The 138,129-nt window shown below is 53.3% G+C and overlaps 9 protein-coding genes across 13 annotated transcripts; 3 read left to right on the forward strand and 6 right to left on the reverse strand.

Moving 5' to 3' along the window:
• The first annotated feature begins 3,718 nt into the window (after positions 1-3,718).
• TNXB (tenascin XB) lies at positions 3,719-53,078 on the forward strand. Its single transcript, XM_084229089.1, has 40 exons — positions 3,719-4,192; positions 4,554-6,386; positions 6,858-6,973; positions 11,549-11,705; positions 11,887-12,150; positions 12,889-13,626; positions 14,736-15,104; positions 16,193-16,486; positions 18,467-18,757; positions 19,124-19,399; positions 20,982-21,302; positions 21,659-21,973; positions 28,600-28,899; positions 30,198-30,497; positions 31,762-32,049; positions 32,340-32,636; positions 33,371-33,721; positions 33,836-34,171; positions 34,527-34,841; positions 37,496-37,816; positions 38,173-38,487; positions 40,585-40,893; positions 43,610-43,927; positions 44,181-44,495; positions 45,393-45,665; positions 46,011-46,289; positions 47,511-47,780; positions 49,018-49,320; positions 49,601-49,936; positions 50,181-50,303; positions 50,425-50,568; positions 50,748-50,867; positions 50,982-51,125; positions 51,242-51,372; positions 51,484-51,616; positions 51,707-51,858; positions 51,949-52,045; positions 52,134-52,295; positions 52,383-52,546; positions 52,846-53,078. Exons 1-40 carry the CDS (start codon positions 3,793-3,795, stop codon positions 52,945-52,947), a joined length of 12,072 nt encoding a protein of 4,023 aa, XP_084085215.1. The 5' UTR covers positions 3,719-3,792; the 3' UTR covers positions 52,948-53,078.
• Positions 53,079-53,179: 101 nt separating this feature from the next.
• On the reverse strand, positions 53,180-55,968 carry CYP21A2 (cytochrome P450 family 21 subfamily A member 2; the record flags this gene model as incomplete). 2 transcript variants are annotated; one of them, XM_084228011.1, is made up of 10 exons in its annotated part: positions 55,436-55,968; positions 55,260-55,349; positions 54,986-55,140; positions 54,803-54,898; positions 54,605-54,706; positions 54,416-54,502; positions 54,083-54,283; positions 53,683-53,861; positions 53,504-53,607; positions 53,180-53,415 (listed from the first exon to the last, which is right to left on the reverse strand). In XM_084228011.1, exons 1-10 carry the CDS (start codon positions 55,638-55,640, stop codon positions 53,180-53,182), a joined length of 1,455 nt encoding a protein of 484 aa, XP_084084137.1. In that variant the 5' UTR covers positions 55,641-55,968. The 2 variants fall into 2 exon arrangements, with proteins under 2 accessions (XP_084084137.1, XP_084084136.1); XM_084228010.1 differs by having other exon boundaries at positions 54,986-55,136; positions 55,253-55,349.
• Positions 55,969-58,232: 2,264 nt separating this feature from the next.
• LOC311167545 (complement C4-B-like) lies at positions 58,233-71,898 on the reverse strand (the record flags this gene model as incomplete). 2 transcript variants are annotated; one of them, XM_084228635.1, is made up of 41 exons in its annotated part: positions 58,233-58,478; positions 58,609-58,741; positions 58,983-59,066; positions 59,214-59,312; positions 59,395-59,484; positions 59,612-59,714; positions 61,184-61,258; positions 61,377-61,467; positions 61,578-61,764; positions 61,844-61,937; positions 62,776-62,835; positions 63,114-63,281; positions 63,356-63,588; positions 63,808-63,979; positions 64,083-64,199; positions 64,293-64,449; positions 64,584-64,659; positions 64,814-65,023; positions 65,161-65,250; positions 65,345-65,396; positions 65,632-65,841; positions 65,967-66,106; positions 66,385-66,455; positions 66,544-66,655; positions 66,748-66,945; positions 67,226-67,300; positions 67,467-67,593; positions 67,888-68,046; positions 68,207-68,392; positions 68,482-68,664; positions 68,800-68,979; positions 69,087-69,202; positions 69,631-69,763; positions 69,855-69,960; positions 70,106-70,202; positions 70,391-70,473; positions 70,669-70,757; positions 70,837-70,907; positions 71,117-71,315; positions 71,514-71,712; positions 71,834-71,898. In XM_084228635.1, the coding sequence occupies 41 exons, from the start codon at positions 71,896-71,898 to the stop codon at positions 58,337-58,339; spliced, it is 5,232 nt and encodes a 1,743-aa protein (XP_084084761.1). In that variant the 3' UTR covers positions 58,233-58,336. The 2 variants fall into 2 exon arrangements, with proteins under 2 accessions (XP_084084761.1, XP_084084762.1); XM_084228636.1 differs by lacking the exon at positions 61,377-61,467 and having other exon boundaries at positions 61,625-61,764.
• Positions 71,899-73,095: 1,197 nt separating this feature from the next.
• Positions 73,096-79,633, reverse strand: WHR1 (winged helix repair factor 1; the record flags this gene model as incomplete). The annotated part of the gene is made up of 7 exons (XM_084227855.1): positions 73,096-73,240; positions 73,411-73,558; positions 73,666-73,763; positions 74,779-74,918; positions 75,164-75,259; positions 79,276-79,412; positions 79,534-79,633. 7 exons carry the CDS (start codon positions 79,631-79,633, stop codon positions 73,195-73,197), a joined length of 765 nt encoding a protein of 254 aa, XP_084083981.1. The 3' UTR covers positions 73,096-73,194.
• A 1,118-nt stretch (positions 79,634-80,751) lies between these two features.
• Positions 80,752-82,557, forward strand: DXO (decapping exoribonuclease; the record flags this gene model as incomplete). The annotated part of the gene is made up of 6 exons (XM_084228078.1): positions 80,752-81,107; positions 81,274-81,509; positions 81,597-81,816; positions 81,940-82,075; positions 82,231-82,325; positions 82,410-82,557. The coding sequence occupies 6 exons, from the start codon at positions 80,752-80,754 to the stop codon at positions 82,555-82,557; spliced, it is 1,191 nt and encodes a 396-aa protein (XP_084084204.1).
• Positions 82,558-82,716: 159 nt separating this feature from the next.
• Positions 82,717-92,686, reverse strand: SKIC2 (SKI2 subunit of superkiller complex; the record flags this gene model as incomplete). Its single annotated transcript, XM_084259357.1, has 29 exons — positions 82,717-82,917; positions 83,012-83,152; positions 83,335-83,553; positions 83,629-83,739; positions 83,882-84,092; positions 84,223-84,349; positions 84,439-84,586; positions 84,894-84,998; positions 85,139-85,276; positions 85,429-85,566; positions 85,888-86,118; positions 87,201-87,311; positions 87,394-87,606; positions 87,760-87,856; positions 87,935-88,081; positions 88,390-88,496; positions 88,679-88,763; positions 88,900-89,046; positions 89,412-89,557; positions 89,760-89,888; positions 90,017-90,207; positions 90,303-90,356; positions 90,641-90,715; positions 90,833-90,947; positions 91,030-91,147; positions 91,246-91,355; positions 91,946-92,049; positions 92,128-92,240; positions 92,589-92,686. The coding sequence occupies 29 exons, from the start codon at positions 92,684-92,686 to the stop codon at positions 82,717-82,719; spliced, it is 3,930 nt and encodes a 1,309-aa protein (XP_084115483.1).
• A 211-nt stretch (positions 92,687-92,897) lies between these two features.
• Positions 92,898-98,045, forward strand: NELFE (negative elongation factor complex member E; the record flags this gene model as incomplete). Its single annotated transcript, XM_084228252.1, has 10 exons — positions 92,898-92,972; positions 94,347-94,416; positions 94,510-94,655; positions 95,071-95,145; positions 95,269-95,306; positions 95,490-95,827; positions 95,950-96,094; positions 96,251-96,305; positions 96,550-96,652; positions 97,777-98,045. 10 exons carry the CDS (start codon positions 92,898-92,900, stop codon positions 97,872-97,874), a joined length of 1,143 nt encoding a protein of 380 aa, XP_084084378.1. The 3' UTR covers positions 97,875-98,045.
• A 100-nt stretch (positions 98,046-98,145) lies between these two features.
• CFB (complement factor B) lies at positions 98,146-103,789 on the reverse strand (the record flags this gene model as incomplete). 2 transcript variants are annotated; one of them, XM_084228376.1, is made up of 18 exons in its annotated part: positions 98,146-98,301; positions 98,574-98,623; positions 98,700-98,832; positions 98,934-99,034; positions 99,205-99,281; positions 99,380-99,533; positions 99,743-99,860; positions 99,984-100,081; positions 100,518-100,655; positions 100,737-100,838; positions 101,140-101,271; positions 101,597-101,735; positions 102,019-102,155; positions 102,257-102,358; positions 102,584-102,757; positions 102,883-103,068; positions 103,409-103,639; positions 103,726-103,789. In XM_084228376.1, the coding sequence occupies 18 exons, from the start codon at positions 103,787-103,789 to the stop codon at positions 98,146-98,148; spliced, it is 2,292 nt and encodes a 763-aa protein (XP_084084502.1). The 2 variants fall into 2 exon arrangements, with proteins under 2 accessions (XP_084084502.1, XP_084084503.1); XM_084228377.1 differs by having other exon boundaries at positions 103,409-103,611; positions 103,722-103,789.
• A 578-nt stretch (positions 103,790-104,367) lies between these two features.
• Positions 104,368-116,322, reverse strand: C2 (complement C2; the record flags this gene model as incomplete). 2 transcript variants are annotated; one of them, XM_084228637.1, is made up of 18 exons in its annotated part: positions 104,368-104,746; positions 104,882-104,931; positions 105,081-105,207; positions 105,398-105,489; positions 105,572-105,648; positions 105,756-105,921; positions 106,039-106,150; positions 106,234-106,328; positions 106,449-106,589; positions 108,942-109,031; positions 110,484-110,624; positions 111,169-111,307; positions 111,728-111,858; positions 112,050-112,148; positions 112,227-112,400; positions 115,154-115,339; positions 115,912-116,118; positions 116,271-116,322. In XM_084228637.1, the coding sequence occupies 18 exons, from the start codon at positions 116,320-116,322 to the stop codon at positions 104,573-104,575; spliced, it is 2,253 nt and encodes a 750-aa protein (XP_084084763.1). In that variant the 3' UTR covers positions 104,368-104,572. The 2 variants fall into 2 exon arrangements, with proteins under 2 accessions (XP_084084763.1, XP_084084764.1); XM_084228638.1 differs by lacking the exons at positions 115,154-115,339; positions 115,912-116,118 and having other exon boundaries at positions 116,277-116,322.
• Positions 116,323-138,129: the final 21,807 nt, after the last annotated feature.

Genomic DNA, 138,129 nt, shown 5'->3' on the forward strand with positions numbered 1-138,129 from the left:
TCTTTTCTTTTAGATTTTTTTTTTATTTATGCGTACAAGAACTGGCATGTAGGCCAGAGGTGCAGGGGGGTAGAGGAGTCACCAGAGACAGAGTGGGGAGAAGAACAGGCAGATCTACTAAAATACTCTGCTGAGGGGAGCAGCGGGCGAGACAGGAGAGGTCTGCTGCGCCATGTGGGTAGCTCCCTGGCTGGTGATTGGACTCGTGCTGCAGTGGCTGCGGACAGTCAAAGGTTGTGTCTTAACCCCTTGTGCCACCAGGGACACCCTTATTTATTTATTTATTTATTTGTTTGTTTGTTTGTTTGTTTAAGAATGGAGGTAAGGGGGCCTCCCTGGTGGCGCAGCGGTTGAGCGCTGGGTTGCGAAGCTGCCCGCAGCCTCAGCGGCACCGGTTCGATCCCCGGCTGCTCCCCGGCCACCGGAGGAGGGTCCCACATGGTGCGCAGACCTCTCCTGCCACCCGCTGCTCCCCTCAGCAGTGTACTTCGGTCCTTCTGCCTGCTCTGTTCTCCGCTCTGGCTCTGGTGAATTCTCTCACCCTCCCGTGCTTCTGACTGTACCCAGTGCATGTATAAACAAAACAAACAAACAAACAAATAAATAAATAAACATGCCTCTATAAAAAAAAAATTAAAAAAAAAAAAAAAAAAAGAATGGAGGTAAGGGCCAGAGGTGTGTGTGGGTGAGAAGATTCACCAGAGACAGAGTGGAGAGCAGAACAGGCAGACTGACTGAAATACACTGCTGAGGGGAGCAGCGGGTGAGGCAGGAGAGGTCTGCTGTGCCATGTGGGTAGCTCACTGGCCAGGGATTGAACTCGTGCTGCAGTGGCTGTGGACAGCTTCATAGGTTGCATCTTAACCCCTTGCACCACCTGGGAGGCCCTCTATTCTACTATTAATGGACAATTGAATTGTTTCCAGTTTTGGATAATGTAAATAAATCTCACACACGTCTTTGGAGGACATATACAGTCATTTCTGTTGGATATTTACCAAGAAACGAAATTGCCATATTGCAGACTATATGCTTTAGTAGACGCTGCCACAGTTTTCCAAAATGATTTCACTAACTTATACTCCTGCTTGCAATAGATGAGAGTTTTAGTCTTTTCACATTCTTGCCAGTATGGAGCAAAGACAGCCCCTGTTACTTCAGCCATTTTGGTGGATAGTTGATGGTATCTCATTGTGATGTTAATTTGCATTTTCTTAATCACTAGTGATGTTACACATCTTTCCATTTGTTTATTGGATCTTTGGACAAAGTAAAAGACTTTGTTTTATTCTGGAATATCTGTTTCTGGAATATCAGATTCTGGAATATCTGTTTAAGTCTTTTTCCAATTTAAAAAAAAATGGGTTGTCTGCATTGTGTCTATTGTTTTGTTTTGAAGGATTTCTTTATTTTAGATTTTAATCCTCTCCTCTTTCTCCTCCTCTCTTGATCTCCCCCTCCCCTATATATACATATACATATATATCACATATCTCCTCTGTATGTCAGATATGTATATATACACACATGTATATGTGTATATATGTGTGTACACACACACATATAGCTTGCCTTCTTATTCTCTTACAATATCTTTTAATGACCAGAAGTTACCAACTTTAATGAAGTCCAATGTAGACCAATATGTCAATCTCTTTTTATGGTTAAGTTTTAAAGATTTTTTTAAAAATGTATTTATGTATACAAGAACTGGGGTGTAGGCCAAAGGTATGTGGGTGAGAGGCTTCACTCTGAGAGACAGAGTAGGGCACAGAACAGGCAGATCTACTGAAATACACTGCTGAGGGGAGCAGTGGGCAAGACGGGAGAGGTCTGCTGCACCATGTGGGTAGCTCCCTGCCTAGGGATCGAACTCATGCTGTAGTGGCTGGCAATAGCTTGATAGCACTGAGATTTTAACCCCTGAGCCACCAAGGAGGCCCTTTATGGTTTTTTTTTTTAATATTGTTTAATACCATTTGCCATTTTATTTTTTAATATTTTTTAATATTTATTTATTTATGCATACAAGAGCTGGGATACAGGCCAGAGATGTGGGGGTGAGAGGATTCACCAGAGACAGAGCAGGGAACAGAACAGGCAGATTGACTGAAATACACTGCTGAGGGGAGCAGCAGGAGAGACAGGAGAGGTCTGCTGTGCCATGTGTGTTGCTCCTGGGCAGGCTGGGGATTGAACTCGTGCTGCAGAGGCTGCTGATTGCTTCATAGTGCAGTGCTTAACCCCTTGTGCCACCAGGGAGGCCCTATGGTTAAGTTTCATGTGAAATATTTTATGGCTAAATTTTCCATGGCTAAGTTTTAAGAAATCTTCCCTTACTCCAAGGGCTTAAAGATTTTCTCCTATAAGATATTGTTCTGAAAGGTATTACTTTATTTTTCAGTTAGATCCATTAGATTCATTTCAAATAAATTTCAATATGTGGACAAGTAGCTTTTCCTTGTAAAGCTACAATTTATTCAGCACCATTAATCAAAAAGCCTATCCATTTGCAGTAGCAACCTGGTCATTAATCAGGTGACTGCACACGTGTGGTCTATTTCTGGGCACTCTTCTGTTCTACCTGTCATCCTTGCACCTTTGTAAGTTTTTTTTTTTTTTTAAGATTTATTTATTTAGGCATACAAGAACTGGGGTATGGGCCAGAGGTGTGGGGGGGTGAGAGGATTCACCAGAGACAGAGTGGGGAGCAGAACAGGCAGATTGACTGAAATACACTGCTGAGGGGAGCAGTGGGTGAGACAGGAGAGGTCTGCTGTGCCATGTGTGTTGGTCCCGGGAAGGCTGGGGATTGAACTCGTGCTGTAGAGGCTGCTGATTGCTTCATAATGCATGACTAGTGCTGATTGCTTCATAGTGCTGAGACTTAACCCCTTGCGCCACCAGGGAAGCCCATGTTTATGATAAGTTTTGATATTTTGAAATGTAAGTTCTGAGAAAGAGGAGTTGCTGTTCAAATGGGAGCTGTTTGAGCTCATATAGAAAGTAATGGGAAGGATATAGTTGAGAATGGGGGGGGGAGAGCGAGAGCGAGAGAAAGGGAGAGAGAGAGAGAGAGAGAGAGAGAGAGAGAGAGAGAGAGAGAGAGAGAGAATCTATACCACAAGTTTTCTGAGAAGACAATAGGAGCTGGGGCCCAGGTGCTAGCAGAAGGATTGGCCTGAGAGGTTCATCTATCAGTCCATTCGACATAAATGTGGTGGATCGGCCCCATGAGCCAGGCGCAGGCAGACAGAAAAATAACAAATAGATAATTTGGGCACCAGTAAATGCTGCAAAGGACATGGCAAGATATTATGATAGAGTAATAATGGAAGAGCGCACTGAGCATAAAGCAAGGCCTATGGGCATCCTTGGCACGTGAATTAAGATTTGAAAAAGCGGGAGCCCACCTTCCACAGGTGAGTGAAGTGCATGCTTGACAAAGGGAATATTCACTGCAAAGGCCCTTGGGCTCATGGAAGCTTACAGTGACTGTGGAACAGACAGGATGGGTTTGGTTAGAGTAGGAAGAAAGGGAGATCAGGGTAAATAACCACATGACATCAGAAAGTGAGGCAGAGACCAAATCTGCCCAAGCAGGACATCCCTTTAGGTTGGGCTGAATGAGGATTTTTACACACATGTGAGTTGGGTAGCTTGGTTGTGGTTGGTAGGTTGGTCCTACCAACCACAACCTGTTGGGGAAGGTGGAGGTGGTGGGTCTATTTTATTTCCTTCTCTCTGAAGCTGCTCTCACATGTACCCTCTCTCCCTGCAGCCTCCTGAAGAATGCCCGCCCAGGGTTCACTAACCTCCAACCTGGCCCTCCTGGTGTTGCTGGGCACAGTCAGAGCAGGCCCCTTCTCTCCACGGTCCAATGTGACTCGCCCAGGCCCTCGGCCCCCTCCCCAGCCAGGGGGCCGCACAACAGAGCCAGGAGAGGGAAGACCCTCTTCTCAGCTTTACGAGCACACCGTGGAAGGAGGGGAGAAGCAAGTGGTGTTTACCCACCGCATTAACCTGCCCTCTTCAGCTGGCTGTGGCTGTCCCCCGGGCACTGAGCCCCCTGTCCCTGCGTCAGAGGTGCATGCCCTGAGGGTCCGGCTAGAGATCCTGGAGGAGCTGGTGAAAGGGCTCAAGGAGCAGTGCAATGGGGGATGTTGTCCTGCTGCGGCCCAGGCTGGCACAGGTGAGCAGGTGGTCGCAGGAGGGGTATGGGAAAAGAAGGTGGAACAGCTGGGTGGGCATCTCTAATCCTTAAAACCTGGGTGTGGATTAGAAAAAGACAGCCCTTCCTCACCCTAAAGGGCGGTGAGTGCAGCGCAGGGCACAACTTTGAGAGGAGCCCCCTGGCCAGTGGCCACCGCACTCCCCACCCCAAGCCTATGCTAGAATCCTGGCAGGTCACATATGTTGACAAGGAGTATCTGGAAGCTAAGATGGCCTTGTGAAAGGAAGTTGGCCCTGCTGAAGGGGCTGACTCAGAGAGTGCTGCAGGGCTCAGTCTCCCCTCCAGAGAAGCTCAGGCTGGGCTCTCCCTCTTACTCCAGGCCAGACAGACGTGCGCAGCCTCTGCAGTCTCCATGGCAAGTTTGACCTCAGCCGCTGCGCCTGCTCCTGCGAGCCAGGATGGGGTGGACCCACCTGCTCTGAGCCGATGGATGCCGAGGCGCCGCCGTCCACCCCACCCTCCGGGTCCTGCCCGGATGATTGCAACGATCAGGGTCGTTGCGTCGACGGTCGCTGCGTGTGCTTCCCTGGCTACGCCGGCCCCAGTTGTGGCTGGCCCTCCTGCCCCGGGGACTGCAACGGCCGCGGGCGCTGCGTGCAGGGCGTGTGCGTGTGCCGGGCGGGCTTCTCAGGTGACGACTGCAGCGTGCGCTCCTGCCCTCGGGGCTGCAGGCAGAGGGGTCGCTGCGAGGACGGGCGCTGCGTGTGCAACCCCGGCTACACGGGCGAGGACTGTGGGGTGAAGAGCTGTCCTCGCGGTTGCAACCAAAGGGGGCGCTGCGAGAATGGGCGCTGCGTGTGCAACCCCGGCTACACAGGCGAGGACTGTGGGGTGAGGAGCTGCCCCCGGGGCTGCAGCCAGAAGGGGCGCTGCGAGGACGGGCGCTGCGTGTGCGACCCCGGCTACACTGGCGAGGACTGCGGCTCGCGGAGCTGCCGCTGGGACTGTGGCGAGGGTGGGCGCTGCGTGGACGGCCGCTGCGTGTGTTGGCCCGGGTATGCCGGCGAGGACTGCAGCACGCGCACCTGCCCGCGAGACTGCAGCCAGCGCGGGCGCTGCGAGGACGGCGAGTGCATCTGCGATGCGGGCTACAGCGGTGAGGACTGCAGCGTGCGCAGCTGCCCGGGCGACTGCAACCAGCGCGGGCGCTGCGAGGACGGCCGCTGCGTGTGCTGGCCGGGCTACAGCGGGCCCGACTGCGGCGCGCGCGCCTGTCCCCGCGACTGCCTGGGCCGCGGGCGCTGCGAGAACGGCGTGTGCGTGTGCAACGCGGGCTACAGCGGCGAGGACTGCAGCGCGCGCACCTGCCCCGGGGACTGCAGCGGCCGCGGGCGGTGCGAGAGCGGCCGCTGCGTGTGCTGGCCCGGGTACACGGGCCGGGACTGCGGCACGCGCGCCTGCCCCGGGGACTGCCGGCGGCGCGGGCGCTGCGTGGACGGGCGCTGCGTGTGCAACCCGGGCTTCACGGGCGAGGACTGCGGCAGCCGTCGGTGCCCCGGGGACTGCCGCGGCCACGGCCGCTGCGAGGATGGGGTGTGCGCGTGCGACGCGGGGTACACGGGCGAAGACTGCGGCCTGCGCAGCTGTCCTCGCGGTTGCCTGGGCCGCGGGCAGTGCCTGGACGGGCGCTGCGTGTGCGACGAGGGCTATGAGGGCGAAGACTGCGGCGCGAGGCGCTGCCCGCGGGACTGCCACCAGCGCGGCGTGTGCCAGGACGGCGTGTGCGCCTGCTGGGAGGGCTATGCCGGAGAGGACTGCGGGCTCCGGACTTGCCCTTCCAACTGCCACGGGCGTGGCCGCTGCGAGGACGGGCGCTGCGTTTGTGACTTAGGCTACACCGGCCCGGCCTGTGCCACCCGCACCTGCCCGTCGGACTGCCGGGGCCGCGGGCGCTGCGTGCAGGGAGTGTGCGTGTGCTACGTGGGCTACAGCGGCGAGGACTGTGGGCAGGAAGAACAGCCCGCCAGCGCCTGCCCCGGGGGCTGTGGGCCACGGGAGCTGTGCCGAGCTGGCCAGTGTGTATGTGTGGAGGGCTTCCGAGGCCCCGATTGTGCCATCCAGACCTGCCCAGGGGACTGCCATGGCCGCGGAGAGTGTCGTGAAGGCCGCTGCGTTTGCAAAGAAGGCTACGCAGGGGAGGACTGCAGGGAAGGTGAGTGGCAGCCTTTCCCAATATGCTGGTCGGGGACTGTGTTCTGGGAACCGAGTCGTGGGAAGGCCTAAGGCCTAGGAAACCAGGGACCTGCAGGAAGAGCAGGGAGAGATCTCTGTAGGGGCAGGGGTAGTCAGAGGAACCAGAGAGACAGTGTCTGCCAGGAGCAGAACTGCCCCCCACACCCCCCCACTCCCCACCCCACACATACCCCACTTTCAGACCTCTGATGAGCAGGCTCTGAGGAGCTGAGGGGCACCCTTCAACTGCTTTTCGAGGTTCTGTTTCTGGAGATGAGGAAAGGTGAAGGGGACACAGGGCCTGTTCAGGCCTCTACCAACTTTGCCCCACTTCCAGAAAGGTGTGGAAACTCCATGGATCTCTCAGTGTGGCCCTGAGCAGGGTGTCTGTGATGGGGGTGCAATAGGGGTGAAAGGCGACCGTGGGCTAACCAGCTTCTCTCCTGGGCAGAGATCCCAGCCATTGAAGGCATGAGGATGCACCTCCTGGAGGAGACGACTGTTCGGACAGAGTGGACCCGGGCTCCTGGACCCGTGGATGCCTATGAAATTCAGTTCATCCCCACGGTGAGAGCCAAGCTCAGGAGGGGATGAGTGGACAGGGTGAGGGGTGGTGGGGGTAGAGAAGGGGTGTCTCTCATGCTGGGAAGTTCCAGGAAACCAGTGGTTGAGTCCAGATGGCTGACTTCCTGAAGCTCCTATGAGGGCCTTCTCATCCTGCCCCACACGGGGCACAGAGGACCTTTGTAGCAGCTCCTGAAATAATTATTTCACTTGCTGGAACACCTCTGGTGTCAGTGAGCACAGTGCTTCCTGAGGCTGTCCAGCCCATCGCTGGTCATCACTGTCAGTTCTTCTTGTTGTTGCTGAATCCAACAACAACAATCGGCCCTATTTTAACATCATCCATTGGCCCTAGCTGGGCCTTCATCAGCAGAGATTGCTTCCCTTCCACCCTACACCTCAGGCTTTCGATTATTTAGAGATCATCAAGTCATCGTGTCACCCTTCATTCTCTCCAGGCAAAACCCATTGGTTTCTTCACCCCTTTCTCCAAAGACTTCATTCCTGAATCCTTCACACCCTGGGGTCCCTCCTCTAGTGCCTTCTGTTTTTTGGCATGTGCCTCCAAAAACATGGGGCCATAGAGGAACTCAGTTGTTTTGTGGCTAATACACTGGCACTTTTCTCAGACTTGATGCATTTTTTTAAAAAAAGATTTTATTTAGTTATTTTTGCATGGAAGAACTGGGATACAGTCCAGAGGTTCAGGGGAGGGAGAGTGAGAGGATTCACCAGAGACAGAATGGGGAGCAGAACAGGTGGATCTACTGAAATACACTGCTGAGGAGAGCAATAGGCCAGACAGGAGAGGTCTGCTGCGCCATATATGGGTTTGCTCTCTGGCCAAAGTGAACGCAGGCCATAGTGGTGATAGTGCTGAGACTTAACCCTTAGGCCACCGGGAGGCCCCATACTTGACATATATTAACTTATGGTCACACAAACTATTAGCTGTTTTGGCCACAATTATTTTTTAATGACTATTATAATAGTCATATAGGATGAGTGTGGAAACTTTAGACACGATAAACAAGGAAAAAGAAAGAAAGAAGGGGGAAAAAAGAAGGGAAAAAATGACATTCAACTGTATAAGCTTTCTTAGCCTAAATATAAGCCTTTGCATTTGGCTCTGTGCAATGTTATCTTTTTTGGTTTGGGCCAAGCTGTCTAGGCTGTTGCAATAATCCTGAGTCTGTGAACTGGATCTCTCACTTCTATGTTGTCAGTGCATTGCAAAATATTATATCTTTGTCTCTTTCCAACTCGCTCTTAAAATATTTGGGGGGTGCCCTAAGGACAAAGCCTTGTGGCCTGTTGTTGGAGACCTTCCTTTATGCAGTTTGAACTTTTATGATGTGTCTGGCCTCCCAGCTCCAAGTCATCTGACATTTCTACTGTTCAAGTCATGTTTTCCCACACTGTCCCACAAATGTCATGAATGGATAACCATGTCATCCTCTTCTCTGCCTAGCAGGACTCTGGAAAAATAAATTCCTAAGGCCTACACCCTAGGAAGAATCTAGGACAGAAGGGACAGCTCAGAGGAGCTGGCTGTCATCTCCCCACCCCCACTGGCCCCATCATTCTAAGTCTTATCACACCCCAGGCAGACCCCAGGATTGTCTGTCTCCTCATTCTCTGGAAGAAGCAGAGGCAGAAATCCCTGCTTTGCTGCACAACCTAGATAGCTCCGGTTTTTTCATCTGTTTAAAGAAGACTTTTTTTTTTTTTTTGCTATAAAAATAATTTAATCACAAGACAAGAATTTGGCAGCCAGAGAAAAGAAAAACAAATAATTCTTGGCTGCTTCACACTAAAACCAGCACTGTTAACATTTTAAAGTGTCTCCCACTCTCCTCTTGTGTATGTTATTTACATGGTTCTAATCTTGAGAGGGTGGGACTTTGAAAAGAAACTTTTCTAAGAAACTTCAGGGTAAGAAGAATGAAAACAAACACTTGAGATGGAAGGAGCGTGCAGAGCGGCATCGCCTCCTGCTCTCAGTAAATACAGACCCATCCTCGGGTGTTCTCAAGAGATGCAGTTTCCCAGCTGAGGCCCGTCGCTTCCTCCCTCGCTGTGTGGGTCGGCAGCAGAGTGGCCTGTGCCAGGTTGGCCATGCTCTCTGCTCATCTGCACGGACCTCTCTCACATTCTGGGTTCTCTCTGAGCCCGGATGTGGAAAAAGCTCCTGTAAAATTGGTCCCCAGATACCTCTCCTGGACTCTGAGTCAGCCTATGCTACTGGCCCTCCGGCCATGCTTCCCGTGGCTGGCCCCTGGAGTTGTGCCTGTGACCTTGGCCCGCATTCTCTGTCCTTTTCTGTTGGCACGGGGTACATTCAGTAGCTGGCTGTCCTCTGGCCACAGTCTCTTCCTAGAAGCTTGTCTCTACCTTACCCCTCTGCTTTTCCAGAAGCATTTCTCTCTCAAAGCCCAACTCTGCTATTCCTGGCCAAGGGACACACCTAGTTGTTGGAACAATTTTCAGAACACAGAAGAGGAACATTCCCCTCTCCCTGCATACGTGGCAATATCATTCTGATTCAGTAGTTCTCAAAGTGTATTTCCTGGACTTGTATCATCAGCATCACCTGCGAGCTTATTAGACATACAGTTTTCAGATCTACTGAATCGGAAGTTCTAGGGGTGGAAGCCAGCCACCTGTGTTGTCACAGGCCTTCTTGGTGATCCTGATGCACCCTCCAAACTCCACTAACTTGGGGAATGTAGCTCTGTTGTATGATGCTGGCTCCCTTCCCAATGTGAGAGAAAGCAGGAGCAACCTGAGGAAGCTGAACCCCTGAACTGGAAAGACGTTCAGGTATTTCTTGTGGTTTTTCTATAGCTTGGAAACTGGAGCTGTGTTACTTTTTCTGTTGAGAAGCAAGATCTTCCAGATTAGAAAAGTTTGTGTTTGGGTCTGCTCTGAAAAGAAGCATGAGAGTAGGGTAAGATCCAAGCAGCCAAGGTGGAGTCCCCTAACTGGGGTCCCGAGGTTGATACAAGAATGGGTTAGAAACTCCCCAGGGATGATCCATGGAGTGACCAAGCTTTAACCAAGGGGCAGGACCAGCTCTCAGCTTGTGGTCAGAGAGGTTGCCTGAGGCCAGTCAGATGGTGCTGGGTTTGATGGTGGGGCTTTCAGGGACTGTTCCTAAATGGATCTTGGGGAGACCAAGAGATGTCTAAAAGGTAGGTGTGGGTGATCTGAAGGAAAGAGAACTCTGGGGGTGGATTTATCTCACTGAAAGGACCAGATGTCATTAGGGAATAGCCAAGGAGTGTGTGCGTGTGTGCGCGCGCGTGCGCGCGCGCGCGTGTGTGTGTGTGTGTGTGTGTGTGTTGGGGGACTAAAAGGGAGAAAGTTCTGGGAAGGATGAGGACCTCACAGGTCTTGAAATGAGGTCAACCCAAGGCTGCCCAGGCTGGGGTGTCCTAGGGCAGGGTGAGGAGGAGAGGGACAGGAGTTCTGTGTGCCCGGGAAAACTTGTCAGCCAAGAAAACTCTGACAAAGCTTTTATTCATCCTCAATTCAGAAATCTCTACGTGGCCTCTCATCTGGTTTTATACTTTAGTATTTACTATGTTGATTTCCCCACCATCCCCTCAGTTTAGGAGAGTACCTTTTGAAATTTCCAGTCCTACTTGGCTGCATGGAGGTGCGCCCATCACGGCCAACATAGCTAACCAGAACAGAGCGTCCTCTCGGCTGTCCTTGCTGGGCAGCCCCATGACAAGCAGGGCTGACGCACAGGAGACCCGCCTGGAGCAGGGCTGGCAGGTTTCCTGTGGGGGTCACCACAAACAACCCTAATACCTTAGATTTGGGTAGAGAGCTACTGAGACCTGGCTACTCATTTAGCTACTACAGCTGAGTTCCAGAGGACAGGGCAGAATCAGACCAGCATGATGCCAGGCACAAGACTGGGAGACATATTTGTGGAGCTTTGAGCAGATGGACCTTGTTTTCGAGGGACCTACAACCCTGCACACAAGGCAAGAAAAGTGTCTATAGGAAAGCGTTGTGACGCCAGACCACACAGCCAGTGGCCGGCCTCTGCTGGGGAGGTTTCGGCGGCAGATGCTTTAAGAAGTGACTCGAAGGGGCATCCGTATCTATTTCATCTGTTGCGACAGGAAAGAGCTTGGGAGGATCTCCTTGTGCCCATGCCATCTGGGTTGCCAAGGGAAAGCCAGAGGCAGAGTGCTGGGGTGTGTCAGCTGGAATTCTGGCAGACTGCTGATGAACAAGCTAAAGGAAAAGGCGGTGCCCATGAAGGGGGGCTCTGAGGGCTGGCCCCTGGGCTTATATCCTTGCCACTTTCTTGTTGTTGTTGATCTTGGCCAAGGTACTAATCCTTTTGTACCTTGGTTTCCTTATAAGGTTCTTGGGATTAAGGTACAGCTGAGCAGTACCTAGCGTGGAGTAAGTGCTCTAGATGTGTTTACTGCTACCACGCATGCTCCTCAGCTGTAACTGCCCCTGCTTAGAACTGGAGAAAGAAGAGATACAGGGGGTTGAGTAGTGGGTGAGAGATCACCAGCAACCCCCGATCTACCTGTGCCTCTCTTACAGACAGAGGGAGTGAGCCCCCCGTTCACAACACGGGTGCCCAGCTCAGCCTCGGCCTACGATCAGAGAGGACTGGCTCCCGGTCAGGAGTACCAGGTCACCGTCCGTGCCCTCCGAGGGACTAGCTGGGGCCCTCCTGTTTCCAAGACCATCACCACCAGTGAGAACAGGGAGCAGTGGGCATGGTCCTGGGTGGAGATCTGGGTTCAAGAGGAGCACTAGGCATCTGCCCTCCAGGAGGGCAGAAGGGAGGTGCTGGTAGGGGCAACGCACGTGGAAGGAAAGCTGGTGACCGGGGAACCAGACTCCCACCTGACCCCTCCTCTCTCTGACCTGGCTAGTGATTGATGGCCCCCAGGACCTCCGCGTGGTGGCTGTCACACCAACCACGCTGGAGCTCAGCTGGCTGCGTCCCCAAGCCGAGGTAGACAGATTCGTGGTGTCCTACGTGAGTGCTGGCAACCAGAGGGTGCGGCTGGAAGTGCCCCCTGAGGACGACGGGACACTGCTGACTGACCTGATGCCAGGCGTGGAATATGTGGTGACCGTCACTGCGGAACGGGGCCCGGCAGTAAGCTACCCGAGTTCCATCAGGGCCAACACAGGTATGGCCGGCAAGAAGTGAGGGAGGGGCCTGGATGTTGAGTGCAGGAGCCCCTCCTGTGGGAGCCCATGTCTAGGGCTCACAGGTGCCCCTGGGTGCCCTTGGCAGGGTGTGTGGCAGTTCCAAAGCACCTGCCGGGGTGGGGGGCTCGCTCTGTATGGAGAGCATAGGGAGACAGCCCTCAGGGGCCCTGCGGCAAGGCTACCGCTGGCCTATGGGAGGAGCTGCCCCCAGAGGAGATGCGGCCTGACTCCCTCACAGGGGCGAGGCTGGAGGCGGCACCCTATACTCAGTGGGGTCAGAGCTTGTAGCATTGAGTCAGGCAGAACGGAGATCAGCACTCCCTGCTGACTTTAGGATTGGGGTTTTGCAGAGTGATTTTCCACTAACCCTCAAGGTCTTTTAGCAGATGCCTGGATCTTTCTTTTCTTTTCCTGTGACAGAGGGACGCCCACCGCTCTAGCTCACATTCCCTCCTCCCACACCTCTTTGTCTCCTTCAGACACAGGGCCCCACCTGCTGGCTTCTCTTCTTTCTAGGGCACCAACGCTTGCGGGCTTGGAGGGGTGAGGGGCTGCTGGGGCGCTGACTCCTTTCTCTCTGCTCTCTTTACAGGTGGGGCTGGGGCGCCGGGAAGAGGCCCCAGGTCTGGTGGGAGGCGTGGAGGGGAGGAGCGAGGTGTGTGTGGTGGGGGGAGGTTGCCACTGATCTGCTCTCCTGGCTTTTTCACCTACGGCAGCACCAGCCCACTACAGTTACCCGGAGGTGCGCCCCCCAGCCCGGGGCTCCCAGCCCGGGCCCCTCCGGCCCCCTCGGCCCGCCCGGCCCTCGCGGCCGCTAGAGGAAGGGGAGGAGGAATCTCCGCGGAGACCTAGCCTGCCCCAGCCCCCGCGGCGGCCGTGGGGCAATCTGACGGCCGAGCTGGGTCGCTTCCGCGGCACGGTGCAGGACCTGGAGCGCCACCTGCGGGCCCACGGCTACCCACTGCGGCCCAACCAGACGTACGCCTCAGTGGCCCACCACATCCACGAATACTTGCAGCGGCGGTGGGCGGGTGGCGCCCCCGGTGGCGCCCCCGCAGGCTCCCCGGCACCCCCGCCCCGCCGCCCCCACCCCACCGCCAGCGCCGAGTCGGGCACCTGGAAACGGGACTCCAACCAGGGCATCTACGCCCCCTCTTCCCAAGGCCTCGACCCGGTGGCTGCGCCCCGCCACCCCAAGCCCGAGGTGCTGGGCAGTTCCGCCGACGGCGCGCTGCTCGTGTCCCTCGACGGGCTCCGCGGGCACTTCGAGCGCGTGGTGCTGCGCTGGCGGCCCCAGCCACCCGCAGAGGGCCCTGGCGGGGAGCTGACGGTGCCGGGCACCAGGCGCATCGTCAGTCTACCTGACCTCAGGCCTGGCACCACCTACCACGTGGAAGTCCACGGGGTGCGGGCAGGGCAGACCTCCAAGTCCTACGCCTTCATCACCACCACAGGTAGCGTGGACTGGGGCACCCGGATCCCCCATCCCCTGTCCAGCCTCCGCTGCCGCTGGAGTCTGCGTCCAGAGTTCTTCCCACTGCCTGGCTGCTCTGACCCCACCCCATAACCCCCTTCTGTCTTCAAGCCCTACCTGGTGGAGCCTCCAGGAGCCCCCACAACAAAGCAGGTGTCCTGTGTCCCTAGAAGTCACCTCCACTCCCAGAGTCCTGGCAGTTACCCAAAGCCAAGGAGACCTGGCCTTTGGCATTCCCGGATGTCCACTTGGGTTCCCAGGACTCTCCTACCAGGATTGCTGTTTCAGGCAACGGAGGGGGCATTTGAGGGGACGGGAGTGCTTACCGAAGGCAGTTTGGGTGGGGGAGCGGTGTGACCAGCGGTTCCCATTCTGACTCACCATGGTGAGTGTGGCTGAAGCCTGTGGTCAGTGGTTACTGTTTTCCACAATTTGGCCTTAACCTCAAAGGGACACATCAGACCTGCTTGGGGGTGGCCTTGAAGCCGTCAGGCAGCATGTGTGTGTGAGGTGACGCCACTGCTTCTCCAGCTACCTTTGCAGACCTCCTGGCTCCCTTCAAGCTGATCTCTCCTACAGGATCGGTGATCGGGCTCAGGGAAGGGACACTGTGGCTTCCCAGGGGAGGGTGTGGACCTCTTCTTTCCCATAGGGCCCAGATGCCACTGAGCTGGACATCCGCTCCCCTTCCCTCTCCTCTCACCACCCACTCGCCTCTGTATCTCCGTCCCTAACACCACCGTCTTTCTTCCAGGCTTCTCACTGCAGCACTAATGGAAACCACGACCACCACCCACTGGGGAGGGGAGTTTTTGGGGAGGGCTGTGGAAGTCTGGGGGTGCTGGAGGGTCACAGGAGCCTTGTGGGGGAGGGGTAGCATGCTTTATTTGTTTTATTCCCTGTCTGCTCAGGGCTGTGGTAGACAGGGGTGTTGGGAACACTGGGCAGATCTTTGAGAGGATGGGGTGGCCTCAGCAGTGGACTCAGGAGCAGAGAGAGGGGGCCTTTGAGGCTAGAACCTGGGAGTTGGGTTTCCCTTCTGCCTCTCATACTTCCCTCTTCTGTTTTTCTCGCCCTGCCCCTTCCCAGGGTCCTCCCCCTTGGGCATCTTGGGGGCCACTGATGAACCTCCTCCCTCAGGCCCTTCAACGACTCAAGGGGCCCAGGCCCCCGGTGTGCAGCAGCGCCCCCAGGAACTGGGAGAGTTGAGGGTGCTGGGCACAGACAAGACAGGGCGCCTCCACGTGGTCTGGACTGCCCAGCCTGACACCTTTGCCCACTTCCAGCTGAGCCTGCGGGTGCCTGAGAGGCCGGGGGTACATGAGGAGCTACTACCAGGGGATGTCCGCCAGGCTCTGGTGCCCTCACCCCCTCCTGGAGCTTCCTATGAGCTGACACTTCGTGGGGTTCCCCCCAAGGGCAAGCCCTCTGCACCCCTCGTCTACCAAGGCATAATGGGTACATCCTGGATTTTGCTTGGACCAATGTCTTGAGGTTGGGGAAGGAGCTGGCAGTCAGGAATTCAAAAGTGGGGTAGAGGCTCAAGGGCAGGGCTGGTGTTTGGGTCAGGTGTTTCTCTCCAGAAGACAAGGAGAGGAAAGGAACTGAGGGTTCAGAGGAAAGTGAGACGGGGGTCTTAGAGCAGTGACAGAGGTGGAGAAGAGGAGGGGACTACTCCCACAAAGAAGAGAGAGGGGAAAAGTCAGGAGGGGACAGGGGTTCAAGGGGAGAGACTGTCAGCCCCTGGCTCTGTACCCTTCCTTGCCCTGTGTCCTGCCTGGTCACTCCTCACCCCACCCTGTCCCATAGATCTCTCAGGGCATGAGTGGGGAGACCTCTGGCCCTAAGGATACCCCAGCCCCCACCTTCCCATCCATTCCCCACAGCCCTCTCCATTCCTTCACTGGGTAGGCCAGGATGTGGGCTGCCCCCCACCCCGGGAATCTGGCTGGCAGTGAACAGCTCCCCACGAGCCAGTTTCTGCTGGGAGTAGGGGTTCCTTGGCATTGGGGTGCCCCAGCCATCTGGATGTAAGAGGTGGTAAGGTTTGCAGAACTAGTGAAGGACAGGACCTGGGTGTCTGGATCTCACATTCCCCCCTGATTCCTCTACATGGGTCCGAGGTAGCTGGCTCTTCCTACAACTCCAGCTCATTTAGCACTTGGAGAAAGGATAGCAAGAGAGAGGAAGTTCTGAGGGACTGAGAAGGTTTTGATGGGTCTAAAGCAGCAGGGAGAGGTTCAAAACTCTCAGGAAGTACCACTGGGCACAGGAATGATCTTGGTGTAGAGAGGGCTGGGGACTTTGTGAGGGATTAGGGGACTGTCACATGAGAAGGGCCAAAGTTCTCCATTACAGAAACTGGGGGGGAGGAGAGGAGTTAATGCCTCTCCACCCAGCAAGGCTGGTCACAGAGCTGGGGGTGGTGGTGAAATGGAGGCTTTCATGAAGGGAGCAGTCCGGGATGGCACAGAGGAGAAAGAGACAGGGATGAGAGAGTGGTTGAGTTCACCTGCTTTGCTTTGCCCTCCACCACCCCACACCAGACAAGGATGGAGAGAAGCCTGAGAAGCCCCTGATCCCACCACGCCTGGGTGACCTGACCGTGACCGATGCATCCTCCGACTCCCTGCTCCTACACTGGACAGTCCCTGAAGGCGAATTTGACTCTTTCATAATCCAGTACAAGGACAGGAATGGGGCCCAGGTGGTGCCTGTGGAGGGACCCAGGCGCTCTGCCCTCATCCCCAACCTGGAGATCGGCCGCAAGTACAAATTTATCCTGTATGGGCTCACAGGCAAGAAGAAACACGGCCCCCGGGTGGCTGAAGCCAAGATTGGTGAGTGAGAGCCATCACACACCCCTGCCCTCTGCACAGTCTTTTTTTTTTTTTTTTAAGATTTTTATTTATTTATTTATTTATACAAGCACTGGGTACAGTCAGAAGCGTGGGAGGGTGAGAGAATTCACCAGAGCCAGAGCGGGGAACAGAACAGGCAGACTGACGAAATACACTGCTGAGGGGAGCAGCGGGCGGCAGGAGAGGTCTGCGCGCCATGTGGGACCCTCCTCCGGTGGTTGGGGAGCAGCCGGGGATCGAACCAGCGCTGCAGAGGCTGCGGGCAGCCTATCAACCCAGCGCTCAACCGCTGCGCCACCGGGGAGGCCCCCTCTGCACAGTCTTAAGGGAGGTCTTCCCAGTGCTATGGGAAATCCAGGAAGACTTCCTGGAGGCAGTGGTGCCTGAGAGGAATCCTGAAGGGCAAGAGTGGAGGTTCAGACAGAGAGGCTGAGGAGAGCACAGGTAGAGGGAGCCATGGCAAGTGAGGCGGGAGTGGTGTGGCCCTGTAAGAGAATCCATATCTGTTTTCTCTGGATGAAGAGCAGGGAGCCTGGGGAGCTGGGGAAACTGGTCTGGTATGTGACTAAGGAGCTTGGTTGGACCTCATCTTAAGAGGGGTTCTGAAAGATTTTAAGCTGAGAGTGATATGGTTAGTTTTCAAATAACACTGAGGCTGCCGTGGAAGATAACTGGAGAAGTGTGGTAAGAGCCAGAAAATAAGTATATGGCCTTCCTGGGACTGTGACAGCCCGGGTTTTAGGCAGTGAAGGGAAGCAAGGACACCAGGGCACACCCCCCCCCCCATTTCTGGATATGGCCGCTCACTTCCAGAGGCAAGGAACAGCAGAAGTGAGGAACAGTGCAGCGCGGCCATTGGATGAACATCGTTCGAACTTTTGCTAAGAGTAAGGAGTGTACAGGATGCCCTTGGTGTGCCATTGTGCTTCATCCTACAGCAGCCCCAGAGGCACACCTGTTTTAAAGATGTGGAGAATCAAGGCACTGAGAGGGAGGTCACCAAGCAGAAAGTGAGGGGGGCAGGTGGCGATGCTGCCCTCGTGGGCCTGGAGAGCACAGGGAAGGCCTGAGGACCAGGTGTGAGTCAGTGCCAAGAGACAGGACCTCTGGAACCCAGGAGAGGGCCAGTATCAGAGTATGAGTGGTCAGAGAGGAGCGAACTTGGGGAAAGGGGCAGAACCAGGGAGAATGGTGTCCTGGACATCAAAACCAAGGGCGCGGCTGGACATGTCAGATTCCATAAGAGTGATTCAGGCCTGCAGAGTGTCCACAGTACACCATGGACCTTGATGAGAGCTGCCTGGTGGAGGGTGGAGCTGGGCTGGGAGAGTAATGGAGGTGAGGATGTGGCTACAACCAGTGTTGACATCTCTCTCTGGAATCTGGGCTGAGGAGAAAGTGCAAAGAGGGGGGTGAAGCCTGGAGAGAGGTGGAGCCAAGCTGAGGACCTTGCTTATACCAGCTGACAGCTCAGGGGTGGGGAGTGAGGGTTGGTGGTGCAGGGTGGGAGAGTAGGAAAGGGGCCCAGCACAGGTGTTGGAGGCTCTCCCACATTAAAACAGTCATGGATCAGGCTTCCCTTTCTTGGAGGAGAAACCAGCTAGTAGTTGCCCAGGGGCAGTGGAGATGGCCCTAGAAGACTTTCCTGGCCATGCAGCTGCAGACGGGCCTTGCTGGATTCCCTTCTCTGAAGGGCCTCCGCAGGCTGTGGATAGACTCAGGGCCACATTAGTCCATACACTGCTTTTGTGCCATTTAGCAGAAGGCACCCCTTCCTCTGGCTGGGCATAGCCCTCATCGGGGCACACCACTAGGCAAGCAGAGTGTTGGCTGGATTTCAGCCCTTTAGCGCCGCCCAGTCATACACCTTTATGCAATGACTGTACGACCTCGCACAGGTGGATTTCCCTTTCTCGTATGATCTGTGTCCCTCCCTTCTCTCTACCCGCCTCTCCCTAGTGCCTCCGAGTGATCCCAGCTCAGTGACTTTGCCCCGCCTGGGAAAGCTGTGGGTGACAGACCCCACCCCAGACTCGCTACTCCTCTCCTGGACTGTTCCCGAAGGCCAGTTCGACTCCTTCCTAGTCCAATACAGGGATAAGGATGGACGGCCCCACGTAGTGCCCGTGGAAGGGCCTGAACGCTCAGTCATTGTCTCCCCGCTGGACCCCGACCACAAGTACAGATTCACTCTGTTCGGGATTGCCAACAAGAAGCGGCATGGCCCCCTCATAGCTGATGGCACCACTGGTGAGTGGCAGCCACCTAAGCTCCCATGCTACCCCACACCCAGCTCTCTGCACACTAACTCTCAGCCAGGAAGCAGCTGGGATCCCCCAGCGAGATGGCTGACTCTGCCCTGGCCCCTCTCCCGGGGGGTAGGGGCAGCCAACACTGCCCCCCCTCACTGCTAGCCCTTCCCATCCCATTCAGCTGCTCCCCAAGGCCCAGAAAGTGTGTCATACCTTGGCTGAGCCAGACTTCCCAGAAATTCACCATGCACACTAATCAAATAATGACACCCCTCTCCCAGGTGCAACAATCTTTCCAAACCCCAAACCCCAAACCCCAACTTGGGGCTGGAGCTCAGCCCTGGCTGGATCCTCTTCTTTACAGCTCCAGAGACCAGAGAACCCCTGCTGGGGGACCTGACCGTGACTGACGCCACCCCAGACTCCGTGCACCTGTCCTGGACGGTGGCTCGGGGCTCCTTCAACTCCTTCACAGTCCAGTACAAAGACGCGCAGGGGCAGCCGCAGGTAGTGCCCGTTGCAGGGGATGAGAACCAGCTCACTGTCTCGGGCCTGGAGCCTGACCGCAAGTATAAGATGAACCTCTACGGGCTTCACGGCAGGCAGCGTGTGGGACCTGTGTCTGTGGTGGCCACCACGGGTGAGTCAGGACCTCGGGGCCTCCTTTCCCCAGCCCCGGTCCCCTGAGCTGGACCTCGCCTGGTGCGCCCCCTCCTCCCTCCATCTTCTCTTTCTCAGCCCTGCTCCTGCCAAAGCTTTCCCATGCTTCCCTGCTTCTCAGGGCTTCTCCAGCCACCACCCCCTAACTGCTTTCTTGGCCATACTTCTCCCTTCCAAGAACAGGCCCCATTCCCATGCCTCGCACCTGGAATGGCTCCTCCACCCCAGGCTATCCCCTCCTACTCCCACTCCTGCGCGTGTCAGCTGCTGTGTGCTTTCCCCATGGTTTTTGCTGGACTTCTTCCCCGTCACGGTTTCCGAATTTCTGTCACGCTCCCCTCACCCTCCTGCGATTACTGCTCTGTTTAGAGCAGAGCTGCAGATCCTCCGGCCACCCCGGCCCTGCGCCCCCAGCCAGCTTGGAGCAGGGCAGAGGCTCACGTCCAGCGCCCGCCCAGAGTTCCTGGGAGCCCAGCCTCCCCCCGTCCAGTGCCATTGCTGTAGCTGTGCAGCATCATGCCCGGGAATCCGAGCTCTGCAGCCAGTGGCCTGGATTTTAGTCCCAACTGTGCAGCCTTATGGGACCTAGTGCAAGTTACCGAACCCCTCTGTACCTCAGCTTTCTCATCTGTCACATAGGCTGCAGATGACAATTGCTTCATGGATTTGTTAGAACTAATCAGTGAACACACAAACCTCACTTAGAATGGTGCCTGACACGTGTAATCGCTGTTTCAGCAGGAGCTGCTATTTCTCCCTGACTCACTCCTGTGTCCTTTTTTCCTCCTCACCTCCCTGCCTTCCCATTCATGCCTGGGTTATCATTCTTGCCTCAACCTTCTGTTCCTTCGTAGTCCATGGGCCGGGGAGTGGGTCTCAGAGGGGCTGACTTCCCTTGCACATAGTCCCCCCTCAGTGGCGGCTCTGCAGAAACCCAGTTCAGTGGGGGTGGGTAGGTGCCCTTAGGCTGTGATTCCAGACCCAGCCAGAGAAGACCTGGGGCCTCCCCCGCCTGCAACCCCCACCCACAGATCTTTCTCCCACTCTCATCTGAGGCATGGCCTTAGCTATTCATTCCTTAAGGTTAAAGGAGAGGGAGGAGCAGGCCTGCCTTGGAGGCCTTAGCCAGAGCACATTCCATCTTCTGCCCTGGTAAGTGGGGTGGAGTGAGGGAGGCAGCTGAAAAGACTGAGAAGAGCAGGAGCTGATAGGAACGAGCAGAGGTGGGAAGAGCCGCCCTGCCCCTCAGAGCGTAGCACTGTCAGTGAACTTGTAGAATTCCTTAGACTTTTCTCTTTCCATCTCAACTCCTTTCTCAGACATGAGGGGAGACTCCCCCTCTGTTGCACCCCACCACAAAACCCACCAGTGCAGTCCTGACAGCAATACATGGTGGGGTTAGTCCTCTCTCCATTAAAGAGTTTCTGAATGTCCAACACAAAGGCTAAACCCCCAAGCCTACAACTTGAGGAATATATTTACAGGATATGCTTTAGTGGCATGATTAATGTCACCAGTAAAGCAAGTGGCTGTTTAAGCCCATGCCTTATCTTCTCTCTCAGCTCCCCGGGAACCTGTGGACGAGATCCCCAGCCCCACAGAGACCTCGGAGGCCCCCAAGGAGCCCCGCCTGGGGGAGCTGGCCATCACAGATGCCACCCCCAACTCCCTGCAACTCTCCTGGACCGTCCCCGAGGGCCAGTTTGACCACTTCCTGATCCAGTACAAGAACGGGGACGGCCAGCCCAAGGTGGTGCGCGTGCCAGGCCACGAGGACACGGCCACCATCTCAGGCCTAGAGCCGGACCACAAGTACAAGATGAACCTGTACGGCTTCCACAATGGCAGGCGCGTGGGCCCCATCTCCACCATCGGGGTGACGGGTGAGTGGACAGAGGAAGCCCCAGGGTGGGGCCCAGCGGGAGGATCACCCTCTCTCTGTGGTGGCTGAGTGGATGGCTCGGGCCCCTCTGCTGTGGGCTGAGCCTCCTTCTGGTCCTCCTGGGCAGAGCAGGGCCTGGGTGAGCTGAGCTGGTGTCTGCACTGGGTCCCCACAGGGCCCCAGAGGCTCCAGGCCTGTCTGTGAGGTGTCAGCTGAGCAGGACCACTCAGCCCGAGGAAGGACTTCCATGCACTGCCGTCAGGGCCCACCATGGCCATGGCTACTCCATCCTTGTCCCGGGGCTCCAGACCCCTCCTGTGGTCCCTGCCTCACCCTCTCTGTGTCTCTCCTTCTTAGCTCCAGATGAAAAGGTCCCCACAGAAGCCATCACAGAGGCCCCGGAGCCCCCCGAGGAGCCCGTCCTGGGGGAGCTGACCGTGACAGACGCCTCCCCAGACTCGCTGACCCTGTCCTGGACCGTCCCCCAGGGCCACTTTGACTCCTTCACCGTCCAGTACAAGGGCAGGGACGGGCCGCAGGTGGTGCGTGTCGGGGGCGATGAGAGTGAGGTCACGGTGCGGGGCCTGGAGCCGGGGCGCAAGTACAAGATGAACCTGTATGGCCTGCATGAGGGCCGGCGAGTGGGCCCCGTGTCCACCGTCGGCACGACCGGTGAGTGAGCACAGGGGCATGGTTAGGTGTCCTCCCTCTGCTGGCCCCCCTCCTATCTGTGAGAATAGCTGTCCCTTGTTGCAGTGGAACCACAAGGCCCCACCTGCTTCTGGGCAACCTAGAATTCACTGGGAACCTGGTCCAACCAGCTATGACCTTAAACAAGTTTTAAATTTTCTGTTTCCTTGTCTGTCAAGCAGCGAGGTTAAATGAATTTAATAGTCTAAAGCACTAAGAACGAAGGCTGGCACGGAGTCAGCATGTGCCAGTGTCTGCCACTATGATTCTTATGACTGTCCTTGCTCTGGGGTCTGCTTCAGCCCCTTGGCATGGCCAGCTACTGGCCCAGATGGCCAGTGTCCCTGAGGTGTCCACTCGCCTCTCCATCTGTGCAGCTGGCCACTTTCTTTACCACGCATCCAGTGAGTGACTTCACAGCAGGGAACACCCCTTCCAACCCTATCAGGCCCAGGCATGGACCACCTCAGCCACACAGACCACCCAGATCCTCCTCCATGGAGCCTCTGGCTGGATCCCAAGTTACCCTGTGGCCTGCTGAACTTGGTCACAATGAGGGCATCTGTTTCCCCTTTTGCTCACGGAAACAAAGACATACCTTTTCCAAAAACAGTCTTTATTCTAAGAGAAAAGGTTAAAAACTTAAAAGCAGGGAAGTTTTCCAGAGTGTGGTTTCTGTGTTTTCACAAACTCACAGTGACTTGTTTGGTTTAATTTCTAGCACAATCCACTCCCAATTTTCTTTGCTTCAGGCAGCCCAGAGAGGACAGGGAAAGGAAGTCACCCTGAGTTACTGTGCTGGGGCCTGAGGTCCAGGATGGGGACAGTGCTGCTCCCAAGACATGCTGCATAGGTCCCCGCTAGGGTGACCCTTGGTCAGTCCATCCAGGGCTGTGTGAGGCCCTGGCCCTTGGATAAGGGGCAACTGTGTCAGGCACCCCCTGAGGTGGTGCAATGGAGGAAAATTGAGTTTTGGAATCTGATGAGTTGAGTTCCACTTCTGGCTTCCCCAGTTCTTAGCTGTGTGATCTTGGAAACATTGCCTTTCTTCCCAGAACCTCGGTTTCCTCATCGTCGAGATGGAGCAAGCAATATCCACCCTATCACAGGGTTAGAAGTGGTAGTGTAATGTATTCATGTATACAAGAGCTGGGGTACAGGCCAGAGATGCGGGTGGGGGGTGCTGTGTGAGAGGATCCACCAGAGACAGAGTGGGGAACAGAACAGGCAGACTGGCTGAAATACACTGCCAAGGGGAGCAGCGGGAGAAACAGGAGAGGTCTGCCTTGCCGTGTGGGTTGCTCCCTGGTTGGCTGGGGATTGAACTCATGCTGCAGAGGCTGTGGATTGCTTCATAGTGCAGTGCTTAACCCCTTGCGCCACCAGGGAGGCCCCCTCGATTCCTTTTGACTTTCTGTCCAAACCCACTGTGGAAAAATCACTGTATATCTGTGATGAGATACTGGGTATATTAAAACACAAATTGTCCAGGATAAAATAAGTGGCCCTTGAAGGAAAAAGAGAGAATGTCCACTGTCAGAGCAGCACAGTGGCGGGGGGCAGCTGGAATTTGCAGAGCTGGAGGCACTGCCGTGCCTTTGCCAGAAGAAATGCAGGCAGGCAGCGTGTCAGAGGCATTTCTAAGCTGGAAAACAATCGTCCGCATACTCATGGGCAGTTGTAACTCGTGCCTTTCTGGTTAAGCCAAACTTAACAAAGCTTGATGGCGAGGGACAGTTGCTCTCCCCTTAGAAAGAAGCACAGAGGGCAGAGGGCAGGAGGTTGATGCTATGGCACTAACAGCCCTGAGGCAGAGGGGTGGGGCGCAGCGCTGGTCTGGCAGGTGGACGAGATGCATGTGGCCTCTCCATGCCCATCCCCTGGCTCCATGCCGTCCTCCTCGCTCAGACCTGTCACCTGCCTATTTTTTTAAGCAAATTCTATCTGTCTGGGGCCTCATCTTGTCCCAGAGGAGCCAGAGAAACCACTCTTGGGAAGCCCACTCCCCCAGCCACCCCCTCTGCGAGGCACCTCTTGAGATCATCGTCCAGGCTGGGCCGCTGACGAAGCCAGCTCATTCTGGAGCAGTGGGACCTGCTGACCCCAAGCTCAGTTGTTCCAGCACAGACACGCTGACCAGCCCTAATTTGACAAAATTGTGTGGTGTGCCAGGCTGGGGACATAGCAGTGATCAGGCCAAGCTCCTGCCTGTGGGGCTCACATTCAGGCAGAGGGAGACAGGCACCAAATTGCAGAAAAATGTCAGTGAGGAGAGCCATGGAGAAAAGCAAAGCCCAGTAGGTGTGGGGGAAGCGGTGGTGAGGGGGGCAGGGAAAGCCCCTCACTGAGGGAAGATGTGGAGGAAAAGGACAAGTTGTGTGGGCCTTGGGGATGAGCATGTGGCCTGTGAGAGTGGAAGGGGTGGTGTGAGACATGTACACTTGGGGCCTTAGAGGCCACTGTGAGAACTTGACTTCTCTGAGTGGGCTGGAAACCATGTGGGAACAGGTGTTGACTGATGAGCTAACAGTGGGGGACAGTGAAAGGGGTGAGGGTAGAGTGGATTAGGAGGCCCTCATGTAGTCCTGTAAAAGTCAGTGGAGCTGGTGAGAAGGGGTCTGAAGTTGCTGCCCATAGTACTTCCTCACAGGCGGCTATGAGGGGGGGGGCCTCAGGGGTGACTCTCAGAATGAAGGTGTGGTTTTGCTCAGATGGGGTAGCTGTGGCGGAAGCAGATGTCGGGGCGGGGGGTGGGCCCTGAGCTCAGTTTGAACTTGAGTCTAAGGCGCTGATTTCGCACAAAGGGTAGATGTTGGACAAACACAAATCTGGGGTGCAAGGAGAGGTCTGGATGGGGAGAACTTGCTGTCACTGACATAGAGATAGAAGTTGAGACACTTGCCTGGGGCTCAGTGATGGCTGGCACCCCGCCCTTCAAGTATAGCCCTAGATGCAGGCAGGCATTCAGGGAAGGGAGTTGGTCCAACACACATTGCCAGTCAGTGTAGCTTTGATGAGAACTGCCTCGTGAGCATCACCAACTATATAATTACTACCCAGGGAAAGACAGGCTATTCCTAACAGCCTCCAACCATCTCTCTCAGCTCCACCAACAGAAGAAGAGACTCCTCCAGCCACCGAGCCCCCTCTGGAGCCTCGCCTGGGAGAGCTGACAATGACAGATGTGACCCCCAACTCTGTGGGCCTCGCTTGGACGGTCCCTGAGGGCCACTTTGACTCCTTTGTGGTCCAGTACAAGGACAGGGCTGGGCAGCCCCAGGTGGTGCCTGTGGCCGCGGACCAGCGCGAGGTCACTGTTCCCAGCTTGGAGCCTTCACGAAAATACAAGATGAACTTGTTCGGGCTCCGTGACGGGCAGCGTGTGGGCCCCCTCTCCCTGGTTGTCATGACGGGTGAGTGAGCTGTCCCCATCCCTGGTTATTCAAGAATTCTCTCACCCCAAAATCCCTCTCTCAGGCCCTTTCCATGGTCACAGGCATCTTAGTCTGTTCCCTAGCCCTTGGCTTCTCCCAGGCTGGAACCTTCCCTGCCCGCCAGTCTCCATTCCCACTCCCTGTCCCCCAAGCCTGAATGTCTTCCTACCAGCTGACTAAAACCAGCTGCGGGCTGTCTCTATCCCTCTCTGGATGCCTGCAGCTGTTTCCTCCCCTTCTCTTTACAACCCTGCTGTGACTTGAACACAGCTGCCACCTCCCCTCTGCTGCCCTTTTTTATTGGGGTTAAAGCACCCACATCCCTTCTCAGAGGCCTGAGCCCACTAGCCTGAGCAACAGGCTTTCCCTTCTGACCGTTCATTCTTCCTCCCTCCCGGAAGCTGCCGTTGCTCTTGGCCTGACTCCTGCCTGGCCTCAGGGCTTCCTGGGCACAGGTTTGCAACATTTTTTGTGACTTGGTGTCTGGTGAAACCCATGGAACCCTCTCAAAGCAGTGCTTTAACATCTATAAAATAAATACTTAGGAGCACAAAGGAAACAGATGATATTGATCAACAACTATCAAAATATTTTTAATTCAAAATGATGTATGATTTTATTTATTTATTTTTTAAAGATTCATTTATTTATGCATACAAGAGCCAGGGTGTAGGCCAGAAGTATGGGAAGGGGGGCGGGAGGGGGTGAGAGGATTCATTAGAGACAGAGTGGGGAGCAGAACAGGTAGATCTGCTGAAATACACTGCTGAGGGGAGCAGCAGGGAGACAGGAGAGGTCTGCTGGGCCATGTGGTTCAGTTCCTTGGCTGGGGATCAAACACGTGCTGCAGTGGCTGTGGACAGCCTCATAGTGCTTAGACTTAACTCCTTGCGCCACCAGGGAGACCCCTGATGTATGATTTTAGAGAGAGTTCTTTATTAATTCATTAAATAAAAATACCTACCAGCAATTATAATGATTGACCTACGCTTAGAAGCAGCGATGAGTGTAAATGGCATTTTGAACTTTCTGCCATAACGCTTAAGGTGACATGAAAACATCCGGGATCCTGTTGGTGACAAAGTCACAAGAACTGCTGGTACCTCCGAGGCTGGTACTTCTATATTCATTGTTGAAGGAAATGCTGCATCTCAGTAGACATCAGTGAAAATAAAAATGTGTTTCTCATCTCAGTTCACCACCCCCCGGAGGCCCTAGAGCCCTGTGGGAGGAGGAGTCCCTGCCAGAGCTCTCAGTCATGTTTCTTGTCTCCCCAGCTCCCCTCCCCACAGCCCCAGCCACAGAGCCCCCTCAGGAGCCACGCCTGGGGGAGCTGACCGTGACAGATGTGACCCCGGACTCCGTGGGCCTCTCCTGGACGGTCCCTGAGGGTGAATTTGACTCCTTCGTGGTCCAGTACAAGGACAGGGCTGGGCAGCCCCAGGTGGTGCCTGTGGCCGCGGACCAGCGCGAGGTCACTGTTCCCAGCTTGGAGCCTTCACGAAAATACAAGATGAACTTGTTCGGGCTCCGTGACGGGCAGCGTGTGGGCCCCCTCTCCCTGGTTGTCATGACGGGTGAGTGAGCTGTCCCCATCCCTGGTTATTCAAGAATTCTCTCACCCCAAAATCCCTCTCTCAGGCCCTTTCCATGGTCACAGGCATCTTAGTCTGTTCCCTAGCCCTTGGCTTCTCCCAGGCTGGAACCTTCCCTGCCCGCCAGTCTCCATTCCCACTCCCTGTCCCCCAAGCCTGAATGTCTTCCTACCAGCTGACTAAAACCAGCTGCGGGCTGCCTCTCTCCCTCTCTGGATGCCTGCAGCTGTTTCCTCCCCTTCTCTTTACAACCCTGCTGTGACTTGGACACAGCTGCCACCTCCCCTCTGCTGCCCCCCCTTTTTTTTTTAAAGATTTATTTATTTATTTATTTATTTATTTATTTATACAAGCACTGGGTACAGTCAGAAGCGCGGGAGGGTGAGAGAATTCACCAGAGCCAGAGCGGGGAGCAGAGCAGGCAGAAGGACCGAAGTACACTGCTGAGGGGAGCAGCGGGCGGCAGGCAGGAGAGGTCTGCGCGCCATGTGGGACCCTCCTCCGGTGGCCGGGGAGCAGCCGGGGATCGAACCGCCGCGGCAGAGGCTGCGGGCAGCTTCACAACCCAGCGCTCAACCGCTGCGCCACCGGGGAGGCCCATGCTGCTCTTTTTTATTGGGGTTAAAGGACCCACATCCCTTCTCAAAGGCCTGAGCCCACTAGCCTGAGCAACAGGCTTTCCCTTCTGACCGTTCAGTCTTCCTCCCTCCCGGAAGCTGCCGTTGCTCTTGGCCTGGCCTCAGGGCTTCCTGGGCACAGGTTTGCAACGTTTTTTGTGACTTGGTGTCTGGTGAAACCCATGGAACCCTCTCAAAGCAGTGCTTTAACATCTATAAAATAAATACTTAGGAGCACAAAGGAAACAGATGATATTGATCAACAACTATCAAAATATTTTTAATTCAAAATGATGTATGATTTTATTTATTTATTTTTTAAAGATTCATTTATTTATGCATAGAAAAGCCAGGGTGTAGGCCAGAAGTACGGGGGCGGGGGGCGGGGGGTTAGAGGATTCATTAGGGACAGAGTGGGGAGCAGAACAGGTAGATCTGCTGAAATACACTGCTGAGACGAACAGCAGGGAGACAGGAGAGGTCTGCTGCTCCATGTGGTTCAGTTCCTTGGCTGGGGATCAAACACGTGCTGCAGTGGCTGTGGACAGCATCATAATGCTTAGACTTAACTCCTTGCGCCACCAGGGAGACCCCTGATGTATGATTTTAGAGAGAGTTCTTTATTAATTCATTAAATAAAAATACCTACCAGCAATTATAATGATTGACCTACGCTTAGAAGCAGCGATGAGTGTAAATGGCATTTTGAACTTTCTGCCATAACGCTTAAGGTGACATGAAAACATCCGGGATCCTGTTGGTGACAAAGTCACAAGAACTGCTGGTACCTCCGAGGCTGGTACTTCTACATTCATTGGTGAAGGAAATGCTGCATCTCAGTAGACGTCAGTGAAAATAAAAATGTGTTTCTCATCTCAGTTCACCACCCCCCGGAGGCCCTAGAGCCCTGTGGGAGGAGGAGTCCCCGCCAGAGCTCTCAGTCATGTTTCTTGTCTCCCCAGCTCCCCTCCCCACAGCCCCAGCCACAGAGCCCCCTCAGGAGCCACGCCTGGGGGAGCTGACCGTGACAGATGTGACCCCGGACTCCGTGGGCCTCTCCTGGACGGTCCCTGAGGGTGAATTTGACTCCTTCGTGGTCCAGTACAAGGACAGGGCTGGGCAGCCCCAGGTGGTGCCTGTGGCCGCGGACCAGCGCGAGGTCACTGTTCCCAGCTTGGAGCCTTCACGAAAATACAAGATGAACTTGTTCGGGCTCCGTGACGGGCAGCGTGTGGGCCCCCTCTCCCTGGTTGTCGTGACCGGTGAGTGAGCTGTCCCCATCCCTGGTTATTCAAGAATTCTCTCACCCCAAAATCCCTCTCTCAGGCCCTTTCCATGGTCACAGGCATCTTAGTCTGTTCCCTAGCCCTTGGCTTCTCCCAGGCTGGAACCTTCCCTGCCCGCCAGTCTCCATTCCCACTCCCTGTCCCCCAAGCCTGAATGTCTTCCTACCAGCTGACTAAAACCAGCTGCGGGCTGCCTCTCTCCCTCTCTGGATGCCTGCAGCTGTTTCCTCCCCTTCTCTTTACAACCCTGCTGTGACTTGGACACAGCTGCCACCTCCCCTCTGCTGCCCTTTTTTATTGGGGTTAAAGGACCCACATCCCTTCTCAGAGGCCTGAGCCCACTAGCCTGAGCAACAGGCTTTCCCTTCTGACCGTTCAGTCTTCCTCCCTCCCGGAAGCTGCCGTTGCTCTTGGCCTGGCTCCTGCCTGGCCTCAGGGCTTCCTGGGCACAGGTTTGCAACATTTTTTGTGACTTGGTGTCTGGTGAAACCCATGGAACCCTCTCAAAGCAGTGCTTTAACATCTATAAAATAAATACTTAGGAGCACAAAGGAAACAGATGATATTGATCAACAACTATCAAAATATTTTTAATTCAAAATGATGTATGATTTTATTTATTTATTTTTTAAAGATTCATTTATTTATGCATACAAGAGTCAGGGTGTAGGCCAGCAGTGCGGGGGGGTGGGGGCGGGGGGGTGAGAGGATTCATTAGAGACAGAGTGGGGAGCAGAACAGGTAGATCTGCTGAAATACACTGCTGAGGGGAGCAGCAGGGAGACAGGAGAGGTCTGCTGCTCCATGTGGTTCAGTTCCTTGGCTGGGGATCAAACACGTGCTGCAGTGGCTGTGGACAGCATCATAATGCTTAGACTTAACTCCTTGCGCCACCAGGGAGACCCCTGATGTATGATTTTAGAGAGAGTTCTTTATTAATTCATTAAATAAAAATACCTACCAGCAATTATAATGATTGACCTACGCTTAGAAGCAGCGATGAGTGTAAATGGCATTTTGAACTTTCTGCCATAACGCTTAAGGTGACATGAAAACATCCGGGATCCTGTTGGTGACAAAGTCACAAGAACTGCTGGTACCTCCGAGGCTGGTACTTCTATATTCATTGTTGAAGGAAATGCTGCATCTCAGTAGACATCAGTGAAAATAAAAATGTGTTTCTCATCTCAGTTCACCACCCCCCGGAGGCCCTAGAGCCCTGTGGGAGGAGGAGTCCCTGCCAGAGCTCTCAGTCATGTTTCTTGTCTCCCCAGCTCCCCTCCCCACAGCCCCAGCCACAGAGCCCCCTCAGGAGCCACGCCTGGGGGAGCTGACCGTGACAGATGTGACCCCGGACTCCGTGGGCCTCTCCTGGACGGTCCCTGAGGGTGAATTTGACTCCTTCGTGGTCCAGTACAAGGACAGGGCTGGGCAGCCCCAGGTGGTGCCCGTGGCCGCGGACCAGCGCGAGGTCACTGTCCCGGGCCTAGAGCCCAATAAGAAGTACAAGTTCCTGCTGTTTGGGATCCAGGATGGGAAACGACGCAGCCCGGTTTCCGTGGAGGCAAAGACGGGTGAGAAGGACCCCCTCACGGCCCAGATTAGGGCTGCAGGCTTCCCGCCCCTCTTCTCTCAGCCTGATCTCCTTGCCGGTCTGCACAGTCTTCCCCCTGCCCACCACTTGTGTTTCATTTGAAAAGTCACCCTGCCCCTCGCCCATGCCCACCCCGCCCCAGGACCTGTGAACTGGGGCTGCACCCCGGGTTGCTCCCCATGCTGACTCTTCTCTTGTCATCTTTTCTACTCCTGTTGAATGGGGAAGTGCTGTTTCAGGTGCCTTCCTGGAAAGTAGAACAAGGGGAACGAGGGGTGCTGGCAGAAGGGGTAAAAGGATCTAGGAGCCCTCCCACCCCCACCCCCACCCCCGGCCTTGCGGGTCTTCAGCTCCAAGTAGCCATCACTCCCGAGAGTTTCACAGGCTCCCCTCAGACTCTCACCCAGCTCCTTACCCGACTGACCCATCAGGTCCCATATTTGCCTCCCCCCAAATGTCTCCTTTCCTCCTCTGCCTGCCTCCTGAAGCCTCAGAAACTGGGACCAGAGGAGCCCAGGGCTGACTGCCCAGGCAGGCCCGGTTGGTCCAAGCCCAGCTGTACCCCTTTCCTGGGGTTTGGTCCAGGCCCTCCCCTGCCTCCAGGGGCTCCCTGTTGCCAGAAAACTCTCTCAATAACAATGCCGTCAGCGCCCTTGCTGTCCAGAAAGGCAGCAGGCCAGCTCCTTCTCAGACCTTGGGATGGCTTCTTGGGCAGACACCAGATTCTTTCCCCGTCTGAGCTCCCCTGCTTCATTCCCCTCCCATACACAGGCAGCCCCCACTCCCCTACCAGGTCCCGTGGGGGTCACCTCCATTATGACGTCCTGCTCTCCTCCGCTGCCTGCCCCCTTACAGGGTCTCGTGCCCCTACTGAGACCCCAGGACCCTGAAATTTCCCCTGTTAGATTAGAAAAGGGGACTCCTTGATAATAATGGGTAACCAGAGCAACTTGTGATAAACGACAGCCCGCTAGAGAAATAGTCTCTGACAGGTGGACGAGTCGGGGCAGCGGGAACAAGATCAGCGGGAATCTAGGGAGTCCCAGCACTCTCCTTTCCCAGAGATGTCTGGGGACAGAAGACCCCTCCTCAACAAGCTAAGCAGAGAGAGGCCAGGGCCACTTGGAGATGGTGGCAGGGATAGGAGGGTAATGGAAATATTTGGGGTTTTACCAACTCCAGAGGGAGGCAGCCAAGGAGTCATTTGGAAAAAAATAAACACAAGAACCTTTCCTCTTTGTCAGCTGCCAGAGGTGATGCCAGACCAGGGGCCCCACCCCGCCTTGGGGAGATGTGGGTGACAGACCCCACCCCAGACTCTCTGCACCTCTCATGGACAGTCCCTGAGGGCCACTTCGACTCTTTTGTGGTCCAGTACAAGGACCGGGACGGGCCCCGGGTGGTGCCCGTGGACGGCCACGAACGATCAGTCACCATCACCCCTCTGGAAGCCGACCGCAAGTACAGATTCCTCCTCTATGGCCTCCTGGGCAAGAAGCGCCATGGCCCTCTCACAGCAGATGGCACCACCGGTGAGTGTACCCCAGGGCCCAGCTCTGCTCCCAGAGGCCCCCTGGGAAGCTCTCCATTTCCCTGTCAGGGCACCACATGTGTTGGCTGCCATTATGGCTGGTATTTGGCTCCAGCTTCTCCAGCTGGGATCCAGGCCCCACTTCTCCCTGCACAAGCCTTAGCACCATCCCTGCACACTCAGCCACTGCAAAGCCCTGTCTCCAGACCTTTCTCTGTCCATCCTGCCCTTCAAGGTCTCCCACCCTTCCAAAAACAGCTCAGTCCTTTCCTCTCTGTGTCCCCATCTCAGAGAAGCAGAGTACAGAGGACAGTGCTGGAACTAAGCCCCGCCTGGGGGAAGAGCTACAGGTGACCGATGTGACATCAGACTCTGTGCGCCTCTTGTGGACAGTCCCCGAGGGCCAGTTTGACTCCTTTGTGGTCCAGTACAAGGACAAGGACAGGCAGCCCCAGGTGGTGCCTGTGGAGGGCAGCCTCAGAGAGGTCAGCATCTCGGGTTTGGACCCCAACCACAGGTACAAGCTGCTCCTGTACGGGTTGCACCAGGACAAGCGTGTGGGTCCCATCTCTGCCACCGCTGTGACCGGTGAGTGCGGGTACAGCCAGCCATGTCCCTCCTGCCTGCCTCTGCTTTCCTAGGCCTTATCTCCCTTATTTTAGGGGAAGGGATAAGCTTTATCAGACATATTTTACGTATGGTAAAATTCGTGCATACTAAGAGATCTGGCCAATGTGTAATTCAAGAAACCATTACTGGGCCTCCCCGGTGGCGCAGCGGTTGAGCACTTGGTTGCGAAGCTGTCTGCAGCCTCTGCGGCGCCGGTTCGATCCCCGGCCACTGGCGAGGGTCCCACATGGCGCGCAGACCTCTCCTGCCGCCCATTGCTCCCCTCAGCAGTGTATTTTGTCAGTCTGCCTGCTCTGCTCCCCGCTCTGGCTCTGGTGAATTCTCTCACCCTCCCGCACTTCTGACTGTACCCAGTGCTTGTATAAACAAACAAACAAACAAACAAATAAATAAATCTTTAAAAAGAAAAAGAAAAAAAGAAACCATGACTGAGATATAAAATGTTTCCCTACATCCCAAAAGCTCCCCGGTGCACCTAGCAGTCAGTTCCCTGATTGCTTTCCACCCATTACAGCTCTGGCTGTTTCAGCATTTCATTTTGCAGAATTATGTATACATAGTCTTGTGTTTGTCTTCTTGCACTTAGTGTCATGCCTTTGAAATTCATCCATGTATCAACAGCTGATCATTTTATTGCTGACCTCTTCACTTCACCTCTTTTCCTCCTATGGAGAGACTTGGTGCTGGGACAGACCCGTCACCCATCTCTACCTGTCTCTCTGAACCAGCAGCCGGGGACGAAACCGAGGGCAGTATTCAGCCCCCAAGCCCTCCAACACCCGAGCCCCGCCTGGGGGCACTGACTGTGGAGGAGGCCACGCCACACACCCTGCATCTCTCCTGGATGGTGACTGAAGGAGAAATGGATTCCTTTGAGGTCCAGTACACAGATGAGGCTGGGCAGCTGCAAGTAATCCCTGTGGAGGGCAACCGGAACGACATCACCCTCTCTGACCTGGAATCCAACCACAGATACCTAGTGAACCTGTATGGTTTCCGTGGCCAGCAGCGTGTGGGCCCTGCCCAGATTGAGGCCCTGACAGGTGAGCAAGGAGCTCTGCTTCCTTCTAGGTGTCTGTGAGAGACCAGAGGGAGTAGAGTCCCCTGAGACTTTCTGCCCCTCCTTCAGGCCCTTCTCTCTCCCTGTTTGTATTCAGGGGAGGAGGAAGAGCCTTCAGAGCCTCCCACCACGACCCCTGAGCCTCCTACCACAACCCCTGAGCCTCCCATCAAGCCCCGCCTGGGGGAACTGGCCATCACAGATGCCACCCCCAACTCCCTGCAACTCTCCTGGACCATCCCCGAGGGCCAGTTTGACCACTTCCTGATCCAGTACAAGAACGGGGACGGCCAGCCCAAGGTGGTGCGTGTGCCAGGCCACGAGGACACGGCCACCATCTCAGGCCTGGAGCCGGACCACAAGTACAAGATGAACCTGTACGGCTTCCACAATGGCAGGCGCGTGGGCCCCATCTCCACCATCGGGGTGACGGGTGAGTGGACGGAGGAAGCCCCAGGGTGGGGCCCAGTGGGAGGATCACCCTCTCTCTGTGTGGCTGAGTGGGTGGCTCGGACCCCTCTGCTGTGGGCTGAGCCTCCTCCTGGTCCTCCTGGGTGGGGAGGGGTCTGAGTGAGCTGAGCTGATGTCTGCACTGGGTCCCCACAGGGCCCCAGAGGCTCCAGGCCTGTCTGTGAGGTGTCAGCTGAGCAGGACCACTCAGCCCGAGGAAGGGCTTCTGTGCACTGCCTTCAGGGCCCACCATGGCCATGGCTTCTCCATCCTTGTCCCGGGACTCTAGGGCCCTCCTGTGGACCCTGCCTCACCCTCTCCGTGTCTCTCCTTCTTAGCTCCAGATGAAGAGGTCCCCACAGAAGCCATCACAGAGGCCCCGGAGCCCCCCGAGGAGCCCGTCCTGGGGGAGCTGACCGTGACAGACGCCTCCCCAGACTCGCTGACCCTGTCCTGGACCGTCCCCCAGGGCCACTTTGACTCCTTCACCATCCAGTACAAGGGCAGGGACGGGCCGCAGGTGGTGCATGTTGGAGGCGATGAGAGTGAGGTCACGGTGCAGGGCCTGGAGCCGAGGCGCAAGTACAAGATGAACCTGTATGGCCTGCACGAGGGCCGACGAGTGGGCCCTGTGTCCACCGTGGGCACCACTGGTGAGTGAGGGCTAAAGGCTTTCCAGGTTTGGGTCTTAGGAAAGGTTTCATTAGTGGAGCCTCCAGAAACCTAGGACCCTAACACTCCCAAATTTCTATCCTACATTGTCCACTTAGCACTTCAGACATGATCTGGGTACAGGAAGAGTTCCAAGGTGTCCACAGTCACTTTAAAGGGTGACTGTGCAGTGGGACACTGGCTCCTCCCTTGAGCTACACTCAGTTTCCTTTTTATTGTCAGTCCACTGTCCCTAAGACTGAGCCTGCCAAGCTCCTGGGAGCTGGTGCCTCATGCCAGGTCTTTGCTGTCACGCCAGCCATGATGTCCTTTACATGTGAGCTTCTTGCATCCTAGAAAAGGCAGAGCACCAGGGAACTAACAGGGGAAGGGAGGTCTGAGTTTGATCCCAGCCTCGGCCCGGGTGAGCCGTGTGGCCACTCAGACTAATGCAGCCCCCGCTTGTCCTCACTGTAGGAAGTTCCTTCCACACAGCATGGCACGGGTGTGATTCAGCTCACACACAATGACTGGTAACTACAGGCTTCCCCTACTGAGCAAGCTTCCTGAAAACCCTTTGTATGAATTTACATGGTTGTCGCTGATTTCAGAGGGAGAAATTGGACATGTTCCCCGCATTGGTACCCATTTATGCTAAATCAACACCGAGTCCCGCTAACATGAACACCGTTATTTCAGTTGTTGTTCATCTGCAAAGCTTCATGTGGTTCTTTCCCTCCATTAATTACTCCCTAACAAGCTGTTGTGTTGCTTTTGTTAAGCCCTTTTTAAGTTGTCACTCTCTAGATGCTTAACCCAGTTCCCAAACAGAACAGACATATGAATATAATTTTGTAATTCAACTCTTTTAAAAAAGATTTATTTATTTATGCATACAAGAACTGGGCTACAGGCCAGAGGTCCAGGAAGTAAGTGGATTCACCAGAGACAGAGTGGGGAGCAGAACGGGCGAATCAACTGAAATTCACTGCTGAGGGGAACAGCAGGCAAGGCAGGAGAGGTCTGCTGTGCCATGTGGGGGATAGAACTCATGCCATAGTGGTTGGCTATAGCTTGATAGCACTGAGACTTTAACCCCTGTGCCACCAGGGGGGCCCCCTGTAATTCAATTCTTGAGGCAGGATAAAATCCTAAAGAACTGGGCCCCCCTGGTGGCGCAAAGGGTTAAGTACCACACTGTGAAGCGGTCTGCAGCCTCTCCAGCACAAAAAGTTCCATCCCCCAGCCTGCCAGGGAGCAACCCTCATGGCACAGCAGACCTTTCCTGACTCGCCTGCTGCTCCCCTCAGCAGTGTACTTCAGTTTGCCTGTTCTTGTTCTGTTTCCCACTCTGTCTCTGGTGAATCCTCTCACCCTCCCCCCACCTCTGGCCTGTACCCCAGCTCTTGTACGCATAAATAAATAAATAAATAGATTTATAAATAAATCTATGCATAGATTTATTTATTTATGCATACAAGAGCTGGGGTACAGGCCAGAGGTGGGGGGAGGGTGAGAGGATTCACCAGAGACAGAGCGGGGGACACAACAGGCAGACTGAAATACACTGCTGAGGGGAGCAGCGGGCGAGTCAGGAGAGGTCTGCTGCACCACGTGGGATTCTCTCTGACCAGCGGGGATCGAACCAGAGCTGCAGAGACTGCGGACAGTTTCACAGTGCGGCGTTCAACTGCCTGCGCCAACAGGGAGGCCCCTAAATAAATCTTTAAAAAAAAAAATCCTAAAGACGTGCATAGGGGAAAGAAATCATGGAAAACCAAGCAAGTGACATATGTGGCCGAGCAGCCAGTCTTGGGGCAGTGGATGATCACCCCATTCGTGGGAGAACAAATACAAGGCCTGGGGATGACCTGGGTGCCAAGTTCACCTCTGTGTTATCTCTGAGCCCTCAGAGAACCTAACTGGTCCCTAAATGGAACATAACTGGTCTCTAAGAGAGCTCAGAGCAGTCTCCTAACTAGAGGTATGAAGGAAAATACCCAACAGGCAGCGTTCCCAAGCCTGAGCAGAAGTTCCTGCCACGGGGTTGTGCCTGCTGTGCTGGGTGAGGCTGATCCTGCCCCACTAAACAAATTGCTCTGCAAACCCCAAGGCTTTGGTGCACACACACGGTGCATGGAGGCCACCCTGCCATCGGGTGCAACCAGAGTGTGCTCTGTCTCCTGGTCACAGAACATTTAAACCAGGGAAAAGATGTCTTTTTTTTTGTTTTTTAAGTGCCAGAGTCCATTTTTACTTAGACACGTCAGTATTTTAAGATTTTATTTATTTATTTTTGCATAGAAAACTGAGATGCAGGCCAGAGGTGCAGGGGTGAGAGGATTCAACAGAGACAGAGGGGGAGCAGGACAGGCACTGAAAATCAGTGCTGAGGGGAGCAGCGGGTCAGACAGGAGAGAGGTCTGCTGCGCCGTGTGGGTCAGCTCCCTGGTCTGGGATCCAATTCAGGTTGTCATGGCGATAGTGCTGAGACTGAACCCCTAGGCCACCAGGGAGGCCCAGGAAATGTCTTAACCATGGGGTACTGGCTTCCACTATGGATACTGGTGTGTCTGGGAGACATCTCAGAGCCCCTGTCAGAAGAGAGCCCCTGTCCTTGCATTCTCTTTGTCTCTTTATCCAGCCCGAGAAACAGAGGATGAAACGACTCCAGCCCCAACAGACTCTCCCACCACGACCCCTGAGCCTCCCATCAAGCCCCGCCTGGGGGAGCTGGCCATCACAGATGCCACCCCCAACTCCCTGCAACTCTCCTGGACCATCCCCGAGGGCCAGTTTGACCACTTCCTGATCCAGTACAAGAACGGGGACGGCCAGCCCAAGGTGGTGCGCGTGCCAGGCCACGAGGACACGGCCACCATCTCAGGCCTGGAGCCGGACCACAAGTACAAGATGAACCTGTACGGCTTCCACAATGGCAGGCGCGTGGGCCCCATCTCCACCATTGGGGTGACGGGTGAGTGGACAGAGGAAGCCCCAGGGTGGGGCCCAGCAGGAGGATCACCCTCTCTCTGTGGTGGCTGAGTGGGTGGCTTGGACCCCTCTGCTGTGGGCTGAGCCTCCTCCTGGTCCTCCTGGGCAGAGAGGGGCCTGGGTCAGCTGAGCTGGTATCTGTACTGGGTCTCCACAGGGCCCCAGAGGCTCCAGGCCTGTCTGTGAGGTGTCAGCTGAGCAGGACCACTCAGCCCGAGGAAGGGCTTCTGTGCACTGCCTTCAGGGCCCACCATGGCCATGGCTTCTCCATCCTTGTCCCGGGACTCTAGGGCCCTCCTGTGGACCCTGCCTCACCCTCTCCGTGTCTCTCCTTCTTAGCTCCAGATGAAAAGGTCCCCACAGAAGCCATCACAGAGGCCCCGGAGCCCCCCGAGGAGCCCGTCCTGGGGGAGCTGACCGTGACAGACGCCTCCCCAGACTCGCTGACCCTGTCCTGGACCGTCCCCCAGGGCCACTTTGACTCCTTCACTGTCCAGTACAAGGGCAGGGACGGGCCGCAGGTAGTGCAGGTTGGAGGCGATGAGAGCGAAGTCACGGTGCAGGGCCTGGAGCCGGGGCGCAAGTACAAGATGAACCTGTATGGCCTGCACGAGGGCGGGCGAGTGGGCCCCGTGTCCACTGTGGGCACGACCGGTGAGTGAACACAGGGTTCAGTGGTTCTAGGGGGAGAACTATCCTTTCCTCATGGGTAACCTGGTTGACTATTTTGCTTTTCCACCCACCCCGAGGGTCCAGGCCTTGACTCCCCTCCCTGTGTGTCCCTGTGTGGGACCTGTCCTAGTGGTTTGGCCTTTGCAGCCTCATGGTCCACACTAGCACGGCCTCCTTCTGAGGTCACCTACTGGCCATCTCTGAGGCTGAAATGTGCCAGACCCAGGTTAAGCCTAAATTTCCCAGAATTTTATTTTCTCTCTTAATCATAGCTTTCTTTTTTATAACAAAAAAGAAAAAGGAAAGAACCCAACATCCAACCACATTGGAATGATTACATAATTAGGAGACAACTATAAGATGAGATATTATGCCCTCATGAAATGTTTTAATGTAAGACAATCATTTTATAATATTACATTGAAAGAGGAGCCCAAAATTTTTCTAAGGATGCTAATCACAACCATTTGAAAATCACATGCACGCCAAGAAAACTGGAAGGAAACACATCCCACGGGGCGTGTGATTTGTGGGACAGAATAGAATGTTCCAGCACTTTTTTTTTTCTGGTTTATTCTATTCTGTGTTCTCAAGATTTTCTTCAACGACAAGCATTCTTTTTATAATCGGGGAAATTTTAAATATAATGCCTTCTCTTCTATTGTGCTGCTGTGGTCACCCCGCCCCCTAATCACTCTTGCAACTTATTTTCTTTCTGATTATAAAAAAAAAGTTACAATTTCTAGTCCCTGAGAAATGAGGGGGAAACACAAGGTAAATTAGATTCCAAAAGCACAGTCACACTAGCTTTTAAGTCACTGGCAGCCAGATTCTTCTGCCTGCTGGGTATGTACACGAGAGTTTCTCTGCATGGGAAGAATCAGCCCCTGGGAGAGCCTTTCGGGGGGCGGGGAGCGGACGCCTCTGTGACAGCATGAAGACTGTCTCCTTTCCTGGAGACACTCCAGGCAGAGAAATGTTCCCCCTCAGCCCCTGGGACCTGGGGAGGGCCTGCTTCCATGTGTTCACAGGAGTGTGGCAGGAGGGGAGAACAGGGGTCACAGACAGTGGCCGCTGGAACAGTTCACAGCCCGGGGTGAGCTGTGAGTTCTCATCTGAATTCCGGGTTGTTTTTTACCCATTTTCATGTGACTCACAAACTTATACAAAGTAGACAGGGTAGTTTGGGTCCCAAGTCCCCACTCACCACCCTCAACCAGATCATTCATTTTTATAGTGCATGATTTCTTTTAAAGTCGGATTTTTCTGGTAAAAAGACTAGAGCAGCATGATAGAAAGTTTTAAAGGGGTTGGGGGGCAGGGGCACTCTCTCATCAGACCACCTCTGACCCAGTCACTGCTTTTCCTAACAGCAGCCGTGGCCTGGGCTCTCCCTTGCATCTCCCAGGCGGTCAAGCTTTAAAGCTGCTGACTGCTCACAGAACTCTTGGCTCTTAACCTTTTTTGTACACCAGCCCCATTATGAGCACTGTCCAGAGCTGGATGACCTGTGTAAATCATCATTTCAGTGGTTACTTGATGCCTCATGGTGAGAGCGCCGTAATGAAATTAATCATCTCCTAGGGGTCATTTGGGTCCCCAACACATTTTGCTGTCATGAATAATCCCACAAACAACTCTCATGACATAACTTTTTCCTGCTTTTTAATAATTTTCTTAGGATGGCTGCCCAGAAATGGGATTATTGGGTCAAAAGACATAAACATTATTTTGGCTCCTGACACATGTGTCCGCATTGCCTCCTGGAGGTCTCTGGTGCCTGCCAGCTGCTATGTGATGGGGGGAAGACGGCTGCATCAGCCCCCTCCCTCAGTCAGTTACCAAATGCTACCCAAAGGTCTCGTCCTACAGTTTTAGGAATGTATTTGCCAAATGCACTGTGTTGTCCCTAGCGACATCACCTGCAAAGCAAGTTGTCATGTAAGCCTCTCTTCCCCAATCTTTCGTCAGTCCCCCAGGACTCTGAGAACAGGACCCCCAACCCCACAGTCCTGGGGTTCCAGGGCCCTCCTGTGGACCCTGCCTCACCCTCTCTGTATCTCTCCTTCTTAGCTCCAGATGAAGAGGTCCCCACAGAAGCCATCACAGAGGCCCCGGAGCCCCCCGAGGAGCCCGTCCTGGGGGAGCTGACCGTGACAGACGCCTCCCCAGACTCGCTGACCCTGTCCTGGACCGTCCCCAAGGGCCACTTTGACTCCTTCACCATCCAGTACAAGGGCAGGGACGGGCCGCAGGTGGTGCGTGTCGGGGGCGATGAGAGCGAGGTCACGGTGCAGGGCCTGGAGCCGGGGCGCAAGTACAAGATGAACCTGTATGGCCTTCATGAGGGCCGGCGAGTGGGCCCTGTGTCCACTGTGGGCATGACCGGTGAGTGAGTGAGAAGACAGGCCCTGGACCTTGGGAGGTGCTCCCTCTGCTACCTTCTCCATGAAATGTTAATATTCTGGACAGCACCTCACCTCATCTTTTGCACATTAGACACAAGCTTAGGGAACTTTTTAGAAGGCAGATTCAGATTCAGCAGGTTTGGGCTGGGTCAGAGTTCAAATTTCTTTCTTTCTTTCTTTCTTTTTTTAAAGATTTATTTATTTATGTATACAAGAGCTGGGATACAGTCCAGTGTGCGGGGGTGAGAGGATCCACCAGAGACAGAGTGAGGAGCAGAACAGGCAGACTAACTGAAATACACTGCTGAGGGGAGCAGCGGGCAAGACAGGAGAGGTCTGCTGCGCCATGTGGGTTGCCCCCTGGCTGGCTGGAATCAAACTCGTGCTGCAAAGGCTGCAGATTTCTTCACAGTGCTGTGCTTAACCACTTGTGCCACCAGGGAGGCCCCTTCTTTCTTCCCTTCCTTCCTTCCTTCCTTCCTTCCTTCCTTCCTTCCTTCCTTCCTTCCTTCCTTCCTTCCTTCCTTTTTTTGGTGTAGTAGTACTAGGGTATAGGCCGAGGGTGAGAGGATTCACCAGCACAGTGTGGGGAGTAGAACAGGTGGATTGACTAAAATACACTGCTGAGGGGAGCAGCAGGTGAGAGAGGAGAGTTCTGCTGCACCATATGTGGGTTAGCTCCCTGGCCAGAATTGAACTCAGTCCATTGAGGTGACAGAGCTGAGGCTTAACCCTTAGGCCACCAGGGAGCCCTCAGAGTTCAAATTTCTTTCTTTCTTTTTTTTTTTTAAAGATTTATTTTATTCATTTATACAAGCAATGGGTACAGTCAGAAGCTCAGGAGGGTGAGAGAATTCACCAGAGCCAGAGTGGGGAACAGAACAGGCAGACTGACGAAGTACACTGCTGAGGGGAGCAGTGGGTGCGGCAAGAGAGGTCTGCGCGCCATGTGGGACCCTTGCCCAGCGGGGCAGCTGGGGATCGAACCAGTGCTGCAGAGGCTGCGGGCTGCTTCACAACCCAGCGCTCAACCGCTGTGCCACCGGGGAGGCCCTCTTTTTTTTTTTTTTTTTAAGATTTATTTATTTTTACAAGAACCAGGGTATAGGCCAGATGTGTGGGAAGGCGAGAGGATTCACCAGAGATAGAGTGGAGAACAGAACAGGCAGACTGACAAAATACACTGCTGAGGGAAGCAGTGGGCGCGACAGGAGAGGTCTGCCGTGCCACATGAGTATCCCTCTGGCCGGCTGGGATCAAACCTGTGTTGCAGAGGCTGCAGACAGCTTTACAGTGCTGCGCTCAACCACCTGTGCCACCAAGGAGGCCCCCAAAATTCGAATTTCTAACAAGAATCTCTGATGCTGATGCTGCTGGTCTCAGGACCATGCCTCAAGTCCCCAAACGCCTCACCAAACAGAGTTGGGCAATTTCTTCGAATTTGTTGGGGAGAATCATACTTGCACCCCAATACCTCAGAGCTCAACCTCTGCCTAGTTGACAAAGGTGCTGACAAAGGTGTTCAGAGCACAAAGGCTGACAAAGGTGCTCAGAGCACAGAGCCTTGACTGAGATACCTCAAACCTCATGGCTTGGGTATTATCAGACATAAGACTCCAATGCCACCAAAGATGGGGTGCCCTGAGCCACACTCTGTGGGAGTTAACTAGGGTAAACCTTCAGCATGGCTGAGAGACAGCTTTCATCCTCATGGGCTCCCAGTCATGGGAAGACAGGTGTGAACCAGCCAGTCAAGCAGAGCAGAGAGCCAGGGGAGCTCCCCGGGGAGCCCCGGGCCACCCAAGCTTGGGCAGTGATGCCTGAGCCAGCCTGCCCACAGGTACCCATGGGACAGCTGAGACCTGAGGTTGGGCAGATGTTAGATAGGTGATGGCTGGAGATGGGCCAAGTGTCACATAAATATCACTGGTGGTGCAAAGACCTGGAAACTTGGAAAATGAGTGGTTTTTGTATGAAATGCCTTGAGTCGTCTTGAGATGGGGATGGGGTGGGAGGGTGGCTTAGGAGCCAGGTGTTTCTCCAGGGGGCAAGGAAGGTTGTTGGCCTGCCAGCTAAGACAAACTCTGTGGGTGTGTACATGAAGGCTCATTCTGGCCCCCGGTGAAGAACTACGAGGCAGAGGGGCAGGTAACCAGTCAGGAGGTGGGACCCAGGTGAGGAGAGGGTGGCCCCAACCAGGACAGTGGGGCTGCTGGAGATTTGGGGGAGTACAGAGACTCAGGAGGTGCTTAAGAGAGAGAGTGGGGGCACTCTGAGTCCAGGGGCAGCTGGAGACAGGAACAAGTTCCAGGAAAACTCCAGGTTTCTGGTTGGGGGCAGGGAACCGGAGCTGTCTGGGATCAAAGCCATGAGCCAATGAGTGACATGCCAGTGAGGCATGTGGAGGGAGTCCCAGGACATGGTGGCCCAAGGGCACCAGTACTCAAAGGAGAGGCAGGTACTGGAGAGAGGGAGAGGTCCAGGGGTCGGGAGGTGGTGGGTGAGGGCAGGGTGGATGAGGGAAAGGTAACAGGAAGGCCGGCATGAAAGTGGCCAGGAAGATAAATGAGTTCTGTCCATAGAGACCACTGTGGACAGCAACACTGTGCATCTCATCTCATTTTTATAATACACCCCTTTATATGCTGACCTGAGGTCTAAGGACACCCCTCCTGTCCCTGTATGTCTCTGTCCAGCTCCAGACATAGTGACCACCCAAGCCTCACCCACCACGACCTCTGAGCCTTCCATCAAGCCCCGCCTGGGGGAGCTGGCCATCACAGATGCCACCCCCAACTCCCTGCAACTCTCCTGGACCGTCCCCGAGGGCCAGTTTGACCACTTCCTGATCCAGTACAAGAACGGGGACGGCCAGCCCAAGGTGGTGCGCGTGCCAGGCCACGAGGACACGGCCACCATCTCAGGCCTGGAGCCAGACCACAAGTACAAGATGAACCTGTACGGCTTCCACAATGGCAAGCGCGTGGGCCCCATCTCCACCATTGGGGTGACAGGTGAGTGGACAGAGGAAGCCCCAGGGTGGGGCCCAGCGGGAGGATCACCCTCTCTCTGTGGTTGCTGAGTGGGTGCTGCGGGCCCCTCTGCTGTGGGCTGAGCCTCCTCCTGGTTGTCCTGGGCAGAGCAGGACCTGGGTAAACTGAGCTGGTATCCGCACTGGGTCCCCGCATGGCTTCTCCGTCCTTGTCCCAGGGCTCCAGGGCCCTCCTGTGGACCCTGCCTCACCCTCTCTGTGTCTCTCCTTCTTAGCTCCTGATGAAGAGGTCCCCACAGAAGCCATCCCAGAGACCCCGGAGGCCCCCGAGGAGCCTGTCCTGGGGTTGCTGACTGTGAAAGACGCCTCCCCAGACTCGCTGACCCTGTCCTGGACCGTCCCCCAGGGCCACTTTGACTCCTTCACCATCCAGTACAAGGGCAGGGACGGGCCGCAGGTGGTGCATGTTGGAGGCGATGAGAGCGAGGTCACGGTGCAGGGCCTGGAGCCGGGGCGCAAGTACAAGATGAACCTGTATGGCCTGCACGAGGGCCGGCGAGTGGGCCCCGTGTCCACCGTGGGCACGACCGGTGAGTGAGGGGAAAAGTTGATCCCCAATTTTCCCGCATTTACTCCCCATATCCTTTTCTGGATCTCAGCATGCCTCACTAATGTGCCTGTGGGCCTCCCTTTCCTCCTATGGCAAGTGACTCATCCTGGAATGAGTGAGGTGATGGAGACGTGTCCAGAGACAGGGAGGTCTGTGACCAATGCCTCGTGACCTTAGCCTTCTTCCCCCTCCTGATCCAGAACCTGCAAGGTGCTCAGTAGTTCAGATGAGACTTCCTCAGGCTCCCTAAATGGCCACTTGGTGGCTGAGTATGACTTCAGAGCCAGGTTCTCTGGGTTGAATCCTGCCTGGAGGGACTGATCATTGATTTTATGACTATTCTTTTTTTTTTTTTTTAAGATGTATTTATTTATGCATACAAGAACTGGGGTACAGGCCAGAGGTGCAGGGATGGTGAGAGGATTCACCAGAGACAGAGTGGGGAGTTGAACAGGCAGATTGACTGAAGCTCCCTGCTGAGGGGAGCAGCAGGCGAGTCAGGAGAGGTCTGCTGCACCATGTGGGTAGCTACCTGGCTGGCTGGGATGGAACTCATGCTGCAGTGGCTGCAGATAGCTTCATAGGTCAAATCTTAACCCCTTGTGCCACCAGGGTGGCCCAATTTTATGACAATTTTTAACTTCTCTGGGCCATGGATCTCTGCAGAAAGGGGATGATAATAATGGCAACTGCTTCCTATGTTGTGTGAGGATTAGTGCTATTTGTGAATTGCTCCCCTAACACCTGGGGCAGTGAGTACTTCAGAAGAGTTTCCTCCCAGTCATTCATTCCACAGGCCAGGGAAAGCACTTCCTCTCCAGCCCAGGGTCCTGCCATTGACCCCTGGCTCTGCTCTGTTCCATCTGCCCTGCCACAGAGGCTCCCGTGATTCCCCGCCTGGGGGAGCTCGCTGTGGCAGCCGTGACCTCGGACTCAGCACTCCTCTCATGGACGGTGGCCCAGGGTCCCTTCGACTCCTTCCTGGTCCAATACAAGGATGCGCAGGGGCAGCTCCAGGCAGTGCCCGTGGGTGGAGACCTCCGGGAAGTCACGATCTCAGGTCTAGATCCGGCCCGCAAGTACAAGTTCCTCCTCTTCGGACTCCAGGATGAGAAAAGACACGGCCCAGTGTCTGCAGAAGCAAAGACCTGTGAGTGGGTGCCGGGGACCGCCCTGGGCCCGGAGCTGCCTGTCTCCTTCGCCCCTGTATGGCAACGGTTGGAGTTTGTTCTCCACACTGAGACACTATTTACTGAAATCCAAGCCCTGAGCTGCCTTTTCCATTTCCTTCCTTGTCCCTGCACCCCTACATCTGAGGGATATTTGCTTTCTTCCCTAGATCCTCTTTGATCCCTACTCCTCTGTGCCTCCTTCTCCCCCACCGCCCCACTTTTCCTGGCCTGTAGGCTGCTGTGCTCTGCCAGCTCTCAGAGCCCAGCGTTTCGGGAAGTTCTGTTCCCCTCTGTCCCTCTCCATGCACCTCTCTCCTTTCCAGTCCCAGACAGGAAGACTTCTCCCCGACTGGGGGAGCTGACCGTGACAGAGGTGACCCCAGACTCCGTGGGCCTCTCCTGGACGGTCCCTGAGGGTGAATTCGACTCCTTCGTGATCCAGTTCAAGGACAGGGCCGGGCAGACCCAGGTGGTGCCTGTGGCCGCGGACCAGCGCAAGGTGACCATCCCGGGCCTGGAGCCCAATAAGAAATACAAGTTCCTGCTCTACGGGCTGGCAGGCAAGAAGCGGCTGGGCCCCGCCTCCGCTGAGGGCTGCACAGGTGAGTCCCCACTGTTCCAGAGCTGCCTCTTTCCGAGCCCCCAGAGCCGACCCCATGATCTTCTCTTGAAGTTTCTTCTACTGTCTCCACATGCACCAAAGGCAAGCATTTATCAAGTCCCTACCACGAGGAGGGCACTGTTCTGCGTTTTTCATTTGTATATTTTCCTTCTTTCATTGACTTCCTGTGCCATAAAAAGAATCCAGACTTGGGAGTCAGGCCTGTGTTCAAATTCCAGCTATGGCCATGGGCAAGCCACTTCTTTCTCTTGGACCTCAGTTTCCACACCTGCATAATGGTTATGAATAATATCTTCTGGCACTCAATAAATGTTCATATCCTCTTCCCTCTGTCCAACTCTGAGGCAAGAGGTGGAAAATATTGGAGGGTTTGGCTGCACAAGGACTATGGAAAAATCTGGTGTTATTGTGCCCATGACTCAGCCCCCCAAGGAAGGGGTGGAGGGGGTCACTGACCCTTACCCCACTCCCAAGAATGTGAGTCATCTTGGCCAGACAAGGATGGGCACAGTGCCAGTTGGGGCCTGGGGCCCTCAGCCTCTATAGTTCTCTTCCCCAAACCCTCATTATGGGGCTGGGTGCTGGTTTCATGGATCCCCATCAGTCAACACCCACCCTACCTAGGCAAGTTTTCCCCGCTCTGCTCTGCCCTTGCTCCCCTGTGGTGGCTCTGGCCCAGTGGTGATGGCGCAGGGCTGGGGAGTAAGGGCAGGAGGCCCAGGCTGATGGTGAGCAAGGGAAGGTCATGGCCAGGTGATGGGAGTCCCTGAGCTTAGCTGGCTGCCCAGGACTTACTGTTTGGCAGTGTCTTCCTGACAACCTGGATACTCCCTGGCAGCCTTTCTTCATTCCAGCCACATCACTGCTCAGGGCACTAGGGGAAACTGAGGCCCTGCTCTGCACCCCCAGCTAGCCCTCTCACAAGGGATCTTTTGTGCATTTAATGCACCGTGATCCCAACAGGAGTAGAGGGAGTAGTGGCAGGAGGGAATTTAGGCAGGGACCTGGGGTGGGGAGCAGACCAGGCCACTCACCCTTCTTCCCACAGGGCAGACTGGAGCAGGATCATCTGTCTCCTCAGGTCACTGTCCAAGTGGCCACACTTCAGGGACCCTTTCCAGATCCTCTCATTCCCCAGAAGTGGCCAGGGCTGACATACAGGCAGCTCTTGACAGAGTTCCTTCCCCAACTCTCCCCACAGCTCCCCTGAAGAAGGAGCTGGGGAAGCTGACAGTGACGGATGAGACCCCACACTCTTTGCGCCTCTCATGGACAGTGGTCCAGGGCCCCTTTGAATCCTTCGTGGTCCAGTACCAGGATGCAGAAGGGCAGCTCCAGGCAGTGCCTCTGGCTGCAGACCAGCGGGAGGTCACCATAGAGGGCCTGGTACCCAGCAGGACTTACAACTTCTTGCTCTACGGGCAACTCCGAGGACAGCGCTTGGGCCCCATCTCTGCTCTGGGAATGACAGGTAAGCAGGAGGCTCGTGCCTTTGGAATAAAGGGGAAGAGACTGGCAGGAGTGGGTGGGGCGTGAGGAACCCCTGCCCAGGCGCAGGAGGAGGAGTTGTGCAGCAGAGCCAGCTCCAGCGGGGGCCAGGGGCTTGGTCAAAAGCAGGAACCAGGACAGGCAACGCGGAAAGGCTCTGGCATCAGTCCGCAGTCTCCTACCCAGCCAGGCGCTTGCTCTCCTGGGGTCCTATGCCTGCAGGGAAGCTTTCCCCAGATTAGGGCAACTTCCTTCCCATGGATGAGTCAGGAGCATTTTCTCAAATGGAAAATTACTGGAAAACAAAGTGTAAGGGGCACAGAAACCAATAGAAGAGGCTGCACTGATGGGGCCAGCACCTCTTTGGAGCACCTGGCTGGGCAGGTGGGCCGAGCTGGCTGGCGTGAGTCGCCTTTGGTGTTCACTGGACAGCTCCATCCTCAGCCTTCCTAGGGAGGGAGGACCACATACTGTGAGTTCCAGGAGTGCTCAGTGCCTAGGGCAGGTGTCCCTGGCGGGGGTGGGGGGTGGGGTGGCAGCCTGTGCGGTCATCTGGAGTTGGGGTGCTACAGGACATTGGGTCAAGGAGGGGAAGCAAGCAACTGACCCAGACACAGCACAGATGCCCCACAGGGGCAATAAAGCCACAGTGTTGGCGCTCACAGAGGCCCAGGATAGCAGGAGTCCATTCAAAACCAGGGGTATGGCAGCAGATCAAGAGAAAGAAGATGCTAGAAGAGCCTTGGTCCCATTCTTTTTTTTTTTTTTAAGATTTATTTTTATTTATTTATGCATACGAGAGCTGGCCAGAGGTGTGGGGGGTGAGAGGATTCACCAGAGACAGGGTGGGGAGCAGAATAGGTGGATCTACTGAAATGCACTGCTGAGGGGAGCAGTGGGCGACACAGGAGAGGTCTGCTGCGCCATGTGGGTCACCACCCTTGCTGGATCAAACTAATGCTGCAATAGTTTGATAGTGGCTGGCAATAGTGGCTGGCAATAGCTTGATAGTGCTGAGACTTTAACCCCTGAGCCACCATTGGTCTCTCTCTTCTTTACGTAACCAGAACTCATAAAGTCCCTACCTTAGCCTCAGGGATGCCTACCCAGCCTTAGGACTCCCTCTTTGGAAAGTGAGATGGATGGGGAGGGCCCCACTGCACCCCCCAACCCAGCTTCTCTCTTGGGTTTCTCCTGTGCAGCTCCAGAAGTTACGCCAGCCCCCCCTGACTCTGCCACAGAGGCCCCCGAATCTTCTGGAGGGCCCCGTCTAGGGGTGCTGGCAGTGAGTGACGTGGCCCCGGAATCCCTGCGTCTCTCATGGACCGTGGCCCAGGGTCCCTTTGACTCCTTCGTGGTCCAGTATTGGGACACAGATAAGCAGCCCCAGGCCTTGCTCGTGGGTGGCGACCAAGACAAGGTCCTCGTATCAGGCCTGGAGCCCAGCACCTCCTACAAGTTCCTTCTCTACGGTCTCCAGGAAGGAAAGCGGCTGGGACCCATCTCAGCTGAGGGCACCACAGGTACTGCCAGCCAGAGCCCTGCATCTCGGCCTCTCCTACCTGTAGTCTGTGACTGAGAAGATGAAAGGGGGTGCCCAGAACTGATGACTGATGACTGTAGGGAAAGAACACAAGGAGGGTCTGTGGTGGGAGAAGGGGTGCACTAGCACGTCATCATTACCCCAGCTCCTCATTATCCCCATTTTACAGAGGAAGAAATTGGGACAAGGGTGGGGTAGCAGAGGGGGCTGCCCCAGGTCACTGAGCCAGTGTGTCTCTGTTGCCCACCCATTCTGTGCAGGGCCTGCTCCTGCCGGCCTAACCCCAGGGGAGCTGGGGCCGCACCTGTCCCAGCTGTCCGTGACTGACGTGACCACCAGCTCCATGAGGCTCAGCTGGGAGGCCCCACCCGGGGCCTTCGACTCCTTCCTGCTGCGTTTTGGGATCCCATTACCAAGCACTCTGGAGCCATACCCACGTCCCCAGCTGTACCGGGACCTGAAGGTGCCAGGGACACAGCACTGGGCTGTGCTCCGGGACCTGAGCCCGGGGACCCTTTACAGCCTGATGCTGTATGGACTGCGCGGGCCTCACAAGGCGGACAGCATCCAGGGCACTGCCCGCACCCTCAGCCCAGGTGGGTCCCACACTGGGCACATTCTAGCTGGCCCAAAATGGGAGGTCTCTGTGCTTCATAGGGTGGGTGTGGTGCTTGGACGGCTCCGAGGCATTATCGAGTGACTTCTGTTTCCAGGTCTAGAGGAAAGGGGTGGTGGTGAGCTGTCTGGAGTTGCGGGGGTGCAGGGAGGACTTGGAACTCTGGGACAGGAACCTCCTTGCCCAGTGCCCTCACCAGCATTCCTTGGCACTGCTTCCCGCAGTTCTGGAGAGTCCCCGTGACCTCAATTTCAGTGAAGTTGGGGAGACCTCAGCCAAGGTCCACTGGGCGCCTCCACCATCTAGAGTGGACAGCTTCAAAGTTTCCTACCAGCTGGCGGATGGAGGTGACACCCTTTTGCTCATGTCCTCAATGCTCTCATTTCTCTGCTCCCTCTGCCACTTCCCCCACCCCACCCCTACGTCCCTCTTGCTTCCCTGGGCGAACTCCCAAACCTAATGTTTCAGGGGAGCCACAGAGCGTGCAGGTGGATGGTGGGGCCCAGACCCAGAAACTCGAGGGGCTGGTTCCAGGCACTCGGTATGAGGTGACCGTGGTCTCTGTCCGTGGCTTTGAGGAGAGCGAGCCTCTCACAGGCTTCCTCAACACCGGTGAGCTGGATCAGGGCTCAGGCAGAAGGTGGGGGAGGAAATAAGGGCATGGGCGGGAGTGGGGAGAGAGTGAGGTGGGAAAGGGTTAGTGGAGGCTCCCTTCAGAGGAGAGGCCTGGCAGCTTGGAAGGGTTAGGGGTGGGCATCGTGGGTCAGTTCTGAACCCCTCCCTTCTCCCAGTTTCTGACGGCCCCACCAATTTGCATGCGCTGAACTTGACGAATGCATCCGTCGTGCTGCATTGGACACCCCCACACATCCCGGTGGACGAATATGATGTCCGGGTGACAGCCCCAGAGGGTGAGCTGGGCTGAGGTTTCTGGAGGGAACTTGTCCAGGGTGGGGAGAGGAGAGGGCAAGCTGGAATCCAGCAGGGGATGGGGCAGACACTGACCTCCCCACCTCCACACCCAGCCCCCTCTGTGCAGGGCTCAGCCCCTGGCAGCGCTGTGGACTACCTGGTGACTGGCCTCGAGCAAAAAACTAACTACACTGCCACGGTGACGGGCGTTCGGGGCCCTAACTTCACCTCCCCAGCCAGCATCACCTTCACCACAGGTAAAGCCTATGAGGCATGTGGGGCTGGGATTGGGGGTGCAGCAGAGGGGAGAGGAAGTGCTTGGGAGCCAAGATGGGCTGCATCTCCATCTTCTCTTTCTTCCTCCCCCTTCCAGGATTGGAGCCCCCCGGGAACTTGGAGGCCAAGAGAGTGACCCCCCGCACAGCCCTGCTCACTTGGACTGAGCCCCAAGATCCACCAACTGGCTACCTGCTCAGCTTTAGCACCCCTGGCGAGCAGACACAGGTGCCCCCACCCCTGCAATCACCCATGGCCAGCTCCCCTCCCTGCATTCCCTTCTAGGCGGTGCAGTCTCCACCTCGGCCTCGCTCCTGATCGCCCCTCATTGTCCCACAGGAGATCCTGCTCCCTGGAGGCGTCACCTCTCACGAGCTCCTGGGTCTCTTTCCCTCCACCCCCTACAACGCGTGGCTGAGGGCCATGTGGGGCGAGAGCTTCACACCGCCCGTGTCCACCTCCTTCACCACCGGTACTCGCACCCCGGACCTGCGCTCGGGGCTGAGGGGAAGAGGGTCTAGGGGTTGGAACAAGGACAAGCCCTTCAATCTCCTCTCCCCAGGTGGACTGCAGGTCCCCTTCCCCCGGGACTGCGGGGAGGAGATGCAGAACGGGGCCGGCACCAGCAGGGCCACCACCGTCTTCCTCAACGGCAACCGCGAGAGGCCCCTGAACGTGTTCTGCGACATGGAGACCGATGGGGGTGGCTGGCTGGTGCGTGGCCGCCAGAAGCCCGGGGCCCTGCACAGGGCAGGGGCTGCTGCTCCGGTGACCTAGACTGAGGGCCCCCCACCTGCTTCCTAGGTGTTCCAGCGCCGCATGGATGGACAGACAGACTTCTGGAGGGACTGGGAGGACTATGCCCACGGTTTTGGGAACGTCTCCAGGGAGTTCTGGCTGGGTCAGTGCCTCAGGGATTGGGAGACCAGGGAAGGGCCGGGAGGCCTGTGGACACTGGGACCCTGATGGGAACATGCTTCCCACCCCAGGCAACGAGGCCCTGCACAGCCTGACCAAAGCCGGAGACTACTCCATGCGCGTAGACCTGCGGGCTGGGGACGAGGCCGTGTTTGCCCAGTATGACTCCTTCCGAGTAGATTCGGCCACTGAGTTCTACCGCCTCCACGTGGAGGGCTACCATGGCACTGCAGGTGAGGGCTGGGGCGAGAGGGCGGCGGGGGGCGGGGGCGCCTGGCAAGGCTGGGGGGGCCCTCATGCTCCGTCCACTCTTCACCCAGGGGACTCCATGAGCTACCACAGCGGCAGTGTCTTTTCCGCCCGTGACCGAGACCCCAATAACTTGCTCATCTCCTGCGCTGTCTCTTACCGCGGGGCCTGGTGGTACAAGAACTGCCACTATGCCAACCTCAACGGGCTCTACGGGAGCACAGTGGACCACCAGGTGAGGGGCCTGGAAGCAGCACAGAGCTGGGGTGGCTGGGGCTCACCCGCCTGGGTAGGGTACGCAGTGTGAAGGGACAAGGTCCTGGGCCCCGCGGTGCCTGGGGGCCTCGTCTGTGAAACGGGACACTCATGCCAGTCTCACCAAGGTATGTCGCGGAGGAGACAATTTATTGGATGGAAAGGGACAGCTCCCGGCTAAGCCTCTGTCCTCTGCAGTCGAGGGCTATGGAGGGAGCAGGGTGGGGGGAGCAGAGAGCAGGTCTGGCTCTGACACTCTCTCCACGACACCCTTCCCAGGGAGTGAGCTGGTACTACTGGAAGGGCTTTGAGTTCTCTGTGCCCTTCACGGAAATGAAGTTGAGACCAAGAAACTACCAGCCTCCAGCCCAGGGAGACTGAGCGCTGCTCGCGGCTCCCGCGCCCCCATATGACTGCCGCGCACTGAGGGGTGGCGCCCAGAGAAGAGCCAGGGGTCACCTTCAACACCCAGCCACTGGAGCCTTCTCCACGATCTCACAGCACTATGTTTACAGGGGGGAGGGGAGGGGTTTGTGTGGGAGCAATAAAAGGAGAAACTGAGGAAGGTGTGTGTCCTGCGCTGTCACCGGTGCTCCCCCGGGTCCAAGCCCCTCTACCCCCTGGGCTGCAGCCGCACCTGGAAAGGCTGGATCTTGAGGTTGGTGCCTAAGTGGGGCTGGGGCTGCAGGGAGGGCAGGGCGCCCTCGGGCGGCAGCAGCGTGAAGGCCTGGAGCAGTTTCACCAGCACTACATAGAGTTCCAAGCGCGCCAGCGGCTCCCCCAGGCATATGCGGGACCCACAGCCGAAGGCCAGAGAACTGGGATTTGGGTCACGGTCCAGAAAGCGATCTGTGAGGTGGGAGAACAGATCTGGGGGTCAGCCAGCTTCACAGCCTCAGCCTCCCCTGCACCACTGACACCCGGCCCCGCCGCTCACCTGGCCGGAACTCATGTGGCTGCTCCCAGACAGTCTCGTCCAGGTGGGCACCTTGGAGGTTGGGGATGATGACTGTGCCTTTGGGGATGTCATAGCCAAGGATGCTAAGGGTAGAGTAGAGTTAGATACCTGCCAAGACCCCCTTTCAGAACCACTCATCCCTACCTCTCTGGTGTCACCTGCTGGACCGTGTAGCACGGTGTGGCAAGGCCAAGGGCACCACAGGCCGCAGGCGCAGCACCTCAGCGATGGTGGCATTGAGCAAGGGCAGCCGTGCACGGTCCTTGTATGGAATTCGGGAGCCTGAGGCGCTGGGGCCCAGCTCTCGATCCACCTCCTCCTGCAGCCGCTGCTGAATCTGGGAAATGCGGACAAGTCCGGCGTCTGAGTCTGAGTCCTGCTAGCAGACCCGCAGCTCCCAGCCTCCGGCCACTCCCTGGCACACACTGCAGCAGCCTTGGTGCCCACTGGGAGATACTCCCCCTGGGCCAACACCCTGCATTGGGCTGAGTGAACTGGGTCTCTATGGCCCTGGCCAGGCTGCCAGGAAGGAGCCTGTTGCCTGCCCCCAGTGCACACCTCAGGGTGATGAAGCAAGAACACCACAGCCCAGGAGAGAGTGATCGCTGTGGTCTCCGTGCCACCGATGAAAAGGTCCACCACAGACATGTGCACGTGCCCTTCATGGAGGTGTCCAGGGCCCTTCTCCTCTCGCAGCTCCCCTATCCCCTGCAGCATGTAGTCCATCAAGTCCCTCCACAGGCCTGCCACCATGCTCTCCTGGGGCGGGGGGAGGAACCAGCTGAGAGCCCCACTTGGGGAGAGGGCTGGGGCTGCAGCAGACCCAGGAACATGCCCAGCTCTGGGGCAGTAGCATCCCTGGCGGTGGGCTCAGGGGAGCCCGGTCCCCACCTTGTGCTGCATCAGCTGCTTCTCTACAAGGCGGTCCCTTTTCTCCACGGCCTGCTTCAGCCTCCAGAGGCCTGGGTTGGGGAAGAACTGGGCAGAGTAGCAGAGTTGGAGCAGCTGGGAAGAAAATCTGCTCCCCCAATCCCACCCTTTCTCCCAGGTCCCAGGCCTTTCTGGGCTCTACCGCCTCACCCTGAGAATAGGAAAGATATCCAAAATTTGGACAGACCAGTGGTCCCAGGTTTCCATCAAGTCCTGAACACTGTTGTAAAAGGCATGTGATAACGTATTCTCCTGCAAAAACAGAGGGACTCATTTCAGTTCTGGATCAGGGTCAGGGAGGGGCTAAAAATTGTACCCAAGCATAGGTGAGGGCAAGAGAGCCTTGACCTTGTCTCCAAAGGTGAGGTAACAGATGACGCTGCAGGTAAGGAGAGAGAATTCCTTCTGGATGGTCACAGGGGCGCCCGCCTGGGCTCGCATGCGCTATGGGGACAGAGCATGAGTTAAACAGGCTGAGGACTGACAGGGGAGGTGGGGCCGACCCCGGTGACCATGGGGCTCCAGCCTCACCTCGCAGAACTCCTGGGTCAGCTTCTCCACCAGGGGCTCCGCGGAGCTGCGCATAGCCAGCAGCAGGGCTGAGCGGGTGAGCTTCTTGTGGGCCTTCCAGAGCAGGGAGTAGTCCCCCAGCGCGAGGTCCTCAGAGTAGTGTGGCATCATCCTGTCTGCCATTGGGTGGGTGGGGGAGAGGAGGGGTCAAATTGACCAAGGAAGCCCAGGGCCTGACCTTCCCTGCCAACCCCCAGCTCCTGCTTCTTCCTTCCAGAAAAACCCCACCCCTTACAAGATGGGTTTTGGGGTCTGCCAGCAAAGTCCTCCCGCTTCTTGACCATGGCTTCCTCGATGGTCCTCTTAGAGTTCAGCACCACCACATCTGGGGGAAAGGCAAAGCAGGACATCAGCAGGGAGAGGACCCCACGTGCCCACTGTGGTGGGGCCGGGCAGGGAGCGGGTGCTCACCTTGCAGCCCAAGGCGCAGTCTGTAAATAGGCCCGAGCTTCTGAGTCAGGGTAAGCAGATAGATGGGGAGGTCAGGCTGTCGCAGGTGCAGAAAGCCAGGGACTAGAGGGGGGAGGTGGAGGCTCCTGAGCTTCCACTGGTTCCACAGCAGGCGGGCGCCAGCCAGCAGGACCAGCAGCAGCAGCAGCACTACAAGTGGCAGCATGGCCAGAGACCGCGCATGAGGCCCTGGCCCGGCCACTTATAGATTCTGGGACTCCCATCTACCTTGCTCCTCAGGCTGTTCTGGAACTGCCCCGAGCCCTCCCCTCAAGTCCTTGCCTACAGTACCCCCCCCTCCTCCCTCAGAATAACACATTTCTGGACAGGCACCAGGGTGGTGGCCTTGGGGCATCTCCTTCAAAAAAAAAAAAAAAAATTTCTCTTCTTTGAAGAGCAGGAACTGCAATAGTGACCTTTCTTCCACAGCCAGGATCATCAGCTTACTGGCTCCATGTCAACCATGCAAGAAAATGTGTGCACTCTGGCCTGCACCTTCCACCCCATGCCATCTTGGACCAGCTTATTGCCTCGGAGTTTGTCTCAGAAAGGGGCCTCCCTGCCTAACCTGCCCTCCAGAAGTGCCTAAACAAAATGAGATGAAAGTTATCAGTGTGTTTTTCTTTAACTTACAGAGAGTGACCCTATAGCTAGTTTGCCAGGGTGACCCCAATTTCTACCTATAGATATATATTACAATATACCTGATACTCTTTAGTTGTAAGAAGAGACCACCTTGAGCTGACTGAGGGCAAAAATAAGAATTGTATACAAATACAGAGGGACCTCACAGAACAGAGAGCAGGGAAGCAGGAGAAAGGACCTCACTGCCTTGGAAGGCCAGGGACCAGAAATGGAAAAGTCCTAGAGAGTTTCCTCACTCTTCAGCCCTCCCCCTTCCACGTTCACTGTCCCCTCCTCTCTCTGCTGGCCAAGCTGCTTACATTCCCAGGTGCCTTGGGGGTCAGAGTCCAGAGGTTACAGGTCCAGTCCCAGGGGGAGTGGGGATTCCCAGAAGGATGGAACATGGCCCCCATGGATTCCAAAGTCCCCGGGAAGGAGGTCAATAGTCACAGCCAGATTCAGGGGTCCAGCCCTACTTTGGAGGCTTAGCCATAAGGGGTGATTTCTGGACTAAGCAGGGCTTTTAGGAACCCCTTTTGTGGGTTGAGGAAGCAGCTGAGAGGCTTAGAGGAGGGACTTGGGGAGAAGTGACACCAAGGCTGTGGCAAGGCCCAGTGAGAGATCAGGACTGATTGGGGCTGGGACTAGGAGCCTGTTGGTGAGCTGAGGCCCAGGCTATTCCCAACTCCCTGGCTCTGTGAAATGTGTGTGATGGGGTGGGGGGGCGGGGGCGGTACTGGAGGGAGACATTCTTCCCTCAGAGCTTCTAGAATACAGGCTGTGCAGCTGAAGAGTCAAATGAAGATCCCACCTGTGCCACCCAGGAGCTTGAAGAGTTAACCCCTGGAGGCCCTGGTAGTAGAGGTTCAGGCTCAGTTGGGATCTGTGCCCAGGATCTCTATCTCTAAATGGGTGGAATTTCTGGGGTTGAGCAAGAACAGTTGTAACTTTCCTCGTAGTTGGCCTCCTAGATCTAGGCCCAGTCTTGTCACAAGTACAGCTGAATCCCTGGTTCTTATGAATTTCTGCCTTCACCATGCCCACTGGCTTTGGGAGACAGATCTGATAGGCAGTCACAGGGCCATGTAAACAACAGAGGAAGCCTCTGAAATACAGGGCAAGGACAGAACCTCTCAAAGTTGTGTAAAGAGGAAGCGACTCACTTGAAAGGATAGTGACCTAGAAAACTGGCATGCTTGTGAACTCCATAAATTGACTCCATTTATCTTGCCAACCCTGTCTTGTCTACTGCTCCTCCAAATCCAAATTCCAGATATGACTAATTGCATGCAGTGTTCCCATGTGCTGTCCTGCACTCTGACCTCTGAACTTTTTAGTCTCCTTCTTCTGCCTCAAAACCCCTCATCTACGTGACTCTTCTACCCCCCCATTTTCTTTTCTTTTCTTTTTTTTTTTGTGGGACCCTTGCTGGTGGCTGGGGATCAAACTGGCACTGCAGAGGCTGCGGGTAGCCTCGCAACCCAGCAGTCAACCACTGTGCCACCCGGGGAGGCCCGAACCCCCCATTTTCTACCTGACTCCTCAGCCTTCAGAATCCAACTTAGAAGCCTCCCTTGCCCACTCCTCATAATCACCCAGACTGGGTCAGTTGCCCCAACTATGTGCCCCTCAGAACCACACAGCTGCCTCATATCACACCTGTCACAGAGGAGGGGGACCTGGCACAGGCTATGACACAGAATGAGAGTTCCATGGATTTCTAGTCTGTGATTGAGTGACTGGTTGCTGAACATCTCAGTTTCCATCAAAACTAATCTCTGCAAATTTATCTAGATGGATTTTAAGGTCAGCCCTGAAGATCTAAGGTGTGCCAAAAGTGTTGACCAAATTGGGTCTTTCACTTGCCCCCCAGAAAGCTAAACTCTGAATGTCTTTTCACAAAGGAGCTTTTTATACAAGGTGATTACCAAGGGAATCATGTGGCTAATACCCTTAGAGAAGCGGCTCCCTGATGGCGGGTCTGTGATTATATACGGGGTGGAGGATGGCCAAGGGTCGCCCAGGCTCTGAGAACCTAAGACTGCAAACCCTGGCCTTGGGTGCCCCCAGAACCTGGAAGGGGCAGTGGAGACACTGCTCTCAGCCCTGGAGACATATACTGACACATTGCTGCAAAGGTCTTTATTGAGAGGTTGGTCCTGCCCTGGGGGCCCAGTGGCAGCAACAGTCCAGAGTCGCCTTTCCAAGCTCAGGCTCCTCTGGGTGGGAGGGCAGCCCTTACACCTGGCACCCTTGAGTGCCATATTCCTGGAGGAAGTTTCTGAATTGGGTGCATGCTGCCCGATGGCGGGTGCTCCTGCACAGGCGCTCAGAGGGCATCTCCTCGATCCAGCTGTATGCATCCAGCAGGTATTGGGGGCTGCAGGGGCAAAGAAGCGGTCATGGAGGAGGGCACTGAGGGACGGGGGGACAGGCGGGAGAGAGCTAGGCACTCCGGTACTGAGGCAGCAGGCCTGAGAGCAAGGGACCGAGCGGCCCAGAGAACTCACTCTCCCTTGAAGTCATGAGTGACCCCATCCAGACCCATGATCAAATATTCTTTCCCAGGTTCCAAGCGAAGGCGGCATGAGGCTCGAACTAGGAAGTTCCGGGTCTGACCAGCAGTGGCCTTGGCATCGTTGGCTGAGGGGAAAATGGGTGCAAAGGTGATCAGAGGGCCAGAGAAGGACAAGTCTGGGGCCGGGGCTTTGGTGAGTCCTCTCATTTTATGCTCACTACTCCCAACAGGGAGGGGCAACCATTTTCCTGTTTATGGAAAGCCCAGAGCTTCTGAGAGGACTTCTCTGAGTTTCCACTATTCCAGGCAGCCAGGCCCCACATCCAGACCTCAGCTTCCTTATCCCCCCAGCCCTTCCCCTCATACTGAAGTGCAGGACTTGGGTGATATTGGTCTCAAAGAGGCGGAAAGCAGCTCTGCCATCTTCTCGGAGAACCTTCACCTGGAAGCCTAGGAGGGATTTTAGAAGGGAGGAAGGTTAGTTACCCCAGGCTGAGAGGCTGCAAGTTGGTGTCAAAGAGGCCGCCTGTGCTGAGAGGAGCAGGCACGACCAGAGAGACTGAGGGTGGCCCAGGACAGGGCAGGGAAGAGACTGACCGTAATCCACCCGTGGATAGTAGCAGGCAAACTTCATCCTGTACCCGTCCTCCTCCTGCAGCCCCCGCTCCAGGGCGCGACGCTGTCGGGGGCACTTCCCTGAAGTCAGGAGCGCAGATGAGACAGTGCAGGCCCCAATCACGCCCTCTTCCCAGCCCTGCCCCCAGGCCCCAGGGCTCACCCTCAGCACACTGGCAGACTTCAGCAGAGCACAGCGTGGACAAAAGTTTGCTCTTAGTTGGTGCCCCATAAAACACAGAACATTTGTGCTCTGGAGGAGAGCAGAGAGGGGGGTCAGGACACATGTCTTCCAGGACTCCCCTGCCACCACCCACTGCCCCAGTCCCTAGTGTCCCACAAAGGAGTGCCAAACCTCCCGAGTGTCCCGAAGTGCTCACCGGGGTTATAATAGTCATACAGGGTGGCGCTGGCCGGCTGCACCAGCCCCACGGCCACCTCCTGCACGGCTCCAAAGCCCACACACTCCCGGGAGGTGGGGACCTGGCAAGGGGAACAGGCAGTCAAGGACAGTAGACTACTGCGCCGAATTTCCTTGGTTTCTGATTCCCTTTGTTCTTCAGTGTCCTTCACATTCTTCTAACTTCTGGTCATTAGACTATTAAAAATGCTCCCCAAGGTCTCTGCTGACTTCACTATCTAGATGGTGACCTCAGTGCAGACTCTGGTACAGGCGTCTGTGGACATGCCACGTTCCCCCTCAAACTCACCCTGTGAGCTGGTGCTTCCCTTCCTTTGTGCTCCCTGGGGAGGTCTCCACTCCCCAAATTCTCCCAAATCTCCTAGGCTGGTGACGGCCAAGCTCAATTTCAGCCATATTCTTGCATTAGGATTTTTGCAAGGTGTATAAATTCTCTAAATTCATCGTCATCCCCAAACTCTCTCACCCCTCTGAATAGCTTTGTCAGTAATGCAACTGGGGTCTGCCTCATCTGCCAGAAGCCAGTGGCAGGGCTATCACTTCACCTGCCCTCCGTGACCCTGCCACTCACTCCCAGGCCCAGGTCCCCTTCCTCACTCCCACACTGGTCTAGTCCAGCCTGGTACCCTACCAGTTTCCCTTGAGGTTGGTCTCCTGCATGGTCAGCACCCAGCCTAGAAATTTCCCTGACTCTTCACTTTCCATTGTGTCATGCAGACCTCTCTCCCTGGCTTCTGCACACATGAGCAGGGGTCTTCCCTGACCCACAAACACCGGCTAATGGCATTAGAGTCAGTATTAACACGCCTTTTCACATTTTCTCTAAGAGGTTATAATAGGGGCCTCCCTGGTGGTGCAAGGGGTTAAGACACAACCTATGAAGCTATCCGCAGTCATTGCAGCATGAGTTTGATCCCTGGCCAGGGAGTTACCCACATGGCACAGCAGACCTCTCCTGGCTCACCCGCTGCTCCCCTCAGCAGTGTATTTCAGTCATTCCTCCTGTTCTGTTCCCCACTCTGTCTCTGGTGAATCCTCTCAACCCCCACACCTCTGGCCTCTATCCCAGTTCTTGTATGCATAAATAAATGAATCTTTAAAAAAAAGAAGTTATAATAAATGTCTAAAAACATGTTTGAGAACCATTAGAGGGTTGTTAACTCTGTTTTAGCCAAGTCAGCCCATGAAAAGAAAACCTCATCCATGACACTATTGCTATATAAAAGAAAATATACCTAATATCAAAAACAAACAAACAAAAAGTCTAGGAAGGTCAACAAAACAGAGATGGGCCCTCAAGATGAATGAATCCGGCTTAGTCAAGGCTCGCTCCCAAGCCCTTCCCAGCTGACTGGCACTGGCCTCCAAGCCACTTCAGGGACTCAGCTGCCATCCCCAGCAGGCACCTCCCTGACTCTGCTCTGACACACATCCCAAGTTCTAAGAGCTTTGGCCACCAGCACAGCTGTCTCCCGGGGAACTTCACCACAACTAGACCCAGTGCCATTCACCCCCTCCCTTCCCTGCTCACCGAGTCAAAGTACAGCAGGATGTGGGGCCCCTCGGTCTCAAAGTGACTCACGTAGCGGTCAGAGAGAGAGGTCAGCTGTTGGGAAAGGGAGACGGTCACGGGGAGGTGGCTGTGAGTCCTGCACCAACAGGGCCCAGCAGCTGGGGCACTGTGGGATGGGGCAGGTGCTATGGGGAGGGGCAGCTGACCACACCTTCTCCAGGTCAGCCCGAAGTGCATTGAATCCGCTCAGGAGGGTGATGTCCGCGATGGCCATGCCCGACGGCCCCAGCTTGCCATTCTGCCTACAGAGAGCCAGGCCCCGTGGTTGGCACCAGGCAGCAGACCCCCAGCTTCTGTCCTGCCTCCCCTCCTGGGGCCCAGTGGTGCCCCACCTGCAGCCCTGGGCACTCACCAGATGCACACAGTGTACTGCACTCTGGATTCCTGTTCCTCAGCCACCTTGGGTGCCTCCCTCCTGCGGCGGTTCCTCCGTCCCTCAAAGAGCTGCAAGGGTGTCACTGTCTGGGAATGGGCCTCTGGGTCATCCCTGGCTGGAAACTCGCCATACTCATAGTCGAAATAGTCCTCGTTCGCTTCCACTGTGTGGGGACAGCATTGAGGCTTGGGCCCTGACACCTGCCCCATCAGCATCCCACAGCCTCTGACCCCAACACTCACTTGTGTATTCCACGTGGCCCATGACCGTCACTTCAATATGAAGATCCTGGCAGGTCGAGTTCTCCATGTTCAGGACATTGTAGGTACGAAGGATCTGGTTCAGCAAGGGGCAGAGAGAGGACAAGGGCATTTGGGGCCAGAGAACTCTCTCCTGGGCCACACCTAGCGGCATCTCCCCAGACTAAGGGGCCAGACTTCACCCCCCGGCTCATGCTCCCCCTTAACCAGTCCAGAAACCTGAATGGACCCAGGTATTGGTTAGATGATGAGACAGAGGCGGGGGCAGGAGCATGTCCCTGGGGGGCACCAGCATCCTATATTACACAGAGGAGGCTGAAATGAAACTCCCAGCTGAGGTGGACATATAGGGCAAGAAGCAGGGGAGGACAATCAAGGCAGGGAGATCTCTGTAGATGAGTGGATCTGCCTGGGTGGGGAGGGGAGCAGGGCCCCACTGTGTGTGCAGAGGACTCTGACTGTTCTCCAGGCTAATCTGACTGGTGTTAGCACAGAGTCCTAAAAGCAAGTGGCAAGGGCAGCAGAGGAGACACTGCAGCTACAAGGAGAGGCTCAACAGTGGGGGCACCAAGATAGCCTCGAGTAACAGCTGGACTCCTGCAGGGAAGGGGATTTGTCGACAAGGTGACACAAGAAGAGTCAGGTATGGAACATGCCAGGTCTGAGGTGGTATAAAGCGTGTGGAACCTGTGGCTCAGGGCAGAGGCCTGCATTGAGGAGCCAGATGTGTAGGCCCTCAGCTCTGAGGGGTAGAGACAAGAGCAAAGGAAAAACACCCAGGATGGAGCATAGGGACTCCCAACCTTATGTGCGTTCCTTCTTCCTGGACTGTGAGCTCTGCCCACAGGTCTCCCACCCAAGCCCCCAGCCCTGCCCTTTCCTGCGCCCTGACATCTAGTGCCGCTGGCTCTCACCTTCAAGGTTCCTTTGCTGTTTCCTCCCACCTTCACGTTAATCTTGCTGTCCAAAGAGAACTTTCAGGAACACAAAGGGGAAATAGGTGAGAAGGTACACTGCAACCTACTTCCTCCTCCTTAAAAACAACTCCAAAGTTTACCCCTTCACATGCTTTATCTCACGTGGGCTTCCTAATAGGTAGACTACACATGTTATTTTCAGATGAGGAAAATGCACCTTGGAGGTTAGGCGACTTTCTCCAGGTGACCAATGAGTAAGTCTCCCTGAAGGGTATCAGGAAGAGGTGCTCTGGGAGCCTGAGGGAGGGGATAGGCCAGATGAGGGGGTGGTTCACCTGCAGCTCCTCCTCCAGCCCCTGAACTTGGTGGTTAGACAGCTGCAGCACATGGGACTTGGGCCCACTGCGGCCCACGGAGCTGAGAGTTACATTGAGGCCCTTCTCCTCAGTGGTGTGGGAGGCGATCCAGTATGCAGATAGGGCGTCCAGGGCGATCACGGTGTCCTGAGGGGTTGGGCCAGGACTCAGGCACTTGGTCTCGGGACTACCCACCCCCAGAGCCCCAGGGCAGCCCCTACCTGGGTGCTGCGGAACCCCCCCTTGTAGCTGCCCTGGTTGTTGAGCCAGGTTGCAGCCTGATCAGCCATCTCTGCCTTGCCCTCCCGAAGCAACAGGTGTAGCAGGCCGTAGGCTGTGGTCTCAATCCATTCGGCTGGGGCCTGGGGCACAGGGTCTTCCGGGTTTCGAGGAGCCGGGGTGGCTGACACGACATTGTTCTGTGAGCCCGTGACTGAGCCCCAGTACAGGCTATCTGGAAGTGAAGGGACACCCACAGGTGATCGGGGATGAGGGGAAGGTCTTATCACCTGGTCCTATGACCCCATCATGCTTTCCTGATTCTACCCCGGTCATCCCTGGTCAGGCTTTCATTCCCCATCAGGGCCTTCACTCAATTTCTACCTGTGGGTACACTTAGGGGTCCCAATGTCCCCAACCTCAGGCTCACTGCCAGGACCCCCTTGATGCTCACTGCCAATCTCCTGGGCCATGGCCATGAGGTTGTTGTGGGCAATATCCTGCAGGTCCTGGGAGGCCTTGGACAGTGTCAAGGCATAGGCGGTAATGGCAGCTGCATGGGAGCCCAGGAGTCCTGTACTTGCTTTTTCCCCCAAGAATGAGTTTGCTTTTGAGATGGAAGCTTCCTAGAAAGCGGGGAGGAAGGTTGGAGGCTGGATACCTGGGTTCTGAGGGAAAAAGGGAGGAAAGCTTGGGGTCACAGGAGGGCGGTTATGTGGGTGTCCCTACCACTCTCTGCTTCAGCGCCTCTGCACTCTTGTCCTGGAAGGCAGCCAGTCCGTGCTGGAGGGCGACCACCACAAAGGCTGTGAGCGCCACGGTCTCGTCATTGCCCACCAAGCCCCCCTAGTTGATGTGGGGAGAAAAGAAGCTGTCACCAGGAGCGGGGAGGGGCTGGGAGGGTTCCCACATGTGCTCTCTGGCCCCACCTCCCAGCACCTGCATGCCCCTGTGGAGAACGGGATGCAGGTCCTTAAATGAGCCGTCCCCCTGTTGCTGGGTCAGAAGCCACTCAGCTGTCTCCTGCAGCTTCTCAGAGGAGCCGCCCACCTGCTCCTGGGCCAAACTCAGAGTCTTCAGCACAAAGGCTGTGAGCCTAGAGGGGAGGAAGGGCTGGCTGGGGAGAGGGACTGGTCCCTATGGGGGACACATCCCACTCTTCCGTGTCCCTGTTCTGCCCCCAGCAGCCCCAGAGCCTCTCAGAGGCCAGAACCACTCTCCCAGCCTCACCAGGTACTGCTAGACCGCGTCAACCAAGCCCCATAGGAACCATCTTCTTTTCGAAACTGCTGGATCCGTGTGTAACCTTGGAGAGGAGAGGTGGCCACTCTGTGCCCGAGGCTCCCCACTACCAAAGCCCCCCTCTCTCCCTCCCTTCCCCCGTCTAGCCATCCAGGCTTCCCATCTTCCATTAATTGCTCCCTGCCAGGCCCCACTCCTGCTGCCCCTGCACCGAGAACCTTTCTGGATCAGATCCACAGCGTGGTCCTTGGTCTCAGGGGGCAGCAAGCTCCACTGCTCAGTCTTGTCCAAGTAGCGGGAAGCAGCCAGTGTTGGAGACAAGAGGACCATGGTTTGTTCCCCGCAGCCCTGGGGGAGCCTCAGGAGGGAGGCCAGGCCTCCCGGTGACAAGGCCCCTCCAGAGCCCAAAGTGGTCAATGGATCTGAGGCTGTAGGAGAAGGAGAGGGTTATGATTAGTGAGGAGGTCGGGAAGCCTAGGTTAGAAGGTCATGGGGTCAAACAGGGGTCCAAGGGTTTCGCATGAATCTCAGTATGGCCCTTGGAAGGGACAGAGCACACTCCCACCTGTGACCCTGACAAAGCTACTGAAATCTCCATCAGGGATAATATTGGAATCGGAGTTGGCAGGAATTTCCAAGGTCCGGGCTCTGTTGTCTGGGGAGATGAGGCAGGTTGGCAGTCTGTCCTGCTGCCCACATCCCCCGCCACCTACAAGCCCTTAGGACACTGATGGTGGGACCTCACTCACCTAGGGGGTTGAGTTCATAGACAAGCTCCTCCATATGGATGGCCCCTTCCTTCTGCCTCAGGGGAAACACAGTTGTGAGAGACCACATAGGACTGCAGCTCACCCCGCCCAGTGCAGACTCCCAGGACTCGGAGTTGAATTGCAGAGTTGGGCCAGAATTGTGGAAGAGGTACACAGACTGAGGCATTGGGCCTGGCTGTTGGGCCTCTGGCTTGGCCAGCAGAGAGGGTGCCAGGGGTGGGTGGGGAGTAAATCTGGGAGTCTGGATTCAGGGATGCCCCATTTACCTCAATACGTAGAACTTTAGACACTGCATCCCCCACAGGGAAGTCCAAGGACCCTCGAGCTACCACCTTCAGGGGTATAGCAGTAGCTGCGGTGGGCACCATCGAGAAGCCAACAGGCCGGGCAGATCCTGCAGGCACCATCACCTGCTGGGCCAGCCCTCCACCCCCAGCCAGACACAGGCCCTCCTGTGGTGTCACGTGGACGCTCACCTAGGGACAGGAAGATGGCGATGGACAGAGCCGCAGCCCAATTAGGCGCCCCAGCCCAATTAGGCCCCCCAACCCCAGCTTCCAATATGGCTTCCCCATGTTCTCAGGTTCCCGAGGGGCCTCACGGTTAGATTTTTATCCAGGTAGTTGTAGAGCACAGGCCGAAGCTCAAGCTGCTCAAAGCGGCGGATAGACACAGGCAGGCGGAGGTGCAGATGGAATTCTCGGAACACTTGGATCTTGAGCGGTGCAGCCACACACAGGCCTGATGGATGGGGGACAGGGAGGGCAGAGGTCAGAGGCCTAGGGCATCAAGGCCCCAGGGTCCCAGGGGGGAAGTCCAGAGAGTGACCCAACTCTGTCTACCCGCCATCCCTGCTGCCTAGCCTACCAGCCCCCTTGTATGGGAGCATGTTGGTGCAGACTTCCCCAGGCCTTTGACCGCCTCCCTATACTAACAGCAGTGGGCTAAGCAGGGTGCCTGAGTCAAGGGGGGCGGGGGTGGAAGTGGTGATGCTTGAGGTCCAGGTAGGGTGGCCTCACCTTTGGTTTCAGACAGGCTCACACCATGGATCTCCCATGTGGTTATAGAGTCAGGGACCAGTGGTGAGAATCTGTGGGAGAAAGGAGAGAAGCCCATCAGACCCTGGGCTGCCCCCAGACATGGCCAAAGGAAGGGCCAGACCCACCACATGCCCTTACTGGAGGAAGCCGTTCACTCGTTCCACATTCCACAGCCAGTTCTCTGGGAAGTAGCTGCGCACGGGAATCTCATCCTCCTCAATCAGGTCCTCCTCCTGCAGGGTCTCCAGGACTATGGGGACCATGGAGGAGGAGAGTTTGGAGGGGCCCACTTGGCCCTTCCAGAAACCCCCACCTGTCTCCCAGCCCCACTCAGCCCCTCACCTCGGGCAAGGCCCCCCTGGTCCCTGGCCCGGGCCTTCTTGCGCAAGCTCTCAGCAAACAGGCAGCAGGACAGGAAGGGCTCCCGGCAGTCTGGCTGTCCCACGCGGGCTGCCCGCTGCTCACAGGAGCGGATCATGGGCAGCCGTGTCAGCCCGTCCTGGCAGCAGCGCCTGGCCACTGGGGAAGAATACTGGCCCACTGCACGGCAAAGTGAGGGTTAGCATGAGGGAACAAAAAGGAGACACACCTCATCCCCACCCTGACCAGCACTCACCCTGAGAGACCAGCGATGCGAGAAAGGACAACAGAGGACAGCCTCCCACCCATACCATCCACCTTCAACCCCAGAACTTGGATCTCTGGTCCCCAATACCATATCCTACTCACCCAGGAGCAGAGGAGCCGAGAGATAGACCCCTCACCCCCACCCTTGCCGAAGTGGAGTGCTTACGTTGCTTCACAGGCACCCACAACTCACACTTCTCACTAATCTCCTTTTGGAAGTTCACGTTTCTTTTTTCCCGGGTTTTCTTCTCCTTGGGACAGCTGAGACCTGGCAGAGAGCAGGTGGGCAAGTAGGGTGTGTGGCCTTGCATCAACCCTGCCAGGTCCCCTACCCTGGCACAGCCCTTCCTGCCCCTCCTCTTCCTCTCTTGCCCCTCGGCCCCTCCTCCTTCCTTATGTCCCACCACCCTCTCCTCTTCTCCGCCTGTTCTCACTTTTTCGGAGTGGGGTCCACATATTTCCATCAGAAAAGGCTAGACCCACTTCCTGGAACACCTGAACAGGGGTGTCCCCACCCCCAGGACCACAGCCGAGGTTATAGCTGTTCATAACTTCGAAGACCTGTCAAGAAAAGGCAGGATGTTACAGAGACAGGAGTGGCTGGCGGGCACACAGGATCAGTCACTCAGTTTTGGGGTCGAGGGCAGAGTATGGACACACATGAAAAGAGATAGAGACTAGGGAAACGGAGACCCCAGGGGCCAACACTTGAGGGAAAACCTGGGGGGAGGGCAGAGGGAGCAGCTGGGGAGCCTGAGTGAACTCTAGGGGCCAAGAGCCAAGACTCAGGACTCTGGGCAGTGGAAGCATGGGTCATGGAGAAGCAGGGGTGCTGGGGAGAGGGCCCTGACACACCTTGGCCATGTCAAGGGGTTTGTGGGATGTGCCACCCACAGCATACAGAGCCGTGTCCACAGCTCCCAGCGCCACCAGAGCTGGAGAATCCGTGTGCAGGTGAAGCTTAACTTTATCCCCAGGACGATATTCTGTGCTGCCTTCCACCTTCAATTCCAGCTGGCAGAGGTGGGAGGTGGGAAGCAGTCAAGCGAGGGAGCACTTCCAGTCCTGATCATCCTCAACGTGCCCCAAACTAAACCCATGCCCTATTCCCAATTATTCTCTAAACTCCCCCAACGCACACACACCCTCCATCCATCTCCCCCAATGCCATTACCTTGCCCTCACAGTCCCCAGCCTGGACATCCACTCGCAGGGAGTTGGCCACTGGGAGGCCTCGGTGGTAGAAGAAGGCCACAAAGTAGAAGGAGGGTGCCAGGTCATGGTTCACAAATATGGAGACTGAGGTCAGGGTCCCCGATGGCTCTCGACTCACCTTCACGATCTGGCCCCTGGATATGATCTGGGCCAAGAGCAGTTTCCTCAGAGCTCTTTCCTGCAGAAGCCCCTCCCTGCACCCCTGCCCTCCTCAATGACCTGGCCCGCAAATACCATATAGTAGTAATAGGAGCTGAGCCCATTGGCACCAACAGTTCGCAGGTTCAGGTTAAAAGTATCCCCAATGCTAGGGGGTCGAGGATCAGGCCTCTCAATGGACAGAAATACAGGGCCTCCTGAGGAGGGGGCTTTCACAACGAGCCTGGCTACGGCTGGATGCGGAGAGCCTGCAGACACCTGGACAGAGGGGGGCAGAAGGAGGGTCAGCGGCAAGGACCCAGGCCCTCAGTTTCTCCCCCCAGGCCTGGGCTGTGGCTCCTCTGGAGCCCAGCTGGCCCCTCATGCCCTGCCCTCTGTGCTTGGGAGTCCCACCAAGAGCTGCACTTCCGAGGCCTTCAGATTGACAGCAACAGGAATGATGACTTGGCCGTTCCTGCCTGTGCTTTGTTCAAAGTTTTGGGTTGTAGAAGCAGAATCAGGGAAAGAAAACGTGGCAGAAACTTTGACAGGAATGCCAGAGGCTGGGGAGCCCGACATGTCACGGACCAGGGCCTAGGTGGGGGGCAAAGGGGCAGGTAAAAGCCAGTGGTCAGTGAGGCCTTGTATCCTCCTGACCAACACCCCCTCCGCCCACTCACCCTCCCCCTTCCAGAAGAAACCTGTAGCAGAAAGGGAGCCCCCGGCACAAGGTGTCGCTTGGTGTTGCTAAGATCCACGGAGAAGGGAGATGACACAAAACGCCATGACGTGAGCTCAGCCTCCTCTAACTCCCCCCCTGCAGGATACAGGGTAGAGAGAGTTGGAGGACAAAGAACCTCAGGAGAGGACAGGAGAGCAAGGGGATGGGGTGCAGGGACAGCTCAAGTGTCTCCCACCTCAAGAGAGTGAACAAGACACAGGTCTACTCATCTACATGTGTATGGGTCACGGGTCACGCAGGACCCAGCACACAGGTGGTACATAACACATGTCTGCTGGAGGGAGGAATGGATGGAAGGATAAACAGATGAACAGACAGGCGGATGGATGGATGCATGCGTGAGCAAAAAATAAAATGAGCCAGGAGGAAGGTACCCCTTCCCCAGAAACACAGTTGGGTCAATCTCCCAGGGTTTTCCTGGCTTTGGATCTGAGATCGGGGGGAAGAAGAGTGCTAAGAAACTGGGGGCCAGTTCTGGGTCATAATCAGGGGGATCCACCCACCTGGAGACTCAATGACGGCTGCCGCGACATAGAGGCGCTGCCCTGGCAGGTTGGTAATATCAACAGTAAGCTTTTCCAGAGCACCCCGAAGCTCAGGCTTTGAGAGGGAAATGTGGCACTGGCCATCTACCAGCTGTGGCAAAGAAGAAAACAAGGTGCAGGTAAGACCTGAGTCTCCCACATCACCCCCTCCTCTTCTCTCACACCTCAACCCTCCTTCCCACCTTGACTTGTTTCTCCAGTCCTCGAAGGAAAGTCTTGTTACCATTGTCACCCAGGAGCCCAAAGCGCACATAGGCCACTCCCTGCACTGGCTTCCCATAGATGTACCTGCCGCCAGAGAGAGTGGGGAGGGGGTGGGTTGAGGGCTGTGGGACATGATGGAATGGTCTGGGAGGGCGGGAGGCAGGGCTGCACTGCACATTCATACTGAGTGGGGAGCCCTGGCACAGGCCCCCATGGGGCGGAGGGTTACCTGGCCTGGACTTCTAGTTGGATTTCATCAAGAAAATTAGGCGTTGTCAGGATGTAGGGCTTTCCAGGGATGATCTTCACCTCAAAGTTGGGCAAGACTGACTCGGGGTGAAGAGATAGGCACGTCAGTCTCTAGTGAAAGGATCCTTTAAAGATGCTCCTCCCCTCAGGGTTGGGGCACCCTATTCCTCCTTCCTGCCCACATTTGTACACACTCCCCACCTCGCCTTCCACCCCTTACTCCCTTAGAAAAGGAACTGCTGTTGCTCCTATCTCTAGTGCTCACCATATTTCTTCACCTCAAATTGGGTGCTCCTATTGGATTCCAGGCCATCTGAGAATCGGGCTGAGATCCTCCAAGTCCCTGGCCTGAGGAGGGAAGAGGCAAGGACTCAGCCCTTGTGAAAGAGGGTCATAAAGGAACCAGGTACCTGCTTCCTGGCACAACTGTGAGGGGGTGAACCAGGGCTCAGGGGGGCTCGGGATTGGACTCTGTGTATTAGAGAGTCAAGGGAGACAGGAAGGAGGCAGTGAGCCGGACAACCCCACGTGGGGCCAGCTCACTCTGAGATGTCCGGGATCACAAAGTCATCCTGGTAGATGGACGAAGGTGAAAACACCTCCTTCTTCCGTACAAGGAGGCCGTGAGAGTTCTGCATGGGAGTAGAAGTGATTATGGGTGAGTGATCAGTCAGCAGCCAGGGTCAAGAAGGTCAGAGGTCAGGGACTCACCTCCACAGTGACAGTGAGGATTTCAGTGGATGGGCGCATCTTTTGATCCAGAGCAAAGACCCGGAACCGAACTAAGAGGGGCGGGTGAGAGAGGCGAGCAGTTCACGCAGAGGGTGGGCCTGGGCCTCCCTCCTCCCTCCAGGGGTCAAGGTGGAGAACAAATATTTCCCAAGGAGCCTCCCCAATGGTACTTTCAGGTTATCTCACTTAAGGGACACCAAGTGTGACTTAAGCAGGCTTAGGGGGAGTTAAGGGTAAAGGCCCTGAGGCTGAGACGCACCCCGCTGGCCAGGGTTATAAATGGGCTGGTCAGTCTGCACAAAGAGGTGCCCCCGGCGAGAGGAGAAGAGCAGGTTGATGCCCTGAGTGTCTGTTTTTCTTGACAGAGCCTGTGTCAGCCATGATGACTGGGCCACCAGCTGGATATTGGGGCCTCCGCGGAGGTTATGGAGGCCACAGTTCTCCCCTCTCAGGGGAATCTGTCAGGACAGAAGCAGGTGAGAGACAGAACAGAAGGAAAATGAGAGATTGAGACAGAAACAGGAAAGGAGACCATTCATGAGGGAGTAGAGGGAAGGGTAGTGAACTAGGCTAAACCCAACCCCCAAAGGCAATGACAAGAAGACACAGGGGAAGAGGAAGGTGCTCAGCAGCAGGAGGGAGTGGCATCCAGTTACCTGGAGACTGAGGAGTATGAAGTCTTCTTCTGAGCTGAGGGTGAAGGCCACTTTTGGGGAACAGCGAGCATTATTGTCAGATGGATTCCTCAGGAACACTGACCCTTTCACCACCTGTCCCCGGGGAGCATCCTGGAGCTGTACCCCCACTGATAGGGGGACCCCGAGGTGAACCACAGAAGGAGCAAACAGGAGCAACCTGGGGAGAAGAGGTGCGTATCAGCAGGGGCCTCCATTCACCCCACCACCCCCACCGTGCCCACTGTCCCACTGCCAGTCCTGCCCCTTATTCAAGCACTCCAGCGTCCTGCTTCCAGAACCTGGGCTCCTGTAGAGATGAGGCAAAGAAGCTGAAGGCCCAGATCAGGCCCCAGAGGAGTCTCATGACTGGAGGACCCAAGAGGGATCAGACCCCTCAGTCTGTTTGCTCCTTTCTGGTCAACCCCCGGCTTGGAACAAATTGACTCTGGACCTTGCTCCTCCCCTACTCCAGCCAAGCCGGGAAACCACGTGATAGTCAAGAAATGCAACTGGCCCCAGGCCCAGTATTGGGGGGGGGACCCTGGATACCTGGGTTCCTGGGGGAATCTGAGGAAACTGTGGCCAAGAGATAGATCTTGTCTTGCCCCGTTAACCCCTTTCCTCCTAGCGCGTGGGCACCTCCCCCTACTGCGTGTGTGTCTACAAAGTACATGTGGCTGGACACACACAGCTCCTGGGTCAAAGTCCAATGAGGACCAGGGACCCTCATCTCTTACTGTAACTCCCACAAAAACTGAACTACCCCAGGTAGGTTTTTACTTTTTGCAGGCACTAGAAGTTGCAGTTTAGATCAGGGGCACAACCACCAACCCACCGGGAGAATTCACCTCACCATTCCTTTTCTGAAAAATGAGAAAAAGCTAGGGCCCAACTTTGTTTTTACTCCTAATCCCCAAGCAAGATACCCAAACATGCACATCACATTAAACAAAGGACAACCTGGGCCTCCCCGGTGGTGCAGCGGTTGAGCGCCGGGTTGTGAAGCTGCCTGCAGCCTCTACAGCGCCGGTTCGATCCCCGGCTGCTCCCCGGCCACAGGAGGAGGGTCCACATGGCTCGCAGACCTCTCCTGCTGCCCGCTGCTCCCCTCAGCAGTGTACTTTGGCCCTTCTGCCTGCTCTGCTCCCCGCTCTGGCTCTGGTGAATTCTCTCACCCTCCCACGCTTCTGATTGTACCCAGTGCTTGTTTAAATAAATAAAAAAAAATCTTTAAAAACAAAAAAAAAACAAAAACAAAAAAAAACAAAGGACAACCAGAAAACATCATAGGCGGAAGTGCTTTATTTGGCAGTTTCAACCCAACACATCAGGAAGAGATTCCTGTGCTCCTTTACCAGTTACCCCGGAAATCCCGCCTTCCTAGCCCAACACAGTGACAGCAGCGCCTTGCTGCACGAACGGCAGCAGCCATGGCCTTGAAACAGTTTCTGGCTCTATTTCCATGGAAGGCAGAAAAGCACTGCCCACACCCCACCCTGGGTCAGAGCCCAGGTAAACAGTACAGTCATGTCTGACCCTCTACATGGATGCCAGTGCGCACTCAGCCTGGCACCCGTGCCTTCCCAAGGTGACCCATCTCAGCCACTGATGGGCACTCCGTGGCCAGCTCTGGGGAGGTGAGCAACAATGAGCACAATCCTCACGTCTCTGGCAGGCGGAGGAGGGTTCCAGAAGTGGTGGAGACGCTGCAAGGGAAAGACAAGGCGGGAGTCAGGCACCCGGGCAAGAAAGCTCCCAGGTCCTGGCCAAGACAGAGAGGAGCTGGGCTGCACTAGTGAGTGAGGCATAGGGGTAGGGAGGAGAGATGCAACTTCGGGTCACTGCTGTGATCTGCCAGAGGTGGTACAGGACTCACCAGTCCACCAGCTGGGCCCCAATGAGGTCGTGCACGTGGTAAGCAAGGCCAAGTCGCACTGCGGCAGGTGCCCTGCGGCCCAGGAGCTCTGAAAGGAGCAGCTCTCGGTATTTGGCCTTCCGGACCATCCCAAGGACAGCCTGGCGTCCTGGAGAGGTGGCCCAAGAGAGGAATGAGATGAGTAAGGCCCAGAGACCTGAGAAGCCACCAAAAGGTAGTTCTCGAGGGCTGAAAACTGAGCAGCAGACAGGATACCTTTAACAAAATACTTGATGAATCTTCCAGCGCCAGGCACCGCTAGCCACCAGCTCCCAGCATCGCGGACAGTGAAGACACCCGCGTTTACCAATTGCCTAAGGGGGTTAGGAAACCAGGAGAGATGAGGTCTTGGCTCTGAGAACCCTCTCTCCTCCCCACCCATTCATGTTTGGACACTAAATTCCCAGAAACATGGGCAACCACGCAATACGACTGGATAACAGAAGCCTGTCTTGGGCGGGGCCCAGCTCACAGCACCAAGGCCTGGCTTGCTCTGCCCCCAGCTGTCTCCCCCGACTTTTACTTTTCCTGTTACTCTTACTTGAATCCCCAAAACAGCTTCTCCTCTGGGAAGCCTTCCCTTGTCACATGCACAGACACATGTTCAGTCCCACCCCAGGGGAGAAATAAGAATTTTTTCTGGGCTCTTGCCACTGCCTACGCCTGCCCCACCATGGGTCCTCCCACATCTTACTGAAAAGGAGTTTTTAAGATGTTTTCACATTTTCCACGGGTTACAAAATGGGGAGCCCAAGTTAGATAAAGCCTCTTGAAATGATATTTTTAATTTAACCTTTGCAAACTATTGTTCTTTTGAATGTTCTGGGGCATCCCAGCTCCAAGCTTTATCTCTTTATCTCTTTATCAAGCATTTTTGGTTCCTGTCAGGCCTCTGTACCCATTTGATTAGTCTTAGACTAAAATTCTTGGAAAGATTAGGGAGAAGAGTACAAACTTAGGTCATTTCACAATATGGAAGGAAAAGATCAAGGCCAGATGGATGTGTGGGGGTGGGGAGCTCCCTGACAGCCTAGGGGCTAGTCTCAGCACTATGCCCTGAGTTCGATTCCAGGCCAGGGAAGTGACTCACATATGGCACAGCAGACCTCGCCTATCTTGCCCACTTCTCCCCTTAGCAGTGTGTTTCAGTAAATCCACCTGTTCTGCTCCCTACTCTGTCTCTGGTAAATCCTCTCACCACCCCCTCCCCATACTTCTGGCCCTTACCCTAGTTCTTCAACATTAAAAGAAAAAAAGACCAGATGGTGCTAGAGGGAGACAGGGAAATACCAGATGCCTGGCACATTCTGTTGGTCCCCCAAGTCTCACGTGATCTCAGGGTCTCTGAAGCCAAAGGTCTGTGTCATTTGGTCCTGCTGGAAGCTAAGGTCCCCACAGGCTGGAAGCACGGAAGTGAGAAACTTCTGCACTGCCCCAGCATACGGTCGGCCTTCGCAGGCCTTGAGGACCTGGAACCAGAGATGAGAGATGTGGTCTGGCCCCATTTTCACCCTTCACCAACCTCTATCCCCAGGACAGCTCTCTTCCTGTTTTCCCTTCTGTTTTTTCTCCTCCTCCTTCTCTCCCTCATATTACTACTTACCAAAGCCCTGCCCCCTCTCTCTGAAATGGGGGGAGGGAGGATTTCTCTTTTCTTTTTATTTCCTTTCCCCAATTTCCCTGCCCGCTTCCCCTCCTCCCATGTCACACGCACTCTGGTCCTATAGTCCTCGGTGAAGACAATTCCATGGGCGTCCAAGTCGAAGCCTAGCTGGATGATTCTGATCTCCCCCTGCTCTTGAAGCTCCTTCTGTCTCCAGAGAGATGGGGGTGAAAAGAAGGGTGTCAGGATGAGATGCTCTACTATACACTGCGCACTTTTGGTCATGCAGGTTTTTTTTAATCAAAAGTGGGGAGTTTTTCTCTATAGTGAAAACTGTGGGAAGAGAATCAGGTAGTTCACCACCAAATAGTCTTTTTCAATTAGATATTTATCCTCCCATCCACCAACCTCATCTCTCAAACAATCAATACATAATTTCTAAGACCAATCCTATGTCAGACACTAAGATAAAATAGTCACTGGTCTGCCCTCAGGAATTATTTCAAACCAACAACAAATCCACAATCACAAAAGTATAACAACTCAACTCGTAAACTCAGGACAGACAAAATAATCAGTAAGGAAACAGATTTCCGTAACAACTTTAATTATTAAGAAATTAACTGAGTAAAATACAGATAGAACATTTAGCAATACTGACCATACAACACAGTAAGTTTCATTAAGTTTCAGATGGCCGAAATCATATTGTTATGTTCTCTAACAATATTATTCAGAAGTCATTAACTATAAGGTGACAAGAAAAATGTTTAGAAATTATAACATACATTTCTAATCAAGCCAATGAGTCAAAGAAAATTCAGAGTTTGAAGATATTTTGAACTGAATGATAGTGAAAATATGTATAAAAACTGGGGAGAGAGAAACATTAATTCCAAAGAGCACCTGAACCCCTATGTTTATAGCAGCACTATTTACAATAGCTAAGCTATGGAAACAACCCAAATGCCCCCAAATGAATGATTGGATCAAGAAGACATGGTACATATACACAATGGAATATTACTCAGCAATCAAAAAAGATAAACTCATGCAATTTGCAGCAACATGGATGGAGCTGGAAGGGATCATGCTCAGCAAAATAAGCCAGAAAGAAAAAGAAAAATACCGGATGGTCTCACTCATAGCAGGAATCTAGAAAACCTAAATAAGGGACCAAGAAAAAGAATAACTATAAGAAAGAAAAAATCAAAATCAACAAACAACTATGAACCAGAGACACACTATGGGGGCGGGGGCGGGGAAAGGAGGGGTTGGGGTCAAAATAAGGGGGTTGCAATTGTATGGGGAATATAAAAATAAAATTAAAAAAAAAACTTGGGTGATACATATGTGTATGTGTATATTTACATATATACATATATAAAGAGAGAGGGCGGAGAGCGAGATATCTCTATATACAGATATCTCAATACTTCAACTACTTCCAAGGAAATTACAGCCTGACATGTAGACATTAGAAAATATGAAAGTTAATAGGAAACAAAAGTAAAATACACTCAACAGTGAAGGGAAAACAGATTCATGAAATAGAAAACATGCAGATAAGAGAGAGAAACAAAGTGTTAATTTTTTTAAAGATCATTAAAATTGATAAGCCACTGGTGAGCCTGACCAAGAGAAAGGGAAGAAAAACCAGAAAATCAATACAAAGAATGACATGGGCCTCTCTGGTGGCTCAGGTGGTTGAGCACAGCGCTGTGAAGCTGTCCACAGCCTCTGCAGTGCCAGTTAGAGCCCCATCAGCTTCGGAGCAAACCCACATGGCGAGCAGACCTCTCCTGTCTCACCTGCTGCTCCCCTCAGCAGTGTATTTCATCAGTCTGCCTGTTCTGTTCCCCACTCTGTCTCTGGTGAATCCTCTCACCCTCCCGCACATCTGGCCTGTACCCCCGCTCTTATATAAATAAAGTAAATCTTTAAAAAAAACAACCAAAAACAAAGAATGACATATGGTTCATCACTATAGATTCTACAGGTGAAAAACAATGGGGTCATAAATTTTATGCTCATAAATTTGAAAATTTAGATTTTCACTAGACCACAATTTTTTGACTAATTTTTTTCTAATTTATTTCACTAGACCACAAAATGGGGTATAAGCATAAAATGAATATCTATGAATATGACCTACATAGCTAAATACAATAATTGGAAGAATATAATCTTGTTTCATTCATCTAATGAAAGATGATATAAATATATACAATCTTTTAATACATAGTATGGTTTGTTTACATCAAGTTCAAAAGTGGATAAAACTAATCTATGTTGTTTATTTTTTAAGAGCCATGTATTTTTTTATTTATTTATGATTTATTTATTTGTTTGTTTGTTTGTTTTGTTTATACATGCACTGGGTACAGTCAGAAGCGCTGGAGGGTGAGAGAATTCACCAGAGCCAGAGCGGGGAGCAGAGCAGGCAGAAGGACCGAAGTACACTGCTGAGGGGAGCAGCGGGCGGCAGGAGAGGTCTGCGTGCCATGTGGGACCCTCCTCCAGTGGCCAGGGAGTAGCCGGGGATCGAACCGGTGCCGCAGAGGCCATGGGCAGCTTCACAACCCAGCGCTCAACCGCTGCGCCACCGGGGAGGCCCTCTATGTTGTTTATTGATAAACAAACAGCATAAAAAAACTAAGGGAATGATTATGAAAGCAGTTGGGACAGTAGTTATCTCTCAGAGATAGAAGGCTTTTTGAGCAGAGAATGGGATATGCAGGATGCTGGCTACATTCTACAGTCCAATTTGGGTAGTAGATAAATGGGTATTTATTTCATAAACATATTTAGACTGTAGTGTCCATGTTTATATTTCCTTTTTGTGCAATTTCTTAAAGCTTTTTTTTTTTTTAAATTTAAGTAACACCAGTGCTAGATCCAGTGGACAGGATTTGGAAATTATTTTACTTGATCTCTTCACAGACCACTGCCTTGAACCACAGTTTCTAACACTGCCACCACTCCATCTTGAAAATCTACTTTCTCAATAAGCATCTTCCTGGGGTCCTCCTGACTCTGACAACTCCTTCTCAGTATCTTTCACAGACTCCTCATCCTCTGCTTTCCCATTCTATCGGTGGATCTCAAATGTTAAGGCATATTAACAGTCACTTGGGGGCAGTAGTTAAAAGATGTAGATTCCTATACCCTACTCCAAGAGATTTTCATTCATTAGCATTGCATAAGTCCCAGAAACCTGTATTTTTTTAATAAGCAGTCCAGGTAATTCTGATACAGCTAGAACTCAAGATGAACTCTGAGAAATACTGCTTTAAAGGCTGCTATCTCCCAGCACTGTGGATTTAGCCCTATTATCTTTCACTGTAAATCTTAGGCCTCAAAGGATCTGTGAAACATGCACCACCACTGCCTCCCTCCCCCAAAGAAATGGTACATATACCTTATATGTATGTGACATATATGCACTTTTCTGGAAAATCATAGCATTCATTAAGTTCTTAAATTTTTAAAAGGTTAAAAATCACATCTCTAGTCACTCTTCCTACCCAATCTCACCAGCATCCCCAAAGTGACCCACAGTTCACATATCAATGACTTCCAATTCTTTATCACTGGTCCAGAAGTCTTTCCAAATCCTAACATCCAACTGCCCACTGCACATTTGCCTCTGTATGCTCCACAAGCACCTCCAACTCAACTTGTACAAAATCAAACACAACATCTGCCTGGGACAACTCCATGCGCTCCTCCTACTCTATCCACTCAACCTGTCATCTGGAGAATCTGGTCTCCTCCCTCTTCCTACTGTCCCTGTCCCTCACCCATCGTCTCCCTCCCTACTATACAGTCCCAATTTAGGCGTTGCAGTTCTCAGCTGCAATAGCTTCCTAAGTGAGCTCCTTCTCGCCTCACTACCTCCATTACCCTGGTCCAAACACACCATTGCCTGTGTAACTCTCTACCAGGCCACCACCTTCAAGGTAAGATGGAAACCACACCCATGCACAAGGCCGGTCTAAATCTCATGTCTGCCCGCAATTCCACCTCCATAATTTGGCATGCTTCCTACTGCTTGAGTCTTTTCAAGAGGATCTGTAGCATTCTCTGAGGCGCAGCAGTGCCTTGCCATAAAGACAAAACACTCGGCCCAATGGTAGAATGGCTGGCCGAGTGAGTGAGTGAAGGGGTCTTCGGAGTGCCCGCGAGTGAAGGAAGAGGCGTCGGTGGGTGACACCCCTCACCAGCTGCCGGTCAGCGACTGTCCGGTCCGGCACGAGGCTGTACACCTGGCTCCTGAGCGCAATGGGCGGCAGAGCATCCTCGAACAGGCGCCGCGGGAACAGCTGCACCAGCTCCGCCACGGCCGCTCGCGCCGACCCTGGGCGGAGAGACCTGCACTGAGACCAGAGCTGGGGCAAGGCGCGGGGGTTCTACCGTGGAGGCGCCGTTCTTCGGGGTTACCGAGTCTAGGGCGCGCTGTCTGGGGTTGCCATGGTTACCTGACTCGCCCCTCAAAGGATCTGCCTCCGCGGGGCCTCGTTCCCGCCGCCTCTTCAGTCCAAAGGTCTCCTGGACCAGACTATGTCTCTTCCGGCTCATATCCCGGTATCTTGAGGTGCCGGGTGAAGGTAGGCTTTGAGCGAAGAGATCACGAAAATAGAGTTTTCCGGCGCATAGTAGTGACGTTGGGCGTCAACTTGTCATCTCTCGGGCCCTCGCCGAGAGGGCGGACGCCAACGCAGCCAGCGGCACTGCCTCCGCCCGACGCCACGCCTCTGCTGCTGATTGGCTCCCCAGGACGTCACTCACTTCCGGGGAATCCTGGTGGTGCGGAGGGGCGCCAGGGGGCCACGTTGTGATCATAACCCCCGCCTCCGCCTACAACCTACCCCCCTCGCCGTCGCTGAATGATTGCGTCACCAACCATTGGGTTGGGGGAACCACCTTCACATCCCTCTTGGGCGCCTGACCTGCCTGTCATGACGTCATAACCCTGCGGAAGTGGAAATCAAGCCTGGCGGGTTTTGAGGTAACCAGATCCTTGATGTGAGCCCCATCATACCTCCTAACCTCACTGCCTTTGGGGAGTCTGGAGTGGGGTGTAAGTCAGAAGAAAAGGTGGAATGTGCATGTTGGCTTAAGTAAATCGGGGCAAGCAAAAAGGTGAGTTTTTTAAAGAATCAAGATTAAGGACTTGACCTGAGGAACAGTCTCCAGATAATTCTGGGATAGTTGTCAGAATCTTGAGCTTCACAATGAGAATTCGATACTACTTGCAAGAAAACATTTTTAGGAATTGGGACAGATGAATGTATCTATCTCTGCAGAGCAGAATACAAGGGTTAGGGTTAGGGTGTTCGTTCAAATTTACCCTATTCTTTTAGAGCCTTATTTTCTGACAACTGGGAGTTCTACTGGCCGGGAGACTTATGTTGTTGCTGATGCAGCTTCTTCACTCAATCAGCCCAACTGTGTCTTGATGCTTTGGCCTGTGCCCCTTAGTTGAGACCATGGAGGGGATACTCTTAAAATTGTTGATTTTAGTTTCCATGTACCTACCCATGGTTCTCTTTGAAGGACTGGGGTGTGCGTGTTTCAAGACCAGGACCTGGCTATCAAGAGACCAGACTCCTGATCCAGAGCTCTCCTTCCCCAGGCCTCCTTTGTCAAAGGGGAACATCCCAGCTCCCTCACCCACTCATCCATCTCAGGACCTGATGGAGCCCAGAGGGACTAAGAGAGGACCTGGGGAGCTAGAGGTAGCTGAGCCACCCAAAAGGACTCCCCGCCCAGCTCCTTCACTGCCTACAGACCCTGCCCTCTACTCTGGGCCCTTTCCTTTCTACCGGCGCCCTTCTGAACTGGGCTGCTTCTCCCTGGATGAACAACGCCAGTACCATGGAGATGCTCGAGCCTTGCGCTATTACAGCCCACCACCCACCAATGGTCAAGGTCCCAGCTTTGACCTCAGAGATGGATACCCTGACCGATACCAGCCCCGGGACGAGACGATCCAAGAGAGGCTGGACCATCTGCTACGCTGGCTCCTGGAACACCGAGGCCAGCTGGAGGGGTGAGCAAAGCACAGTACACAAGTAGATGTAGAGATTTGTACCAAACCTCTAAAACTAGGAGAACCAAAGCTGGAGTTCATTCCTAACAGGGAGCTTAATTTAATCTTTGGGGGAGTATCTGAGATGATGCTTTTATCAGAACTTCAGCATCTATTTCCCCTTCAGGGGTCCAGGCTGGCTGGCAGGGGCCATAGTGACATGGCGGGGACACCTGACAAAATTGCTGACAACACCATATGAACGACAGGAGGGCTGGCAGCTGGCAGCTTCCCGGTTCCAGGGGACACTGTACCTGAGTGAAGTAGAGACACCAGCTGCTCAGGCTCAGAGGCTTTCCCGGCCACCCCTCTTGCGGGAATTCATGTACATGGGGTATAAGTTCGAGCAGTACATGTGCGCAGGTGAGAGCTGACCCTGCTCTGTAGCCCCCGTCTTTCTCCCCCAGATTCCCAGTCCCCACTGCTGCTGCTGCTTCTCTCCTTGTGCAGACAAACCTGGAAGTTCCCCGGACCCCTCTGGGGAGGTTAACACCAACGTGGCCTTCTGCTCTGTACTACGCAGCCGCCTGGGAAACCACCCTCTGCTCTTCTCAGGGGAGGTAGACTGCACAGACCCCAAGGCCCCATCCCTACAGCCCCCCACCTGCTACGTGGAGCTCAAGACCTCCAAGGAGATGCACAGCCCTAGCCAGTGGAGGAGCTTCTACAGGTTCAGGATGGGGCGAACGGGGCAAGAGCCTAGAAGCGACAGCTGGGAGAGGAACTTGGGGAGAAGAGGATGAGGCTGGAGGGTGAAGGAGGGGTCCCGCTGATACCTTGCCTTCCCTGACAGACACAAGCTCCTGAAATGGTGGGCGCAGTCCTTTCTCCCAGGGGTCCCAAATGTTGTGGCTGGCTTCCGCAACCCAGAGGGTTTAGTCTGTTCCCTCAAGACCTTTCCTACCATGAAGATGTTTGAATATGTCAGGGTAAGGCGGAGGTGTCACAGCTCCCACCTGTATAGACCCCCGCAACATCCTCCAGCCCTTCCAACCACAGGCCCCGCGCCCAAGGGTGCAGCCTGTCTTCCCCTTCTCTCCTTGCCCTCATTGCCTGTCTTCAGCTCCTCCTCTGCTTTCTCCAGAATGACCATGATGGCTGGAACCCTTCTGTGTGCATGAACTTCTGTGCTGCCTTCCTTAGTTTTGCTCAGAACACAGTTATCCAGGACGACCCCAGGTGAGGCCTTTAAGTCCACCCCTCCCCTCTGGGTCTCAGAAGCTCAGTCTCCACCTTCAACTCACGACTCCCTTCTGTCCCCAGGCTTGTCTACCTCTTCTCCTGGGAGCCTGGCGGCCCGGTCACAGTGTCTGAACATCGAGATGCACCCCATGCCTTCCTGCCTGTGTGGTATGTGGAAGCCATGACCCAGGACCTCCCATCACCCAAGACACCGTCCCCCAAGGACTGACTGATGCTTCAGAGGGGCTGGTCCTGTCTCTGTGTATACAGATAAAGGCATATTTCTAAGTGATTCTCCCTGCTGTGTCTTTGATCAGATTATCCCCATCTATGCCTCATGGCACACAGGTGCTTTGCTGTTTTATTATTACATTTTTACACAGGTCATTCACTGAGTATAAAGGCTGGCAGCAAAGACGATGTCCCTCCGTAGCAGGGTAGCTGCTGTCTCCATCTTGGCACCTAGCACAGGCTCACCTACCAGGCGGGCTGCCCCCCGCAGCGAGCGACACATTTCGGCCAGACGCTGGATGCAGCGGACCACCAGGCCCTCGGGGGTCCCTGAGAGCCCTGCTAACTCAGAGAAGGGCTGTAGTGGAAGCAAGATGAGAATCAAATGTGATAGGCCTGGGCAGCCTCTCTGCAGTCAGCCAGTCACAAAACCCCAAGCCCCAGTTACTTACCATGCCCCGGGCCCATTCATACACAACTTCGACCAGCCCAAAATTCAGCTCCCCCACAAATTCCTCCACTGTCTGGTTCAGGCCACAGGCCACCTGGACCTCACCAATCCGCTTGGCCACAGCCCGGACACGTTCCACTCCCTGCAGATGGGGAAGAAGTTAAGCCTGCCTTCCGGCTTCAGGACAGGGAGGCCCGGATCAAGGAAGAAGCCATTCCAATTCTTAGGGGCGCTTACAGGGCCAGAGGGGGTGACTTGGGGAATACCTGGGGGTGGGCACTGAGAATGCTGCACTCAAGGGAGAGAGGGGTGGGTGTCCTGTACCTGTTTGAGGGTGCTCGGGAGCTGATCCCCGGAGTCCCCGGAGCTCTGGCAGACCAGGCCAGAGAGCAACGCGGCAATCTCTTCCGGCCGCAGGGCGCTCAGCGCGTTGTCAAACATGAGCTCAGTGAGAAGCAACTCGTGGCTGCTCATGGCACAAGCCACGCGCCCTGCCAGCTTCACAGTGCCCGCCTCATCTACGTAACCCAGGGTTCGGAGCACCTGAAAGAAAGATGGTGGTGTCAGGAGCCTGCTGCCCCTCCCTCATTGGGCCCCTCGCCCTCCCCCGCCTCTCACCTCAACACGCTGGTGGTATTCAGGGAGCAGCAGCAGCGACTGATCTGACAGCAGGAAGCGTAGCCGCTCCATCTCCTTCTGTATCTGCATTCGCTCCCGAAGCTTCAGGTACTACAGGGAGCCACGGGCCAGAGCATGTTAGTCTTCTGGCCCTCAGCAAGGGCACTGAGGCCAAGGGCTGAGATGGGGGCAGTCTGCCAGGAGCAGAGAGGACAAGACCCCTTCCCACTTGGGAGCTGGCATCAGGGCCTACCTGGGAAGGGAAGCGGGGGCTGTGCACACACTGAGCCCCTCGGATCAGCTCCTCCAACTTCCGGGCCCGGAGCCCCCCCTCTACCACTGACACATCCTTGAGCTGGAGATCATTGACAGGGTCAAGAGTAGGGGGTCCTGCTGGGTGGGCCTGAGCCAGGCGCAGCAGCTCTTGGACAGCCGTGGTCACAGCTGCCAAAGGAGGATCCTTCCTGAGGAAGGAGCAGATCTTAAGACCTGGGGCAAAGGTTTCTCCTCCATAGGAAGAGGGAGCCTCCCCAATCACACCTCCCTCTCCACCTGCCCACCCCCATTATATGGTCCCTCCCCAGCATCTCTGACTTGAATTTTGGCTGCTGCCTTTTGTTGAAGTCTTCTAAGATCTTCTCCCCATTCACCCGGAGCACCTTGGTGGTGATGGCTGCCAGATCTCCTGGCTGCAGTTTGGCCACGGTGTGGTCACAGGGCCCTGTGGAAAGGGAGAGCAGAGTCTGGCCTTGTGGACCGGGCTGCCACCTGCATTGCCAACAGGAACCCAGACACGTGCCCCATTCTCACCTTCAGGTAGGAACAGCTTGAATCCCACAAGGTCATCCGGGTAGGGCACATCTGGGGTGGCCAGCCCCTTCTCCTGTGGGTCCTCAGATGTAGGCTTATCACATAAGACCAGGGTTGTGAACACTCTGCTGATGGAATTCGAGGAGACCTAGGGGAGTGGGGAGGCCGGGCCAATGCCATGTGGGATGTCAAAGGTAGAGACCAGCTCCCCCTCAGGCAGGGATCATGGAGCAGCCACGCAGAGCCCACCAGTATGGACTGATAACCAAGCCAAGCAATCAGCAGACTTAGGACTGGTACGAGGAGGTGGTCAGGAAATTAGTAATGGGAAGGAAAGAGGGTGAGAGGGGAAAATGAGAGCATTGGTAACTGCAATCTGCTCCAGCCAAGTCAGGGAGCCACAGGTAGGACTTAATCCTCTCTCCCTCTGGGGTCCAAATGCCCATTGCCCTCACCTGCAGGATCACACCCAATGCGTTGTGATGCTCCTGATTCTTCACGACCACCACCCTTCCCGCCGAGAGAGATTTCAGTCCATTCACAGACTCTATGATGTGTCTCTGAAGAGCAGGGACATATACAAAGAAGATAAGGGACAAAACATTGGGGGACACTAGGGCTGGTTTCAGGAGCACCCAGACTGTCTCATTCTCATCCTCCTTCCGCCTCCATCATCATCTCAATAGTCATATACACTCACCTGGATCAGGCTCCGGGTCTCTGTCAGTTCTTCCCCCCAGCTGTAATACTCAGGCAGGTCAGCCAGTTGGCCAGTTATGTTGGGCTCCTCCAAGGCACTCAGCCTCTTGGTCAGTTGAGCCAGAGCCTGTTCATGGGCCTGAGCAAAAGCAGGAAGAGGCGTGAAATGGCAGTCTCCAGGCCCAATCTGCCACAACCCCTACCAACCCCCACTGGCCTCTAGATGCCCATCTCTTCCCAGTCTGGCTTCCCCTGTCCTGCTTAGTACACTGGTCACCCCAACGATCTCACCTTGCTGTCCTTGCGGGATGGGAACTCAGAGAAGCTCCTCTTCATCATGTCCTCCACTCTGAGGGCGTCCACCCGCAGCAGGTTGAGGATCATGGTGTAGGTGAGGCGGAACTGGGATTGCAGCTGGGATGGCTTTCCCTGATCAGAGAAGGTAGTGAGGTCAGCCCTATGGGGACTGGCTCTACTCTCAGCAGATCTAGTCCCAGCTCTGAATCATGGACTCCTAGACACGCTGCTTGTTTACTTCCTCTGCAAGGTAAGGGAGTAAAACTAAATAGACCCTAAAAATTCCCATCTAGCACTATATTCACCGTGGAAAAAGATGAGAGGAAATGCTTGGCTTCTCCCAAGCAAAAGGAAAAAAAAGAGGGAAAAAAAGAGAGGGGATGTGGCTGGAAGAGAGAATCCAGCAGGTCCCCAGAGCTGGGGGACACCTGGCCGCCAGCAGCCCCGGCTCACCATCATCATGCGGTGCAGGTCTGCCATCTCGGGCACGCGGCCCTTGCAGAGCAGGATGACAGTGCCTGTGGGATCCAGGCCCCTCCGCCCCGCCCGGCCTGCCATCTGCACATACTCCCCGGGGAGCAGGTCCCGGAAGGTGGAGCCATCGTGCTTGCGCATGGAGTCGAACACCACCGTGCGGGCCGGCATATTCACACCCATGGCGAAAGTCTCTGTGGCAAACAAGACCTGGATGGGAGAGAGAGGATCAGCAAAGGGCTGCACATGGACATTCAGTCCTGGCCGAGAACACCTTACTTTGTGGCTGAGGCTAACTGGGCACCCGGCATAGCTCCAGATGGTTAACTTGCAGAATCTCAAGGCAACTCTGCAGAGCAGGCACATCATTTGTCTCATTTCCTTTATTTAGCTAGCCATTTTCTTTTGACCCCCATGTCCCACTCCTATCATTCCCCTGTCAATCATCCCGGTGTATTTACTAATTCTCTTTTGGTGTGAATCTGTTCTTACAGCATGTGTCTTGGTTTGTGTCCAGTAGTTTACAGTTCACACTGAACTGTTATAACTTGTTGTAAATCTAGTTCTGTTTTCCTTTTTTCCACTTAACGATTTTAATATCCATTCCTGTTCCTATGGTTATAGCTATACCACTGCGTCCAAATGCTGCAGACCACTCTAGGGTGCATCTCCCGCATTTACCCGCCTGCTCTCCCCAGTGAAGGGCACGTTGGCACCACACCCTGCCATGTGACTGTGCAAACAAAGGAAAAGCAGTTCCCTCATGGACCAGGGAAGAATTTCTTTGTGGTTTATTCCCAGGAATAGAATTTAGAGTCAGAGTACATTATACTTATTTCTACCTAAAGAATACCAGCATGCACTCCAGACTGGCTGGATACAAGGATTCTTATACGATCCTGCCTTTGGCAACACCTGGCACTAACAGTTTCCTGAATTTTACCAGTCTAATAATACTTCCCTGAGTATTTCAACTTGCATTTTTTCTGACCAAAGTCTTTCTGACCAAAGACTTCTTATATGCTTTCCTCCTCTTTGGGTTTCTCATCTAAATATTACCTGCTTGTATCTTATCCAGCCCCATTTAAAGACGTGAGCCTGAAGTTCACGAAGACTAAATAATTTCCCCAGGGTTACATAGTGACTAGTGGTGCAGCTGGGATGCCCCCAGGCTGTCTGGATCCTAAGCCCACAGAACCACACTGTTCTGCCTAAGCGCCTGCTCCCTCATCCTCTGGGCAGCCCCTGAGGCAGGGCGGGCCCTGGAGTTTCTCCACCACCAGCATGCGTACCTTGACCAGGCCACGGCTGAACAGCATCTCCACGATCTCCTTCAGGATGGGCAGGATGCCGCTGTGGTGAATGCCCAGGCCACGGTGCAGGAGCTCAGACATGTGCAGGACCTGCAGGGGACCGAGGTCCACGGTCAAGGATACAATCACAGACAGCTTGATCCCAGCCAGCGTCCACCCTCCACCTCCTCACCTGGGGCAGCTGGCGGTCAGAGCCTCGGAGGCGAGCGAGGCAGCGTTGCAGGAAAAGGTGAATCTCACTCTTCTCTGAATTCGTGGTGAGGTCAAGGGAGGTGAGGCCCGAGGCCTGCTCATCGCAGCGGCCCCGGGAGAAGGTGAACACCACCACGGGCAGCTGCGCGCGAGTGCGGAGGGAGGTCAGGAGGGACAAGTACACACCACGGTCCTGAGGAAGGAGGCAGAAAGGGATGAGGCTGAGTCCCTGACCCAGTGGGTTCAGCTCAAAGGGCAAGGAGGTAAAGCAGTGCTCAAAACTCAAGTGTAAACCTCTGGAGGACGAGGAAAGAAAGGACAGGGAAAAGGTGGAGAACAGTTTTACCTGTGCAGGGCCCCCCTGATGCGTGGGCTGCTTGGCCCCAAAGGTCTGGGCGTGTTTGCTCATCCTCTCCTTCTTGGCGTCCGCTGCTGCATAGTACCTGGGACACGGGGAGGGACGGTGATTACAGTTACACCCTGTGGGGCCCACAGTGACTCTCCCCCCATCTCTGGCTTACCCCTTTGTGTGGAAGGCACCTCGGGAGTCCAGCAACAGAAAAAGCTCTCCCTGGGTCTTGGGGCTGTTCCCTGTGAAGAGATAATGCTCCAGGGGGACAGGGCGGGCAACCGTGCTGATGACGTAGATCTGGCGACGCTTCAGTCGCCTGGGTGGGGAGGAAAAGTCATCGTGCTGGGGTTGGGAGTGTGGAAAGGAACCCACATTCCCACCATCTTCTCTCCCTGGCTTTACCCAGTCTTTTCTGGGAGCCAAATTAGAAAGCAGTCCTTGTCATTTCACCTCTCAACACGCAAAGTGATTTGGGCCTAAGTGGGACCCCACCACCACCCAAGTTGAAAATGTTCTCCCACCCCCACTGCCTGAGCACTCTCTCCTGTGGTGGTCTTCCCCCAATCCCAATGGAAGCAAACTATAGCCCCCCTTCACCCAAGCATCCCAGGACACATGTCTCACCCAATCCAGTCAGCAAATTCAAGGGCATTGGGGACAGTAGCACTCAGAAGGATGATGGAGACGTGGTCAGGGAGCATGATGAGCACCTCCTCCCACACGACCCCTCGCTGGCATGGGGGGAAGACAAGTCACGGGCAGCTCAGAGGGGGCTACCTTCCTGCCCCCAGGGAAGCAGCACAGGATTCCATTTGGGGCAAAGGAGGCAACAAAGGATGTGTGGAATAGGGGAGCTACTGAATTAGTCCCAGAGGCGAAGACTGCAGGGACCTGGGGTTCCCAGGCCCCTTACCTCAGCATCGTTGATATAGTGAACTTCATCAAAGATGACCCACTCCAGGTCCCGGATGACATCCGAGCCGCTGTACAGCATGGAGCTGGGGAGAACAGGCTGCAAGCTGACTCCCCACTGGCTCCTGGCTCCACCCTCTCCTCAGCCAAGTTACTCTATAGCACAGCCCCAACCTCCTGACAAAAATCCACCCCTTCTGAGACCGAGTGGCCCTCTCTCACCGGAGAATTTCTGTTGTCATGATGAGGCAGGAGGCCTCCGGGTGCAGCTGCACATCCCCAGTGAGCAGCCCCACATCCCCAAAAGTGTTTCGGAAGTCTCGGAACTTCTGGTTGCTCAGAGCCTTGATGGGCGAGGTGTAGATGGTCCTGGGGAGAGGGCAAGAAGTTAGCCAGGCACTCCACATAGACCGAGCTCAGTACCTCCTATCCTGCCCTGAGCCCTCCTGGAAGTGCATCTCGGCTCAGATGTCCCCCTCCTTCATCCCAACTGCCCTTACATTCTCCCTCATAATGTGACCCCAGAAAAACACCGCCCAATAACGCTTCCTAAACTAACACAGGTCATTCTTTTAACCTCTCTCCCCACATCTCATTTCTCTCTGGGTCCCTGTCTCAGATCCTCCCCCAAACCTCCCCTTGAAAGGATAAGGGAGAGAGGAGAGAAAGAGAGGAGACTCAGAAAGGGTGCAGAGGCAGGGCTGGCTGCAGGGGTGGGGGAGGAGGGGCCGTACCGTGTCATGTGTTTCTGGGCAAGGGCAATGGCATATTCAGCTACAACCGTCTTCCCCGCCGAAGTGTGAGCCGCGACAAAGACGGAGTCATGCCTTTCCAAGTGCAGGATGGCCTGTTTCTGAAACACATCTGGCTCAAAGGCCCACTGTGGGAGAGAAACAGATGGGGAATGAAGAAAGGAGGGGGACTTCATGTCTCATGAGGCACACAGGGTAGCGGGGAGAAGACCCAGCGGGAGGTGAGGCCAGGACAGAGACCCAAGGCTGGCCTGGAAGGCATCTGTCCTCTGCTGGGGAGAGGAAGCAAGGGAGTAGTGGAGGTGAGGGAGCAAGCATGGGACATGATACCTGGAAGGCTGGCTGGGGAATAAGGCGGTAGAAATCACCAACAGGGGAGGTGACGTCCACAGGAATGGCCCACTGCTCCTGAGGTACGGGCTTGGGGACTTCTGGGGGGGCTACCACTGTGGATGCCTCCTGGATAAGTCAGGGAAGGGATGATAAAGAAACAGAAAGCTCTCTGCTACCGCCCTTCCAATGATGCTCCAGTCTTCGCTTTGCACCCAACAAAGTCAGCCCACTCTCGTTCACTGAGAAACACCAACCTTCAACACTAGGTCCTCCAAACTGCTTGCTCGGACCAGGGGAGCAGTGCTGGGAGAGGCTGAAGCCATGTTCCCTTTGGGGCCTCCTGGCTGTCCCACTGCCTCATTCTCATCCTCGTCACCTCCACCTAAATCCAGAGGCTCCAGCAGACGGCTGAGGCTGAGCAACCCCGGAGCTGGAGCTGGGTGATCTGAGGAGGCAGGCAAAAACAGAGATGTGGTCACATCCATCCCTGCTCTACAGAAGGGTGTTTCTCTTGTGCACAGTGTCACAACTAGAACTTACCTTTTGGTGCAAAGTCCACACCTTTCTTGAAGCCAGGTGGAATAGTGAGAAGATCTGGAAGACAGAGACAGAGACAGAGAGATAGAATCAGGGCCACTGGATACTTTTGTAGACATTGTATGCCACTTATATCTCCAGCACAGATACTGCAGGCATACATATTATAGCAATTTTCCAACAGATGACACTAGACTATTGTGGATGGGGTAACTTCTATTCATTTGTTTAAAGGCAAGGAAGGGTCAACAATAGCCCAGTGACAGCCTGGACCCCAGTTCCTCAGGGCGGGCCAGTCTTCGAGCCCTGTATCCCAAGGGTCCATCCTTGTACCACCTCACCTTTCTCAAAGTCTATCTCCTCCTCAGTCTCCTCCCGAGTGCTCAGATCTGTTATGGAAGGCTCATCCATTCCACCTGGAGAGAGGTTGGAAAAATAGGAATTCATGGGATTGGGTGATACAGGATGGGTGCAGAATCCTTCCCCATAGACCAGAGGACTCTCTTTCCAATCAACCCATGTTCACAAGTCACCTGGCCAGAAAGGGTATTGTGTTGGATTCCCCCACAAGGACTGGGAGATGGGCCCTGGGGGCCGCTGAAGAGACAAGGAGGTCGTGGCCGACAGGTTTGTATTCTCCAGCAGAACCTACAGCAAGAGATCAGAGCCCCTGTGAAGCTTAGCTTACCTCTTTTTCCAGCTCTATTTCTCAGGACCCCTGACGTCTTACCTCCTTGTAGCCCAGTATCTGGCCTGTAGTTGGGTGTCTCTGGGCCTGTAAGTCGGAGGGGACTGGGGCACCCAATAAGGTGAGGAGAGACCAGGGATCCATCTTCCTCTGCCATTTTCTGGAGAAGAGGAAAGTAATTTTCAGGTTTTCTCTCTATTCTATCCTAGCTTCCTTCAGAGAGCCATATGCCTAGTCCAGACTCTCTAGACCCCTCACCGGGCTGAGTACTCCACACCATGCAGAGGCAGCCAGGCTGGAGATGACAAAAACAACTTCTCTGCTTCTTGCTGGAGGTCTGGGGCACAAGGAGGGAGGCCATGGGGGAGCTGGAACAAGGCAAAGAGGAGAAACATTAGGTGACAAACAAGTAAGATGCAGACAAAAGAGAAGGTAATGGGAACTTCACTTGGATTAGAAATGGTGGCTGTCCCAGACAGACTAGGACAATCAGGGTGAAGCAGAATTTCCCAGAGGATATCCTGCTTTACAGAACCAACTGTCTGCTACTGAATTACGCTGGTGCTGGGTTCTGCAGCAGCTTTAGAGCTACTAAATACAGTTTTTTGGATTTCAGAGTATTTGGGTCTGAAGCTAAGAATTTGTATTTTTTAAAACCTCCCCACTAATAACGATAATTACATCTGCACCTAAGGATGCAAAGTCAGAGGCTCAAAAGCTTTCGTCTCGGTCACTACCAAGTGTCCTGACGCACAGGGGACGACAAGGAGAAAAGACATTTGAGAGTGCAGAGCTCTCAGTTCTCTGGCCCAAGGCAGGTTCGCTGTCCAGCACGAATTCCGGCCCACATGACAGGTGTTTACAAATATGAGCGTGCAGTCATGCGAGATCCTAGTGTGAGGAAGGTGAAGGTCTTAAGTTCAGTATGATTCGAAAGTCAGCGTCAAAAGTCACTCACGGTGCTCTCTGGCGCCCCAGGCACATTCAGCAGCTCCCAATGCCCGTTGCATCCCAGCTCCACAGCCCGAAGGGGCAGGCTCAGAGGATCTGGGGGAGGGAGCACTAGAAGGGAAAGGTCAGAGGTCAAAGGTTAAGAATCATTCCTCGTCTACTCCTTCGTTCCACCTCCCTCCCTCTCACCGAGTCGCTCAGTCTCCATCATCAGGTACCCAGGGCTGGTGCCCCGCAAGCCGGAAGTGCAGGCGACAGCCGTGGTGTAAACCCCGCCCCAGAACGGGCGGAAGTTGAGGCTACTTCCGGTACACACCCCCGCCGGAGGCGGGGCTGAGCGCTACCTCTGGGTTGACCTGAATTGGTGGAAGGCCGGGCGGAAGTATCTGCGCCTCGGGCCGCCTTGGTTACCGCGTTCTCCGCCCCTCTCTACGTCATCGCTCTGAGCCCGCTATCCGCTGCCCGCGCGGGCGCCGCCCGAGACCGTGGGGCCCCAGTTGCCGCCCCTTCAGGTAAAGCCTTCTCCTTTTCACACTTTGCCCCGTTTTTACGAACTCTTTTTCTCTTCTTCCCCTTCTCGGTCCTTTGAGAGCGCTACGCGGGTTGCGCTGCCTCCTCTGCCTTTCGGACCCCGCGGCTGCCTTACTAACCCCAGAGGGGTAGGGGGGTCTGGTACCTTGGTCTTGGCGATGGAGGGCGTTTTTCTCCCTTCCCGGGCCATATGGCGACCCATCTTGCTGGTGTCCATGATTTCTAGAGAGAGGAGGGGATGCTGCTTGATCCCTACGAGTAGGGGCTTGGATGGCAGCCTGGCTTAAGCAAGGGGTAGGGAGAGGCAAAAGACAAGAGTAGGCAGACCTGGAGGGGTGGGGTGGGGCATAGTGTAGACGGTTTGTGAACCCTGGGTGGTGACAGTGGAGAAAGATGTCTTGGGCTCTGCCCTTGAACCAGGAGCCACCATGTTGGTGATACCCCCCGGACTGAGCGAGGAGGAAGAGGCTCTACAGAAGAAATTCAACAAACTCAAGAAAAAGGTGAGGGAGCATTTGTGGGCATGGCCCAACTTTTCACAGACTGCACTGAGAACACCTGGGGTGAGTGTGCAGGGGGTGGAGGGATTCTTCTTGCTCATACTGGCAACTTATCACCTCTCAGAGTAGCTTTAGAGATGTGGGTTTCCCAAATCTTGGTGTGCATCTTCTCTTCTGTGCAGTCCACCATGGAGTTGTCTTCTTTTCCCATGGCTTTTAGTACCACCTGAGAGCTGCTAATCCCCAAGTTGGCTTTTCAAGTTCCATCCATTGTCTTCCTGAAAACCTTAAAACCAGATAACCTTAAAATTGAAGTTATTGTTTTCTCATATATTATAATCTAGTCTTTTTCTTGATTTTACAAATAGAAGCGACCACATTCATTTCTCCCACGTTTGGTATCAAAATCTCATCTTTGAGCTCACAATATGCATAGACAAACACTTGCCTAGTCTTGATTCTTCCTTTGAAATAATTCTTCCTTTGAAATAATTTCTCCTGTTCGTTTTTTTTTTTTTCCTCTGTATTCTATATAACAAGTCTTTGCTGACGCTCACCTAGACCTTTATAATGGACTCTCAACAATTTTCTCAGTGTTTTTGGAACAGATTTCACTCCTATTAAATTCATCCATTGCGAACACAAAACTCTGTCCCACTTTTTCACATTGTAGATTGAAGAAAGCATTAAGTTGACTTTACTTTTTAGTCAAATAGAACTGTTGACTAATTCCCAAACGTGCATTCCCAAAGCCTTCTTATCTTTGCAACTTTGCCCCCTTGTTTTCTTTAAATGCCCTTTCCTCTCCATCAGTGTTGGGCTCATTCTATTCAGGGGCCAGTTTAATAGCCATGTGGCATCAGAAAATCTTCCTTGATCTCAGCTGCCAGCAATCTGCATCTTTTGTAATCACTGTGGACAATTCAGTCTAGTCATTTTATTTCTCAGATCAAGCTTCTTCAGGGGAAGGGCTGAATCTTAGGGCTTTGTGTGTCTCTGTTAACCAGTAACAGCATGTTCTTGTTAAATATGCAGGGGATGCGTGAATGAAGTCTCAAGAAAGGCACGTATACTTACTTGTACCTTATATCCTAGGGCTGTGATCCATGATTTAATTCCTTGTCTTCAACTTCAAAAACATAAGACTCTGGAAGGCCTCTGGATACTGTGGTTTGGATAGATTGGGGAGCATTGGCACTATAGGTGATCTAGGGACCATTTGTGAGAGGCAGGGCTGCCTCAATGTACCACTTCAGAGGTGCTATTAGCTTTGTTTCTCCACGGAAGGTGATCCCTGAAGTGATGCACCCATGGGCCTTGGGAGAAAAACTGAACAAAGACTGAGTCTCACCCATTTCTTCTTACTTTTGTTCCCAGAAAAAAGCGTTGCTGGCTCTGAAGAAACAAAGTAGCAGCAGCACAGCCAGCCAGGGCGGTGTCAAGCGCTGTGAGTGACAGGGATAGACCGGAAGTGGGCAGCACAGGGTTCACCTCTGTCACAGCTTGTTCAACATAATGCCTTTTTCCCTCACAACCTCAGCACTATCAGAGCAGCCTGTGGTGGACACAGCCACAGCCACAGAGCAAGCAAAGCAGCTGGTCAAGTCAGGAGCCATCAGTGCCATCAAGGCCGAGACCAAGAACTCAGGCTTCAAACGTTCTCGAACCTTAGAGGGGAAGTTAAAGGTAAGCACAAGAAGAAGCTTGTTCAGGAAACCCTTGACTTCTGAGGGCATCCATCCAAGTTGGAATTGAGGTAGGTTGAGGAGAAAACTAATGCATGTTCAATTGTGGGCAAATTGCCCTACTGTTCTGTGCTTCAGATTTCTTATCTGTAAAATGGAACTGCTGGGTGACTCCTAAATTCTGTGGCTCTAATCCACAATGTATTGGAGTTCCTGGTGTGTGTTATTTTAAGGAATTGAATAGGCTGGAAATGTTGCAGTTCAAAAAAATGTTGGGTCTATTTTTTATTTTCAAAATGCCCCATAATCCAATAAGAAACGTAGAAAGGGCTAGAGGAAACTAGGGTGAGGCTGAGGGAGGAGAATCCCCTCTGTCCCACAGCCACATTGAGGTAGTCTCTCTGTCACCTTCCCAGGACCCTGAGAAGGGCCCAGTCCCCACTTTCCAGCCATTCCAAAGGAGCATATCTGCCGACGATGATCTGCAGGAGGTAATGGTTCCCAATTCTCTGTCCCTGAGGGGCTGGGGATTGAGAAACATGAGAGACCCATATATTTTGGGCCACATGCCAGCAATTAGGAATCATCTTAACTGTCCATGGTCTCTCTTTCAGTCATCCAGACGTCCCCAGAGGAAGTCTCTGTATGAGAGGTTAGAGGGTTAGAAATGGGACCGTTTCCCAGGGTTGGGAGATGGGAGGGTTTGATTACCTGGGCACTGGGGAGGTTTGGGGCTGGAGTGGAAGGAGCTGCACTGCAGGAGTGTTGAGTCTCCACAGGGCCTGGGAAGATGAGGTAAAGGCCCCCTTTCATCTTCATTATCCGCCTCTCCCAGCTTTGTGTCTTCCAGTGATCGACTTCGAGAACTGGGGCCAGATGGGGAGGAAGCAGAGGGCCCAGGGACTGGTGACGGCCCCCCTCGAAGCTTTGACTGGGGCTATGAAGAACGTGTTGGTTCCCGCTCCTCAGCCTCCCCTCCCCGAAGCCGCAGCCGAGACCGCAGTCGGGAACGAAACCGGGACAGAGACCGAGACCGGGATCGGGAACGGGATCGGGATCGGGACAGAGATCGGGACCGGGACCGAGACCGAGACCGGGACAGAGACCGGGATCGAGATCGGGACAGGGATCGAGACAGGGATCGGGATCGAGACCGAGAGGGCCCTTTCCGCAGTGAGTGGTCTTGGCTGTTGAGAAAGGTAGCCTCAGATGCGGTTTAGGCAAAGTGAACTGGACTCTTCAAAGTGAAGGGTGAGAAGAGGTATCTCTTGTAACTATGATTCCTGGTCCCCTAGGGTCGGACTCATTCCCTGAACGCCGGGCCCCTAGAAAGGGGAATACTCTGTATGTGTACGGAGAAGACATGACACCCACTCTCCTACGTGGGGCCTTCTCTCCCTTTGGAAACATCATTGACCTCTCCATGGACCCACCCAGAAAGTAAGGATGACACAGGGGCAGTAATCCTGGGAGGACCTAGGGGGTGAGGCTGGGGGAGGGCCTGCCTGTCTCCTGTGACCTGTGCATTAGCACTGGGCTCGGCTGGGTCTGGAAGAGCCCACAGCCCCGTACTGACTCTGTTTTCTCTCATCCCAGCTGTGCCTTCGTCACCTATGAAAAGATGGAGTCTGCAGATCAGGCCGTTGCTGAGGTTGGGATTGCCCAGATCTGTTCTTCCCATCCTTTCTGCCATCATGTTTTCTCTTGAAAGTACTGGGAGCTAGGAGGAAATCATTTCCTCTTGTCAGAGAAAATCTCTCCCTATTCACACGGGAAATCTTAAACTCCTAGATCCCTACTCAGTCTGCTCCTAAGATGGCACCTCCTATAAATCCTTTGGTTTATCTGTAACGTTGCTCCCCATCCTCTGCCCTCCCCCTCTTCTTCTGCTCCAGCTCAATGGGACCCAGGTGGATTCCGTACAGCTCAAAGTCAGCATTGCCCGAAAACAGCCTATGCTGGATGCTGCCACTGGCAAGTCTGTCTGGGGCTCCCTCGGTAAGAATGGGAGCCACCCTGTCCCCATAGCTCCTCTTCTTTTTGTTCCCCTGTGTTTCCCTGGGTTCCCTAGATAGAGGTGATAGAGGTCTGGGTTTGTATAGAGGCTGGAATATGGAAGAAAGAAGAAGCCAGGGCTGGGTGGGCGGGGAAGGTGATCATCTTGTATAACCTTGTTCATTTGAGATGGAGTGTAGTTGACTTATACAGCAAATATTTGAGGTTAGGGATCTGGAACTGAGGTATGAGGTGAGGAACGATGTAGATTTGCTCACAGGATGTCTGCAAAATGATAGTACTTTCAGGGAAGACTGAATCTGATGATTCAGGACTGGGCTGGGGGAATCTTCAGGGGATATGTTAGGAAGCAGGGCTGTGTTTCTTGTGCCCTTCTGACATGTCAGGGTGAAGTTGAGGAGGCAGGAGGGATTGGACCACTGAAGCCAGAAGACTGAGGAAGGAGTGATTAGCAGTGTTGAGTTACAAGGAATCAAGAAAATGAGGCTGGGGCATGAGGGTTTCCTCTTGCCCAGCATGGTGGAGATGGGTCCTTAGCGATGGGGCGAAGAAAGGGACACATCACATCTAGGGAGGAAAGAGGAAGGAGCAGCTCAAGGGAGAGTGCTTAGGGCCAAAGCCACACCCCAAGGACTTCTAATGGGATAAGTGGCATTTGTCAATGTGATCACCTGTTTTACCTGAAATAGATTTTGCTGGCAATGGTGTAGGCCAAAAGATGGGTTCAGAGCAAGAGTGACGACTTAAGATAAAAGAAAGTAATAAGAAACAACCAGCCTATTAACAAAGGGCTGTAGAGTAGTTCTCGTTTTTAATTCTTGATGTTCTGGAATTAACATTGTTCACGTGTCTCATGAATAACATTTGCAGGTTTGCTAAGAACATTACGTTACAACATCTGCTTGTGCCCCCATAATTGCAGGCAACCTGGCAGGGCAATGAATGGGTTGGCAGCCACTGGGCTGAGGGGCTGAGGGATGGAGGCCATCTCAGCCACCAGAGGGCAGCAGGGAAACTAGGCAGCCCCAGGCCAGAGGCCAGGAGTGAGCACAGGTCTGACCAATGCTCTTCTTCAGGTCTTAACTAATCCTTCCCTCCCTCCCTAGCTGTCCAGAACAGCCCTAAGGGTTGCCACCGGGACAAGAGAACCCAGATTGTCTACAGTGATGACATCTACAAGGAAAACCTTGTGGATGGCTTCTAGGGAATGGAGCTGGATTCTGTGTGCCTCATCTGCCCCGACCTTGGTCTCAGTAAAACACTGAGGAAGAAGCTCACCCATCTCCCTCAGCCTCTGGTTTTTCAGCAATTGGGTTTGGGGTTAAGCCTTTAAAAACGGCTGTTAGATTTGCTTTCAGTTGTAACGACATGGCCAGTGCACGTCCCCTACTCCCTTTTCCCAAAAGGATCTTGAACACAGGTGTTGTCGCAGCTGTTTTAATTTGCTCTCATGCCCCTTTCCAGCAGGAAACCCTTCATAGAAAACCCAGATCCTCGTCTCTGAGCTTCTCCTTGAGCCAGGGCAGCACTTGGAAGAGGTTGATGTGAAAGTCTCGGGCATGGGCAGGTACCTGCTGCTTCCGACTCTGGTCCTTGCAGATGTCCACCACTCCCCAGCTGATCACGCCAACCTGGAGACAGGAGGGGTGCTGTGGGGGGTGTGGTAGCCTGCCTTCCTACTCCCTGAGAGCACAACCACTCCCAGGGCATCTGAGCCAATCTAGAGGAATTAGCAGATCCAGCTCTGCCCTCTCCTCTAGCACGGGCGGGACACGTGGCCCGAAGCTAGCCAGTTCAAGGCATAGTCTTAAGGGGAGGCAGGCTTTTCCTGCACTGAACTTCCCCGCTCTGGAGCCCATGCTGACCACTTGGCATCTCCCCACAGACGGGAAGGGGAACTCACTTGAATGAAGCGACTCTTCTTGTGAATAATCAGGGGGCCACCAGAATCACCTGCAGTGGGGAGAAGTTGTGGGAAAAGCCGCTTGGGCCTCAGGACTTGCAGCACAACCAAAGAACCTTCTCTCACCTTTGCAAGTGTTGGGATCAGCGTAGGGATGCACCCCACCGGTGCAAAGGAACCTGGGGGTCACCACCTCGGAGATGTCCTTGACTTGGCCATAGCCTGGGGCGTTTCGAGCATCTCTCTCACAGCTCACTTTCTGTAGGTGAGATAGGAAGCACGGAGGAGAAAAGGCTGCTGAGCAAAGTTCCCTAGTAGGGTCGGGCCCTCGAGGACCTCCTAGGACCCCACGCGCCTCACCTTATCCCCGTTCTTGATATAGACCTCCTTCCGAACCAGTGTCTTCTTTACCTCAGACACGAACAGAGCTTTTATATCCGCTGCAGGGAGCAGCTCTTGCACTGGACAAATGGACAGACAGGGTCATTGCAGCGCTCTCCTCGCCCACCTTTCCTTTGCCTTTGTCACTCAGTAGGGCCCGCCACCCCTGGGCAACATCTGCTCCTGCAGCAAATCCTCCCCACTTGTCTTTTGAAATCTCACCCTCGTGCTACTCGCCCGAATGTCTTACTCTGTTGCTGACAAGTGGTTGACCGAGGAAGCCTCAAAGCTTGATTTGTTCCTTCGGTGCAGGGGAGACAAATGGGCCTGTTGAGAGTTGGGGAAAGTCAGGTGGCAGGCTCTGGAGCTCCCCGCCCACCAGCCCCGCCTCTTCCAGCCTTTTCCCTCCCATCCAGGTGCCTCACCTGACAGTCTGGTCATACTTCAGCTTCTTCTTGAGCTTGACCAGGGCCACGTCATAGTCATAAAATTCAGGAATTCCTTTAGCTACTTTCCCATTGATGTTGTACTTGGGGTGGAAGAGTACTTCTTCTATCTCCAAGTCCTGCCGCTTCCCTCCTGAAGTAGGAGAATGGGCATCACTGTACCACCTGCTTCTCTGGGCAGCCTTTTGCCTCTTGCTCCATGTCATCCCTAACTTGTCTTCCCATCCCCAACCGGAGGGGGGAAGCCTGCAAGGACAAGGAAAGTGTGGGGTCTTGGAGTGGGAGGTGTTGCCCGGGGGATGTGACTGGGACTCACTCAGGACTGATTCTTGGTGTCCTTACCCACGTTGACCTTGATGGAGTGTTTCTGGTCCTCCACCGTGAAACAGTGTGCTGCTGTCAGCACAAAGTACTCTGACACCACAGCCCCCATGCAGTTCTCGTGTCCCTTGGACGGGCGCTGGCAACAGGAAAGAACTACTTTTGCAAGCACCACAGTCTAATGGGAGCCTTTTGGCCTCCACTCCCACTTCATCCTGGCCTCACCGCCCACATGTTCCCACCCCCAGGGCGCTGTGCTTACAGTCACTGAGATCTTGGCTTGCCATGGTTGCTTGTGGAAAGCAGTGCCTTTCTTGTGCTCCCACACCATGCCACAAAGACCCAGGGTCCGAGTTTCATCTGGCAAGAATGTAAATGGAAAGCTGGGGGTGCTTCAGTCCTGAATGGCAGCAGCTGTGGGAGGGACACCTACGTGTGTGGGGAACAGGGGCCCCTAAGGAGAAGGGGCATTGTGTCCTCATGTTGAGGACAAGGAACCACTGTGGTTTAGTGAAAAGAACTTTGGATTAAAATATTGCAGACCTGGCTGTTCTCAGTGCCAACTCATTAGGTTGTTGTCCCTTGGCCTTGATTTACCAATCTGTAACTTAAAGTCTCTGTCGTCCTTCAGAGCTCTGTTATTCAAAGATCACAAAATGGACACTGCCAGGGAATGCAGAGTGACCCTGAGGAGACTGAGACCACCAGGGCTTCACAGGGAGAGAAAAATGGGTGACCATGGGGAACCTAGAAGAGCTGAGTCATGGTGGTCTTGTGCCCTCTGCCATCTTCCTACCAAGCATTTGGATGAAAACATCCTCCAGGTTTTCCATGTCCTTGACTTTGAACACGTGTTGCTCTTTATCCTTCTTGGAAGCCAAAGCATTGATGTTCTCTTGGTTCACCAGAGGCCCAACCCCAAACACATAAACATCTGAGGGGGGAAAAGGGAAGGTGAAGGCCCAGGTCTGATGGGTGAGAAAGCGAGGTGCTGGGACCTGGGCAGGTCACTCACCCAGATAATCCTCCCTCGGGTTTTTGCGATCCCTACCAATGTCCAGCAGGTCCCGGATGTCATGAATAACAGTGACCGGGTCCCCACCCATGTTGTGCAAGCCTGCAGAAGAGACAAGGACCGTGAAGGTGGGAGAGACCAAGGAAGAAAGGGGTCGAGGAGATAAGCTGACTGGAAGAGGTGACATTGCTGGGTGAGCAATGGTTGGGGAGAGATGGAAGTGACAGGTCACAGTTTTAAGGAGAAGGGTCCCTCATAAGGGTCACAGGAAAGGTGCCCATGGCTATACCCCTGAGCAGCATCCAGGGCCCTAACTGTGACTCTAATGTGACACATGGAATTAAGGGTCACACATGGCTCAGAAAGAGTGGGCAGTATCGGGCAGGAGAAGTTGCCCCCTGACCATCTGTCATGAGGATGATGACATGGCGGGTGCGGTTCCAGCCTTCAGGAGGCGTGTTCCCGGGCCAGCTCATCATGCTGTATACCGCTTGGAGGGCCCTCTTGGTGTTAGTCCCTGCCTTCAACTTATGGTCTGTGGAGAGAAAGAAAATCATCACCTCCTAGTCTTCCAGGCCATCCTTGAACCCCAGAGGCCTACCGGCAACTTAGCACCCACATCTTTCAGCTCTTTGAGTTGACTGTCACCCCCACTGACTTCCTTTTCACCACAAAGTGACCCTCTTGGCCCCCTACACATTTCCACCAACCGCCTTCCCCAGCGACCCTGCTGTCCAACCATGGAGTACAAAGTAGCCCTCCCTGCCCCCCCATGTGATCTCACCACCCCGTCTCACACAACCCTTAAATGTTCTGATCCTAAAGTGAACTTCCCGCCATTCCCTTCCCTGACCTCTGACCTTCATAGCTGATTTGGTTGAGCTTTTCTGTAACCCAGTCTGCATCGCTGCTCTCTGGTTGTGACACTCTGACCAAAATGTTGGCAGTTGTAGCATAAGTCACAAGAGCATATTTTGGCTTCACCCCATAACTTGCCACCTGTGGGTGAGGGGAACAAATGGTCATGGCATTGAAGGTAAAATACTTTGGCTGGAAGGATCCAAGGAGGACAGGAAGGGTCATAGGACAAGGCTCAAGGGCTGCCTGGTCATTCTGAGGGTTGAGGGGGACTCTGAGTTAAAAACTCAACTAAATTACTCCAGCTAAAGGGAAAGAGCACAGAATAGGACCTGTGAATTTGGGGGCACAGAGGGGCTGGGACCACCAGAGACTTAGTCCTGTCAGGACAGTGGGGTCCCACATTCAGGGGAGGAAACTCCACCTTCTCAATGAAGTCTCTGAGACAATTCTTGGCCCGTGTGAAGTTCTGAGCCCCAACACTGTCTGATCCATCCAGCACCAGGTAGATGTTCATGGAACCCGAGGGGTCCAGGATAATCTTCCTCTTCTGTAGCTCCCCTGGGTGCCACGAGAGAGACTCCAGCTCCAGCATGTGAGGCTCTCCTGGCCCTTCTTCTGCCCCCCACTTCTTGCTCTGCCACCCCCTTCTGCCTCCAAACCTGGACTGTGCCCGTCCTCAGCATCGACTCCTTCTATGGTCTCCGTCAGGGAAGACAGGAAGGCTTCGGCCACCTCTTCGGGGGAGTCGTACATAAAGGAGTCTGGGAGAGGTCAAAAAGGTGGCCAGATGTCTGGCAGGGTCCGGGACACTGATAAGAGCTAGGGATGGAGGGTTCCGGGCTGGGAGGGGCTCAGAAGCGAGGAAGTTCTACAGGAGTGTTTACAGTGAAAGAGCTGGATGGCTCTAGGGGTGAAGACAGTGCCCTGGTGTGGGGACAACAGGTTCGGAGGGCAGGGTCTGACTGAGAGCCCAGGTCAAGGGTCACCTTGGCAGGAAGGCTCTGTTCCACTCCAGGAGCCACCTTCCTGGCAGGTTCGCCGCTGGGAGCCTCGCAGCGTGAGGCCCCGGCTGCAGTAGTAAGTCACACTGTCTCCAAGGCGGTACTGAGTGCCCACCTTCCTTGTGCCGATGGGGATGCCGGGGTTGGGACAGTAGGTCGCTGCAACGCATGACACACGGAGGTGAGTGCGGGGCCTGAGGCCCAGAGGACAAGACAGAGCAAGAGTTACAGTGCCAGCTGCTCAGGCTGGAGCATGGCACCATCTTGCGGGAGATGCTTCTCACCTCCATTGTCGCAGATGGCCGTCTGCCCGTCCCACCGGCCGTTGGCCTGGCAGGTGCGATTGGCAGAGCCCCGGAGAGTGTAACCGTCATAGCAGCTGAAAGTGATCTCGTCACTCAAATTGTAGAAGGGGGCTCGGGGCCAGTACTCCCCGTTCTCAAAGTCTTGAGGTCTTGGGCAGCGAATTGCTTTGGGGGAGGGAGGCAAGTGGAAATTATTGAGAGGGAAGGGCTGCCTTTTGGGAGATCCTGCTTGGTCTTGGGCAATCCCCGAAGAATCCCTCAACCCACAGGGAGTCCCGCTGCTTCACCCTCCCCATTTCTATTTATTCTTTGTACTGCCAGGGCTGCCTGGCACAAGATAAATGCTTAGTAAATGTGAGCTCCCCTCTCCAGCCCTAGAATGGCCCCCACTCTTGCTCAGTCCAATTTCTCACCTGCCCAGTCTCCACACCACTCTAATCTCATCCTAGTCTGGACCTGGCTGCCACCTTTCTGCCCTCTGAGCCCACCCTCACTCCCCTCCAACCTCTGCATTCTGCCTTCTTGACAATCCTTTGGTCTTGGGTCTCCAGGGTGCTCCAGGACCCCGTGCCTCGGCAGGTGCGAGCCTGCACAGGGTAGGGGTAGAAGCCGGAGGGACACATGTACTCCAGTGCCTGGCCCCCCTTGAGAAGCTGGAAGGTGCCGCCTTTGATCTCTACTCCCTCCAGAGAGCAGGGGAGTTGGGGCCTGGCCACAGGCACCGGCGTACTCACACCTAAAGAGAAAGGTCACTGAAGCCCAGCCTCACAAGGTCAAGAAGGGATGCTGGGGCAGCAGGAGGGGGAAGTGACCATCACTTACCTCCAGACAAGAGGCTCAGAACTAAGGGCACCAGGCAGAGGCAGGGGGTGAACTTGCTCCCCATGGTGGTGAAGGAGAGAAGTGGGGCTGGAGCAGGAGGGCCTGTTGTGGCTTGTGCTGTGTGTCTGTTTGGCTCAGTGTCCAAGCTGAAACTCCTGACCTGGGCCTGGTGGCACTCCCTCCCCCTGCCCCCCACAACCTCCAGCCTTTTATGCAATCGTGTTCTGGCACCTGCAGCTCGCCCCGCCTGCCCATCCACATCACTTTCCGGAATGCCCTAGCGGGAGGGTCCCACTCGCGGGAGTGTTCAGACAAGGAAACAAACTGCCTAAGTCTCCACCCTTTGCTGCCCAAGGTCCAGGACTCCCCTCCAGCACCTCCGCTCGGCCTCCCCTCCCCCACCGCCAGCGAGCCCTGACTGCCCCCTTAGAGACCAGAAATACAGCCCCAACTTGCTCCCCTGTTGACTCTTGCACAGAGCGGAGTCCAGCCTCTGTTTGTCCAGCAGGTCCCTGACCTGCCTTGCTGCAGTTCCTGGAATCATTCCGGCCTTCACCTCCCTCATGGCCAGTTCCCAGGCAGAGGCGCAGACAGATGTGGAAGTCATTGATTTTATTAATTCCATAACTGGGAAATTCCCCGTCAGAGTGAGAGTGGAGGAAAGCCAGGGGTGCTGACAGGACCTCTGGAGATTCCCCAGGTTGGAGGTGCTGCTCCCCAGAGGCGGAGGCGGGATTCACTCAGAGCTAGGAGCCAGCATGGGTTGAGAGGCCTGAGGGGAGAAATTCTCAGGCAGAGGAGGCGGCTGGCAGATGCCAGCGGGACCGCAAAGGGCCAGTGGCCGCCCTCAGAGAGGCAAAAAGTTGAGGACACCTTCCAGATTCTTCCTCAGCCAGGGCTGCAAGCGGAAGAGGTTGATGTGGAAATCTCGCGGGGGCGGGATTCTGTTCGCAGGTGCCCTCTTGCGGGAGTTGGGAGAGGATTCGCAGGGGTTGTAGAGACCCCAGCTTATTAGGCCCACCTGCACGAAGGAGCAGATGGGATAGGAGGCAGCCGCAGCCCAGCTCCCAGCCCCAACCTCGCTGGCTCCTTCAAAGGCCTCGCTTGTCCCTCTAAGATCCTGTAACTCCAGTCCTTTGAGCTTTACCCTTCTCACCTGAAAAAACCGGAATCTCCGCTCAAGGAAAACTGCTCCCCCAGATTCTCCTGCCAGGAAGGAGAGAGATAGGAGACAGTGTTACCCCGACTGGCCTCCTCCCTGCCATCATGGCAGTGCCCTTCCGCCCCGTGTCCTGGCCTCTGGGCACAGGCACACCCATGGCTTTCACGGGATTTTTAGGGGGTGGGGGTCTCACCCTGGCAGGGATTGTCATCGTTCTGAGTCCCGCTGCATAGGAACTGGTCTGTCACCACCTCTGTGACATCTGTCAAGCCAGGGAATGAGGTTTGGTCTTGGGAGACGGCCTTGATACAGTTCGCCCTCTGCAATGGGGGTGGAGCAGAAGAGAGGGATGCAATGAGCTGACCCAGCGACACCCGGCAGGCCAGCTAGGCCTGGGAGGACAGGTGTCTCAGGGTCAGATGAAGAAAGCAGCTGGAGCAAGAGCAAGAGTCGTTCCCACAGGGGAAGCCCACCACCCACTCCCCAGCACCTCAAGCCCAAGAGCCTCACCTCTGTCCCTGTCTTGAGGTTAATATTCAGTCTGCTCCCATCCAAGGCCACAAAATGAGCAGGAATGCTCAGTTGGTTCAGAAGTTCACTCTCTGCAGTCAAGGAGAGGGGGTGTTGGTGCTGTTCCCCCAGACTCCCACCCCAGCTCTTGCCCCAGTTCCTCATAGCCCTCACCATGGTTTCGGCAGGTGCTGCCTGGGGGTCTCCGCAGAGCCAGATTGGCCTCCACGGTGCAGGGGAGGCAGATGGGTCTGGGAAGAAGGCAAGGGTCACACAGGCCTGACCTGGGTATCCCCTTCTCTGGGACCTCCCAGAGCACTCTCCCCAGGAGGGCGCCCTCCTATCGCAGGCCCCGCACCTGGCATGGGTAGACATCTTTACTTTCTGAGTCAGCTTCAGCAGGGCAATGTCATCACCATAAAACTCCAGTATTCCCTGATTTTTTTTGGCACGAGCATTGAACTCCTGGGAGATCACTGCCTTCTCAATTTGGAATTCTTTGCCCCTCTGGGAGTTAGGGTCCCCTGGGAACAATATGGTGAATTAGACTGGACCAGGGCTCCTGAGGGGACCAGAAGCCAGGGGCAAGGGGTGAAAACTCCGGCCGTGGGGCCAGAAACCTGGCGTGGGCCCTGCCTTACCCACGTTGACCCTCCACAGGGACTGGTTATCAGCAGAGTTGAAGCAGTGGGCCGCTGTCAGAACCCACTGGTCCGAGATGAGGGAGCCCCGGCAGGTTGCCTTGCTCTTGGGCTGCAGGGGAACAGGTGATCTTCAGGGATCGCCCATGGCAGCTCTCACCCCTGGGATCCAAGCCCCATCCCTCCTCCTGGTACCTTAATAGTGACATGCCAGGGTGCCCTCTCCTGATCAGAGGCATTGGCTGACATGTTCCCCACCCCACAGATGGTGTCTGTGAGCTTGGAGACATCTGTGGGTGTGAGGAGCAGATGGGGAAGGACGTGGGTGAGGGGTAGGGTGCGCAGGCCAGCCTGGGCCCTGCTGGGTCCTCACCACCCAGCCCACTCCAGGGAGGACGCAGCGGACTCACCCAGCATGTGCTCGAACACCTGGTGCAGAGCGTCTGCATCCTGCAGGATGAAGGCATGCCTCTCGCCATCCTTCTTGGACCCCAGATCATTCAGTTCTTTCCAGTCCACATCTATCTTGCCCACCCCAATGGCATAGATGTCTATGAGGAAAAAGAAACCACCAGATGCGTGACTGAGGGCCTGCCGCAGGACAAGCTATAATTTGGAGTCCATCCCATCCTACAAAGTGAATCGCTACCCCTGCTACCTCATTTCCTACCATTACACTATTCACTCTCTTCTAGTCACACAGCAATTTGAAGTCAAATTTGCAGACACCGTCCCACCTCAGGCCCATTGCACAAGGTGAACCTCTCTGCCTGATTTCCTCCTCCCCCAGACTGTTCACCTGATTCACTTTCTTACATTTTTAAGTCAACTCAAATGTCACTGTCTCGACAAGGCCTTCCCTGGCCTCCCTATTAAAACAGCATGCCCTGGGACTCCCTGGTGGTGCAGGGGTTAAAGTCTCAGCACTATCAAGCTATTGCCAGCCATTGCGACATGAGTTTGATCCCCTGCCAGGGAGCTAGACTACATGGCATGGTAGACATCTCCTGTCTCACCAGCTGCTCCCCTCAGTGGTGCATTTCAGTAAATACGCCAGTTCTGCTTCCCACTTTTGTCTCTGGTGAATCCTCTCACCCCCCGCACCTCTGGTCTGCACCCCAGTTCTTGTATGCATAAATAAATCTTTGAAACAAACAAACCGCATGCCCAGCCATGGTCATCACTCCCTGCTTCACCTGTGCCTGAGCACGCATCGCTGCCCACCGCTCTATGCACATTTCTTATGCACCTGGTTTAGCCAATGACTGACACCCTTATGAGAAGGGGAAATTTGTGCACAAACACAGAGAGAATACCATGAAAAGCAGAGAGAAAGCCGGTGATGTGAGAACAGAGGTGCTTGGGTTATCCTGCTACAAACCAAAGAGTTGGGGGGGGGGGCACCGAGGGCTAGCAGCAGCAGGGAAGTCTCTTCCCTAGAGCCTCCAGCGGGAGTCTGGCCCTGCCATAACCAGAAACATGTGCAGCAGAAAAATGTGTCTCTGTTGTCCTAAGCCATCCATGTTTATGTAAGTTATTGTGTTATCCTTAGCCAACCAGCACACTGCCCCTTCCGAATGACACCCCCATGCCAGCAGGCATTTCGGTTTTTTATTTCACAGTCGAATCCTTGGCTCTATGTCTGGCCCAGGAGAGGTTCTCAGAAAGAACTATGAAATGGCTAAATGGATAAAAAGAATTCATGAGTGTAGAATGGAGGCAAAACCAGATTGGGTCTTCTTCCATAAAATGTAGGTTCTGGGAGGGGAGGCCGGAACCATCTCTCCCCACTGGAGAAACTGGGCCCACACAACCTCCCAGGCAAGCGTGGGTAACAATCAGAATCATCCAGGGTGGCCAAGAGAGTCCAGTCTTCTCCCACTCCTTGGCCGCCTCAGGGCCCGTTTTTGCTCCCCGAGGGCCCTGTGTTGTGTGAAGCGAGAAGACACTCAGCTAGACTTGAGGAAAGTCTTCCCACAGGAAGCCATCCAGTGGGCAGTCATGCCTCATGAGCTCTCTTTGCACCATTTCCCTTCAGTTTCTGTTTCTTTTTCCTGAAGCGTTTTTCAGCATTTAATCCTGGCCCAGTGCTGGTAAGGAATTAAGGAGTTTGGCTTTTGTTTTCCTTAGGTCAGAGTTGTAAAGAGGACAACAGGGGAAAGGGAAACTTGGAAACACACAAACACCTGGCTTCCCTTGGACTTCTATTGAAATTCTCTTCTGGTCAAAGATCAGCACAGGGGGCAGGGACCCAGTGGCCTAGGGTGACGGATAATGGGTGCTGTGTGTGGGTGTGGTGTGGTGGCTTACAGCTGAGGAGGTGTGAACCTATTCCCCTGAATTATATCTAGTGTTGTTAACAGAATAAAAAGTAAATAAAAAGACTTTCCCTTATAAAAATAAAAAGTTGAGTGCAACCCTTGTTTAGTCTGCACCTGAGGACTTGTGCCTTTCTGCAGCTGGCCCAGCTCCAGTTAGACACCTGTGCTGCTGAAAGAGGAAGTGCCAGGGACGGTCCCCAGGAGCAAGCTGGGCCTCTTCTTCCTGAAGAGGTTCATGAACCTGAGGGGTTGGAGACTGCGGATGAGGACTATGAGGAGGAGGCTGACCTTGACTTTCTCTGCACCAGGCAATATCTGAGCACTGGCCCATTCAGCCGGGAGGGGAGTCCTAGTGCCATTCCTCTCTGACAAATGGAACTGCCCAAGCCCACAGCCCGTGGAAGATGAGGCCAAGGTCTCACTCATGGGCAACAGTTTGACACTGCTGCCTTCACACAGAATGATGCAGCGGGGGCGGAGGGGGGGAGCATCTGGATAGGAAGAAAGATGCTGGAGCCCATGGCTGAGGATCTTGTGCCCCTATGCAGGGATGGCATGCAGGAGCGTGGGGCAGAGGCTCACCTAGATAGTCTTCCCTGTTCTGGTGGATGTTCAAGATCTCTTTGATGTTGTCGACAGCCAGCTTGGGAGAGCCACCCATGTTGGACTTTCCTAGGACAGGAGAGAATTATTCATCTGGGTGGATGTGTCAGGCTCCCACAGCCTGCAGCAGGGGAAGACACACCCTGGCCCCCCACCCCTGCTTCCTACTCAACTTTAAAGATATGTTTTTTACTGAAATTCTCTACAATCCAGGCACTGGGCCACGAGTCTCAGATACTTTATCTTATTTAACTCTCATAAAGCCCCAGGAAGTATGGGTGCCTTCATTTTTTAAAATTTTTTTAAAGATTTATTTATTCATGCCTACAAGAACTGGGGTACAGGCCAGAGGTGCGGGAGGGTGAGAGGATTCACTAGAGACAGAGCTGGGAACAGAGCAGGCAGACTGATGAAACACACTGCTGAGGGGAGCAGCAAGTGAGACAGGAGAGGTCTGCTGTGCCATGTGGGTAGCCCCCCGGCCGGGCGGGATCAAACCCGTGCTGCAGAGGCTGCAGACAGCTTTGCAGTGCTGCGCTCAACCACCTGCACCACCAGGGAGGCCCTGCCCTCATTTGATAGACAAGAAAACTTAGTTCTGGAGGGATTATGAATTTGGGGGCGGAAATCAAGTGATAACTGACAGAGCCCAGATCCACTCCACAGGCCACCTTCTTGCAACATCATTGCTTGGGATCCGTGCCTCCCCACCCAGCTCACCCTAGGGGACCGCTCAGGTGATGACAACCACCACCATTTATCATCACAAAGCAGCAGCTCCTGCCCACTTGTGTCCATGCAGGAGTCTCTCTTTCCTTGTTCCCCTTTCCTTAATAAACTTGTGTGCTGGATGAATGGGAATGCTGAATTCTTTTTCAGAGGACCCAATCCTTGCCCCCAAATATATACACATATAATCACAAAGCACGTCCATGAAAATCTGTGAGGAGTGAAGGGAAACTGCTATTTTCATCATTCTTGTTATTGGCACTTCTGTCATTGTCATCAGTACTGTTTCCACTCTAGAAAAGGAGTCTGTGCTGTGGGCTTCCTTGGTGGCTTAAGGGGCTAAGTCTCAGCACTATGAAGCTATCCGCAGCCACTGCAGCATGAGTTGGATCCCCGGCCAGGGAGTTACCCACATGGCACAGCAGACCTCTCCTGACTCGCCCACTGCTCCCCTCAGCAGTGTATTTCAGTAGATCCACCTGTTCTGCTCCCCACTGTCTCTGGTGAATCCTCTCACCCATCCTCCTCCCACACCTCCGGCCTACACCCCAGCTCTTGTATGCATTAATAAATAAGATAAATCGGAAGGAAGGAAGGAAGGGAGGGAAAGAGGGAGGGAAGGAGGGAGAGAGGGAGGGAGGGAGGGAGGGAGGGAGGGAGGGAGGGAGGGAGGGAGGGAGGGAGGGAAGGATCTGAGACCCAAAGTGGCAAAAGGAGAAAGAGGAGGCAGGTTCCTCTGTGTCCCTGTTCCTTCCACTCTGCCAGACTCACTGCAGAGACCGCAACACCCACCATCAGTCAGGAGGATGATGGCATGTCGGATTTCCCGCCAGGCCGCTGTGGTCATGCCAAGGCGGTCCATTTGGTTATTCATCATGAGAAAGACAGCATTCAGGGCCTCGTAAATGTTGGTCCCGGTTCCATTTTCATGGTCTGGAATATGCAAAGGAGAAGGGGTCTCTTAGGAACTTCATACTTAACCACTTGGGAGAAAGAAGTCGCTATTTCCCACCACCATTGGAAGTGCATCTATCAACTGGTTTGACAAACTCAGATCTTCACTATCCAGGCAAAGATTTGGTATCACTGCCCATTCCAACATTAGAAGACTTTCCCCCCATCAAGGCCACTCAAATCCCAAGATTCAAAAATGGGGTTTTTGAAGAACTTGGGGTGTCTGGGCTATCCTACCACCCCAGGAAGTTTTATAACGACATGAGGAGACTCATTTTGAGCCCATGTGGTTGGGGCCCTAGGAAGCTTGGTCTGTGGAATGTGCAGATGAGTGGGACATTAGAAAAAGCCACAAGTAGGTGGCAACTGTGACACCACCCCCCAACCCTTGCCTGACTTGGAGCCACCTCCACCTGGGACTTGACTGCCACCCAGGGACCTCACTTTCTCTCTAACTTATCCAGAATCCATCAGCAGGCAGGAAGCACTCGCCCCACCTCCCTTTGTCTGATGACAACCATACCTTTATAGTCGACGTTCTCCAGACTATAGAGCACTTCGGTCTCATCCTGGGATTTGCCTTGCAGGACAGATATGATGACTTTGGGTCTTGATGCAAAGGTGATAATGGCGACACTAACATTGATCTCAAAGCTGAAGAGCTGTGCAGGGCACGTGAAAAGCAGTGTGAGGGCCCCGAAACCAAAGGGGAGATGGTAACAGAGCAAGAAAAGGGCCCTGGAGGAGGAAGAGAGCAGGACCAAGACCCACTCAGTGGGTGATTCTGTGTACCCCTCTGTGAAGATCACTGTTCTAGATGAATTCTTAGCAGGATCTAGGCCTTGTTCATCTTGGTCACCCAACATAGTCCCTGACACACAGTAGGTGCCATTGTGGTGTTTTGGGAATGAAAATTAAGACCTTATAAATTGAATCTGTGATTCCTGGCTGGCATGCATATAATCTGGAAAGACTTCCTGGAGGAGGCGGGCTGTCTGTGGGATTCTAAGGAAAGGAAGGCAAGAGAGAAAGACAGAAGCCACAAGAGGGCTTCTTCTGCATGCAAGCTCCTATGTCCTGACCCTGTCCACCATGAGGTAGGCGCTGTCCTTGAAGATGTGAAAGTCTTTCGCCACGCTCTGAGAGGCATCCAGGAGCAGATAGAGGTTCAGGTGACCGGAGCGCTGGATTTGGATTTTGCGACCCAGATTTTCTGGGAGAAATGCGGAAGGGTTGGATTCAGATCACCAACTCCTACCCGCTCTCTTGCCAAGGGGGCTGGTCAGGCCTCCCACCCTCCCTTTCTGTCAGTGCAGCCCTACAGGAGCCCATCTAGGCTCCCAGGTGCCCATCCACTGCTCCAGCCCAGGCCCAGTACCTGCTGCCTCTGCCTCAAGCACTCACCGTCCTTCTTCTGGGTGGGATTGGTAACTCCAAGCAGGTGAGAGAAGGAGGTACCCAGGGCAGGGGCCACATCCTCAGGAAAGTCATAAGAGTAGGGCTCTGTGGAGAGAGTCGGGGATCAGCCGGGGCCAGGGGTGGGGTGCCCAATGTCTTGGGAGGTTCAGGGTGGCTACTCACGGCGGCAGATGGGCTCCGTTCCACTCCAGACCCCGTTACTCTGGCACTCCCGCTCCGCAGACCCGGTCAGCACCAAGTTCGAGGAGCAGCGGTAGCTGACCTTGTCCCCAAGGCCGAAGCGGGACCCTGTGCGCACCGCGCCCACTGAAATGCCTGGGTTGGGGCAATGGCCGGCTGGGAGCAAACAAAGGAAGGAGGTGAGCAGGGACCTTGTCCTGGGCTTCTGGGCCCTGCTCACCCACCCTCTTCCTCTACACTTCTCCTTTCCAGCCCCACAGAGCTATGAGGGTCCCTTGGCCTCGCCCTTAGGAGACTCCTCAGCTGTGCTTTCCAGTGATGGAGGTGGAAAACCTTCATAAGGGCAAAATGTTTAGAACTCAGCACCCACAGTTGTCAGCTAAAGTGCCCCCATCCCATGGGGCCTCCCTGGTGGCGCAGGGGTTAAGACGCGACCTTTGAAGCTATCTGCAGCCACTGCAGCACGAGTTCGATCCCCGGCCAGGGAGCTACCCACATGGTGCAGCAGACCTCTCCTGTCTCACCCACTGCTCCCCTCAGCAGTGTATTTCAGTCAGTCTACCTGTTCTGCACCCTGCTCTGTCTCTGGTGAATCCTCTTACCCCCCACACCTCTGGCCTGTACCCCAGTTCTTGTATGCATAAATAAATCTTTAAAAAAATAAAAATTAAAAAAAAAATAAAGTGTCCCCATCCCAATGCAAGTGCTCAGCCTATTCCCACTCCAGGGCCCAGGGAGCCCCCATATCCACAGAGAACATTCCACTTCACACCACTGGGCTAAAACTGAAAATGGGTAACTAAGTATCACAGAGGATGGGGGACAACTGGAGCTCTGCTACATGCTGGAGGGTCAATCGGGGAAACTGCCGGCCAGCCTCTGCTCAGACTCATCACACGCCAGCCTGTGTCCCATAATTCTGCCCCAGATAACACGCTGAAGGAAACAATGCAAGTGCACTCTGAGGTCACGTCCAGCACACTTCTAGAGGTGTACTCAGCCAGAAACTGGAAACAATCCACATGCCCTTCATTCAAATAATGGGACTGCACTGCGCTAAAAGCTAACAAAGTGCCATACACAGGGCAACAGGGATCAATCTCACAGAATATAGAGTAAAGGACGCCAGGTGCAAACGAGCCCATTCCGTATGATTCCATCTGTACGAGGTGTAACAACCTGTGAAACTCATCTACAGAGACAGAAGGCAGGGGAGGTCTCGTCCTCTTCTGCACACGTCTGTCATGGGGGTGGATATAAGTGTCAAAGATCATCAGGCTGAATACTTATGATTTAGGCATTTTACTGTAGGTAGATTATGCTTTGATTTTCAAATAAATTAGACTTGTATTTGAATAAATGGCTATCTGGCAGAGTTAATTACATTATTGTAGTTAGTCCCATTATTTGATATATGGCTGGGCCATGGGTGAGGCATGACTCTGCCATCTTTCAGATTCTGTCTTCTGTGGTAGGTGCTCAGAATCGTGATGCAGGAAGCTCCCCAAACCCACAGACCAGGTGGCTCCTGGGGACCCCTTCGGTCAGGCAGAGCCTCTCACCACTCCCAGGGGCATTAACAATTGTGACAAAAGTACATTTGGGGCCTCCCTGGTGGCGCAAGGGGTTAAAACACAACCTATGAAGCTATCCACAGCTGCTGCAGCATGAGATCAATTCCTGGTCAGGGAAGTGACCCATATGGCACAGCAGACCTCTCCTGTCTCTCCCGCTGCTCCCCTCAGCAGTGTATTTCAGTCAGTCTGCCCATTCTGCTCCCCACTCTGTCGCTGGTGAATCCTTTCACCCCGCCCCCAAACCTCTGGCCTATACCCCGGTTCTTGTATGCATAAATAAATAAATCTTTTAAAAAAGAAAAGAAAAGAAGTACATTTGATGTTTATCAGATCCCAGGGGCTGGTCTAGATAATCACTAATATGAACTTTTTTTTTAAATATCAGATTTTTTAAAAATATTTATTTATTGGGCCTCCCCGGTGGCGCAGCGGTTGAGCGCTGGGTTGCGAAGCTGCCCGCAGCCTCTGCTGTTCCGGTTCGATCCCCAGCTGCTCCGCGGCCACCAGAGGAGGGTCCCACATGGCACGCAGACCTCTCCTGCTGCCCGCTGCTCGCCTCAGCAGTGTACTTCGGTTCTTCTGCCTGCTCTGCTCCCCGCTCTGGCTCTGGTGAATTCTCTCACCCTCCCGCGCTTCTGACTATACTCAGTGCTTGTATAAATAAATAAATAAATCTAAAAAAAAAAATTCTTTAAAAAAAAATATTTATTTATTTATACAAGAACTGGGGTACACGAGAGATGTGGGGGTGGGGAGAGAATTCACCAGAGCCAGAGTGAGGAACAGAACAGGCAGAATGACGAAGTACACTGCTGAGGTGAGCAGCAGGTGGCAGGAGTGGTCTATGCACCTTGTGGGACCCTCGCCAGCGGCCAGGGATAGAACCAGCGCTGCAGAGGCTGCGGGCAGCTTCGCAGCCCAGTGCCCAACCACTGCGCCACCAGGAGAGGCCCAATAATATCAACTTAATCCACATGGCAACCCGATACGATCCATCGGCACCCTTACTGTCCCCACTTTACATATGTGAAAGTTGAGGCATGAAGAGGCTATGTAACCTGCCCTAAGGCTGTCAATGTCAGAGCCAGTCTCAGACCCCAAACAAGCTCCAGAGGCAAGGCACGGAGCACAGCACTCCATCTCCCCCAGCAGATCTCTGCAGCAGCCGGAGGGGGGGGGGGGGGGCCCTGATTTGCTTTGAGGCATTTGGAAAAGTGTGTGGGGACAGTGTGGGGATCTTCATGCTGGACCTGAAACTGAGCACCAGCTTCCTCTGGCTAGACTTCAGGGGGACCAGGGAGACCCCCACACCGTACCAGGCAGGACACTCACCGCCATTGTCACACACGGCCGTCTCCCCATCCCACATGCCGTTGGGGCGACATTGCCGGACCGGCGAGCCCCGCAGTGAGAAGCCGTCCTCACAATGGAAACTCAGGTTGCCCCCCACAGGGTGAGACCCCAGCCGTGGGGTGTACATGCCATTCTCAAAGGTAACAGGGGCTGGACAGCGAACTTCTGGAGGGAGACAGGGGGTGGGAACAGGGATGCGTGGGTACACCTGGCTGGGCAGCAGGTGGGGACGCTCAGCTTGCAGGCGCCAGGATCCCCGGCTGTTCAAAAAATCAGGCTAATGCACGCAAAATTGCTGCTTTTGGCAACTGGCTGAATACTGGCAATTTCACGCAGCAGTCAACTTAAGAGGCTGATAAATAGTCACTTCTATCAGCCCCTTGAGGCCGCCCAGCCCCTCCCCTGAGGTGCACAGATGTCCCATCAGTGGGGAACTGAAGGGGTAACACCTGGGACAACAGAGGATTCCAGGACCATCCAGCATTCATTCTGAGTGGTCAGTACCACGTGGTCAATTGTTAAGTTTTAAATATCCCTCTGGTCGTGCAACCCCACAATCTCCATCCAGCCTGCCTCTTCTCCGTGCTACGGGCAATCAACATTTTCTCACTATTCTGGAAATCAGCTTTGCCATCCCTCCCCCACCATCTAGTCACGCTAAGCCCCACACTGAGCGACCCCTAAATGAAGAGCTGGGTGGTTGCAGGTGGGGCCCTCAAGCCCGGCGGGAGCCTCACTTTTGCAGGCAGGCTTTGTCGGTTTCAACCGGGTGGCTTGCGGGGTCTCCCACTGTCCGTTTTTCTTGCACAGCCGCATGGCAGGGGATGGGTAATGGCCCAGGGGGCAGGAGTAGGTGAGGATACTCCCAGGAGCCCAGCCGTGGCTGAGGGTGAAAGTGCCACCGGAGATATTGACGTTCTGGGGGCAGGAAGGAGAGACTGCGGCTGAGCCTGTGGCGCAGGGACACAGAAATGGAGAGAAGGAGGAAGGCACAGATGAGACGCAGAGAGCAAAGGACACCGTCCACTTCACGTGGGAGCTTGACCTGGGCTGCTCCAGCCTTGGCCCTGGACCCCAACATTCCCCTCCACCCCACTCCTACCTGGGTACAAGGGCAGCAGGCAAAGGAGAGCCACCAGTGGGTGCATGGTGTCCACCTCTAGGACAGAGAGAGGCACAGAGCTGGGAGGGGAGAAGGTCATCTGACTTCCCGAAAACCAGAGCTGGCTCAGCAGTCACTGTACTTGCTGCCAGCCAAGGAAAGCCAGGGAGTGGCACAGGGGTGTCTTCTGTTGAGAAAAAATTATCAGGGGTTGGGGACCGAACTGAGAGGTGAAACCTGCCCTGTCTCCTTAATCCCTAACTGTTCATAGTGGCCTTAGATCTCCAACGTGCCCTCGGTCTCTCTCTCTCTCTCTCTCTCTCTCTCTCTCACACACACACACACACACACACACACACACAGTCTAAAGCACACAAGACATTCAAGATATTGCAACATATTTTATTTAAGTAAAGTTTCAGTTTTCTTTCTGGTTTTTCCAAGAGGATTTTATTTCCCAGAACCTGGGAGGGTATTATCTTCCTGAATATAAGCCCTCAAGGGACTAAGACTAATTTTCTTATAAATTCTGGATAAATAGGAAGAATCACAATCTTTTTCCTCCCTGCAATGCTCCCTCAGAGAATCAGGAGATAAAAATGAAATCAGCATTTAATTTCAGAGACTGTAAAAAGGTTTAGAACATTTTCTGCAGGAAGTCCAATATATAAAAATCCTCAGCTTATAAAATAAATAAATTTGGGATCAATCACTAAAAGGATCAGAAGTATACTTGAGTTTGTGGTGTGTTTTTAAATTATAACCTGCATTTGTATGAAGCAAGAAGCTAAGAAACTGTAAACTAGTGGGTTAGTCTCCCAGTCCTACAGGAATCTTTGATACTTTGTCAAGCAATGTGGGGTACAAATCAATCAATGAATCAAAAATTAAGATGAAAGGGGCCTCCCTGGTGGCACAGGGGTTAAAGACACAGCGCTATGAGCTTGATGCAATCCAAATGGTGCAGCAGACCTCTCCTGTCTCGCCCACTGCTCGCCTCAGCAGTTTATTTCAAGTCAATCCACTTGTTCTGTTCCCCACTCTGCCTCTGGTGAACCCTTTCTCACACACCCCCCCACACACACACACCTCTGGCCTGTACCTAGTTCTTGTATGCATACATAAATAAATCTTTTTTAAAAATTAAGATGAAATATCTCTGAAGGGATCCTTCAAGTCTGTGAAACTTAAATGACTGAACTAACTCCTCAGAAACACACATGCTCCAAGTGGAGCTCACCTGGGACTGCCTGGAGACAGGAAAACTGAGCACTGTCTTAGGATATAACTGGAATCTCCATAAAAAAGGGAGGGTCCAGTGCCTCCCTGGTGGTTCAAGGGGTTAAGTCACGGCACTATGAAGCTATCCGCAGCCTCTGCAGCACAAGTTTGACCTCTGGCCAGGGAGCTACTCATAAGGCACAGCAGACCTCCCCTGTCTCACCAACTGCTCCCCCCTCAGCAGTGTATTTCAGTCAGTCTGCCTGTTCTGTTCCCACTCTGTCTCTGGTGAATCTTCTCACACACACTGCCCGCCCCACCTCTGGCCTGTACCCCAGTTCTTGTATGCATAAATAAATAAATCTTAAAATAAAAAAAGGAGGGTCCATGTTCCCTGCCCTATCTAATGGGGATGGAGATGAGTGGCAAGGGGAAGCTTGAGATGCTGAAGAGACAGGAAGGGGAGACACTTGGAGAGAAACAGAGACACGTGAGGAAGGACACACTTGCTTTTCAGCTTTGGACCTGCAACAGGGATTTGGGGGACTTGGAGGAGACGCAAGGAGTCAAGAAATTAAGAGAAACTTGGAAGAGACAGGTGGGTGAGAGACCCCTGGGGAAACTGACAATGTCTTGATTTCCACTTTGATTTTGCTCCTTTCATCCCAAATTTGCTGGCTCCCTTTTCTCCCCTGTCCCACCAGAAGGTGCCTTAAACGTGGGACACCCTTTCAGGCTGCAGTGGCACTGCTTCAGGCCAACCCTGTTTGGCTGGGCATTTACCCACAAAGGGATGGATAACTTTGGGCATCTTATTTTTTTTTTAATATTTTCTTTTTCTTTTAAAGATTTATTTATTTATGAATATAAGAACTGGGGTACAGGTCAGAGGTGTAGGGGGTGAGAAGATTCACCAGAGAGAATGGGGAGCAGAACAGGCAGATTGACTGAAATACACTACTGAGGGGAGCAGCGGGCAAGTCAGGACAGGTCTGCTGCACCATGTGGATAGCTCCCTGGCTGGGGATTGAACTCATGTTGCAGTGGCTGCGGACTTAAGGATGCATCTTAACCCCTTGTGCCACCAGGGAGGCCCTGGGCATCTTATAAAGAAATTATTATCCTTTTGTAACAAGGTGGTCCCCAGGAAAAGGGGAGATTCCAGTTTCCCTGCCCCACCCAAGGAAGGGTGGAGCTGAGCAGGGAGGAGAAAGAAGCAAGGGAGGAGAATGGAGAAAAGAAGAAGTAGGGAAAGCAAGAAGACCTGGAGGAGGCACATGGAGCAGAGAGACATGTGAAGAAGCTGCACTTGCTTCTTAGTCCTAGACTGGTTGAAACAGACGTGGGTGAGAGAACCATTGGGAGGTTAACAATGGCAGCTTTTATCTTGATTTTGGTCTTTTCCTCCTAGATTTGTCTGGCTGTTTCTGCCCCTTTCCTAAATATGGGTCCCCATCAGAAGGTGCTTTAGAATTGTGACAGGCTTTTGGGCCTTAGTGGCCCTGCTTTGGGCCAACCCTGTTTGGCTGGGCATTTACCCACAAGGGAATAGATAACTTCGGGTGCTTGATTCAGAAACTTTTTTTTTTAAGATTTTATTTATTTGTTTGTTTGTTTGTTTATATAAGAACCAGGGCACAGGCCAGATGCCTGGGAGGGTGAGAGGATTCACCAGACAGAGTGGGGAACAGAACAGGCAGACTAACGAAGTACACTGCTGAGGGGAGCAGCGGGCGAGACAGGAGATGTCTGCCATGCCATGCGGGACCCTCGCCGGCTGGCCAGGATTGAACCAGCGCTGCAGAGGCTGCAGACAGCTTCACAGTGCAGCGCTCAACCGCCTGCGCCACCAGGGGAGCCCCAGAAACTCTATTCTTTGTCTTTTCTGTATTGCACACTGATTGCATTAACGTTCCTTTCCATTGAAGGTCTTACACACTAAAGTATGTTTTGTCTTGATGTGGCAGATGGTGGAACCTATTTAGAGCAGGCAGGTTTGGTGTTTCTGGGGTGCACCCTCCCTGCTCTGTAACACTTTCTCTTTTTCCCTCTCTATGCACAATCATTCTATTAAAGATCTTACACACTAAGAGTGTGCTTTATTATGTGACAGATGGCAGAAACCCTTTAGAGTATGCAAGTTTGGGGGTCTAAGGTGCCCTTCAGTCTGCCTGCTAACAAGGGGGTCCCAAAGCTGCCTCTCCCACATCCGGTATCTGCTCTCCCTCCTTTAAAGTAAGAGATGTTTAGTAGGACACACAGTCACCCAGCTAAGAACTACATTTCCCATCTTCCCTAACAGGTATCCTGGTTCTGGCTAATAGGATGTGAGTAGAACTGACAGTCATTCCTGTCAATAAAAGAGCAGTTTGTCCTCCCTGCTGAAATGGACATTTGATGGTGATTCAAGAGCACATTGCTAGGGATCACAGAACGAACACACAGAGGAACCCAGGCCCCTGGCATTGTACTGATGTCACACAAGCTCTACTCAGATAGTTACAAGAGAGGAATAAACTATCTTAAGGATGGTGGTTATTAGGGATCTTTATAAATATTCTGGCTTTGTCTCCTTTCAGTCACATTGGCAGGACTGAACTTCCCCCATCCACTGGTGGTCAAGGAAATGTGCTTGTAAGTGACATGTATCCCTTCTAGGGGGAGGCTGTAGGAGCCAATGCTGTCTGCATTATGCCCCCTTGGCATTAGGGTAACATTTGAGATGGCGGCTACTCCAGTCCCTCCCCAGTGACCAAAATGCAGACAGACTAGTAGAGCTAGAACACCCCAGACCATGATGATAAATGACTATTATCTCACAACTGTCCTGGATCACTTATACTCAGGTCATTTAAGCCATTCTAGTCTTTTAGAATATTTATTTTTTAAGATTTATTTATTTATGCATACAAGAACTGGGGGATAACCCAAAGGTGCAGGGGGTGAGAGGATTCACCAGAGAGAATGGGGAGCAGAACAGGCAGATTGACTGAAATACACAGCTGAGGGGAGAAGTGGGTGAGTCAGGAGAGGTCTGCTTGCCACGTGGGTCAGCTCCCTGGCCAGCAGGATATCGAACTCGTGTTGCAGTGGCTGGCAGTAGCTTGATAGTGCTGTCTTTAACCCCTGTGCCACCAGGGAGGCCCCTTTTAGGATATTTAGATAAATATGTAACTAATATATTTAGCCAGAAATCAACATGGAAGCCAAAGACAGTGCCCAGGGACTTGTGTTTTTCAGAACATAATCTAAACTATTGTAATAAAGAGAAACCAAAATACAGTGACTTAAATGGGACAGAAGTTTATTCCTCTCATAAATAATCTGGACCTCTAGACTTGGGCTAAACAGTCAGGGTCATATGAAAGGGGCCTGGGCTGGCCGGTGAGAGGGTCTCGGCAGCAGACTCCTTCTGTCCTGCCTCTGCAAGCCCTTGAGATCTATACTTGTGTTGGGGGAAAGGATGTCCTGAGCTAATTCCATACAGGCTTTGTGGACTCCACCCCCACCCCAGACTAAAGCCATCAAGACATTGGGAAAGACAAATCCCATCATCACCAAAGGGAGGGTGGCTGGGACCTGAGGGTGGAGTGAAGCAGCCAGGTTGGGTATAAAAGCAGACACATGGGCCTTGGGGGCTCTCTTGGCCTCAAGGCTCTTGGTTCTTTACCAGCTCTTGGTGGGTCATTGGGATTCCAGTTCAGTGGAATGGGTAGGATGCAATCATGAGTTTATCTCCCTCTTTTCTTCCCTGAGTTATTCATTTCTTCATTTTCCATTTATTTTGTAAATAAACCTTTTATTAACCTTTTGTGTGTGTCTGCAGTGGAGTATTAAGTCCCTTTGAAGTCCCTTTGAAGCACGCGGGTAAGGACCCACAGTCAGGCAACCTGTTTTATATCAGGGTTGCCCGGTAACACTTGTCCGCATGGATGAAGCAATTCTCCATTAAATCTACATTCCAGTCCCAGGGAAGTGGGATGACAGAATAGGAGGCAAGTAAAGACGTGGATATTCACCCACCTCTTATGTTTATGATCCTTTAGCCAAAACTTGGTTACAGGGCCTCCCTGGTGGTGCAAAGGGCCAAGACGAAACCTGTTTGCAGTCACTGCAGCATGAGTTCAATCCCCGGCCAGCCAGGGAGCTACCCACATGGCACAGCAGACCTCTCCTGATGCACCCACTACTCCTCTTGTTAGGGGGAAATGATGTCCTGAGTTAATCTTATACAGGCTTTGTGGACCCCACCCCCACTCCAGACTAAAGCCATCAAGACATTGGGAAAGACAAATCCCATCACCACCAAAGGGAGGGTGGCTGGGACCTGAGGGTGAAGTTGGGCAGCCAGGTTGGATATAAAAACCAAACACGTGGGCCTTGGGCTCTCTGGCTATCTCTTGCCTCCTGGCTTCAGGGCTCCTGGCTTGCAGCCAGCTCTCAGAGCGCCATTTTGGGATTTCTGATCGGCGGATCGGGTAGGACTCATTTAAAACTTTGTCTCCCACTTTTCTCCCTGAGCTGTACATTTCCTCATTTCCCCTTCCCTTGTAAATAAACCTTTTATTAACCTTTCACGTGTGCCTGCAGTAGAGCATTGATAAGTCCTTTTAAGCGTGCGGGTGAGGACCCACAGTCAGGCACCCCGTTTTGTATCGGGGTTGCTCTACAACACCCTCAGCAGTGTATTTCAGTCAGTCTGCCTGTTCTGTTCCCCGCTCTGTCTCCGGTGAATCCGCTCACCCCCCACACCTCTGGCCTGTACCCCAGTTCTCATATGCATAAATAAATAAATTTTCAAAAATTTATTTTCAGAAAATAACCTTAATAGAGTGAGTGTGTATAGAAAGAATAGAGAAGAAAGGATAAGAGTTTCCCAATAGAACCCAAAAGTTACCCATCCCCTCATGGGAAAATGCCCAGCCAAATAGCCCAAAGCAGAGCTGCAGAGGTTCAAAAGCCTGCCACAAGTCTAAGGCACCTTCTGGTGGGGACCCATTAAAAAGGGGCAGGAAGGGCCAGGCAAGCCTAGAAGGAAAAGAGCAAAGTCAAAGTACAAATCAAGGTAACAGTTGCCATTATCAGCCTCCCGACAGGTCTCTCACCCACGTCTCTTCCAAGTGTCTCTGCAGTCTCGTCTCCACGTGTTTCCCTCCACCTCCCCAAGTCCCTGGTGCAAATCCAAAGCCCAGAAGCAAGCACACCCTTCTTCCCTACCTGGGAGTCTCTCTGCTCCACCTGCCTCCTTCCAGTCTTCTCCAGTGCACTTCTGCTTCTCTTCCCACTCAGCTCCACCCCTCCCCAGGTGGGCCCAGAGCCTGGGACTTCCCCTTTTTAAGGGGATCACACTATTACAAAGTGTGCTAAGAAAATGATCCTGTACCCCTCTGGATTGTTCTAGGCTAGCAAATAAACAAGCATCAGACTGGTAAGAGAAAGTCATGTACAGGTTCAGGGTGTACCTCCCTTGTGCGGGGTAGGCTCAGCAGTAACCAAGTAACTGGCCCACCTGGCTTCAGCTGCCATCTTTAGTAGCTTAGAGGAAGGGTGGGGACCAAAAGAGAAGGCAGTGAGGGTGTTCACAGGAAAAACAAAGGCATTTCTGCTTCTCCACTGAAAAGAGATTAGAGGTTTAAGTCTTCCCAGAATAGACCCTGACACAGAGAAGTCTAGATATAGACATCAAAAGCAGTCCCCACCCAGGCTGCAGAACTCCACCCATGAACTAACCCTCTACCCAAAGACATGTTTGGGGTAGCAGATTTTTTTGTTCCCCTACACCTGCCAATCTCTACCCTCTCTTTCAAATTTTTTCTCATCAATTCAGACCTCCTAGTGTCTACTTCCAGGAGACCAATTCCACAGAGAAAAAATCAGCACCCTATATTCCACAGCTTATCACAGCTGAAGAGAAGGAAATGATAGTGATGGAGGATAAGAATAGAAAAGCTGGAAAGGAGATACAGGTCAAGAATCTAACTCACACAAGGAGGTAGGGGTAGAGGGAATTAGCCTAAGCCATTAATCCACTATTAGAAACCAAGACCCGGGTCTCCCTGGTGGCACAGGCAGTTGAGCGCCGCACTGTGAAGCTGTCCACAGCCTCTGCAGCGCAGGTTCTATCCCAGCCGGCCTGCGAGACTCCCACATGGCGCGGGCAGACCACTCCTGTCTCGCCCGCTGCTCCCCTCAGCAGTGTATTTCGTCAGTCTGCTTGCTCTGTTCCCCACTCTGTCTCCAGTGAATCTTCTCACCCTCCCGCGCATCTGGCCTATACCCCAGTTCTTGTATAAAAATAAATAAATCTTAAAAAAAGAAAAGAAACCTTAGGCTTCAACGCCCAGATCAGGAGCTGCAACACCCAGAAACTATGAGACTGCTATAGGGAGTGTCAGGGGCACAAACCATCCACCCACAAAAATGAGGCCCTTCCTGGAGATGATAAAACATAATGCTGCCCCCACAACAGGGCAGCACTCCCTCTGCCCACCTGTGACTATGCAGGTGCTTCCTTTCACCAACTCCCTCCCTCCCCAGGGCAGCAGCCTCCTGACCTGTCCCATGCTGCTCACTGACCTCCCTCAGCAGAGGCAGCTCTCCTCAAGGCCGCCTGCCTGCAACTATGCAGGCCTCTCTCAGCAAACCTGTCCCTTCTGGGGCAGCTCTTTCTGCCTGCTTGTGTCTATGCAAGTGTCTTTTTCTCTTTTGTCCCTTTCCTAATAAACCTGCTCTTCAAATATAACTAACGTCTCAGCCTCATGGAGAAACTCATCACGTGCTGCTGAAAGGGGAGCTCTGATGACACCTTTCCCAGAGTGAACCCAACGTCCCCGCACTCCAAACCCACAGACTCAAAAAATGACATCAATAGCATGCTGTCCTCTCCCAATGCCTTGCTTCCCTCATGGGGAGCTCAGCACCCTGCAGCTGAAAATTTCATAGAGACAGTGACTGGCAGAGGAGAGCGCCAGAGACATGGCCATGGAGTCTCCGTTTGGCTACCACCTAGTCCTTGTCCAGTGTGGACACTTAGACATGGACTTAGTAAAAGTCTAGGATCTACCACCCTCAACCTTCACAGCGGCAGCAGAGTCAATTCCCATTTTCTGGTCAACACCCAGTTTTGGAAATTCATCTGACCTGACTGGTTCATAGCTTACTGTGTGATTGTAGCTGAGGATCTGTTACCAGGCAAAGGACAGAGAAATAACCAGGTCAGAACCTCTCTCCCTGATCCTGGGTCCAGCCCCCACCACCACAAATACAGACAAAAGGGCCTTGGGTGCCGCAGCAGGGGGAAAAAACAGGGTGAGGAGAGATTGACACCCTGCTTTAAGGGCCCAGTTCACGGCACAAAAAATCCCTGAGAATTAAGCAAGGCACCAAGGGTGGAGTGGAAGCCTCCTAAGAAACAGCCCCTGACCTCCTTTAAGGGGCTATATCTCTTTCAGATGGAAACTCAGCTCCTAGAAATAGCCAGGCCAGGGGTGGGCCAGTGAGCTAGCTGCCCATGCCACACAGGCCCTGTGTTTCAGTGCTTCTGTTATAGGACAGGGAGAGGGGCAGCCCAAACCCTGCAAACCTGCCTGTTCTAAATGGGTTTTGCCATTCGCCGCATTAACACAAAACATAAGACTTTAATGGGAAGGAACTTTAATAAAACTAGGAAACAATACAGGTAAGGCAAAGAGTCTAGTTTCTAAATGAAGCACCCAAAGTTACCCATCCCCTCGTGGGTAAAAGTCCATCCAAATGGGATTGGCCCAGAGTAAGGCCCCAAAGCCTGCCACAAGTCTAAAGCATCTTTCAGTGGGGACCCACAGAAAAGGGTCACAAACAACCGGACAAGCCCGGAAGGAAAAGAGCAAAATCAACATTCAGATAAAAGCTGCCATTGTCACCTTTTAGGACATCCTTTCCCCCTAACACTTCCTCCTAACATCTTCTCTGAAGCGGCTCTTCTGAGATCCCTGAGTTTCCCCAAATCCCAGGCCTAAGCCTGCTCTTCACTGGGCCTTGCCAAGCCCTCTCTCCCTAGGAGATTGCCTCTCAGCACCCTCTTTTCTGTAGCATCTTCTTCTCTACTTTTTTCAAATCCCTCATCCTCTAGGAAGTTCTCTCAGTCTTCCAGATTCCTCCAGGACCTGTCCACAGGTTTTTCTGCCTTCTAATTCTTTTTTTTTTTTTAAGATTTATTTATTTATGCATACAAGAACTGGGGTACAGGCCAGAGGTGTGGGGGTGAGAGACTTCATCAAAGACAGACTGGGGAACAGAACAGGCAGACTGACTGAAATACACTGCTGAGGGGAGCAGCGGGCGAGTCAGGGGAGTTCTGCTGCGCCATATGGGTAGCTACCTGGCAGGGGACTGAACTCATGCTGCAGAGGATGCGGATAGCTTCATAGTGCCGTGTTTAACCCCTTACGCCACCAGGGAGGCCCTCTGCCTTCTAGTTCTGTGCATGCTTATCGCAGCCTGGCCAGAGGAAGGCCTCCAGGAGTCTGCTGAAGCAAAGAGTTCCATGAGTAAGGTCCAGACCAACCTCCTCCCCAGTCCTTTCCTCACTCCTAGTAAATAGCATCTTTTAGTTCATCAACAAAATTGCTTTTGTGGGCCTCACTGGTGGCGCAAGGGGTTAAGACACAACCTATGAAGCTATTCGCAGCCACTGAAGTACAAGTTCGATCCCCGGCCGGAGAGATACCCACATGGCACAGCAGACCTTTCTTGACTCACCGGCTGCTTCCCTCAGCAGTGTATTTCAGTAGATCCTCCTGTTCTGCTCCCCACTCTGTCTCTGCTGAATCCTCTCACCCCCCACACCTCTGGCCTGTACCCCAGTTCTTGTATGCATAAATAAATAAATCTTTTTTTAAAAAAGTGCTTTTGCTTTCTATTTCTTCCATTTTTAAAAAATAAATACATTTACATTGCATTTACACTGGGTCAGAACCCATCCAATTCCTCTAACACAAGGCCCTGCTATGGCACTCAGCAGAGACCACCCACCCTACCAAACATTGACTTATTTGAACTGATTGCCCAACTGTGACCTTTACATTAATCACTCCTAGAGCCTGAGGAAAGAGTTGTGCCCAGCTCCCTTCTTCCCCCTCCTTAGGCTCCTCCAGGGCCATGGTCCTGTAATAGGATGGTCCCCAGGAAAGGGGGAGGTTCCAGGTTTCCTGACCCACCCAAGAGAGGGTGGAACTGAGCAGAGAGAAGAAGCTGCAGAGGAGACTGAGGAAGGAAGGAAGCAGGATGGAGCTAGAAGGAGACCTGGAGGAGGCACATGGAGCCTAGAGACACATGAAGAAACTACACTTGCCTTTTGGTCATGGACTGGTTGAAACAGATGTGGGTGAGAGACCCATGGGAGGTGACAATGATGGTTTTTGTCTTGATGTTGAGTTTGCTCTTTTCCCTCCAGATTTGTCTGGTTGTTTCTGATTCTTTTCTGTGGGTCCCCACTGGGAGATGCCTTACACTTGTGGCAGGCTTTGGGGCCTTGCTCTGGGCCAATCCCATTTGGATGGACTTTTACCCATGAGGGGACAGGTAACTTTGGGTGCTTGATTTATAAACTATATTCTTTGTCTTTTCTGTATTGCTTCCTAATTGTATTAAAGTCTCTTATGGTTTGTGTTGATGCGATGCAGCAGATGGCAGAACCCGTTTAGAGCAGGCAGGTTTGCGGGGTCTGGAGTGCCCCTCTCCCTGCCCTGTAACAGTCCCAGAAGACACCTCTCAGGCTAGACTCTGAGTCAGGATCCTCCTCTCCTCATCCATTCACCACACAAACAATTCCTGAGAGTTCAGCAAGGCACTAAGGCTGGAGTGGGAGCCTCCCAGAAAAGGAGGCCCGCCCCTGACTCCTTTAAGGGGCTACATCTCTCTCACATGGAAACTCAGCTCCTAGAACAAGGCAGGCCAGGGTGTCTGAGAGTGCCATTTGCCCATGCCACACAGCCTGTACCTCACCTCCTTCCTTCCATCCTTCTGGTGTCTTCACAGTCCTGGGGGACCTGTGGTGCCTGTCATCTTCCCATTTCAACTTCTTGCCCAGGTGAGGGGTTATGACCACGGCTCGTGTGCTCAGAGGTCAGCTAGAAAAGGGCAAAGAGTGGGACAGCCTCTGACTTTCACCTCTTTGGCTCCCTTCCTCAACACCCCAACCCCTGATGGGGCTTGGCATGTGGGGTTCTTGGGTCCCTCTGAAAAATAATTCAGCAGACATCCCCATTTATCAGTACAGGGCAAGTTTATTAAGGAAAAGAGAAAAAGGAAAGAGACGCCTGCATAGACACAGGCAGGCAGTCTTAAAAGACAAGATGTGCATTTTCCAGAGCAAGGAGTGTTCTTTTACAGTGTTTTTTGATGAAATTTGTGGAATTTCTTGCCATGGGGTCAGGTGGGGTTGGCCTTCTATGATTGATAATCCTCTCTGCCCCCACCTCAGATTCCTGGAAATTTCTTTTTTTTTTTTTTTTTTTTTTTTTTTTTAATAGAGGCATGCTTTATTTATTTGTTTGCTGGTTTGTTTGCTTGTTTTGTTTATACATGCACTGGGTACAGTCAGAAGCGCGGGAGGGAGGGTGAGAGAATTCACCAGAGCCAGAGCGGGGAGCAGAGCAGGCAGAAGGACTGAAGTACACTGCTGAGGGGAGCAGCGGGCGGCAGGAGAGGTCTGCGCGCCATGTGGGACCCTCCTCTGTTGGCCGGGGAGCAGCCGGGGATCGAACCGGCGCCGCAGAGGCCGCGCGCAGCCTCGCAACCCAGCGCTCAACCGCTGCGCCACCAGGGAGGCCCAGATTCCTGGAAATTTCTATAGCCGGTTTTAATTAGTCATCCCTACCCCCACCTCTGGTCTTTGTCCTTGTGAGAACTTCCATCTAAACTTTTCTACCCTAAGCCTCATCACCCCCATATCTGGACTTAATTTTGGTGGGAGGGAAGACCTAATTACCCCTCCTCTGCCCTTTCATTCAATTTGTCTCTAATGTTTTCCATATCCTGGTGAGTCTGGGATATGATCCATCTCCTTTCCTCTTCTGGGTACCAGCTCCCTCCTACCAAAAAAGGCAGCCCTCCTGTTCAAGGAGGGGCAGCTTCCTGTCCTACCGCCATAGCTGCCAAGGGGTGGGGAGGGAGTTTGCACGGAAGAACTGACATTTATGCTTTGCTTCCCTGTGAGGCTCAAACAAAAGGTCATGCCCCAGCAGAACTCCTGCCCCATCTCCAGCTCTAGCCCCAGAGCGATGGAAGGAATTCAAACTTTTGACAGAAGACAGCCTGGAATGTTGAGCTCAGCTTGCAAATTTATTAGCTGTTTCATAACCTGACTCATCCTATTTCATCACCTGGCACACATAAAGCCAACAGTAAAATATGTTCCCTTTAAGGTTACCTCAGAGAATTAGGGCCACCAAAGGAGAGGGTCCACAAAGATTCATTGTGGATCTACAAAGGAGGATCTACAAAGATTCATTCATTCACTCACCCATTCATTCATTCATGAATGCAGCATTCATTGTTGCCAAGAGAAAAGCCTGGAAATAAGGCAAGTCCATTAACAAAAGATTAACACAGGGCCTCCCTGCTGGCACAGGGGTTAAAGACTAACACAGTATGTGGCAGTTTGGATAGAGGAAGACAAGCAACCTTGAATGCATAAGGCCTATCTGGATGTCTCAGGATAATATGCATAACATAATATATACTTCAAAATTGGGATGCCACCATTTATGCAAAAACTGGGAAATGGGTGCAGCTACATATATTTTTCACAGGTGAACAATTTCTCTGGATAGAACTGCCTCTGGGGAGAGCTGGAGGTTAGAAAAGGGGGTGTGGGCAAGAATGGATTCACTTTTCACTAAGTCCCATTTATAACTCTTTTTTATATTTATTTATTTATGCATACAAGAACTGGGGTTCAGACCAGAGGTGCAGGGGGGTGAGAGGATTCACCAGAGACAGAGTGGGGAACAGAACAGGTGGATCTACTGAAATACACTGCTGAGGGGAGCAGAGGGCGAGACAGAGGACACGTGGGTCGGCTCTCTGGCTAAGGATCAAACTCAGGCTGCAGTGGCTGCAGATAGCTTTATAGTGTTGAGACTTAATCTCTTGCACCACAGGGAGGCCCCCTTTTATAACTCTTTGCATTTTTTATTGGATATGAATGATACTGATAGAAGGCCAGGGAGAAAGGGAGCACCATACCGCACAATCTGCACGTACACACTACAAGACTAACGATCCGTTTTCTTTAAAGTAAAACTCTTGCTTTAAACTGAAATCCCTGCCCTGCTGATGCCCAAAGGACAGCTGGACATTGATGTCAAGAGATGTACTAGGGTCAAGATAACCCAGAGGCTGATAAGTTCTGGGGGTTGAATATGAAGGATATGAGGAGCATCAACTGCAACAGGCTGTTGTGATAGGCTGTTTCTTTTTTCTTTTTTTTTTTTTTTTGGTGGGACCCTCGCCGGTGGCCGGGGATCGAACTGGGGGGGATCACACTGGCGCTGCAAAGGCTGCGGGCAGCCTCGCAACCCAGCACTCAACCGCTGCACCACCAGGGGAGGCCCGTGATAGGCTGTTTCTGTGACTGTCTTTGACTCATTATACCAAGGCCAGCTCCAGACGAGATGGCAGAATGGTCCCTTCAGGGTGCGATGCCTCCCATTCTCAGATCACTGGCAGCTATCCAAATAAATGCACATCTTGGGGCTTCCCTGGTGGCACAAGGGGTTATAACGCAGCATTATGAAGCTATTCACAGCCACTGCAGCACAAGTTCCATCCCTGGCCAGGGAGCTACCCACATGGTGAGCAGAACTCTCCTGTCTCGCCTGCTGCTCCCCTCAGCAGTGTATTTCAGTCAATTTGCCTGTTCTGTTCCCCACTCTGTTTCTGGTGAATCCTCTCATCCCCAGCACCTCTGGCCTGCACCCCAGCTCTTATATGCATAAATAAATACATCTTTAAAAAAAAAAGCAAATAAATGCCCTTCTTATAGGTTCAATTCCTCTCTCTGCTTATTGGCTCTTGGTAATGAGAGGCAGCAGGATGTGGCACTTTCAGCAACAATTCCTTTTGAAATAGTGGCAGCAAACATAAAGAGGCTGAGGAAAGCTCTGAAAACTGGACAGGAAGACTATCACAGGAGATCTCTGGGGCAGTCAGCAGCTCTTGCACCTTTGCATCCTGTAAAAGCCATTTTTTAAGGAAAAAGAAAATTGAATATCTACTCAAATGTTCCAGTAGACCAAAGAAACCACTATGCTGAACTACTAACAAAAGACCTTGATGTAATCTGTTTGCAGATTATTTATTTTGTAGAACTTCCAACTATGCAAAATTATCTTTCAATGTTAGATTGATTCTATTATCATAAATATATAAACACCTCTGATTCATCTCTGTATGTCCACAACTCCTTCTGGGAATATTTTTAAACAAATTCAAGGCATTATCTCACATTTCACCTGTAAATAAACACCAGTAGGTAGCTCTACCTATCTCTACAATATAAAGACTTCTTTCTGAAAAGGCAACTATAATATGATTATCATACTTTTTAAAAAATGAACAATATCAAACTTAGTTTTTATTATGGTTAAATACACATAACCTGGGCCTCCTTGGTGGTGCAAGGGGTTGAGCACAGCACTGTAAAGCTCTACAGCAGCCTCTACAGCACGAGTTCCATCCCCATCAGGCCTGGCAACTACCCACATGGTCCAGCAGACCTCTCCTGTCTCACCCGCTGCCCCCCTCAGTAGTGTATTTCAGTAGATCTGCCTGTTCCGTTCCCTACTCTGTCTCTGGCCTGTACCACATCGCTGGCCTGTACCCCAGTTCTTGTATGCATAAATAATTATTTTTTTAAAAATTCAAAAAGCCATGAACTATGAAATGGTTTAGCTTCCTGGGAAATGAACTTGAACAACAAATGTGTCCAATAAATAGATAAGGGTTTTTAACTTATAGAAAAATAGGTTCTTTGTCAAGAATTTTATTTGACAGGACAATCTTTTATAGTAAAATGACTGTCCAGTGATTCTCCTCTGAATCTGCCCACACTACCTCTTGAGTGTGTACTATCACTTACAATAAAGCTTTGTTTCTAACTTACCTAAAAAATAAATGGCTGTTCACTATTATGTAAATTTATTTCTCATTTCTTTTTTTAAAATGTATTATGGTAAAAACACATAACATAAAAGTACTATCTTAGGGTACTTTTAAGTGTGCAGCTCAGTGGTATTAGACACATTCATAATATCACACAACCATAACCACATCCACCTCCATAATTCTTTTCATCTTCTAAAACCGAAACTCTGTACCATTAAACACTAACTCCTTGTTCCCTCTGCCTCCCACCCCTGGCACGCACCATCTACTTTCTGCCTCTGTGATTTTGACTGTCTGGTGTCTCATGTAAGTGGACTCACACAGTACTTATCCTGTTACGTCTGGCTTATTTTCCACAGCAAATTTGCCAAGCTCCATCTTGTTCTAGCATATGTCAGGACAGCCTTCCTTTTTACAGCTTAATAGTATTTCACTGCATGTGTACAGTATCCACATGTTGCTTGTCCATTCATCTGTTGATAGACACGAGTTGTTTCCATGTTTTAGCTAATATGAACAAGAGTGTGCAAACATCTCTTTGAGATCCTGCTTTCAGTTTCTTTGGATATTTACCCAGATATGGGATAGCTGGATCATACAGTAATTCCCTTTTTAATCATTGGCAATACCTCCATGCTGTTTTCCATAGTTCCATCTTCTATGACTACCACGGTGCACAAGCATCCAAGATCTTCACCCCAAGAAATGTGTCTTACTCTCCTTTTATCATCAACATTAGTTCAGTGTTGGCACATTGTAGAAGCTCATATATTCATTAAATGGATGGGTAAAGAGAGTATTTGGGGGGGCCTCCCCAGTGGCGCAGAGGTTGAGCACTGGGTTGTGAAGTTGCCCGCAGCCTATGCAGTGCCAGTTCGATTCCCGGCCGCCGGGCAAAGGTCCCACATGGCGTGCAGACCTCTCCTGCCGCCCGCTGCCCCCCTCAGCATTGTATTTCATCGGTCTGCCTGTTCTGCTCCCCACTCTGGCTCTGGTGAATTCTCTCACCTTCCCGCACTTCTGAATGTACCCAGTGCTTGTATAAATAAATAAAGAAATCTTTAAAAAAAAAAAAAAGAAAGTATTTGGTGGCTATGTATATAAGAAGGATAAAGGGGATGAAAGAAGTCCATACTGAATCCCAAGTTTTTAGCTGGATGATGAACTGGATGATGAAAGGAACCTGTGTGTGTGCGCGTGCGCACACACACACACACACACACACAGAGACACAATGACATGGTTTCATCCAGAAGTAGATACAGGACATGGAAACTACCGGTTAAAAGGTGGACAAAGGACGAGAACGAGGAGTTGTAGAAGAGACAGGTTGTAGAAGGAAGGGAACTGAAAGAAAGCAATGTCACAGATGAAAGGTTCGGCGGGGTAAAGAAAAGGAGAGCCAGGCTAAATTTCTCAAAGGAAGGGAAAATTTATTGCGCCCCGGGCGGACCTCATGGACCCAAGGCGGGGGTCTACGAAGCTGCACCCGTTGTGAGGAGAGATGTCCCTTTTATAGGGTGAGGAGAGGTCAGGTAGGAAAACTGGGTTGGCAGGGGGAAACAAGTTTAGGCGGAACAAAGTTCTTTTGGGTGGAAACGAGTTGTTTTTTCTCCTGTTTATGGCTTCAGTTTAGGTTTGATGGTTATCAGTGGTCCTGGTGTCAGGGTCATCTTGTCTTTTTCTATGTGGGCTTCCTCATTCCTGGCCCCTACATCGACCTTTCAACAGAAACTAGGAGAAAGTGGTGTATCGAACAAACATGGTCAAATATGTCACAGGACATAGAAAGTTTAAGTGAAATGCGGAGTGAAGAGGATCTGTCCGACTTGAAGATCAGAGCCTGCAGTGGCCATTTTGCAAGCAGCTGCAGCCCACTGCCGATAGGGGGATAAATCTGTACAACTGCATCAGAAAATGGTTGGGCATCAGTCCGGGGAGTAGAACACATGCAGACCCCAGCAGCCAGCAATCCCACTCTTATATTCTGATGCTTGTTATTCAAAGTGTGGTCCACAGATCTGCAACATTGGCATCAACAGAAGCTGCTACACATGCAGAACTGCAGGTCCTACCCAGACCTGCTGCACCTCCCCCTGCAGTGACCTTTAGGGCTAACCGTCCCTAGGTCCGGCTGGGCAACCAGCGCGCAGGGGGAGAACAGCAAAACCCTACCTGCTGCACCTCCCACCGCAGTGATCTTTAGGAATGGCTTTCGCCACGGTCCCTAGATCGAATGGCTTTCGCCACGGTCCCTAGATCCGGCTGCGCAACCAGCGCGCGGTGGGAGAACAGCCTGAAGCAGAGAAAGTGCAGCGGAAGTTCCCTGAAAAGGCAAAAGCTTATCAAAAGACAACGACCACCAAGAACCACTACAAGAATGCTAAAAATCTTGTCCCTCTTCCTAGAACTACAAACTTTAATCCCTTATTTGTCTTTCTAAACTTCCTTCTTTCTTCTATAATGGTCATTGCTTGTTATGTAGATCACCTCCCTGATAGTGATAGACCGAGCCAGCCAGCAAGCTAATTTCTTTGATATTCATTCCTGTGCTTTTAGAAAACATATATATACTAGTCACAAACTTACAAAAAATTACACTCAGATTTTCACTCTTGAAGTGTGTCTGTGTGTCATTTCTTTCGCCGACGCCCTGACCACCCTACACGCTTCTCTCAACCCTGAGGTGGCCTCATCGTTTACTGCTGTGCTGGTTCGCGGCACAGACCTATTGCCTCAGAATCTGTACTTGAACAAATCCCAGATGATTCATGTACACAGTGAACTTTGAGAAGCACTTAATCTTCTAACTCCTTTGCTCATGCTAAAAGAATTTTGCAAACTATATACCCCCTTGCACATATTTATGCTGCTAACTAACCTTCACATGTTAAAATAGTTGCAAAAAGATGAAGTTTCCAATGTGTTGTAAACACTGATTTCTTTAAAGTGTTGCTTCATTCTTTTAACATCCTCTGATTCATAAAAAATTACATGATCATGCCTGGAACTAATATAATGTCCTATGTCAATTATACCTCAAAATTTTTATTTTTTTTTAATTTATTTTTGCATAGAACTTGGGTATAGGACAGAGGTGTGTGTGGGAGGGGATGTGAGAGGATTCACTAGAGACAGAGTGGGGAGCAGAACAGGCAGACCTACTGAAATACACTGCTGAGGGGAGCAGCGGGCTAGACAAGTCTGCTATGTAATATGTGGGTTAACTCCCCCACCAAGGATCCAACTCAGGCCAGGCCTTCTCGGTGATAGTTTTGAGACTTAATCCTTAGGCCACCAGGGAGGACCCCTGAAATTTTTTAGAAGTACAAGGTCACACTCTTCTTTAACAGAAATTTTGCATTGTTCTACTTCTTTTAAATTCATATTTCTGTTTTAACTCCAAAACATTATTCTAATATATTTTATGCTTGAAACTCTTCTATTCTCTGCAACAAAATATGTAAACAAATTAAAATTGACTTTTTAAATTTCCTCTAATCTTAAGTTTCTAAATCTTAAACTTTTTCTCTTGTGATGCACCTCCCCCTGCAGTGACCTTTAGGGCTAACCGTCCCTAGGTCCGGCTGGGCAACCAGCCCGCAGGGGGAGAACAGCAAAACCCTCTGAAGACATACCTGCTGCACCTCCCCCTGCAGTGACCTTTAGGAATGGCCTTCGCCACGGTCCCTAGGTCCGGCTGGGCAACCAGCGTGCAGGGGGAGAACAGCAAAACACCCTGAAGCAGAGGAAGTACAGCGGAAGTTCCCTGAAAAGACAGAAGCTTATCAAAAGATAAGACCACCAGGAACCACTACAAGAATACTAGAACCACAAACTTTAATCCCTTATTGTCTTTCTAAACTTCCTTCTTTCTTCTATAAAGGTCATTGCTTGTTATGTAGATCACCACCCTGATGGTAATAGGCTGAGCCCATGAGCAAGCTGATTTCATTGATATTCATTGTTCCTGTGCTTTTGGAAAACATATATATACTGGTCACAAACTCAAAGAAAAGTACACTCAGATTTTCACTCTTGAAGTGTGTCTGTTTGTCATTTCTTTCACCGACGCCCTGACCACCCTGCACGCTTCTCTCAACCCTGAGGTGGCCTCATCGTCTACTGCTGTGCTGGTCCGCGTCAGGTGGCGCCCAAACGTGGGGCCCGGACATTTCATTTCATTTCATTTCATTGAGTCTTCCACCCAAAGAAGAGGTGAGTAACGAGATCGTGTTGGGTAAGCTATCTCCCTTCTTGTGTGTGAGTGTGAATGTGATTCCCTTAAAATACCCTCTTTTAAACAGTCAGGGATAGGATCCTCACTGGAGCGTCTGGAGCTCACTGATAAAGGGTGATCAGTTTGAAATAGTGAGAAGTTTTTCTAAGTGTGAATGCTCGTGGTGCTGTGTGTGTGTGAGAGTGTATGAATACGGCTCCACAGCCTCGTGGCTACGGAGTCTGAGTGGGCTGCACCCGCGATTCCCGTGGAGGAACGTCATATGGCATAACGGTCATCTGCTCTTCGGAGTAGCCTGGTCCGGGACTTATACGGACAGACCTTAGCTAAGACGCCTCCGCAAGTTCCCGCGAGGGACACTGGCCGGACAGCACAGTTGAAAGAAATCTTTGCTTGAGCGAACAAAAGCACCACGAGACCATGGGTCAACAGCAGACCAAAAACAGAGATCTTTTTCTATCTATATTAAAAAACATGATTGAAACACGTGGTATTAAAGTAAATAAGAAAGCTCTACTGCAACTTTATGGATTTATACTACGGGTATGCCCGTGGTTTCCAGAAGAAGGTAGTTTGTCACTGGAAACTTGGAAGAAAGTAGGAAAAGAAGTGAAAGTTTTATGCCCTTCATGGACCATCTCAGGTTCCGAGATGGACAGGCTCTGTCCTTGTGGGTACAAATTAGAGATTTGTTGGTTGATGCCACTGAGGCAGAATTGTGGGAAGGCCAATAGGATGAAGTTCAGGATAATCCTAAAAACAATAATGATCTAAACACGTCATTATTCGCTCAAGCCTCTGCTCCCGTATTAAAGGAATCCCTTTCCCAGTCAGAGGATGAGTTTAATGATCATGAATATACTGAAATGCTAGATAAATTAACTTTCAAAAATGATAAGCCCTCCCACCCAACCGCTAACCTTTTTCCAGTTGTTACCAAACCTAACGTTGCATTACATAATAATCCTAATCATATCAAGGCCCATCGAGGGCCGCTGGGTGGCATTCTAGGATCAGCAAGGGAGGCCAGTAAAACGGGAGATTTTTCATTTGCCTTTCCCGTGGCCGGACCTCCGACCTTGACTCGTGCTGATGACGATGGCCCTGCATGGGAGGCCATCCCTATAAAAACTCTAAAAGAATTACAGTTAGCTGTTCAGACAACAGGTCATAACTCCCCTTATACTTATCAAATTATTGACATGCTATCGGCCACCTGGATGACCCCGTATGATTGGCATAATCTTGCCAAGGCTGTACTTCCTTCAGGAATGTATATGTTATTCCGCATGGAATATGAGGACCAAGTACATGCCTTCCTTAAAAAGCATGATAATGAGGTCAAGGCTGAGAAAATTTCCCTTTCTATGTTCATGGGAACAGACAAATATGCTGAGGTATGCAGACAAGCTACCCTTCCAAAAGATGTCCTAATTGAAATTAATAAACTATCAGTTGCCTCATGGAAAAATCTTCCTTCACCTGAGTACAAACCCACTAATCTCACTGATATACACCAACGCCAGGATGAAATGTACCAGGATTTTGTGGCTAGATTAGAAACTGCTCTGGATAAGGTTCTTCCATCCTCGGGAGCACGAGATTTATTGTTTAAACAACTTGCATGGGAAAATGCTAATTCCCTCTCTAAAGAACTAATTAGACCTATAAAAAAAAAACTGGTATGCTTCAAGATTACATTAAAGTTTGCTTAAATACTTCCCCCGCGGCACTAGATCAAGGGTCTGGAATAAATAAATAAATAAACAAACAAACAAACAAATAAATAAATAACTAACTCAAAAACTTATGGCTGTCTGTATCCCTAAATAACATCAATGAGGACTCAGCTGACAGCCCCGTATTAAAAAAAATAATAATTGCCTGAACAGATAGGTCGTTTTTTTTGCCTGGCTGGAGGCAAAATGAAGTATGCAAAACAAAAGGTAAAAGAAAAAATAGCCTGCAGTATTAGAGAAAGTGATCAGGATTCTTGGGATAGTAAAATTGTTTTTCAAAAGCCAAAAGTTGATTCTAGAGCCAATGCTGACCTCTTTGCAGAGGCATCGGTTCCCAATTATGAGACCATTCCAAAATCCAGCCCAAATTTCCAGCTCGGACTTGGCTAAAATTGTTGAGATAAAAATAAAAACTCAAAAACAAGTAGCAAATAATGTGACATGATCTTAAATAAAAGAAAAAATACTCCAATCTTTTCCTGTTAATTATTTGGGAAAGAGGCTA

The sequence above is a fragment of the Talpa europaea genome, assembly GCF_964194135.1.
Source record: "Talpa europaea genome assembly, chromosome: 2".
NCBI classification, from domain to species: Eukaryota; Metazoa; Chordata; class Mammalia; order Eulipotyphla; family Talpidae; genus Talpa; species Talpa europaea.

Excerpts from the sequence above, each read along its gene's own strand:
- TNXB (XM_084229089.1), top strand. The coding sequence starts at position 3,793 with ATGCCCGCCCAGGGTTCACTAACCTCCAACCTGGCCCTCCTGGTGTTG. Across the intron at positions 21,974-28,599 it reads GTCCACCGTCGGCACGACCG|CTCCCCTCCCCACAGCCCCA; the intron begins GTGAGTGAGCAC and ends TTGTCTCCCCAG. Across the intron at positions 51,617-51,706 it reads GTCCACCTCCTTCACCACCG|GTGGACTGCAGGTCCCCTTC; the intron begins GTACTCGCACCC and ends TCCTCTCCCCAG.